The sequence below is a fragment of the Muntiacus reevesi genome, chromosome 7, assembly GCF_963930625.1.
Source record: "Muntiacus reevesi chromosome 7, mMunRee1.1, whole genome shotgun sequence".
Taxonomy (NCBI): Eukaryota; Metazoa; Chordata; class Mammalia; order Artiodactyla; family Cervidae; genus Muntiacus; species Muntiacus reevesi.
Genome location: NC_089255.1, coordinates 58546757 through 58690935, shown reverse-complemented (window position 1 = coordinate 58690935; position 144179 = coordinate 58546757). Strand labels below are relative to the sequence as shown.

General features: G+C 35.7%; 3 protein-coding genes and 1 non-coding gene across 9 annotated transcripts in view; 3 read left to right on the top strand and 1 right to left on the bottom strand.

Moving 5' to 3' along the window:
* The window catches only part of FGF7 (fibroblast growth factor 7), a 62002-nt gene extending 25131 nt beyond the window's left edge, over nt 1-36871 (top strand). The window contains exons 3-4 of the mRNA XM_065941401.1: nt 34388-34491; nt 35750-36871. Coding sequence (XP_065797473.1) covers nt 34388-34491; nt 35750-35944 — 299 coding nt within the window. The 3' untranslated portion in view covers nt 35945-36871. The remainder of the gene's footprint in view (nt 1-34387; nt 34492-35749) is intronic.
* Nucleotides 36872-64881: 28010 nt separating this feature from the next.
* Nucleotides 64882-114594, bottom strand: FAM227B (family with sequence similarity 227 member B). Its single transcript, XM_065942038.1, has 11 exons — nt 114504-114594; nt 102604-102723; nt 100530-100583; nt 97787-98018; nt 96186-96253; nt 93155-93190; nt 92614-92718; nt 86412-86510; nt 79051-79152; nt 75400-75526; nt 64882-65027 (listed from the first exon to the last, which is right to left on the bottom strand). Exons 2-11 carry the CDS (start codon nt 102643-102645, stop codon nt 64882-64884), a joined length of 1011 nt encoding a protein of 336 aa, XP_065798110.1. The 5' UTR covers nt 102646-102723; nt 114504-114594.
* DTWD1 (DTW domain containing 1) lies at nt 114585-132919 on the top strand. 6 transcript variants are annotated; one of them, XM_065941844.1, is made up of 6 exons: nt 114585-114689; nt 117400-117527; nt 119083-119401; nt 123846-123989; nt 126103-126352; nt 132593-132919. In XM_065941844.1, exons 3-6 carry the CDS (start codon nt 119138-119140, stop codon nt 132838-132840), a joined length of 906 nt encoding a protein of 301 aa, XP_065797916.1. In that variant the 5' UTR covers nt 114585-114689; nt 117400-117527; nt 119083-119137; the 3' UTR covers nt 132841-132919. The 6 variants fall into 6 exon arrangements, with proteins under 6 accessions (XP_065797916.1, XP_065797915.1, XP_065797919.1 ...); XM_065941843.1 differs by lacking the exon at nt 114585-114689 and adding an exon at nt 114709-114863; XM_065941847.1 differs by lacking the exon at nt 114585-114689 and adding an exon at nt 114880-115004.
* Nucleotides 132920-137725: 4806 nt separating this feature from the next.
* LOC136172766 (small nucleolar RNA SNORD116) lies at nt 137726-137818 on the top strand. Its single transcript, XR_010664106.1, has one exon. It is a non-coding gene; the product is annotated as a small nucleolar RNA SNORD116 (small nucleolar RNA).
* Nucleotides 137819-144179: the final 6361 nt, after the last annotated feature.

Sequence of the window (144179 nt, the reverse complement as noted above, 5' to 3'; positions counted from 1 at the left end):
CACTGTATCATGTCTCCAATATTTGACTAGTGAATAGTAATAATGCCTGACATTTTTAAAACTCTTTTGTTTCAAAGGCACAAAGCTAAGCAAGTCACATGTGACAACAAATTTAATTTTCAGATAAATTGAATGATGGAGGCACTGTTATTTTTCTTTTAAAAATGAGGAAATAAAGCCTCAGAAGGATTGAGTAACTGAATAGACTTATTGTCTGAATAAAAACTTCTTTGAGGCTTCAAATAGGTATAGAATTAAATGAGTTTAGTTTGTTTGCAAGCTTCTAGGACTTCTTCTTTTGTGCTTTAGAAGCCTTTATGCCTACTTTCTATACTTTCTGGTTATACTCCTTATCATTGAAAAAGGTTTGGTAACTGACTTCAAAATAAGTAAGAGATTTCTATAATTAATATTTTATATGACAAAGATGAAATGATGCCCCTAATATTATTTAAATAATTACTTAACTAGTGTAATGAACAAGCGACACCTGAACTGGGGATCAGTAGGCCAGAGTTCTGGTTCCTACCTGCGACTTGTATTATGAATTTTACAAATTAGTTAATTTTCCTCAGTCTCTACTCTTTATAAGAAGATTAAACCAGGTGATCTAGATCTCATTTAGCTCTAAAAATCCTGGAACAATTTTAAGTGGTTTTTGGCTACTTAAAATGCTGGGCTGACCAAGAGATAGGGCTGTGATTAGAGATGTGAAAGATGCTTTCAGTCCACAAATAACTATGTATTCTTTCCAGCACTATCTCAGGCTGTGTTACCAAGTCCAAGCTTTTCTTGCTGCTCTAAGTAATTTCCATCTACACATGCTCATACTGAGCTTCTAATACTCACTGCTATTTAACTTGTGTATGGAATGTAACTACCATGAAATCAGTCTACCCACAATCTAAAATAAGACCATGAATTAGTAAATGATTTTTACTCATTTACCTCTAAGCCATTCTCTATGGGACAGTCATTTTAACATATAAAGACAGTTATATTTCTATTTAAGCTGATCTTTTCTATGCTAAACAATGTAAATTCCCTCAGTCATTACCTTTCAATGCAATTTCCTAGCCTCTTACCATCTATTAGTCCTCCAAGGATACCATCTACAATGAGGTACCCAGAACACAAAGCTCCAAATTGAGCAGGGTGAGGCTAACAACAGCAGGACAACTGCTTCCTAAGCACCACTTAACTTCTATTATAAGGCAGCCAAATCTTGCAATTAATATATTTTGGAGCAGAAGTACTACACTGTTGACTCATCTTAAGCTTGTGTACTAAAAGTTCCACATCACTTTCAAATGACTTGTTGCCAAGTCAGGTCTGTTCTGCTTCTGTACTTGTGAAATTGCTATTTTTAATCTGTATTTATAGCACTTTGACATTACCTGTCTAAAACTGTATCTTGTTGGTATCATCTCAACATTCTAGTCAATTATTTAAAAAAAATAAAGTTACATGTGAAGAGGTCAGATATTCCTTGCTATTGCTTTCGCGATCCTGTCATCCTGGTAATTTTGAATATGATGATTCTTGACTTGGGAAACAGGCCTTTAGAAACACATGGAGGAAACATGTCACAGATTTATGAAGAGAAGACAATGTCATGCTGAATCACAAACTGGACTGTGACACTGCACATTCATACAAATATGGTTGCAAGGACCCATACACAGAGGAACAGTAATGTGTGTGCCAAAGTGTAAGTCCATATGAAAAACAAATGAAAAACATAAAGTTGTAGGATTAACCTGTCTTTTTAGAGGGCAATTCACTAGAAAGAAACCCATAATGGAATTAGGAGAACAGAAAGTGAATTTAGTATATATGTCAAGACTCAGAGCTGACAGGAGAAATTAACTGAGTAACTGAGAAAGTGTGTGTTCATGGATCTTCTCCTCATCTTTCATCAGTTTTCTCTTATTATAGGCTATTCCCTTCCTCCAATTCTTGGGACTTTTACTGTAACTCCTGACTGTCTAGAGCTCCTTGCTCTGGGCCTTTGTCTCCAATTATGTTGTTACAGATTTCTTTCCCTTGCCATGATTGTTTAAGACTTTCCTGAATGTTGATTTTTCAGAGCCTTCCTTTCTACCAACCATGCAATTAGAAATCCATTTTTAAAATTGATGTTATAATGGCTAATAGCTCAATGTGTAAACTTCCTCAGGGTATATGCCTGTTAGCTCTGGACCCTCCTAGGGATATGATGCTTTATATGGAGCAATTAGTTTCCAGTGATAACATTTCAGGGAGGTTGCGGGCAAGAATATGCGGAAAATATTTGTTTTGGAGACAAACTTCCTTGATGCACCTTGATTCCTATACTATAGGTTTTTGATTACTTTCTTAATCTTTAAATCCAATTAAAACCAAAATTAAAGTTGAACTTGTCATAATAATGCATTGGAAAATAAGCCTCATCTTATTTTTTCAGTAACATTTGTCCCAGGCAATAGCTTAGGATAGCTTAGGTTCTCTGGAACTGCCTTGTTATTCTTTTTCACATGTGGACTGAGCCTGTTTGGAAAATATAACTAGTTTGGAAGTGTAGTTAGCATATCTTCAGCTAATCAACTCTTGAATGGGCCAAGAAAATGTATTGTCCTGTTCAGTGCTGTCTACATGTGGGGGTTGCAGGGAAGTCAAATTCTACAAAACTGGTTTTTAAGAGACAGTTTAATTGCACCAAAATTTTGAATCAGATATTAACCCAGTGACCTCAAAAAGTGAAACAATTTTTGTAGCATTAACACGTGGTTGCTTCTAAAATATTAACTAAGAATGTGGCTACTTATATGTGAAATGAATGTTACTGTCATTGAATTTTAAACAAGTTAGATTTTGCCAGTTTCTATTAAAAATTGCATGCATGTGTGTGTGCTAAGTCGCTTTAGTCGTGTCCAACTCTGTGCGACCCTATGGACTGTAGCCTGCTAGGCTCCTCTGTGCATGAGATTATTCAAGCAAGAATACTGGAGTGGGTTGCCATTTCCTCCTCCAGGGGATCTTCCCAACCTAAGGATCGAATCTGCATTGGCAGGCGGGTTGTTTACCACTAGAGCTACCTGAAGTGCAAAGTGAAGTCGCTCAGTCGTGTCCAACTCTTTATGACTCCATGGACTGTAGCCTGCCAGGCTTCTCCATTCATGGGATTTTCCAGGGAAGAATACTGGAATGGGTTGCTATCTTCTTCGCCAAGAGCCACCTGAGAAGCAACTCAAATTGGATAACTACTATAATAATTATAACATTGAAATATAATAATAATATCTTAATACAGTTATATGTCAAAGAGCTTAATGTTCTATGAGAGAAGAAATTATAAATAAAAATTTAAAAACTATTACTAGGTACAAAATTAACATCAAAGGAGCAAAGTTTTTTCTATGAAGTGTTGAAAAAAGTAAACAGTAAATTTTTTAATGCAACATTCAGTTTAGACAGAAACTTATTCATCATTGGAAATAAAGTTTAATAAAATGTCCAAAGGTTAAGCCAATGCAAACTCTAACCATAACTATAACAATTATGTGTCAGATTATAATAAGACTAAATTTTGAAATCTTAATTTTACTGAAATTTTAGTCTTTACATTGTAATTTTCCCCACATCCTGTTATGTCTCTTCTACAATTCACCTTTATCTTAAGTTTTCAATAGATTCATTTACACTGATATTTTGAGTAAATATGAAATGACAGACTATCATAAGTGTGTCACTAATAAAATTATTACTAATTAATTTTTAAGTATATCTCAAATCATGAAAACTACCTTTTAGCATTGCAGGCCTTATTGAGGATTAATACTCCTAATTTTTATTTATTTAAATTGGAGATAAGTGCCTTACAACGCTGTGCTAGTTTCTGCTGAATAATGTGAATCAGCTATGAGCATACACACATCCCCTCCCTCCTGAGCCTCCTTTCCACCGCTCCATCGCACCCCTCCGGGTTACTACAGAGCACCAAGCTGAGCTTCTTGTGCTTTATACCAGGTTCTCACAAGCAATTTATTTTACACATGGCAGTGTATATACATCAATGCTATGCTCTAGATTTATCTCACCTTCTCCTTCTGAAGCTTGTAATTTCTAAAAATCACTTTATTAAGGCATGACTGATATACAAAAACATGTACATATTCAATGTATGCATATAATGATAAGCAATACTATCAGAGTTTTGAACATTAAATTACCTTACTAATTCAGATATGTGAAAATTAAATGAACGCTAGTTGACACTAATTTCTATACTATCTGTAAAATATGTTTGGTAAACAAATTAATAAGTAACCATAAGCTATTAGAGAAACCAAAATACTATTCTCTGTCACCTGCGGGAAAAGTCTACATAGAATTGTTCTGCAGTTTCAAGCCATTTTTTTGTTCACTCAAGTAACTTCATTAAAGAGAATATCCATCATATCCATTCTTGGATATGCTCCTTTTGGAAATGTAATAAAGAAGTCCTAGTTTGGATTCAAATCCAAGCTAAGATACAAACATTATTAGCCATGGGCAAATTACATAATCTCTATGAATCTTGTTTTCTTGTTTATTTAGTAACAGATATTATCTAATTTATAGGATTGAAAGTGAAAGTGAAAATCGCTCAGTTGTGTCCGACTCTTTGCGACCCCATAGACTATACAGTCCATGGAATTCCCCAGGCCAGAATACTGGAGTGGGTAGCCAAGCCCTTCTCCAGGGGATCTTCCTGACTCAGGGATCAAACCAGGGTCTCTGGCATTGCAGGCGGTTCTTTACCAACTGAGCTATCAGAAAAGAGGGAGGTTATTAAAACAATGAGTATATGTAAAGCACAGCAAAGGGTATAGTAAATATAAATATAGTCGTGTCCAACTCTTTGCCACCCCATTGACTGTAGTCTGCCAGGCTCCTATGTCCATGGAATTCTCCAAGAAATAATACCGGAGTGGGTAGCCATTCCTTTCTCCAGGGGATCTTCCCAATTCAGGGATCAAACCCAGGTCTCCCACATTGCAGGTGGATTCTTTACCATCTGAGGTAACAGGGGATCTTCCTGACCCAAGAATGGAATCAGGTCTCCTGCTCTGCAGGTGGACTCTTTACCAGCTGAGCTATTAGGGAAGCCCAATTTATAGGATTACAAGTTTAACAAAACAATGAGTATATGTTAAGCATAGCAAAGGGTATAGTATATATAAGTACCCAGTAAATGTTGACTACTAAATTCCTAACTTACCATGAAAAGGACAGAAAGAGGACAAAACTAAACTGAAAAGATATTTTAAATATTCTAAAGTCAGAACTTCTCACTTTAACCTTGTTTTCCTTCCAGACAGTCCAAATTCATAGAATGTTGCTCTTGCTAAAACCTGTGCTGGCAATATAATGATGACTGTTCTCCTTTCTTTTAAACCTGTGGAAATCTTGGATAATCATCCAAAAATACTGCATCAATGTACATGAAGATGTTTGGTCCCCCATTCTATATTCTGTACTATGATAACTGTCATTTTCTACTCATATAGTCCTAAATAATTGTATCTATAAGTGTTACTTTGCTTGTGACCCATATGTTGATTATCCTGAAATCCGAAATTCCATTCCTCTTTCTTTTCTTGAGCTCTTGATCCATATAGCTAATTGTTACTAGATAATTCTTCTGATAGCCTCCAGGTATTTCAAGTTCAGTATGTTCCCAAATGAACTCATAATCTTCCTCAAACCTGCTCTTATCTTCTATTCCTTACATAAGAGCTATGCCATCCTCTATCCAGTTGACCCAGTTGGAAACCCTGCATTATTCCTCTTCATTAACTCTCATTTTCTGTCATGAGCCCTCCCAATATTCTATTGCTTAAGTATTTCTCAGTTTGGATCCTCAAATCTCCTCGGAAACTGTTACAGCTGAGAGGCAGTGTGGTACAATAAAAAGATGTGTCACACAGGCCTGGGTATGAAATTTTGCTTTACCCCTAGTCTATAATTTAGAGCTATAAATTTAATGTTCTCAAACCTTGGTTCTTCACTTGTAAAATGCACTGCACAAAGGTTAAACTATATAATGTATATATATAACAGGAGATTATCAGTGAATACTAATTCATTTCCCTTTTCTCTCTTCTTCCAGTATCTAGCCATTCCTCTTGAAATTCATTTAGTTAAGGCTCTTGTCACAGTCCCACCCACAAATCTCTTAAATATCTGCATTTTCCATTTTCTCAGCTTCGAATCCATACTTCAGATTGTCACTATGTGTCTTTCTAAACCCAAAACTTGATCATTGTATTCCTACTTACAGAGCTCACAATTTCATGGTTATGTAACACCTACAGGACCAAATTCAAATATTTGGCATCAACCTCACTTGCTATTCCCTTCTTTCTTTTCTCCTACCTATACAGTTCTGTTTGCTGTTATTCAAATATACCAGTATTTTTCACACTTCTGTGCATTTCCATTGGCCTATATTTAACCTCGTTCTTTGTCTATCAAGTAAGGAAACAAAACATATCTAGGACACACTTTAACAACAACAAAAATTAGAGTGCCTGCCAGCATGCCACACTGAAGTAGAATTAGCATGTTATTCTCAGAAGAAAGGATTAAATAAATAGTCTTGGAATCCCTGAAACATAGCAAAGATCATCCAGAGGTCCACAGAGGGAAAACACTCGTTAGATCTCTCCCATGTAGTAGTTCGTCCCCCTTTTCCCATTTCCAATTGAATTCCAGAAAAACAGAACATACAGAGAGAATGGGGGAAGAATATTAACCTATGTAAAAATCCTGGTAATAATAATGATAGCCAATATTTATTGTGTCCCTGCTTTGTATATAGAAATATTTACCTATCAGCATGTCCCATAGGGCTTCCCTGATAGTTCAGTTGGTACAGAATCTGCCTGCAACTTAGGAGACCCCGGTTCGATTCCTGGGTGGGGAAGATCCACTGGAGAAGGTAAAGACCACCCACTCCAATATTCTGTTCTGGAGAATCAGTCCATGGGGTTGCAAAGAGTTGGACACGACTGAGCAACTTTCACTTCACATGTCCCCAGGTAAATTCAATTCTTCTGTGAAATTCCCTATTAATGAGTATTGGTTCCACTCAATTTATCTATACTTTTAATATAGATGAAATCTTAAAGATCTATTTATTCCCCACAACAACTGTACTCATAAACACTCTCTACAGGCCTTCAGTCTCACCACCCTCCATCAGCCAATTCCAGGGGTTTTAGAGAGCTGGGATTGAAAGCATGGACTATCCTTACAGAGCAGAACAATGTCCAGTTTGGGGACCATCTGTGTTAGGGTAGGAAAGTCACCAACTTCACTTTTTTTTTTCATTTATTTATATTAGTTGGAGGTTAATTACTTTACAATATTGTAGTGGTTTTTGCCATACACTGACATGAATCAGCCATGGATTTACATGTGTTCCCCATCCTGAACCCCACTCCTACCTCCCTCCCCATCCCATCCCTCTGGGTCATCCTAGTGCACCAGCCCTGAGCACTTGTCTCATGCATCAAACCTGGACTGGCTATCTGTTTCACAATTGATAATATGCATGTTTCAATGCTATTCTCTCAGATCATCCCACCCTCGCCTTCTCCCACAGAGTCCAAAAGTCTGTTCTGTACATCTGTGTCTCTTTTTCTGTCTTGCATATAGGGTTATCATTACCATCTTTCTAAATTCCATATATATGCATTAGTATACTGTATTGGTGTTTTTCTTTCTGGCTTACTTCACTCTGTATAATGGGCTCCAGTTTCATCCACCTCATTAGAACTGATTCAAATGAATTCTTTTTAAAGGCTGAGTAATATTCCATGGTGTATATGTACCACAGCTTCCTTATCCATTCGTCTGCTGATGGGCATCTAGGTTGCTTCCATATCCTGGCTATTATAAACAGAGCTGCAATGAATGTTGTGGTACACGTGTCTCTTTTCAGTTCTGGTTTCCTCAGGGTGTATGCCCAGGAGTGGGATTGCTGGGTCATATGGCATTTCTGTTTCCAGTTTTTTAAGGAATCTCCACACTGTTCTCCATAGTGGCTGTACTAGTTTGCATTCCCAGCAACAGTGTAAGAGGGTCCCCTTTTCTCCACACCCTCTCCAGCACTTATTGCTTGTAGACATTCGGATAGCAGCCATTCTGACTGGTGTGAAATGGTACTCATTGTGGTTTTGATTTGTATTTCTCTAATAATGAGTGATGTAAAGTCACCAACTTTACTTGTTAAAAGCATGTTTTCTATATCTCAGTCCACATCCACTGAATCAAAATCTCTGTTAATAGTTCTCTCAGGTGATTTGTCTGCATGCTAATGATTAAGAATGTCAAGTCTAGGTGGAATGTCTGTTCATCAATGTCTAGGTGACATTCCTGTTTATCAACATGTCATCACTGTGCTAGGTGCTGAATACAAAAGGTTAACCAGGTGGACATGGTATCCCTAATATTTAGAGGTCCATAGTTGTTATGAATTCATCTAGCATGAAAATCAAAGTCAATCTATATTTCTATATTTTTTTCTTTTGTTTAATATCTGTTGTTTGATGAACACCATATGTAAAAAACATGCATCAAAAGTCAGTATTTTTCAAAACAATTTTGTATTCTCTGAAGTAATGCAAGTGTAATAAGGGCATGGTAAAGTAGTAAGTGCTATGCCAAATAGGTACTTAAATGCAGCATCCTGAGATATATAAGACAGTATTTTTTTTTTACTGAATTAATAATGTAATTTACTGAATTATAACCATCAGTTATAAAAAGGATTTATAGAAAAGTCCTGTAAGAAATATTTTTAACAGCTTAATTTCTTACCAAACATTTCTTACTCCTACAGACATACATATTAGATGGCAGTGTTTAAAAGAATGCTTTTGGTGTTTTAAGTAGATGTGCATGCTCAAAGTAGGAGAAATAAGAAAATATACTTTTAGGAAAACTGCTCTACTTTGGGTATAGTCAATATGAGAAAATTTTCAGTTTATCTCAAGTATGTCATCATTTCACTGTTGGGCATTATTGAACCATGGTTTTATTCTTTTATTTTGGTACTCAGAAATATTCTTCTTCCCATTTTCACTGTAGAACTAAAAGTGTGTTGGAAACTGCTCCAGCATAGGGACTGTGTTGTGGAAGCGCTTCCATGAACATAAATAAGACCCGGCTCAAAGGCTGTTACACGCTTTAATTTTCTGCCTTTTATAACTACTTTCAAAAGACATTCTAAAATTTTACAGTAAGTCTTGACTCTGTATTAGAGAATTTTTTGTTAATCATATTTCATTGAGTTTTTTTTCACTTCTTATTCCAGACACATCTCAGAGTTAATTTTTCAGAGTCTTATTTTTTCTTTACCCTATTTTACTCTGAGACCCAAATTATTACCAAAATTCCCATAATATGTTTGATGATCATATTATATAATAGCACTTTTTGCAAAGGAAGTAGAAACATACTTAAAAGTTGAAAGTAATAATGGAAAGAGAAAGCAGCTGGATAGCATCTTACATGACATGTTGTTTCTGCCAATTAAAATTACTTGACAGGGTTAAGAAAGGTTAATGTAAAATGTAATGCTATGTAGGTAACATTTGAAGCAAAATTTCTGAAAAACTATATACCCATTTATTAACAACTATAGCATTTCTACCATGGGCAAGCATTTATATACATATGTTTAGCTTCTCCCATCTCAAGAAGTTAATGCTCTAAGAGGAAAGATAACTACACAAGTAACTAAAATAAGGCAGGATATTGTAAGTGTTCTTTCTCAAAGGAGTGAAAGATGTATTTGGGGAATTCCTGAAAAGGGCGAAAGAGGGGAGGATCACATACTTGAGCTTAGCTTTGAGAGATGAACAAAACACTGACAGATGAACATGGGTGGAAGGTTACTTTATAGTCTCAGTGAGCAAAAGATTTAGAGTTGTGAGGATCAGTGGCAGTCTAACTTTGTTGATGAGTGATAAGATGGGAAAAGGATACATGACTGTTCCCACAATGTATGACATTGTGTTAAGTGTATTGTTGTTTAGTTACTAGGTCATGTCCAACTCTTTTGGAGACCCCATGGACTGTCCACAGGATTTTCCAGGCAAGAATACTGAAGTGCAGTTGCCATTTCCTTCTCCAGGGAATTTCCCAACCAGCGATTAAAACCATGTCTCCTGCACTGGCAGGTGTTTTTTTGTTTGTTTGTTTTACCCCTGGTCCACCAGGGGAGCCTGCTAAATATAGTACATGTAATTTAATTTAAAAAATTGACAGGATTGCCCCTATATTTCATGGAAGAAAACTCAGAAATGGAAAAGTTAGTTACCTTGCTAAGAGCACAGAGCTGCTAATTAGAGGAATCCAGATTTAAAGCCATATACCCAAACCAGTATTATTTTTATTACTGCACAATGGTACTGAAATATGAAGACTATAATGCAACTCAAGGACTCTGCATTTCATTTCATGGACCATGGAGGATTATCAAAATCTTATAAGCAGTGTCGTTTCTTTAGGAAAGCAGGAAGCTGTTTCCTGGGTGAACTGGACTGAGAAAAGAGTGGGTTAAGAGAGAGAGTTCAGTTAATACTATAACATTCCAAGTGTGGTAACAATGGCATTGGTAATAGAAATGCAAAAACACTGGCAAACTATCCCAAAGGTGGAATTCATAGCACTGGTAACTAGATGCAGCAGATTAGAAATATGAATTTTTTTAAAAAGCATTTACATTTATAAACTAGATGATTTGGAAAATTGTGATGCCATTAAACAAAACAGGAAAATCAAGAGGACTTAATTTGAAATTTGGTAAAATGTAACTGTGCTGGGCTAAGCTGCGTCAGTTGTATCTGACTCTTTGTGACCCTATGGACAGTAACCTGCCAGGATCCTCTGTCCATGGGATTCTCCTGGCAAGAATACTGGAGTTGGTGGCCATGACCTCCTCAAGGGGATCTTCCAGAGCCAGGGATCTAACCCGTATCTCTTACGTCCCCTGCATTGGCAGGCAGGCTCTTTACCACTAGCACAATCTGAGAAGCCCGAAATATAACTACTTGCATCAATTCTTAAAAATCTATAGCAGTAGCTTTTATAAGAATGAATGTATAGTCAAAATTCCTCTAACAACAGGAAAGTTTACCATTTTCATTTTTCAAGAAGAGAGAAACCAGAGTGCAGACTTGGGAAATGAGTTTACTAGCATGATCTTCAGAATCTTTGAAGTGGTCCCAAGGTACTAATGATGATAGATTGCCAATGCATTATTAATTCAGTATTTATTATAGAAAACAGAATGCAAGCATTGAGGTTTTATTTATTATATTATTTAAAAATTAGGTAGTTTGTGGATGCATTATATTAAAGAAACCTAGGAGTTTTTACAGTCCTTGATTAAATGGTATATTTCTGAAAAGGGCTTATAATAGTAAAATCAAACAATTAATTCATTTTGTGCTAATGTTAGCATTAAAAGTGTTACATCTATTACTGATATTTTTTCCTTTGGTTAGATAATACTTTCTTACTTTTTTTCCAACCCAATATTCAGTTCATAGCAAAAGTGTTGTTGGGGAGAGCAAATGAGTTAAAATATGTTAAGATTTTCTGAAAATTTAGTGCTAAGGTGCTAAGGTGAGGGCTTCAGTTTGATGAGATGAGTAAGTCTAGGTATTCATAATTACTAACATAAACTATTAGTTCCCTGGACAAAAAGAACAACAACAACAAAAACAATGCATTTAAATAGTTACAATCCACAAAAAAGCTCTTATTTGGCTTTGAGTCATATGTAAAGGTCATTTAAACTCATAAACATGCACTTCCAGCCTAGTTAACTTGTGTTTCTAATTAATTATCATTTAGAGGTTTCAGTTTTATTTGGATTACTTTTCATCCAAGATTTTCCTGTTCCCTGTTTCCCAATTTAAGATTCAACACACTTCATGCATTTTAAAATAATACTCACTAGAAGAAACTCTTTAAGAAAGCAATGACTAGAAATTGCTTTTTACTATTGCCAAATTTTTGTCTTTATAGAAATCAGAGTGAACTTTATGTTCCCATATTTTCTGACTCTCATACAAAGTGAAAATGTAATACACCAGACAACAAAACTCAAAATCAACTTCATGATAATGTTTCATAAAATCAATGGGATTAGTTACAGTTGTGGATACTTTTGAAGTTCCTAAATTTTGTCTTTTAAAATTTATTCTATAAATTTAATTAAAAGACAAAAAATAATCTTTGCAGATAAATTCAAAGCTTTTTTTTCCTGCACAAGTATTTTGTTTATATTTTTTACTAGGCTGCCCAACATTCTGCTCTTTAAGTAATCAGTTAATTTTTTATTTTTTATTTAGTTATATGATAAGAGTTACCACTGGTTGTAAAAATATGATCTGCAGTCCAGATCAGTAAGACAATTCCTTTGATTATCCTTATTTCCTATTTTTTTTAAAAAGACTACTCTCTTGTAATCAATACTTGACCATATCTTGTCCTTCTCTGGTGATATGAATACAAATATGTGACCCCATGGACTGTAGCCCACCAGGCTCCTCTGTCTGTGGGACTTTCCAGACAAGAACACTGAAGTGGGTTGCTATTTTCTTCTCCAACAAATATTATGGAGTATCTTAAAAGCTTCCGGGGAAGTTTCAGAATGCTCTCGTTCTTTGTTCAAGAGAGGGAAAGTGCATGCGTGTATCTGGTTCTTCTACCACACTGCAGTTGGCTGCAGGAGTAATTTGGAGGAGAGATCTGTATGTTTGGCCGCTTTAAACATGGAAGCTGGCTCTCAACAGGCTCTGAGTGTCGGGTGCACCGGGTGCCTGCAGCAAGCTCAGAAGCTTTCTTAGAATACCTATTATTAGTAAATCTAGTGCATTTTCTGAATGTCCTCATCCGCATACGTCCATACAGTGTTGTATATTCTTGTGGTGTGGTATTCTTTTCTTTTTTTTGAGGTAGAAGAGGAAAAACTATTTAAGAAGGAACCTGCATTTCAGCATCATATTTAATGCTTCTCCTTTCCCATCTGATAAAGTGGCTACAGTTTCCTGTATCTTTATCTTAACTTATCTTAAGAGTCTGGTTGGTTTCTTTTATATGTCTTATTCTGTAAATTTTGCTTTTATGAAATTCATAGAATATGGAGCATAGTTATAACTAATATTTGTATGATGTGGTATATTATTATTTTATGCTTTTAAAAATGATCAAACACATTTTCAGAGGCCATGGGCAGGCTGTGGGTCACAGCATGAACTGTACCTGAAGCCTGAGGCAGAGTGTGTTGGGGCCAGCTCATCTCAACTCCTGAGAGTCACTGGGTTGTATCTTTTACCAGCTCCACAGTTATCTCTTAAACCAGGTTTGGAGCTTGATAATGATATGAAATTGGACATGTGGGAGTATTTATACCATGGAAACTAGCAAATACTATAAATCAGAGCCTTTTATTCTGCAGAGTCAGTTGTTAGATATTTACCAGCACACCCACTGCCTGGAGCTGAAGTTTCCACAGCTATCACCTTCCTCGCTTGGCACCATACCTCACCACTGCCTCATTTGTCTCTACCAAAACCAGACTTCACATTTCGTTAGTGCTATGGCAACTCATACATGAAAAGTCAGACCAGAACATCAAGTATCATGCAAGAGGCAAGCCCTGGACTTTGAAAAGAGGTATCTACTGAAGTTCTGAAGTTCTCCCATGACCCACCCCTCACAAAAAGCCCCCAAAACTCATTGTCCCTAGAAATTGATAAACTGTACACTTGATTACATCATATATAATCACTGATACACACACAGTAAACAATATGCCCAGACATATAGTTATGCTTATGAAAAGTGAAGTTTAATTTTTAGTGGAATAAAATATAATTTACATGTTGTGGGCATGTACCGGGTGTCCACATATAATCTCTGAATGCACTGTAGGTTCTGGAATACATGAAATCAAATCAGTTCAAATTCTAAGTCTGTCGTACCAAGATTCCTTTGTTTTTACTACTTACGTTTTTACATTTCTTCACAGTGCAATCATTACCAAGTATTTGAGGTGGGAGTATTAGTGAATTCCAAAAATGTTCTAACAACGGTCAAGTCATAAAACAAATATTTTAACCCCCACACATTGCATTCATTATAGCCTGAAAAAAAATCAGTCTTATATATTAATGACTGAATGATTCTGAAACCCCTCTGGTGCTTGTAAAAACTGTACAAGTTCCCTGACTTGGCAATATAGTTTTCTCTACTGAGCAGAGGCATATTAGTGGTCAGAGCTGTATGCTCTTCTTGCGTAAAGTAACTATCAAAGAAGAGAGGCATGTGTTTGGTTTTTGTTCTACTTTTTTTTTTCATAGATTGATTTTTATATTTCTTTCTTAAAGAAATTCTGCCCGAGCTAAACTCTACTATGTCAGAGTCCAGTGTGGATAGTTGGCATCCATGTACCATATTATCCCTTGCCTACCTCTTCCATTTATTTTAGTCTTTTTCTCTCTAGTTTGTTTCTCACTGATTCAAATATTGCCCATCTTGATGGACTTTTTCAAGACTGTCCTGTTTTCAGAAGTCCTTCCTTCCTGGACTGACACTAATCTTTTCTCTTCCTTACTATTTTGCCACTGAGAGTTTTTCCTGTCATGTGGGCTAATAGCAGGTCTCTATGTCCTAAAGGGAAATAAATAAAGGGGGCTGTCCCAGGTGGTGCTAGTGGTAAAGAACCTGCCTGGCAATGCAGGAGATGTAAGAGACGTTCTATCCCTGGATTGGAAGATCACCTGGAGAAGGAAATGGCAATCCATTCCAGTATTCTTGCCTGGAGAATCAGAGGATCCTGGTGAGTTACAGTCCACAGGGTTGCAAAGATTCAGACATGACTGAAGTGACTTAATATACATTTCTCAAAGACAGAGAGCTACCAATTAGTTTTTCTGTATTTCCCATACACTAAACAATGGATCTGTGTATAATTCTAGATGTGGCAGTTACACAATGAAAAACTTCTGTCTCATTGTATTTAGATTCAAAAACTATCAAACAGACATACTCCTTGGTCATTACTATGGTTATAAATAGAACAGTGGCTTATTTGACATCAGGTATGTTTTTCAATGCAAACTTTAGTTGATCTGAAAACCTGTATACTTCATGCTCTGGCACTTCTCCACACTTAATGCTAGATGTCTTGTCTCTCTGTGAAAAAACCATGTACTCTTGTTTAATTTGATCATATGAGGTTGATACCTGCACTATATTGGCTAGAATAGTCCATAAACTGTGCATCCAGGTAGTAAAGATACAGTGTGCATATTAAGGCATCAAAAAAGTAAGGGTAATCTTGATTTTCTTGAGGAAAAATTTTGATACTCATCATCACGTAAGTATCATCACGGAAGACATATCATAGAAAATTGAGCTAAATTCCCTTGTGCTAATTATTACATTGGTTGAACTTAAAATCAAAGAGGTGAAAAGTCACTATCTGTATATGGTTAATAGGCATTCTGGTTTACATAATAGATATAACTTTGAAAAATTGATTGCATTTCTTACACCTTAATCACATCTGAATGCATAAAAAGGATCCCATTATTTAAAATATTTTACCAAAATTCTTTCCAATTAAAGTATTTTGCAGGATAAACAGTAAGCTTCTAACATATATGTCTACTAAATTTAGATATTCTCGAATAAAGTTTCTTAATGTGGAGCTGTTCTGCAATCCTTCTCTTTCTTACACTGGTTAGAGATCCAGCTTTTGTTCAGAAAATAATCCAGTCCCTCAGTTCTCTTTTATATTAGTGTGGGCTAAGATAGCTAAAACTCTCTCATCATTCTGTTTTAACTCTGTGTCTCCTGATTCCTTGTGCAGGATCCACTCTCAACAACTAGAAAGCATGAGGAAGGAAGGTGAGGGCAAGTCACAATGACTCTTACTAGGGGAAGGAAAGCTACCTTATCTTTATTCAGAGTCTATGACTGCTCTTTCTTCTCCTGTTTAGCTTAGTTTGCTTTCAGTTAAGTTAGAACACAACTTTAAGAGATAAACAAGTGAGATATAACATGAACGTAGCTGAGACTAGTGAAGATTATGGAATGTACAAAGGCCATAACTATTCTGGAAGATAATTGATAAATTATAAATTTAATATTACATTCAAAATAAATAATAGAGCTGTCTTCTCTAGGCTCTAACTTGAACATTTATACATTCAATTTTGGCATATTGGAATTGTGCTGTGGTAGCTATAACATTATCTAATTCTCTAAGCATCAATAATACTTTGAGGTTGTTGCATGAGGTTGTGTCTCAGAGCAGGACTGAGGATCAGTATTAGTCATATACACAAGTACAGTGTATTGACGAAACGAGGGCACTCATCTCCAACCCCAACCCCTATCACCCTTGCCTCGGAGAAGGCCTTCATCAGCTTGTCTGGACCAGAGTTGTCATCTCTTCACTGGCCCTGCCTCTCAGCAATCCATCTCCTACGCTATTAACAGAAACATCTTCCTAAACCATTCAGTGGCCCCTGTCTCCTACAGGATAAAAACCTAAATTCAACTAGCCACATAAGGTTTTCATGATCTGGTTATGCTATGTTTATTGTTTTTTCTCTTTAGCGAACCAAGCCCCAAATGCCATGGTATTTTATGCTTTTTCTCTTTCTCTATATTTTATGCTTTGTCACTTTCTCTCTCTTGCCTAATTTTTCCTGTATCACTATTATGTTGCTACAAACTTTCATGATTTTGTAGAACAGATGTTGAGGAAAGGCAAGATAGTTTCTGTAAGAGGAAAAACCGTACCTATTTACTATAGCTCTTTGAGAAATAAGCAGGTCAACATCATTTTTTTGATATTCAAAATTATATGATGGGGTTCAAAAACCAAGTTTTTTTTCTAAGAAGTTATTCTACAGTCCTAAAACAAAGCTGATCATTTTCATTGAAGAGATACTTTTAAAACCTGCCTTTGTAAACTTTGACCACCGTCAAATACCTGTTGTATACAGAATACTTTTATTAGCATCATTGTCTAATTACAGCAATAATCACATAAGGGACGGGTTGAACAGGGCATGACTTTTCAAGGATGGGGAGTAAGTATTAGAATCTTCATTAAATATGTGCAGTTTTAAAAACTCCTAGTAATTCTGAAACCTTTTTCCCTGAAGGATGTTCTTTGCTCAAAAATGCCTGCCCCTTCCCCAACACCTAAACTATCATTCTGAGAATCACTGGTTAAATAAAAAGTACAAACCCAAAATAAAGAATTAGTCTGAGTGAATACTTTGAAAATATATAATGGTGAGATTCCTCAGGGATCGCTAAAATGATCACAGTTAGTCAACATTTTCTAACAGTAAGAATATATGGTGAAAATTCCAAGTTTACAGATTATGTTACCATATTTAAATTAGTAAAATAAGCTAATGATGATAAGATTCTAGAAGAGATAATATGTGTATATACATAAGTCAAAAACTGGCAGATGAGTTTTCTCATGAATTTGCAGTAAAATTTTAAATTATATTTATATGACAAAGGGCTCTGAACAATAACTTCCTCAAGAAAAAGCATCGAGCAATCACTCTGGATGTCTTCTTAAAGATATTAATGTATACTTTTAGTCAAAATATCAATAAAGTAATGGGCATCATCAGGAAGAAAGTAATACGCAAAACAGAATATATTACAATAGTTATGTGTAAACAACATGGTATATTTACATCTGGAATACAGATGTCATCCTTCTTGCTTAGCACGAATAAGGACTACACAGTACAATGGAAGCATCTTAGAATTAGAATGAATGAATGAATGAATGATGGAAGACATATATTAAAAAATATGGGTTATGATCTAGAAAAATAAATGTTTATTAAGAAGAACTATATTCAGCATCTATAAAAGCATAAAAATATGGATAAGCAGAATAGAGACTTGTTAGTCAACTTACGAAATATTAGAACTAGCATGCACTTAAAGTCTTAATGTGCTAGGAGCAAGGCAGAAAAATAGATGTGCTATACTACACAGCAAACAGAAAACATATGTAAGTTGTTACACATATAAGTACTGCATGCTAAAAATATAAATAGGTTCAAGAGAGGTTTAGTCAAAACTACAAATGAAACCTATAACTGATTAGAAAACTAGAGATGTTTGGAATCAAACATGGAGCTGATTGAGTTGGCATCATAAAATATGATCTGAGATGAACTATAGTTTGAATAAACCATGGAATTTTGTGCTTCTTATCTAATTAGATGATCTCCAAAAATGTAATGAAAATTAAAGGGAAATTTAACAAATACTTCTGGCTAATCAATCTTTACCCTTAGGTTCTTCTGATGTTTAGCATGATTAAGACACTCATTAATTCTTTGAATCCTGGAGTATTAGTGATTTACATTTGCTGATTTAAAGTAAGACACACTAGTTACCATGGGGTTTATGCATTATTCTGTCCTTCAGCACTTAATGAGAGCCTGCCAAATACAAAGCCTTATAAGTACTAGAGATTTGCAGAAGTTGTAAGACAATCTCTTATTCAAATAGCTTATAAAGCAGATAAAAAAATTAGGTTAAAATTATGAGGAACAATAAAATAGAGGTGATTGCTTTTGTAGTATAGCAATGCATTCTTAAAGTAAAATAGATGATGACAGATTAGAAAACTGTAAAACATTATGAAGAAACTTGAATTTTAATTTGGCTTTGAAAGAAATACGTTGCTAAATGGAAGCTGTTAAAATACTGATTCCTAAGCCTCCCCTCAAACCTACTGGATCAGACTTCTTAGAAACTGGGCGTTTGAAAATTTTTAAAGAGTTCATCATGTGATTCCATGTAGCCAGTCCATGAGGCAATGTTTGGGAAATACTGAAATAGAGACTCTATGTAATTACGGGAACTGGTGGGCAGAGGCAAGAGAAACTTCTGGCAATTTGTATGGGAGAGGAAGACAATGAGCAAATCAGCTTGGAGCCAAAGGCCCATGTAAGTTGTAGAGGAACAACGGGAGAAAATTGTACAAGTAGGCTGGAGTCAACTTTTGGAGGGCATTGAATTCCAAGGAAAAGAGACTTTATTTTGTTTTGCTTTTAATAGCGTATACCATTGCAAGTTTGGAAGCAAAAGAATAACCATTATAACAAGTCCTTTATGAATAAAAATAGGTAAATATAAAGTCAGAGAGGCTGAACAGTGGTCTAGTTAAGAACTAGTTTAGGTACAAATAATGAAGGACTGGATGGCAATGGAAATGGAAGAGAAGTACTAGACACAAACTTGGTAATACAAAAAGGGCAAATGTGATAGTTTCTGGTAGAGTTTCGGGTAGCTGGACCGCCTTTTTATAGTTTAAGTATCTTTCTCTGCAAATTCATATTTTAAAAATGTCTTTGACTTTCCATTTTCATTCTGTTGAAAACATAACTACTCTGTATTAATAAAAGTCTTTGTTAAGACTGATAGCAAAGAATGAGTGCCTATGACTTATTAAGAACCAATGACCAAAACAGCTTTAAATCATGCTTTAATTTTTCAATGCTGATTACTGGCATGATCTAAAAACCAAGTTGCTTAGAATTATTTATTGCCTGAGTGGCAGAATATTTAAATATAAATTAAAGAAGGAAGATTACATTATATACCTGCCAGCAAAACTTCATAGGACATAACAAAATTAAAACAGAGGGATAATGGGGATGCAGACGTCTTGACTCCTAGAGCTAGGTGTAAGCAAAGTGTGAATGAGAGTGTCCATAATTTCTCCCTTTCATGACCATTTCCTCTTTCAGTTTCATTCTTGGTGTCCTTATACTCATTCTGTTAGCACAGTCACATTTTGCTCTCAGAGAAGATGTAGACACTTATAACACATATGAATTTATGTCTCTGTGTTATGTCTCCCCAGTATGTTTGTATTTTGAGCTTCTCTCTAGTCTTATGTAATAAAAAATTTGGCTTCCTTTTGAATGTATTTGAGGCTTCAGGAAAAGTCAGAAAATGGGAGAGAGTTTTTAGGTAGTAGGAAGAGATTATTTTCTATTTCACATAAAAATCTGATATTTATCTCACATCTACTGGTATTATGGTATCTGTATTTGTGATAATTTTGGAGTCATTTTTAGAACATAGTAAAGTGTTGTATTTGGCAGATGTAAATATTTTACATGATAATATAAAGAATTCTTTCTGAATAAAAGTATAGAACCTACAAAGATAACAGGGCAAACCAAGTATTTCCTCCTGGCTGATTGAGGGAATATGCTTTCCCTGGCGCAAAGGGGAGAATCAGCCCCATTATATTCCAGAGAGGCTGTAAATGATAAGGAAAAGGTCAATAAATTGATATAGAAATTTAATTCTGTGTAATACAGTTCAGTGGTGTTCCTATGACATTACTCAGTAATATGCCAGTGGAATCATCCTACTTGTTGCACAACTGACTAGTCTGCTTCTAATTCTGGCATAGTTCTAACCCTGCTGAAACAAGTTGTTGCCAACTTAAATTCTTCCAAAACAAAACACTGCCCTCACTGTACCACAAGCCAATGTACTTTCTAAAGATTTTCTAGTGTTTCATTTATTTCCTTAAAAAATTACTGAGTGAAGGACGATTCTTTTTACCTAACCCAACAAGTTAAGTGGTTTTCCACATCATTATACAATAGATATAAGAGTGATAAGAACTATAATTGATTTACTCTCCCACCCCCCCAGTGATGATGATAGTGTGGAATCAATTCTCTTGTTGCGGAACATTTCAGTTACATTTGATACTAACAATTATGCAATCATGTGGAACTGTTTTGAGTTTCATGCTGGTTTGATGGGAATTACACTTTCTGGGTTTTGGTAATAATTTATCTACTTGTGTTTCTTTTTTGCTGGCTTTGATTTGATTAGTTTTCTAATTTCTTTTAGTGTATTCCAAAGTTCTGTCTTAGATATATTATTTAACAGTTACAGGACATGGTTTTTTAGGATAATGTGATCCAAAGACAAGATTAGCATTATCAACCACATGTATCAATGGTGTTATCTTACAATAGTGAATTCTAGGGTTCATGGGAAAAGTAAGAGAACCTGGAACCTGCTGGAGGTCACCACCTCCACAAAGTCCTTTGTATCACCTATCCAAGTGACATCCTATAAAGAAACACAGGGAAAATGAACTTCCTTTTTTCCTAACTGCCACTAGGCAGCAAAGTCAGCACGTGCACAACATGCCAACCCAATGGTCCTAATCCAGCACTAGCCTGAAAATAAAATCTGTCTTTCATGTTAAGCAGTCACTTTGCTTAACAAATTTATTTCAATCTAAGATAATTTGGTGTTTGTTTTACTCTAACTTTTGAGGACGTCAATTTTAGACAGCATGTACACATTACTAAAGATCACCTGCTTATATTTCAGGTTGACACCTGGAAACAAAATACTGGCAGTTGCACATCCTTAAGCAAATACATCTTATATAATTTTCACATTTTGATAAAACTGGGTTCATATATAAGTTCCATGTGTAAGTTGTTTATAAGAAAATAAATGACTCATAAATCATCTTAAAAATTAATTTAAGACTGACACAGACTTAAAGTAGTAGTATATGAGTCTTTTGTCTTCTTACAAGCAATTTATCTACAGTGGTCAATATAAGATTTATGTTACTCTGCTTTTGGACACATTTGCTTTAAATAATTAATCCTTGATAAGAGGTAAATATATAATTCTTTTCACTGAGTACCATCTATAAATAAACTGCTACTTCTTTCAGAGACACTTCAAAAATTAAACATAATTCCATTTCTACTTGAAGGAAAGGAGCATTAAAATTAGTTTAATTATCAAAATATTTCATATTTGGTTCTAAAAAATATATAATTTATAAGCATTATTTTATTTCATTCTAAATCTCAGACCAATAAATCACTTGGCTTTTAATAGCACAACAATTTTTATTCCCTTTCTTAGAGTCAGAACAGTAAAAACAGCTTTCTTTTTGTAGTCAAAGACAAAACAGTGACTTATGGATTAAATTACTAGTTGTCACTAAAAACTCAAAAAACTTAAAGCTTTGATTTCACTAAAAGCAGACTAAAATTAGTTGAGGTGGTCATTTATAACAACTATTGGCATCAGTTGGTGCTAGTGGTAAAGAATCTGCCTGCCAATGCAGGAGATGCAAGAGATGCAGGTTTGGTTCCTGGTCAGAAAGACCTCCTAGAGTAGAAAATGACAACCCACTACAGTATTCTTGCCGGGAGAATTCCATGGACAAGGTAGCCTGGTGGGTTACAGTCTAGGAGGTCATAAAGAGTTGGACATGACTTGAGCACACACACACACACACACACACTGGCATAAATGAATAAACTAATCTTAATCACAAAGAACTTGTCATGACTAAGTCACGCCTTTAAAAGTGGTTGATAACAGCAATAATTGATTGAGAAGCTATTGGCTAAAATATATTACCATAATAATAAGCAAATTCAAAATGAAAAATAATGGTAAGGAAAGAACTGAGGACTATCTAGCCACTTCAATCCAAAGAACTCTCATTTCCACAGCACAATTAAAGAATCAATTAATTCCAGTTTATCAGCAGATGACGGTATTGAATAGAAAGAGTAATTATACAATAAATGTCTCAGTATCACTTTCACAAGTAAAATTAAAGCCGTGAATACAACTGTAATCAAACTAGGACCTTCTGACTTATTCATCTTTTGAAGACCCTGGGATTGTGATCAGAGTATGGACAATGACGACATTCCAGGATGTGACAGTAGACTACAGATTAAAGGGTTAGAGGAGTACATGTGAGGCCACTTCAAGTGACACCTATAGATACTTCCCTTTAACATTGTGAATATTGGGAATGCTGAGTAAATATTAAAACTTTTAAAAACACTAACATTACTGCCCTATTTTTAAAAGTCCAATATCATCTGGAATTCTTTGGTGCTATGCAAAATTATTTTTTATTACTAACAAACATTTCTGTCAACTTTATACATCTAGCATAGCCAGAATTTTATTGTGAATTTAGATCAGAGTGATTTGCTTATGCAAAATTTAAGAACAAGATACAGAGAATTGCCATCACTTCAAACTTCATAAAACTTAAAACACATTATCATTTCCACCCTAACTTTTTCTCATGTGCTCATTCTCAAAATTAGCCAGGTTTAAAATCATCCTTGACTTCTCTAATTCCCTATTCTTCTATCTTAGCCTCAACATCCACTGGGCCTAGAACCTGAGGAAATAGGCACAGCAAGAAGGAAGAGTAAATGAGATAGAAATAATCTGAACCATTGCTGTGAAGTGTATGTTGAGAAATTGTGTTCTATCATATTGACTGAAAGATGCTAGGTTAGACAACAAGGTGGTTCATTCCAGTATTATGCTTCACTTCCTAGAAGGTGAACATAGCATACAGGCAGTGAGAAGGGAATCATTCAGAAAGAATGGAAATACACGCTTTCAAGGAACTCAACAACGAGCCGGGAGAAATTCCAGGATGTAAAAACATCAAGGAACTATTTGGAGTGACGCGGGGTGTATTTGTTGTGTTTGTCTTTGTGTCTAAGATGGCTACCAATAATGTGCAATATGAATACAAACTTTATTTATTTATTTATTTATGGCTAGATGTGAAAGTGAAAAGGCTTGAGACTTTTCTAGCTACAGTCTTTTAAAGAAGATAAGTATTTTTAGAGGGGGTTAAAAAAAAAAATCTAATTCAGGAAGGAAGCCAAGAAGAAAAAAACTAAAGAGGCTAGGAAATCTAAACTATCATTAAGAATTTGGTGAATTTATTTATTTATTTATTTTTGAATTTGGTGAATTTAATAAGCAGTGACAGGTTCAAAAGACATTTGCTCCTTGGAAGAAAAGCTATGACAAACCTAGACAGCATATTAAAAAGCAGAGACATCATTTTGCCGACAAAGGTCCATATAGTGAAAGCCATGATTTTTCCAGTAGTCATGTATGGATGTGAGAGTTGGACCATAAAGAATGATGAGCACCAAGAACTGATGCTTTTGAATTGTGGCGCTAGAGGACTCTTGAGAGTCCCTTGGACAGCAAGGAGATCAAATGAGTCAATCCTAAAGGAAATCAACACTGAATATTTGTTGGAAGGACTGATGCTGAAGCTGAAGCTCCAATACTTTGGCAGACTGACACAAAGAGCTAACTCATTGGAAAAGACCCTGATGCTCGCAAAGACTGAAGGCAAAAGGAGAAAGGGGCAGCAGAGGATAAGATGGTTACACAGCATCACTGACTCAGTGGATATGAAGCTGAGCAAACTCCAGGAGACAGTGCAGGACAGAGGAGATTGGCGGGCCACAGTCCACAGGGTCACAAGGAGTTGGACACAAGTTAGCAACTGAACAACAAAAATTCTCTTACCTCATCACTTAAAAACTAGATGAAATTGTAGAAGGATTCTAATAATCAGATTAGAATAGCAAATTGTATTTCTTCAGTTTTAACACTATGAGATTTATAGTTTAATCTACATTTATTTTAATACATTTTCAACCTGCATATACCACTTAAGATCTTTCTGAAATTTATTTATCCTCAAATAATGCTTTAAAAATAATTAATTTGAATATACATTGTAAAATAACCCTGTGTTAAAAGGGAATAGTTGATACTTCTTTACATAAAATATGAATCATTATATTAAACTTTATAAAATAATCTTGAAAATATAGTCGTGTCTGACTCTTTGCAACCCCATGGATAGTCCATGCAGTTCTCTAGGCCAGAATACTGGAGTGGGTAGCCTTTCCCTTCTCCAGGGGATCTTCCCAACCCAGGGATCAAACCCAGGTCTCCCACATTGCAGGCAGATTCTTTACCAGCTAAGCCATAAGGGAAGCCTGAAATAAAATTTCTTTTTGATAGACACACTTTTTACTTTATCAATATTCTAAAATAATGAAATGATTAAAAATATTTGTAAGGAAGACAGTGAGATTATATTACTGTTGTTTATGGCCTCTCTTAAGGGAAATAATGAGCAGTATTCTGTCTTGGGCTAACTATATTGATCTAGTTCTTGCTGAAAAACTGGTTTTAGGTAAGTAATATAACTAATGGAGATTCTGGAATCCATGTGTATAATGTATGACTGAAGAAATTACAGATGCTTTGCCTTGGTATGACCAATGTCTTCATCTCTTCGAAGGGCTGTTATATGGAAAAGGTATTGATTATCCTGCAGAATTTTAGAGGATATATCTGAGAGTATGTAGTAATACTTAGGATCAGAGCTATCTGGTAAGCGTAATGAGGCACTTCAGCAGTTGGTGACCTGTAGTACATTAATGTGAGTATATAGACAGAAAGATACATCAATAGACAAAACAAGATAGCCAATATAAGGTAAAGGACAGGTATCGTATCAGTTGAAAAATGTAATGACTTTCATTACAATGTAATGAAAAATGTAATATTTAATAACTAATGTTGAAAAATTAGCTAGCTATTTGCAGGAACAAAATATCAGTTTAGGGTTTCATCTCAAACCATGTGCCAAAATTAATTCCAAAAGAATTTAAGAGATACATTTTAAACTTAAATTACAAAAGCAAGAATAAAATGTATTTCAGACAGTAGAATGGAAAAATACTTTTAAGCATAGAAAACAATATAATAAATTATCAAGAAAGATTGATACATATGGCTACACAAAATTAAGCATCTTAAAATAAATGAATAGATTAGGATAGTGCAGGATTAGAGAAAGAGTGAGAATTAGGAATAGAATGAGGGATGCTGACAGTGCAATAATATGCAGAGAATGTTTATGACTATTGGAAATAAGGCACGTACCCTGGCTTCGGCGCTTATGAGGTCACTGCTGGCCTTGAAGAGACAAGGCCATTAAACAGATTAAAAGTTAGGATGCAAGTGTTAAATTGAGGAAAAGTGAACAAATTTAGTCTATATGTTCAAGAAATTTGGTGTTAAGTGAAAAGGGAGCAGGGAAGTCTTTTGAAAAGATTTCAGAGTTAGAGGCATGAACATTTTATTCATCTGGCCCATAGGCACAAAGCCTAGAACTCATGAAAATATCAAGTACTTACAAATATACTTAAAACTTTGAAATTTAGACACTGACAGTAAAATTTGACAGGAAAATTAAAAACTAGAGATTATCAAATATTTAACTTATAAACTTAACTTATGCCAACTTCATTATTTATTAAATTTAGTAATACTTTTTTTCATAACATACAAAAATGATTTGATAATTTTTTTCTTTGCAAGAATTCCCTAGAAAGTACAATATTTGCAGAAAGTTGATAGCAAATCATAAGTAAAATGAGTTACTTTAGACCAAGTAATTTCAAAAGAAAATCTATATAAAAGTTTTAAATAGTTATAAAATACTGTATCTAATGAAAAATATGGACGTATTTTGCTTTTAATTATAAAAATATGCTTTCAAAAGTCAAAAATCAGTTTACAACAATCAAAGCAGTGGTAACACATATCTTAGACGTACTCTTTAATTAAAGCCATAACAACATTAAATTAGTAATGAAGTTGATCAAGCCTAAATGTTTTACATGCTTTACTATTTACTTACATAAGTTAATTATAATTTGCAACTTGATGTTTTAAAATATCATTAAGAAATTTTCCAAACATTTTAATGTTAGATTTGTGTTGGGTGGTCTTGAGAAACAATAGTACGTAGGGCCTATGAATATCTTAAAACAGCTTTATTGAGAGAACAATTTGGAAAACGTATTTTTGTAATCAAAAGGCAAAGAAGGGAGGGACTGAAGACATCCAAGACAGACAGGAGGATATAGAATCAAGAGTATGATGTTCTTTGAAGGCAATTCCTTTGAATTTACAATATTGTCTGTGCATGCTCACATGCACATTTAATAATATTTTGAGCAGTCACATGCAGGGTATTTAAAAAATATAATACTAAGATATAGGATATTAGTGTGTCAAATACACAACACACATTTAGAATGTTTTACTGTTCTAGTACTTGTGACAATGTACAAAGGTCAAAGCAGTGCAAACACATATCTTAGACTTACTCTTTAATTAAAACCATACTAACATTAAATTAGTAATGAAGTTGATCAAGCCTAAATGTTTTACATGCTTTACTATTTACTAACATGTTAATTATAATTTGCAACTTGATGTTTTAAAATATCATTAAGAAATTTTCCAGACATTTTGGAGTATATTGAGTATTTCTGTATACATGTGCTATGGATATTTATTTATAAATCTATGTATGTAGAGTGTTTTATAAAATAACCAATGCTATGTAGCTACAATAACAAGGGTACAATACACAAAGTACAAACTGCAACTAAAAAGACCAGAAGGAATAAAATTAATTTAGAAAAGATGTTTTCAAATTTTTTAGACTTGAGACAACTTTATACTCTTAAAAACTATTGAGGACCCAAAGAGCTTTTGTTCATATGGGTTTATACCTACTGATACTTTCTGTATTTGAAATTAAACTGAGACATTTTAAAACTATTTATTGACTTATTTAAAAATCACAATAATGGCCAATTATGGGACAATTCATAATATTAGCATAAGAAGAAAACCAGGGTTATACAATTCTAGTAATTTTCTCTTTTTATCTACTCTGCATATCCAATTAATTTTCCTAAAACACAATCTGACATTTTCAAATTTCAAACATTCAAAGACTCCTCACTGTTGACAAATAAACATTAAAATTTTTTATTAATAAATTGGCAATCAAGGCCTTCAACAAACTCATCCTAACTTCTTTTCTACCTTTCTGTATTTCTTTGATACATTTCCTTTTCCAGATAGTTCTAATTTCTATCTTCTAAAAATGAGTTATGAATCATAGACTCTATTGTCTTACATAAACTTTTATCTCTCAACTAGCATGATGTTTCCATTCTACCTATGTCCAAACTTTTATCTTCTTCAAGATGTAATTCAAGGTCTGTCTGTTCCTCAAATCCTCTGTTGACCACCTAGGATATGTAACACCTCTTTCTTCTGAATAACTATTGAATTTATTTTCTATTCTGTTCTTTTTAGCAACTAGCATATACTGTTGCTTATAATTCATTTTCATTTTCTGTACGAGGAAATATAATTGATTTGATATATATTAATCCAGATATTTTGATGACATCACAATTAAAGTCACCACATCAGATTTCTAAACTATTACTCAGTTTAGTTCAGTCACTAGGTCATGTCCAACTCTTTGCAACCCTAAGGACTGCAGCACGCCTGGTTTCCCTGTCCATCACCAACTCCCACATCTTGCACAAACTCGTGTCCATCGAGTTGGTAATGCCATCCAACCATCTCATCATCTGTTGTCCCCTTCTCCTCCTGCCTTCAATCTTTCCCAGTATCAGGGTCTTTTCAAATGAATCTGTTCTTCGCATCAGGTGGCCAAAGTATTGGAGTTTCAGTTTCAATAACAGTCCTTCCAATGAGTATTCAGGACTGATTTTCTTTAGGATGGACTGGTTGGATCTCCTTGCAGTCCAAGAGACTCTCAACAGTCTTCTCCAATACCACAGTTCAAAAGCATCAATTCTTCACCACTCAGCTTTCTTTATAGTCCAACTCACATCCATATACAACTACTGAAAAACCATAGCCTTGACTAGATGGAACTTTTTTGGCCACGTAATGTCTCTGCTTTTTAATATTCTGTCTAGGTTGGTCATAACTTTCTTCCAAAGAGCAAGCATCTTCTAATTTCATGGCTACAGCCACCACCTGCAGTAATTTTGGAGCCCAGAAAAACAAAGTCTGTCACTGTTTCCACTGTTTCCCCATCTATTTGTCATGAAGTGATAGGACCAGATGCTATGATCTTAGTTTTCTGAATGTTGAGCTTTAAGCCAAATTTTTCACTCTCCTCTTTCACTTTCATCCCGAGGCTCTTTAGTTTTTCTTCGCTTTCTGCCATAAGGGTGGTGTCATCTGCATATCTGAGGTTATTGATATTTCTTCCAGCAATCTTGATTCCAGCTAGTGCTTCATCCAGCCCAGTGTTTCTCATGAATGTACTCTGCATATAAGTTAAATAAGCAGGGTGACAATATACAGCCTTGACATACTCTTTTCCCTATTCGGAAACAGTCTGTTGTTCTATGTCCAGTTCTAACTGTTGCTTCCTGACTTGCATACAGATTTCTCAAGAGGCAGGTCAGGTGGTCTGGTATTCCCACCTCTTCAAGAATTTTCCACAGTTTGTTGTGGTCCACACAGTCAAAGGCCTTGGCATAGTCAATAAAGCAGAAATAGATGTTTTTCTGGAACTCTCTTGCTTTTTCAATGATCCAGCAGATGTTGGCAATTTGATCTCTGGTTCCTCTGCCTTTTCTAAAACCAGCTTGAAATCTCTGCACCTTCCCCTCAATTTTGCTGTGAACCTAAATCTTCTCTAAAAGATAAATTCTTAAAGAATTGTTTCAAGCAAGAAAAGTTCAAGCACTTTAAAATCATAAATGCCACTAATGATAAGAATAAAGATTTAGCATGGATATTTGATAGGAAAACACCTAAAATTCTAGGAGGAGATGTTGGAGAAGTTTTTAAAAATGTAGTAACAATTTATATCTAGGTTCCTCATTTCTCATTCTCAGTACAATACAGGCTTAAATAACAAATAGGCAAAATGGTTTAATGAATGATTAAATCACAGTGGCAAAAACCTCCAGGGAAGCCATTTTGGGCATATTTCCTAGTTTTTAAGGGAGACATCCTAATGAATAAACTGATACTTTTGTTGACAACATTGTTGACAAAAATATTGCTAATGAGGCTAAATGACCAATTTACTTGACATATTGTTTCATTTTTCATGTTCTATTGTGTGAGCTGATCTTTTTGATTTTTTTTTAAACTCTGTTATTATACTACCACAGTCATTATGGTAACAACTCAATGCACCCATGTAATATGCCTTACATATTTGGGAACACATTTATTATGTTATATATAAACATGAACTTCTTGTAAACATAAATCCAGATTTTACAGTATGAATGTATTATCATGACTGAAGCTGAAGGGAAAGTGTCTACATATTGTAATTAACATTACCTCTATCATTCTACAGTTATATTTTATAGATAGTTGGTCTATAAAAGAAAAGCCAGCAAATATGACAGATTTCATTCCCTAATTAAATCTGGCCATGAAAGATACTCTAAGCTTATGCATCAGTACTCTCCTTTCTATCTAAGAGAAAGTATAATATTGAATAAGAGGGAAATAACAGGAATAAAGGGACTTGAAGGAAAGGTAAACACTGACTTCTTCACAACATTTTGTACAGTGGTAAGATCTTCAGAAAGCAACTATTTCATATGTCCTTAAATAGATATATTTACCCCATTTTGAAGGTATTATAAATATGCTGAATCAATTCTTCATTGTATTGATATAAATTTAAACTAACTGGATTTTGCCACATAAATTATTTCCCTTTGAGCTTCCTGAACTGAACAAGGAGAAGAGCTAGCTGCTAGAGAATGTGCTCCAAGAGGGCAGGGTTTGTCTCTGAATTGAGCTGAGGACAGAACTGGCTCTCACTGAAGGTTTGTTGAATACTGCATGAACACATCAGCATAACATCCTTCTTAGCCTTCGAAGCAATTGTTAACATTTCCCTGAGCCTCTCCTTCAGAGCTTTGTTTTCCAAAAATTTTCTTCTCTTTTAATTAAGATGCATCTACATATGTGTTTAGGGCTTCCCTGCTGATTCAGCAGTAAAAAATCTCCCTGCAATGCAGGAGCCACAGGAGACACGGGTTTGAACCCTGGGTCAGGAAGATCCCCTGCAGGAGACAATGACTACTCACTCCAGTATTCTTGCCTGGGAAATCCCGTGGACAGGAGCTTGGCAGGCTACAGTCCATAGGGTTGCAAAGAATCGGACACGACTGAAGCGACTTAGCATGCCCACATGCACATGTGTTTATATATGTGTGTTTCGCTGTTTATACTAGATTTTTAACTTTTGGAGTTCAGAAACCAGTGCTGTTTTTCTTAGTTTGTATCCTAAAATTACCATACAGTTTTATGCATTCTGACAATGTTCCATAAACACTTAAAAAGATAAATATCCATTCCTCTGCATTTTCTTCAAAGACCTCAATTTCTAGATAAGCAGCTGTAGAACTCTGAATTGGATGAGCTCTGACTAGTGCTAAGCATAGTATAGTGGGAAATGGTTTCTATATGTGGCATATATGGGAAATAGATGACACTTCTTAACTAGGCTACATTAATTCTGATAAAGCAGGTAACAATTCTATCACTGGAGAACAGGGAAACTAAAGCCTGGAGAATAAATAAGAGGATGAAGCGAAGGCACGAGATAAAAATTAGAATTTCCTATAATTAAGTGAATATTTTAGAAAACAGTTTCTGGGGACTTGATTTATCCATATAATATTCACTCGGGATTTTCTTTTCATTGTCTTAAGCACAGGAAAGAGAATGTCTCAAGTTCAAAGTATAATTAACAGTAGTTACATGAAATGGTTTACAAAACTTTAAATTTCTACATGGTTTTAAAGTTGATTTTTTTTTTTTTACTGTATTTTGATAAGAGTCATTAAAAAGCAGCATTTAGGGAAAGGATATATAATTAAATAAAACAATAGGGTAACAGTCCTGTAGTAACTACAAGTTTTGTAAAAACAATTTCAACAATGGTTAGAAATAATTAAAATTGTATAAATTCATATGAGCAGGATTCATATAACAACTGTGTTTTTATTATCAAAAATCTATCAGTTTAAATAGTTAATCTTTTTTAAAGGTAGTAGGTTCTGCTTATAATCATTTTCAATGGCTTTAACTGGAATTATATTCAATTTCAGTATATTCAAGATATATTATGTCAGCAATAATTATTACTATAAAGTTTAAGTACAAAAGTCAAGATGTTACTAATTCCATACTTTCACGGTATTATATAGTGATTAAAAGCCAGACCACTCGGGTTAAAATTCCACTTCTGCCACTTGCCAGCTGAGAGAATCTGGGCAAATTACTTAACTTCTTTGTGCCTGAGCTTCTTGATCTTTAAACTGGGGATAATATGAGTACTTGCCTTATAGTCTTGGTGATAAGTAAATATATTAATATATGAGTGCTTAAACAATCCTTTGCATGTGGTATGAACTCAATAAACACTAGGTATTATTGTTATTATGATTATAGCAATGCGAAGAAATAGAGAAAACAATAGAGTGGGAAAGACTAGGGATCTCAAGAAAATTAGAGATACCAAGGGAACATTTCATGCAAAGATGGGGTCAGTAAAGGATAGAAATGGTATGGACCTAACAGAAGCAGAAGATATTAAGAAGAGGTGGCAAGAATACACAGAAGAACTATACAAAAAAGGTCTTAATGACTCAGATAACCATGATGGTGTGGTCACTCACCTACAGCCAGATCCTGGAGTGTGAAGTCAAGAGGGCCTTAAGAAGCATTACTACAAACAAAACTAGTGGAGGTGATGGAATTCCAGTTGAGCTATTTCAAATCCTAAAAGATGATGCAGTTAAAGCACTGCACTCAACATGCCAGCAAATTTGGAAAACTCAGCAGTGGCCACAGGACTTGCAAAGGTCAGTTTGCATTCCAATCACAAAGAAGGGCAATCCCAAAAAATGTTCAAACTATTGTACAATTGTGCTCATTTCACATGGTAGCAAAGTAATGCTCAAAATTCTCCAAGAACTTCCAGATGTACAAACTGGGTTTAGAAAAGGCAGAGGAACCAGAGATCTAATTGCCAAATTCCATTGGATCATAGACAAAGCAAGGGAATTCCAGAAAAACATCTACTTCTGTCTCATTGACTACATTAAAGCTTTTGACTGTGTGGTTCACAACAAACTGTGGGAAATATTTAAAGAGAAAGGAATACCAGACCACCTTACTGTCTCCTGAGAAACCTGTAGGCAGGTCAAGAAGCAACAGTTAGAACATTACATGGAACAACTGACTGGTTCAAAATTTGGAAAGGAATATGTCTAGGCGATATGTCTATATCGTCACCCTGCTTATTTAACTTATACGCAGAGTACATCACATAAAATGCCAGGCTAGATGACTCACAAACTGGAATTAGGATTGCCAGGAGTAATACCAACAACCTCAAATATGCAGATGACACCACCCTAATGACAGAAAGTGAAAAGGAACTAAAGAGCCTCTTGATGAAGGTGAAAGAGGAGAGTGAAAAAGGTGGCTGAAACTCAACATTCAAAAAACCAAGATCATGACATCTGGTCCCAACATTTCAAGCAAATAGATGGGGAAAAAATGGAAACAGTGGCAGATTTTTTTTATCTGGGGCTCCAAAATTACTGCAGACAGTGACTATACCAATAAAATTAAAAGACACTTGTTCCTTGGAAGAAAAGTTAAGACAAACTTAGCGTATTGAAAGGCAGATATCACTTTCTGACAAAGTGATGTCAGTATATATATATATATATATATATATATATATATATATATTTTTTTTTTTTTTTTTACATACAGTCAAAGTTATGGTTTTTCCAGTAGTCATGTATGTAAGTGGCCATAATGAAACATAAGTGACAAAGAATTGATGCTTTTGAATTATGGTGCCAGAGAAGACTCTTGAGAGTTCCTTGGACTCTCAAGGAGATCAAACCAGTCAATCCTAAAGGAAATCAACCCAGGTATTCATTGGAAGGACTGATGCTGAAGCTGGAGCTCCAATACTTTGGCCACCTGACGCAAAGAGTAGACGCATTGGGAAAGAGCATGATGCTGGGAAAGAGGAGGCAAGAGGAGAAGGGGGTGACAGAGGATGAGATGGTTGGATGGCATCACTGAATCAATGAACATGAATTTAAGCAAACTCTGGGAGACAGTGAAGGATAGGAAAGTCTGGGATACTGCAGTCCATGGCGTTGCCAAGAGTCAAATGCAACTTAACAACTGAACAATGATTTTAGTAAACTGGAAATGTAATTCTAGAGAAGAAAAAGTTTCAAATATGTAACTTTTTTGAAACCAAGTATCTTTTTCTACAAAATAAAAAAATTGATAGTTTGCACTTCCCACATTTAATAAGGATTAAGTGTTTGTATTTACATGTTCTAAGTGGTTGGGGGTGTTAGGCTGAGTAAATAATCACATTAATAATCTTAACTCCCAATTGAAACAAATAAGAACAAATGGTTATTCTTGGATAATCTGCAAAACTAAGTGAATTACTGACATATCTTTCTGTGATTCCTTGCAGACATCATGGAAATCAGGACAGTGGCTGTTGGAATTGTAGCAATCAAAGGAGTGGAAAGTGAATATTATCTTGCAATGAACAAGGAAGGAAAGCTCTATGCAAAGGTATTGGTAGATAATAGCTTAGACTTAATTTCTCAAACTTATTTTTGACAAAAGTATCTCCCCTTTCTGAAAAGTAAAAATGAAATTAATTCCTCTCAAACTATGTAATTCAATGATTTCATTAAAATATTTTCCATTTAGGAATTAAGGAAAAATGTTTTCTGTGTCACCTTGGACAATTTGTTTAAGCTCTCTGGCCTTCGTTTCATCATCTGTAAAAAATAAGTTGGATTAACTGACCCTTAAGGATCCTTCTGGGCTTCCCCAATGGCTCAGTGGTAGAGAATCCACCTGCAATGCGGGAGATGTGGGTTTGATCCCTGGGTTGGGAAGATCCCCTGGAGGAGGAAGTGGCAATCCACTCCAGTATTCATGCCTGGAGAATCTCATGAACAGAGGAGCCCGGCGAGCCACAGTCCAAAGTGCTGCAAAGAGTCGGACGCGACTTAGCAACTGAGCATGCATGCATGCAAGGATCCTTCTAGCTCTAAAATTTCATTTCCACTTTAGATACTTAAAATATAAAATTTCCATCTCTCAGCTCTTTTTGTTAAAGTTCATGCAGTTTGCACTTTGCTGATATGAAAATTCTTGGTGAAAAAAATCCAGACTTTTGTTTATCAACATCAGTCTCACAATGATGGACTTTTGACTTGTAAGCATTCCCACTGTTCCCACTTTATTACATATAAAATATGTAACAGTTTATCCCACTATAATACGGTATAATTGGCTTTTCTTTTGTATTCCTGGCATAGACTACATAAAAATATAAGTTTAACTGAATGAATGACAAGTTGGATGGATGAGCAAATTAACTTTTTAATTTTCCACCACAATCACAGGTAGTATAATAGTAAATGAATAAAAGTTGTAAAATATGACTTCAGCTGAGGGAAGCAGTATGTGTGTGTGCTCAGTCAGAGGATCTGCTAATTATATAAAAATCTCAAGGTTAGGAAAAGAGTGACTTGGGCATAGTAATATGAGAGCTGCTAATTAGAGGAAAACAGCTCTTAAGAATAGTAGCAACTGATTGCCAAAAAAGCAACATGTTTGGAACTATGCTGCATAAGTAAATGTATAGCATTTTAGCTTTGTAAAAAAATTGATCCTTTTTCAAATATGCTATCCAACAAACTGCATTATTCTTGATCAAAAAAGTCGTGTAGGTTTTAATTTTACTAAATATTATGCTTATTCTTTGAGTCCTTCTAAAAATCATTTGGATAATGTTGTTTGTTGTTATTCATTGCAGAAAGAATGCAACGAAGACTGCAACTTCAAAGAATTAATTCTGGAAAACCATTACAACACATATGCATCAGCTAAATGGACACACAGTGGAGGAGAAATGTTTGTTGCCTTAAATCAAAAGGGGGTTCCAGTTAGAGGGAAAAAAACGAAGAAAGAACAAAAAACAGCCCATTTTCTTCCTATGGCAATAACCTAATCATATATGGCATATAAGAAACCAGTTCCAGCAGGGAGATTTCTTTAAGTGGACTGTTTTCTTTTTTTATCTTTTCTTTTCTCTTTTTTAAACTAACCAAGAAAGGCTGGAAAACTACTGAAAAACTGATCAAGCTGGACTTGCGCATTTATGTTTATTTTAAGAGACTGCATTAAAGAAAGATTTGAAAAAAATATACACAAAAATCAGATTTAGTAACTAAAAGTTGTAAAAAGTTGTAAAACTGGTTGTACAATCATGATGTTAGTAATAGTAATGTTTTTTCTTAAGTTAATTTACCCTTAAGAGTATGTTAGATTTGATTATCTGATAATGATTATTTAAATATTCCTATTTGCTTATAAAATGGCTGCTATAATAATAATAATGCAGATGATGTTATACAAGATGTGTCAGACTTAAAGGCTGCTGGAATGATTTGTCAGATAATCAAGCCAACACTAACTATGGAAGATGAGCAGTATTTGAATACGTTCTAGTGAAAAATTATGAACCACTCTAATTAGAAAAGAAACAAGTATTCTCAAAAATTCCACTATGGAAATAAGTCAAAGAGGTAGTTTTATAAAAGTATAGAATTAGAACATGCTTGTACCTACCGATTAACAAGAACAAATTTGTAATGCTGCTCCAACTGAAAGGGTATTGCTTACAGGATGTTTTAAAGAATATTGTATATAAAATAGCAACAATGATGATAATACTGTATTTCATCTCACTCACCACAAAATAACATTTTATAATCCCTAAAAGTAAAATTCAAAAATCTTTTATGTGTTTTTGAAGTAACATAATCTATCTTTTGTATAATTCATATTCAGGAATATGGCTTTTAATAATGTTCTTCCTGCAAATAATTGTGCTTTTCTCCTCTGGTTACAGCATTAAACTCTATTTTAAGTTGTATTTGAACTTTACTGTTTTGTTATTTAAGTTTATGTTATTTATAAAAAAAAAAACAACCTTAATAAGCTGTATCTGTTTCATATGCTTTTAATTCTAAAGCAATAACAAAACCGTCTGGCTCCACTGCAAGTCCCCCTCCCCCTTGTGACCAACATCAAGTCTAGTACACAGCAGTCAGGCCAGTAAGTCCTGGATGGCAGACAAAAATGACCGCCTGCAGCATTTCTTACAATAGTCGTCTCACAGGGAACGATACAAAAATGTGAAATATGTTTTGCGACATATTCTCGTCAACTAAATTGGATCTTATAAGTAAAATCACTGCAGATAAAAGGACTTACAGGATTTAAAAGTTAAGCTTTGTTTGAGTTCATGAGAAGAAAAGTAAAATACTTTTAAAATATGCATACTTAAGTTAGTAGTTTTTCTAATCTCTAGAAATCTCTGCCATTTAAAATATGCCAGCATTGAAAGTTGCTTTCCTATTGAATGGGGAAGACACAATGTCTGAAGTGGAGTCTATAGTTAGGGATTTGAGACTGAATAGTAATCAAGGCTTGAGGTCAGGCTACATATGATGGACTTATTGGAAAGATAAACTTCTACTTCATAATACTTACATTAGAAGACCTTCATAGTTCTGTATTGTTCAATAGAAGGCCAACATTTATCTAAGTTAAACTGGTGATATGCTAACAATGGTGGTTTTGATTTCAAACTATTTGTCATTTAAGTCCCTTTATTTCATACAAATATCTCATAAAACATTTATAGGTAAGAGTTACATGCAAAGGCTAGGTCAACAGAAATAACAGATTCATTTGATTTTCTTGTGGCTCACCTACATGATGAGGCTGTAGGAAGCTATGAGGGATTACCAGTTCTCAGGAATTCTCTGGGGAAATGCCATGCCTGACAGTCTTTATTATTTGACTCCAGGGCTTTGCTAACCTAGGTTCCTAGATCAGGCTTCTGTGCCCAGTGTCTTGGGAACATATGAAGAGAAGAAAAGAATCGATGTTTCTCATTATTTGTTTTCCTTACTGCCTAGCAGAGTGTCTCTACCCATAATCAATTTTTTATATTAATTCACTCAATATTTAATATCAAAGCAAATTCATAATGAAACTATTTTTAATTAATTTTAAAAAGTTAGCAAAAACCACTACAATATTGTAATTAGCCTCCAACTAATAAAAAAATGGAAAACAAAGTTAGGGTGAAACATGGTTATATGGAAATTTAAACAGAAATAGTGTGTATGTATATAATCTATTAGCTATATTAGGATCAAATACTCTGACTAGAGTTATGCTCATGAATAAATTTATAAAGCAAGACTGAATTAATCAATATTTAGCAGTAAATCTGATCCAGTAGTATTTCTAGAAACATTTAACAATTTATCCTTCCCCCTTTATTTATACTTAATGTGGAAGTTTTAGAAAATAAAATCTGTGCTAATTACATACACTTAGAATTCAAGAGTCTTATAAGTACAAGGAATCTTAGTCCTTACTATTCATTTGTAGACAAGGGAATTGAGATCGTATTTTAATAGATCCCAAATAACACAGCAGATTAGTTTCAGAGCTGCAACAAGAGTTGTGCTCACTCAGCATGTGCTTCTTGCTCTTAGATGATTACAATTATTAGTTAATAACCTTTTTAAAAAAGCATTCCTATAGAAATATAACCTTTACATTTGCATGCAAATGTGCCATGTTTTGGCAATTCATTTGATATATAATAATTAGTCTATATTGTGATGATTTGAATCGAAAGGAAGAAAAAAATGAAATTTCCAATTCCGATTCCTATTCAACTCTTACATGCACCTCTTTATTTACAAATGGAGATCATTGTGCAAATTAGCCAGATAAACAGAGTAATCTTTTCTAAATGTTCTTTGAAAGAGAAAACTGGTTAAATACATTGGTTTCCAAGAATTAGGATGGAAAAAATTAAATAGTTAACAAAAGAATACAAAATATATTTTCAATGCAATTAGTGAACTAAAATATTTTTACATAAAAATGCTATAATATAAATGATCAGGCTTTGAGCTGGCAAAAATTCAACTTAATGACAGAAAAGAAAGGATGCTGGATATAAATTCTTGGTTTCCATTTCTTAGTGTTTGCCTCTTCTGGCTCCTAAAGAACGTAGAGATGGACTATGGAACTGGCTTGTGTTCGCCAGTCGTTTAGTGGTGTCCAATTCTTTGTGACCCTGTGGACTTAAGCCCACCAGGTTCTTCTGTCCATGGGATTCTCCAGGCAAGAATACTGGAGTGGGTTGCCATGCCCTCCTCCAGGGGATCTTTCCAACCCAGGGATCGAACCTGTATCTCGTGCATTTCCTGCATTGCAGGCAGATTCTTTAACTACTGAGCCACCTGAGAAGCCTGGAACTGACTGTACTAAAGGCAGTTCTCTAACCACAAATATCCTAAATCAACGCCTCTCAAATTTCCTACTAAAATACCAATAATAGTAGAGGTAGAGAATGAGTCTAAGGAATAATGAAAAGGTATCCCACCAAAGATATAAAATTTCTTGAAAATTTTTCTTAGAACTCGTGTGATTCTTACATTTTATTTCATAATACACTTATGTCTGCTTTAATATAAAATTCACACCAGTGGAAAAAAGTGATATGTCAGAAAGATGTATAAGTTTTATCATGTGGCTTCATTTACACTACAATCCTACTGCCATATACCTAGGCATGAATAAGACACAAGAGATCCTGTATTTCTCACAGTTCAACTTTACACACAGATGACACTTGGTTAAAGAAAACCAAAACTTTATATATTATAAAAGTTTGCTATGAACCACAGCAACATTAAAAATATTTAAGGACCAGTATGAGTGGTTGATGTCATCAAGGTTTTGCATTCATTATGTCAGCAAATCTAGAAGACCCAACAGTGGCCACAGGACTGGAAAAGGTCAATCCTCATCCCAATTCCCAAGAAAAAAAGTGAAAAAATGAAGTCGCTCAGTTGTGTCTGACTCTTTGCGACCCCGTGGACTATAGACTACCAGAGTCCTCCATCCATGGGATTTTCCAGGCAAGAATACTGGAGTGGGTTGCCATTTTCTCCTCCAATTCCCAAGAAGGGTAGTACCAAAGAAGATGCTACCCATCACACAACTGCACCCATCTCACAAGCTAGTAAGGTCATGCTTAAAATCTTGCATGCTAGGTTTCAGCATTATGTGAACCAAGAACTTCCAGATGTCCAAGCTGGGTTTAGAAAAGGAAGAGGAACTAGAGGTCAAATTGCCAACATTTGCTGGAGTATAGAGAAAGCAAGAGAATTTCAGAAAAACATCTATCTCTGTTTCACTGACTATGCTAAAGCCTTTGACAGTGTTGACAAGCTGTGGAAAGCTCTTAGAGAGACAGGAATACCAAACCATTTTATCTGTCTCCTGAGAAACCTGTATGTGGGTCAAGAAGCAACAGTTAGAACCGTGTATGGAACAACTGACTTGTTCAAGATTGAGATAGGAGTACGACAGGGCTGTCTGCTGTCACCCTGTTTGTTTAACCTATAGGCTGAGCACATCATGAGAAATGCTGGGCTGGATGAGTTACAAGCTGGAATCAAGATATGCAGGAGAAACATCAACAACCTCAGATATGCAGATGATACCACACTAATGGCAGAAAGCAAAGAACTAATAAGCCTCTTTTTTTTCTTTCTTTTTAAATTAAATTTATTTATTTTAATTGGAGTCTAATTACTATACAATATTATAGTGGTTTTTGCCATACATTGACATTAATCAGCCATGGGTTTACACGCGTTCCCCATCCTGAACCCCCCTCCCTCCTCCCTCCCCATCCCATCCCTCTGGGTCGTTCCAGTGCACCAGCCCTGAGAACCCTGTCCTGATGAGCCTCTTGATGACGGTGAAGGAGTAGAGTGAAAGAGTCAACTTAAGACTAAATATTAAAAAAATCTAAGATCATGGCATCTGGCCCCATTACTGAGTGTCAAATAAATGGGAAAAGGTGGAAGTAGTGACAGATTTCCTCTTCTTCAGCTACAAAATCACTGCAGATGGTGACTGCAGCCATGCAATCAGAAGATGACTGCTTCTTAGCAGGAAAGCTATGACAAACATAGACAGTGTGTTGAAAAGCAGAGGTGTTACTCTGCCAACAAAGGTCTATAGAGTTAAGGCTATGGTCTTCTCAGTGGTCATATACAGTTTGTGAGAGCTGGACTATAAAGAAGGCAGAATGCCAAAGAATTGGTGCCTTTGAACTGTGGTGCTGGAGAAGACTCCTGAAAGTCCCTTGAAGAGCAAGGAGATCAAACCAGTCAATCTTAAGGAAAACAAACCCTGAATATTCACTGGAAGGGCTGATGCTGAAGCTGAAGCTCCAGTATTTCAGTTATCTGATTCAAGCAGATTAATCACTGGAAAAGTCCCTGGGAAAGATTGAGGGCAGAGAAGAGGGCATCAGAGGATGAGATGGCTGGACAGCAACATCAATGCAATGAACATGAACTTGGGCAAACCCTGGGAGATGGTGAGGGACAGGGATTCCTGGCATGCTGCAGTCTAAGGGGTTGCAAAGAGTTGGACATGACTGGGCAACTGAACAACAACAACAATGAGTGGTTACCTGTCACTCAGAATATACCACTACTCTATTAGGAAAGATGAGGTTCCTAGACTAACTTGTGGGCACCAGATGATTATCAGCTTTGAACATTTCTATGACTGCCTTAAAATAGTTTTTAGAGAATACCTATTAATTGGTCTGTCTGGTTTGAGTTCTTAATGCATATCTTAATATGATATAGTTCATAAAAACTTCATGTCTAGCTATTCCAGCACTGTTGCCAGGTTACTCCTTTTTTTAAATTTTATTTTTTTATTGAAGTATAGTTGATACACATTATATAAGTTATAGGTGTTCAATATAGTGATTCATAGTTTTTGAAGGTTATACTCCACTTATAGTTATTATATTGGCTATATTCCCTGTCTTTTACAACTTATCCTCGTAGCTTATTTTAGACAAAATAGTTTGTATCTCAATCTCCTACCCCTTTACTGCCCCTCCCCCAGCTACTTTTTATTCCGCTTCTATATTTATTCAGCAAAGCTGCTGCTTTCAATGAAGGTAATATTCCTCCCGCACATTTTTCTACTCATCCTCTAACTTTGAGTGGCTTGTCAAGAAAATATACTTTTTCTTGAGTTGAGAAGACTTGATGGGAAGCAACAGAGAAAGTCCTAGTCTCTTTCCAATAACTCCTGTATTTACCCTCACCTGAGAAACACTTCAGTTTCCTTTTACTTCCTGGTTACTATATGGTTCCAATTTCCAAATCCTCAAATTGAAATTATGAAATGATAAAAATTTATTTTATTTTCATATCAATAGAACTTATATTCTAATAACTGAAATATGAGATGAATAATATCATTTATCTTGAAGATGGAAGGCCTTTTTCTTGACATATCCAGTCAGCCATGTATTAATTATCTATTGTTACATAACATATTGTCCTAAAACTTAATGGGTTAAATTGGTTTAAGACTTTAAAACTTAATGGTTTAAAAATGATTTTAATTATCTCATAGCTAATGTGGTCAGCAACCTGGGCAAGGTTTAGCTAGGGGTCTCTAGCTAGAATCTTTTGTAAGGCTACAATCAAGGTGTTGGCCAGTAGCGCAGTTATTTGTTCCGTCAATGCTCAACTCAGAGAGAGATTTACCTTAGGTCCCCACTGGTTGTGGGTTTGAAATACCACTTCCTCACCACATAAACCTCACCAAAGCTCCATTTGCCACATGGCAGTTAGTTTCCCACAGAGCAAGGAATTAGAAAGAATGAGAGAGAAAGAGTGCCCCAAATGGAAGCCACAGTATTTCATAGCCTCATCTTCAGTACTGTTCTATCACTTCTGCCTGTATTCAAGGGGAACAAATGAACAAAGGCAGACAAACAAGAAAGCAAGAATTATTGGAGGCCATCTTAGAGGGCTAACACAAGTCATAAACAATGATTCTAAGGTCACTTCCATAAAGACAGGCTTCTTCAGGGTCTAATAGGAGTCATTTGTGGCTTTCAGTGGTGAGCCATTCAGCAGAGAAAGATGAAGTAGGCTTACCCTCTGTGGCACACACTCAATCCTTTCCTGAGGGATACTTAATAGTTCAATGCCACTTAGGATAAATGAAAAAAGGTTTGAACCACAGTGTGAACTGCCTATTAGCTTGAGTTATGCCTCCTTAGATCTCCAAATGTAGCTGGAAAACTAACAGTATTACTTTGCCTCTACATGAAGGAAATGACTCTGCCTTCAGATCCAAAATGAAGATAACCCTCCTCTTCACCTTCCTACCTCAAGATAATAAGATCATATATGCTAATTGAAATTCCTCAAACCACAGAGTTTTGTCCTAGATGGTGGAGGTAGTCAGTCATAAGTTACCCAAGACCACCTAAGGGTAAAGAGCTAAACACACTTGAAAAAAAATTGATTTTAGTGCAAGATACACATTGGAATCAGCTGGGAATTTTTTTTTTTTTTAAATAATGAGGCCTAGGTCCCACTTCAGATCAACTGCAGCAGTATATCTGGGATGCAGCTCAAGCAATGGTATTTTTAAAGTTCTCCAGGAGATTTTAATTGGCCTATACATTTGAGAACCAATTAGCTAAGAGATGGCAACATGTGGGGAGGGGACATTTTAGGAATTACACCTGATTCTTCATCCTTGTTTCTTTCTTAAACACCCCGAAAAGCCTTATGTTGTTTCCCACCTATTTCCATATTTTCTAATATTATTCTAAAGTGTACAGTGCTTCTAGACACTAGGTTTTCCTAGATATTTCCATATTTTACTGTTCACACTGGGGCTAAAAAAAAAATACAAACACTGAAAAGAGAGCTACAAGTCTTTATGCATTGGAACAATTATGGAGTATAAAGTGCAAAAAGGGACACTCCCCCCATTCTCAATCCCCACCACACACGTACGACATGCCATTCTCAAACAGAGCAGACAGAGTTTAGATTCTGTTAAATTATATCTCAGATACTGCAATTTTTCTATTCAAAACTATACTTATTTTCTGTATTAGAAAGCAAGCCAAAGTTTTTAGAGTGGCCTATGGAGTGGCAATGGAAAAAGTTAAGTGATTAAAAACTTAGATGGTAATTTAGGTATCAGCTAGAAAAGAGGAAAAAAAGTAATAAAAGTCAACAATTATGCACTCAGATTGTTTGGTAGATATTACTAAATTCTCATGTCATTTTAAAGAAACTCAAACTGAACACTGTGGACAATATTTTAATGGATATCATATGCCCATTGGTATGGAAAAGGCAATAGCTCCACATAAAAAAATTGACGAATGTGCAAAAGTTTGAAGTAAAGGAAATATTTAAGGCATGTATATATCCACTTAATGTCTCAACTTTAACAAAAGTTTTCTCTTAATCAACTTAAGGAATCAACTTAATGAAGTTAAGGGATCCAACTAGATTAGATGAGACTTTATTTAACTGGTCTCCTATTGTTCATTATTTTGGTTGTTTCAAATTTTTTACCAAATGAGATTCTTTTTGTACATATTTCTTTATATTTCTGATTGCCGTATAAAGGTAATTATAACAGAATTATTTGACAAGAAATCCTTAAAAAATGCAGACTGCAAATTTGATTTTCAGAAAACTTTTTCCCAATATATATTTCAAACTTTAGTACATAGAAGTAGATAAACATTTTCCTTAATATTTATGCTCAAAATGTAGTCAGCTTTTATTCTTATCTCTTCTTCCCTTTGACTATCTGTTAACTAGACTCTTGCTAGCTCAGATGTATGTCTTTCTAGATTCTTCTACACCCTCACACCTGTCTAGAGTTTTGCTACTCTAGAATGTTCCCTAAATCATTTTTATGTCAAGTTCCTTCCCATCTCAGATACTACCTATTTCCATAATCTCCCTAAAATACACTTTGATGATGCCCATTGTCAGTTAAAGAATTCACATTAGCTGCTCACTGCATATTTGGTCTTATTTAAATTCTTTAAAATAACATCCAAAGCTGTCAAACAATTGGTTCCCTTATCTGTCTAACCTTCTCACTGTTTACCACAAAACTTATAGTTTAGTCCACTGTGTTTATTCCATTGTCTTTCTTTCCTCACTGGTCCATATTTTTTTTTTTTTAAAGATCCTATTTATTTTTTACCCTTACATATCCCAAGCACCTTTAATAGTATCTGACACAAAGTAAACAGTCAGCAAATATTCACTGAATGAATGGATAAACCAATTCTAATTCACTGACAGAATAATAAGCACACCTCATTACAAAGCGTTGTTCCAATTATTTAAGCAGTATGTAAATGTAGTTGTTGCAAATGAATAAAAATGTACCTTTGTGGGGTGGGTTCAAGATGACAGAATACTAGGATGCTGGACTCAGCTCCCCTCACGGAAATATAAAAATTACAACTACATACAGAATGATTCTCACTGGGAACTAGCAGGATGGCTCTTCGGCAACCAAAGCTGTGAAGAGTCACACAGAATCTTGTAGGAAGGAAGAAGTGATCTGGCCAGGACCTGCATCCCTAGTAGAGGGTACAGAAGAGAAGGGGCTATATGACAGGCTCAGGGATTCTTCCTGAGGAGTGAGGGGTTTTGAGACAGGAGGGAAGGGGCAGGGCACAACTTTTAAAAGAATGACATAGCCATTGAGGATACTACATAAACTGGTTAGAACACATTAGGCCCAAGATGGCAGAAAATTTGACTTCCAGTAAACCTTGAGCCTTATTATATGCTCACTGCAATACATTAGCATGCTAAGTGACACACCCACAGATGCCATGACAGTTCCCAGGCTGATCATAAAAGGGTAAAAAGTGAGCAGTGGCCCAATTCCTAGAAATCCCTGCCCCTTCCCCAAATAGTAGGAATAATCCTTCCACTCATTAGCCTAGGAAATTATCCAGCTCATGTAACCTAACCACCCCATATTTTGGGGACTCTTTAACCTGAGAAGACCTACACTCTATCTGCAGAGTGTGTTTTTCCCAGGACTGCTCTCACCTTCTGAGATGAACTGCATTCTGTCTATGAAATGTCTATCTCTGCTTTCTCTCTACTATGACTCGCTCTTGAATTCTTTCCTGCGTGGAGCCAAAGACCTCCACTGGACAGCCAATCCCAGGGCCTTACCCAGGACTGACCACCTTCTCATGCCCCATTTTCCTGCAACCTCTTTACAAAGGATATTAATAAATCTACTTCTTGCCTATCACTTAGCCTCTTATGTGCCGAGATATAAAGAACCTGAGGTTCACTAAATCCTGAGATGGGTTGCATGGTTTCAGTTAAAATATTTTGGGTTTGAGTCCCAACTGAGGTCCAATTGGGTTTGAGTCCTATCCTAAGTCAGAGACTGTGAGTTCAAGTCCTATCTGAAGTGTGACTGCATTTGAGTCCCACCTGAAGGCGTGTTGGCAACCACTGCCAGCATGCCAGCAGGAACCTGGTGCACACTTGGGAGGGAATGAGGGCAGCTCCAGGGAAGAGAACGCCACTGCCAGAGAGTACATCCCTGCTCACACAGAAGGCAGTGAGACTAGATCCAGGGAAGAAATAATTATCACACTTCATGTTCCTTCCCACAAAGAGTGCGCCAGCTCAGCAGTGTGGCACCAACCCTTCTGGCCTGACTCAACCTTTAACCAAAGCAAGGACACTGAGGAAAAGTGAAACCAGCACAGAAGTGCAACCCCAAGGCCTCAGGTCCCAGCCACATGGAGGAGAAGTCCTGGAGAACCCCAGCTCTCTCAGGGCTCCTGCTCCAACCTCTTGGACCTTATCCCCTGAGAGAATGGCGATGGCCACTGAGCAAAGGAGAAGTGTCAGGTTGCACTTGGCTCTGGCTCCAGCCCCTTCAGCTCTAGCCCTACCTTCCATCAAGGTGGTGGCTGCCAACACACCCCAGGGAAAAATCTGGCCCTCGATCACTTCAGGTACAGCCACCCATGAAAGCCACTGGCCATAAGAAGACTGAATAGGGACCTTCCCACACAAGTACTCACCATTAAGATCAAGATAGGTAACTGTTTAACCTAATTTCACAGAGACAGAAATTTAAACAAAATGAGAATACAGAAGAATATTTTTTCAAACAAAAGAATAAGAACCATATGCTCCTGAAAAATGCTAATGAAATAGAGATAAACAATTTACTTGATAAAGAATTCAAAGCAATAATAGTAAGAAAATTACCTGAACTTGAGAAAAGAATAGGTGAACACCATGAGAATTTTAAGAAATAACTAGAAAATACAAAAAAGAACCAGTCAGAGCTGAAGAATACAATAACTGAAGTGAAAAATACATTACAGGGAAATAACAGCAGATTAGGTGGCTTCCTTGTGTCTCAGTGGTAAAGAATCAACCTGCCAATGCAAGAGATGTGGATTTGACCCTGAGGTCAGGAGATCCCCTGGAGAAGGAAATGGCAGTGACTCCAGTACTCTTGACTGGAAAATCCCAAGGACAGAGAAGCCTGGCAGGCTATAGTCCATGTGGTCAAAAAGAGGCAGAAACGACTTAGTGACTAAAAACAAGCTAACAGGTGATATAGAAGAATGCATGAGCTATCTGGAAGATAGAATAATGGAAATCAAACAATCAGAATAGCAAGAAGAAAAACAAATTTCAAAAATGAGAATAGCTTAAGAGGTCTGGAGAACATCAAGTGTACCAGCATTCACATCATAGGGGTCCCAGAAAGAGAAGAGAGAAAGGGGTAGAAAATGTATTTGATGAAATTTGTTGTTGTTCACTTGCTCAGTCATGTCTGACTCTTTGCAAACCCATGAAGTGCAGCATGCCAGGCTTCCCTGTCCTTCACCAACTCCCAGAACTTGCTCAAACTCACGTCCATTGAGTCACTGATGCCATCTAACCATCTCATCCTCTGTCGTCCCCTTCTCCTCCTGCCTTCAATCTTTCCCAGCATCAGGATCTTTTCCAATGAGTTGGCTCTTAGCATCAGGTGGCCAAAGTATTGGGGCTTTAACCTCAGTCCTTCCAATGAATATTCAGGATTGATTTCCTTTAGGATTGACTGGTTTAATCTCCTTGCAGTCCAAGGGACTCTCAAAAGTCAAATAGGTTCATCAGTACCCATCTCTTCCTTCTTTGTGAACTTCTTTTCTACTATTTGTACTTTGAATATCCCCTACGTGCTACCTTCTTCTTCTCTCCTCCCTCTTTCTCAAACTATCCATGCCATGACTTTAGTCCTGTTCTAGTTCTTCTCCATAGCTCCAGACTCTAGAATGTAGCTACTTACTAGACATCTCCACTCTGATGTCCTTCTGCCATTTTAACCCCAATGACCAAATCTGAGTTTCTGTTCAAAATTGAAATAAAAGCAAAAACAAATGAATAGACCTAATTAAACTAAAAGATTTTACACAGCAAATGACATCAGTAACAAAACAAAAAGACAACATACTCAATGGGAAAAGATTTGCCTGCTAAAAGTTAATATCCAAAATATATAAGGAGCTCACATAACTCACTGTCAAAACACCACCTGATTAAAAAATGGGCAGAAGACCTAAATAGAAACTTTTCTAAAGAAGACATATAGATAGCCAACAGGCATGTGAAAAGATGTTCAACATCATTAAACCTCAAAGAAATGCAAATCAAAATCACAATGAGATATCACATTCGACTTGTCAAAATGACCATCATCAGAGAGACAACAAATAATAAATGTTGCCAAGGATATGGAGTAAAGGAATGCTTGTACACTGTTGGTGGGGGTGTAAATTAGTATAGCCACTATGGAAAAGAATATGGAGGTTCCTCAAAAATTAAATCTAGAGCTACCATATGATCCAGAAATTCTACGCCTGGATATAGATCCCAAGAAACAAAAACACTAATTTGAAAAAATTAATGCTCCCTAATGTTCACAACAGCATTATTTACAATAGCCATAATATGGAAACAACCTATGTATCTATCAACAAACAAATAGATAAAGAATCTAAAAAGTAGAACATATGAATGAATATAACAAAACTGATTCATAGATACAGAGAGTAAACTAGTGGCTACCGGTGGGGCAATGGGTGGAGATAGAGGCAAGATAGGTAAATGGGATAAGAGGCAAAAACTATTAGGTATAAAATAAACAAGATACAGGATGAAATGCACAGGGAATACAGCCAATATTTTATAATAAACTTAGATGGAATATAACATATAAAAATATTGAATCATTCTATTGTACACCTGAAACTAATATAACAATGTGAATCAACAATACTTCAATAAAAACATAAAGACATCACCTTGCTGTTCAACCTAGTGACAACCTCTCAGAAGTATTCAAATTCAAGTTGTTCACTTCTCCTTAGCTTTATATTTCCATATTACTCACTGGAACATGTTAATGCATGTAATAATAAGAACCTGCTGCTTTTTAATGTTTTCCAGTACCTCTGACCACTGCTATCAATCTACAGACTAATGTACCTGGGGGAGGCATTTGCAAGTCACCCAATGGCAGACCATGGACAATTATCTTAGAAGCGAAATTGGTAATTAGAAAGTTGCATCCTAGCAAAATAAGTTAAAGGATTTTAAAAGATATATTATTCAAGTTATTAGGAAATCTAATTCACAACAATCAAATTTGGATAGTTCTGTAAAAAAACATTACTAGTTTCTGGCTCTTTGGGCTATGTCTATTCTATGCTACATGTCATTTACCCCACTTTTGTTCACATAGTCTTTCTCCACATAGTATAAAAATAACCAATAATAGTATAACAATACAACTTATTAAAATTAATACCACTTTGGAGTTTATATCTCTGACCTTCTTATTAGTGTCTTGGGGGTTTTGCACACTTTAGCCATGCAAAGTTCTTGGTTTTTTTCAGTGATGTATATTGAAGAGAGTGAAGTTGAGATTTTACTGGCTTAATTCTCAGAGGGTTATCTTATTTTCATGTTTTAAAGTTTTTTTATTTTTAATTGTTCCTAAGCATTGTTGACAGTGAAGAGGCAGCAAAATGACCAAGGTGCCAGTTAAAGTTCAAGTATCTAATCAATCTGGCTATTACTTTAACCATTTTTGGAACATGTCATTTGCCAAATGTCAACTAGTGCTTGTATATGAGTAATGTAAAAAAAATTTTTTTACCTCCCCATAGCACTAAGTACAGTAATGTGCACATAGGTACTTAAAAGTTACATGTTAACTGAATATAAGAATTTTTTTATTGCTTGTGGTTTAAATCATAGTCTATTTAAAAATCATAAAAACATGATAATATTTTAACTTTAAAGACTAGATAAAGAGGAAAATTTTAGCTTAAAGATTAGGGGGAAGGTGTAAAAACTGTTTTTCAAGAGTGATCTTCATCTGAGTTTAAAAGGTTATATGGTATTGTACCACAATAAGAAAAACGAATGTTAAAACTTTGATCTTATAAATAATCTAACAGTATACTAGTAAAGGGGAGCTGGCTTGTAAATGCTGAGTCCTTCCAGATACTGAAATTCTACAACTGCTTACATTCCAGTCCTAAAAAGGGAGATATGCCATTTTGTTTAGAAGGCAAATTTTAACTATCTACTCTCTGTTTGTCTCATTAAAAAGAAAAACAGAAAGTTCTTTTAGTTTAAAATTCTGGAGAAAAGTTAATCCCAAAGGACAATAAGCATCTCAAATGTGAAGAAGAAGAAATTATGTTTTGGATTAGAAGAAGCAATTTTGAGACAGCAGCATTCATGGAGCACAGATTATTGTATTCCTTGAAAGTCATACATATGCACAAAATGCATATACTTATGTGTTACCCTGGATCTGCTCTTGACCTGATTTAGCATTCCTCCAGCACAAAGCAGCATACACACACACACAGAGAACTTGAGGGAAAATGAGGGTAAAGACTTTGAAAATAATAAATCTATGCCACCAGTTTCTACTGTTAATTCCACCTCAACATTTGACAAAACACTTTGGGAGTTCATTCAGTATTCATAGATAGGAGGCATAGAGTAATGAAATTTTAGAAAAGGGAACTACAGAAATAATCTATTCTAATCACCTCAATTATTCAGGTTGAAAAAATAAGGCTGAGAGCGGTTATATGACGTGCTAAAAGACATTCAAGTCTTTTGATATAAGTCTTTAAAAGTGCTCTAAGTCTTTTATGTGCAAGTTAAATACATCAGAATAGAGGAAACATTAGAAACGGTAGAAAAGTCTCCAAATTGACACATGCTTATGTCCTTAGTAAATAAATTACCTGAGTCTTATGTTTAGAGAATTCTCCAGAGGTATGACTGAGTACAGCTTAAGGATAAGCAACACAGAAACTACACAACTCTAAGCAAAACATGGTAGCTCCAAGATGCCATGGGCCAGGCCCCTTTGCAATGATTTCCTGTAGGACAGTGGTCCTCAAAATTTTGGGCTCACGGCCACTTTACACTCTTAAGAATAACTAAAGACAATTAAGAATTTTTATTTATATGGGTTTTTTTTAATCTATTAGTATTTCCTATATTAGAAATTAAAACATAAATCTTAAACATGTATTTATTATTTCATTAAAATGAATAAACTGATTTCATATTAACATAAATTGCATATTTTTAAAAAAGATAACTCAAAATTTATCAAGAAAAATTTTGAGAAGAGTTACACTGTTTCCTATTTAAAAGATCCCTAGTAGAAGACTAGACATATTAGTAGTCTTAGTAGAAGACAGCTGGACTCCAGTATCTACTTTTGCATTTTTCAGACAGATTTTTGAAGTATATATTTATATATTGAAGCAAATTAATAAAACCCAGTATCACATAAATGGTCAAAAGAGAAAAGTATTTTAGCAGCTGTGAATTTTCTTTGATTTAATACTATACTCAAACTTGACAGTTCTAGTTTCTTAATGGTGGGTTACAATGTAGGTTCTGAAAACGTAACTGTGCTTTGTGTACTGTTACATTCAAATCCATTGATCTGTCACACTTTTAAAAATACATATATGATTTTTTAAAAATACAATGCATTAGTCGTTTGAAAAATATTGGTTCAGTGAGTTATGCAGATATTCTAATACTGACACATTTCTTTACAGTAAAAAAACCACATTCATTAATATCACCATTGACTTACCAGAGAAGTCAAGGACTGGGAAACTGTCAAGATCATGGTAGTAGATGCAAGTTCTTAAGAATTTTTGTTTGAAAGTTCAAATTTTATTATTGGCCATGACAAGATCAGCACAGTTCAGTCGCTCAGTTGTATCCAACTTTTTGTGACCCCATGGACTGCAGCACACCAGGCCTCCCTGCCCATCACCAACTCCCGGAGTTGACTCAAACTCACGTCCATTGAGTCGGTGATGCCCTCCAACCATCTTATCCTCTGTCGTCCTTTTTCTCCCACCTTCAATTTTACCCAGCGTCAGGGTCTTTTCAAATGAGTAGTTCTTCGCATCAGGTGGCTGAAGTATTGGAGTTTCAGCTTCAGCATCAGTCCTTCCAATGAATATTCAGGACTGGTTTTCTTTAGGATGGACTGGTCGGATCTCCTTGCAGTCCAAGGGACTCTGAAGAGTCTTCTCCAACACCACAGTTCAAAAGCATCAATTCTTTGCCACTCAGCTTTCCTTATAGTCCAACTCTCACATCCATACATGACCACTGGAAAAACCATAGCCTTGGCTATCTGGACCTTTGTTGGGCAAGTAATGTCTCTGCTTTAATAATATGCTGTCTCGGTTGGTGATAACTTTCCTTCCAAGGAGTAAGTGTCTTTTAATTTCATGGCTGCAGTCACCATCTGCAGTGATTTTGGAGCCCAGAAAAACAAAGTCTGTCACTATTTCCACTATTTCCCCATCTATTTCCCATGAAGTGATGGGACCAGATGCCATGATCTTAGTTTTCTGAGTGTTGAGCTTTAAGCCAACTTTTTCACTCTGCTCTTTCACTTTCATCAAGAGACTCGTTAGTTCCTCTTCACTTTCTGCCATAAGGGTGGTGTCATCTGCAAATCTGAGGTTATTGATATTTCTTGATTCCAGCTTGTGCTTCATCCAGCCCAGTGTTTCTCATGATGTACTCTGCATATAAGTTAAATAAGCAGGGTGACAATATACAGTCTTGACGTACTCCTTTCCTGATATGCAACAGGTCTGTTGTTCCACGTCCAGTTCTAACTGTTGCTTCTTGACCTGCATACAGATTTCTCAAGAGGCAGGTCAGGTGGTCTGGTATTGTTTTAAAGTTCAAAATTTTATTATTGGCCATGACAAAAGCACCCATATATAAGGATTACTGCACTATTCTTTAATTCTTGTAGCAGAGACACTTCCATGTCCTGCAAAATGTGTGCTCCCCATTCCACAGTATATAGCTATTACTAGGTAGCACCTTCTCAACCGGAATTTTTGACAGCCCTTCTTATACCTAGCGGAGCCATGGTTTGCTCTTACTAATGTTATGTGATTGAGGTCATATAGGTAACTTCTAAACCAAGACTTCTATGAGTGCATCTCTATTCCTCTTTTATTCTATTAATTCTATTGACTGTGAAGTTTTATAGGATGGTGATTGTGGATTGCTGAATCAGAATGTGCAGGAGAGGGACTCACTGACCTCTAACTAATGTAAAATCTCATAAGACAGCTTTAAACACAGGTTAAGTTTTTAGAGAAATATGAGGCTCAAAGTTCAAATAAAAACAAAGATTTGAACAAGCTTCCACCCCAGAGTTCCTAGTAGCTACAGTTAAAGCAGAAGTCTACAGGAAAAATTACTTATAGAAAAATAAGAGCACTTCTTTATGCAATTCTTGTCTTTTTAAAGTGCTACAATTGCCCGTTTAGTTCCCGTACAAAAAACAGTTGTGTGTAATAGACTTGTGCTTCCCCACTGGAGACTCAGTTTCTTTCAGAGGATTAGAAATTCTCTTTCCTGTCACTGTACTCTGGGCCGCTCTGGCCCCACAGTGTGGGTTTTCCAGTTCTCCAAATGACTGCTTACTATTTCTAGAGGTATCCATATACATAATTGGGAAATAAGTGAGACTTCTCCCCCAGTCCTCTGCATCCTTCTTTGGGTTCAATCCCTGGGTCAGGAAGATACCCTGGAGGAGGGCATGGCAACCCACTCCAGTATTTTTGCCGGGAGAATCCTACGGACAGAGGAACCTGGTGGGCTAAAGTCCATAGGGTCGCAAAGAGTCAAACACCAGTGAAGCGACTGAGCATGCATATATACTAACAGCTTTCCTCCTTCTTTCTCACTTATTAAAATTTGATCTCAGAAAAGAATCTAAACACTCATTCACATTAGTTAAGAAAGAGGAAATAAGGCTATGGTAATTTTCCTAGGTTAAAACTCTTATCCTATGATGAAAATTTTAAGCCTTAATATACTTACAAGCCTGTAAAATTAAATGTCTGAGAGGCTGTATGTGAAGTAGTTAAAAAGTTCAGGCTCTCAGGGCAGAATTTCCTGAATCCGAATTCATGTTGTTCAGTCGTTAAGTCATGTCCGACTCTTTGCGACCCCATGGACTGCAGCATGCCAGGCTTCCCTGTCCTTCACTTTCACTTTCTGAATTCATATTTCATCATTTACTGTTTATATGACCTTGGGCAAGTTACTTAATTCATGTTTCAGTTTCCTCATTTTATAATTGATAATAAAAGCAACCTACTAAATAAGAATATTAAAAACAAGGCTCTAATAATTTAACACATTTTATCAAGTACATAGTTCAAATTGAAGATTTCCTTAAGTTGAATAAAAATTATTAAAATTTAATTTTGAGCAGTATATGAAAATAAATCATAATTAAACCTCTAACCTGCCATAATATCCCAGACTTAGATGCCTCATCCAGAAACAGAAAATTATTTTTTTTTAGAATCTAATATAAAAAGTATTTGTCAAATATTTATAGGCAAATAAATAGATGAAGCATTTTGTAAAGATTTTCCATCAACATAAAAATCAGGAGTGTTTGAACAAAGACAATTTTTATGTTTTTCCAAATTTTTAAAATGATTTCATTACAAATAAAGGATAAAAATCTCTGTAAAGCATGGTAATTCACCACTTCGAGCAATTCTATATTTTAGATTGCATAAAATGGATACTGCAAAATAATAACTTCTGAGAAAACTAGGACTACCATGAAATACCCTGGAAAAGGAAATGGCAAACCATTCTAGTATTCTTGCCTGGAGAATTCCATGGACAGAGGAGTCTGGTGGACATAAGTCAACGGGGTCGTAAAGAGCCAGACACGACTGAGCGCCTGACACACATACACACATCATGAAGTAACATATAAACAAACAGTTCTTGGAACAAAAGTAATTGAGATAAAAGCTCATAAGCAGTATTTCCCTTAATAAGAGAAAAATATTTTCAGTGGTTGCTATAAACTCAGACCACATAACTGTATTCTCTTGGTGGCCAGAAACATTGGTCAATATCAGCTGATTATTTTAAATTTTTGAATGTTGACTATGATTAAATACTGAAATGTAGAACAGTTTCACATATATATTATTTATGTAAAGAACATAAAAAAACAATGTTATATATTATAGAAAGAAAGAATGCCCACAAATTTACATATGATCATTACCTTTGGGGAGGAGAGACAGATTTAGGAATGGTATAAAAGATCTGTAAATAAAAGGCTTGAAAAACAAATATGGCAAAATGCAAATATTTATTATGTGTAGGAAGTATTTTCTATACTTTCCTAAATGGTTAAACAAAATATAATAATAAAAGCAAATCTAAAAAGAAACCCCATGTAAAGTATTGGGATAAATATAACCACTTTGACCTATCTCTCAACTCTAAGTAAAATAACTATGAAACATACTAATAGGAAAACCTGCATGAGCACCAGAAATTAAATACAAAATCTGATATAGAAACCTATGAAATAGGACCAAATCTGAAAGTGGTTTTTTTTTGAAAGTGTTTTTAATAATAAGTATACTTTACCACATGATGGGAAAGTATACATGAGGAGTACTCGATAGATCCACATCCCCACTGGCAGAAACTTACTTAGAAAACCAAAGCTCCACTGAAATGAGATGCTTATTGGAGAATCCAAAGAGATGCCCCTTACTCGAGGTCACTTTGGAGACACCTGGTAGAAAGATAACCTCCACAGTACAAAACACGATGTTGAAAACCATGATCTTCCCCAAGAACTTGATTTTTTGCTTTCAGTCCTCCAGGGCCCTTTCAATAGTCACTTAACACAAAACTGTTCTTGGTTTACAAAGCATATACCAGATGAGTAGCTTGTAGAAGACTACCCTACTTTTTAAAATAGATCCCTACATATTTTCATTTTTTATGAGGCAAAAGAAGCAACTTTAGTCTGTCAAAGCATTCCATGTGAAAACAGAATCTGAGGGCTTTCTCTGGAGAGTTTATTTCCTTAATGTCAGGGGATATTCTCCAATGGTGAAATGAAACTTTTTCCTTAAATATCTGAAACAGTGTCACTTTCCCTCCATCTTCAATCTAGTCATTTAAGTTGTCTATGTCTTACTGGAAACATTTGGCTAAAATCCTTACTAGGTCTACAAAAGAGCTTAGGGAGATCCAAGAATATTAACTAAATTTTGGCCTTGTGAAAGCTTATGAAAATTAACAAGACATATTTTAGTGACATTTTTAAAATTTAAAGATAAATTTTAAAATATTGGAACACCTAAATAAAGTAAAGGCAAAAACTAAGTATTATTGATTAACTGTACAGGAAGAAAAAATAGGTTGGTTTAGACTCCTCTACCAGACTAAATAACAAGATAATGAAGCAGTATCTAGTTTCATAGGAAAATGTGATTTGGCACTTTTGATATTTAAATTGGAAAATAAACTCCGTATCTATTTATTTATTTATTTTTCCATTTATTTTTATTAGTTGGAGGCTAATTACTTTACAATATTGTAGTGGTTCTTGCCATACATTGACATGAATCAGCCATGGATTTACATGTGTTCCCCATCCCGATCCCCGCTCCCACCTCTCTCTCCACCCCATCCCTCTGGGTCTTCCCAGTGCACCAGGCCCGAGCACTTGCCTCATGCATCCAACCTGGGCTGATGATCTGTTTCACCCTATAAACTCTGTATTTAAACAAAACATTTAATTTATATCAGTCTGACTCTCCCATAGATAAAAGCTATGAATTCTTGAGAGTGTTCAAAGAAAGGACACTAACCACTTGCAGAGGATGAGATGCTTAGATAACATCACTGACTCAAAGGACATGAGTTTGAGCAAACTTCAGGAGATAGTGAAGGACAGAGAAGCCTAGCGTCCTGCAGTCTATGGGGTTGCAGTGTCAGACATGACTTAACAACTGAGCAACAACCACTTGAAGATACCAGGGAAAGACTAAAAGCAGACAGAAAAAGGAGGGGGGAATTGAACCTTCTAACATGGAGCCTGTAGGATTCTTATCAAGAAAAAAAAATGGGGAGAGGACTGAAATCCACAGAATTAGAAATGAAAAAGGAGAAGTTACAACTGACATCACAGAAATACAAAGGATTGTGAGACTACTACAAGCAACTATATATCAATAAAATGGACAACCTAGAATTCTTGAAAGATACAATCTTCTAAGTCTGAACCAGGAAGAAATAGAAAAGATGAATGGATCAATCACAAGTACTAAATTGAAACTGTGATTTTAAAATTTCCAACAAATAAAAGTCCAGGACCAGATAGGTTCACAGTAAAATTCTACCAAAGATTTCAAGAAGAGTTAACACCTATCCTTCTTAAACTATTCCCCAAAACTGCAGAGGATGGAATACTCCCAAGCTCATTCTATGAGGCCACCATCACTCTGATACCAAAACCAGACAAAGATGTCACCAAAAAAGAAAGTTACAGGCCAACATCACTGATGAATACAGATGCAAAAATCCTCAATGAAATATGAGAAAACCCAATCCAACAACACATTAAAAGAATCATACACCATTATCAAGTGTGATTTACCCCAAGGATGTAAGGATTCTTCAACATATGTATATCAGTGTGATACATCATGTTAACAAACTGAAGAATAAAAACCATATGATCATCTCAATAGATGCAGAAAAAGCTTTTGACAAAATTCAATACGTATTTATAATAAGAACTCCCCAGAAAATGGGCACAGAGGGAACATAACATAATAAAGGCCATGTATGGGAAACCTACAGCAAACATCATTCTCAGTGGTGGAAAACTGCAAGCATTTCCTCTTAGATCAGGAATAAGATAAGGATATCCACTCTCACCACTTTTACTCTTTCTTCAATAAGTAAAAATTTGGAAAAAATATATAAAACAATGGTTTTCATGTGTTGGACAACAGGCAACACTGGACAATAATCCCCGCCCCTCAGCCAAGAGAAGAAAACCTAAAGAAGGAACACTTGTCTGTTTTTGTCTCTAAAAAAGAAGTTTCAGGCCACAGTGCAAGTGGTGGGAATCCAAACAGAACTGATTTGAAAAATAAAATTTAGCATTCAGGAAGGTCAGGGAAAGCTAAAATTCACAGGTCAGCATAACACAGATGAGACAAAAGCACATACAGAACATTTTGGAGCTCTTCGAAAGGTTATCCTTAAATTTCTGCCTGAGGTTGGTTTTAAAAAAAACACAGAAGGAGCAATTTAACAGAACAATGCTTGGGGCTCAGAGGAAGCTCATGTTCCAGACAGCCAGATGGGAAATCTGCAATACACAGAGCATGGAGTAGAATACTAAAGAAGAGTAGTCTCAGTAGGAGAAGCAAGTTAGGCTAAACAAAAGACTTCTCTGGTTCCACCTAATGAAGCTTAAAATAAAGCCTCAAATAGACCAAAATATTTCTAAGTATTAATAACTAGACAGCATCACAGAAAAAAAAAACACTCAAACATCACAAAAAAAACCACTCAAAAATATATAAAGGAATAAAATAAAAACTCACAAAACTACAAAGTTTACTCAAGAAGAAACTGATCATTTGATCACTGTATCTATGAGAGAAATTGACCTTTTTTATCTGACCTGATAAAAAAATCTGACCACAGAGAACTTTCCAGACCCAGATGGCTTCATTGGGTGAATTCTACCAAATATGTAAAGAAGAATAAATACCAATTTTACACTAACCTTAGAAAAGAGAAGAAGTGGAAAGATTACACTTATTACTAAAATGTGATAAGACAGTACAGAAAACAAAATTTTAGCAAACTGAATTCAGTAGTACATGAAAAAGTTAATACACAATTGCCAAATGGGATTTATCCCAGGAATGCAAGGTTGGCTTAACATTTGAAAAATCAATCAATGTAATTCACTATGTCAAAAGACTAAAAAGAAAAACAATATGTTCATCTCAAATTCTACATATATTTGTTATAAAATGAACAAGAACAACAAAAACTTCTCAGAAGACTAGGAAGAGAAAGAAACTACCCCAACCTGATTAAAGACATCTATAAAAAACTTCAGCAAAAATTTAACATTTTTTATCTAAGATCAAGAATGAAGCAAGAGTGTCTACTCTTACACTTAGTCAATATCTTCTTAAAGATCTTAACCACAGGCAAGTAAAACACATAAAAGGCTTATAGATTGAAAAAAAATGCTCTTTATTCTCAGATGACATGAATGTCTATGAAGAAAATCTTAAGAAATCTAAGAAGGCTACTAAAATAAGAAAGTTTAGTACGATTGTAGGATATAAAATCAACACAAAATTATTTTTCTATCATATTTTCTATATATTATCAATGAAAAATTAGGAACTGAAATTAAAAATACCATATGCAACATTACTTGAGAGATGTGTGCAGCATCTATACAGAAAAAAACTGGAAAATATTGCTGAGGTAAATGTAATAAGTCCTAAATAGATGAAATATTCTATGTCCATAGAGTGGAAAATCAGTACTGTTAACATGTCAATCCTTCTTGAATTGATAGATTTAAACTAATTTCAATTAAAATTCCAGAGTATATACTTTAAATACTGATAAGTGGTTTAAAATTATACAGAAATGAAAGGACTCTAAATAACCAAAATAATTATTTTTTAGAAAACGAAGTTGGAGTATTTATAATACCTGACTCCAAGACATGTTATAAAACTACATTTATCAAGGTAGTTTAGTACTGGTATCACCGAAACAAAATTTAGAGTACAAGTGTGTATTTAGGCATAGGCCAATACAAGTGTTGTCAAAAGTTTTTTTGACAAAAGTTCCAAGGTAATTCAATGGGAAAAGATAATCTTTTCAAAAAATGGTTCTAGAACAATATGCAAAGAAATGATCCTCAATGTTTACTTCACATAATTTTCAAAAATTATTGAAAATGAATTAGAGTTCTAAATGTAAGAGCTACAGTTATAATCTATAAAATTATATACTACAAAATTTCTAAAAGAAAATATGGGAGAAAATCTTGGGTGAAATTAAGCTTCATAAAAAAATTCTTAAATATGAAAAAAAAGCACAAACTGTACTGGAAAAAATGATAAATTTGATTTCACCATACTGTAAAATTTTGTCTTTCAAAAGACACTATTATAAAATAAATAGGGAACCACAGATTAGAAAAGAATATTTATAAAATATATCTCTGTTAAAGAATTTATATATAGAATATATAAAGAACTGTTATAAAGGAATTAAAAGAACACAAACAACCCAAATATATAAAATAGCCAAAAGACTGAAATAAACACTTCAGCAAAAAAGACCTACAGATGGCAAATGAGCACATGAAAAGAAGCTCATCATAATTAGTTATTAGAGAAATCAAAATAAAATCTATCAGTATAATCCACAGCATGGATAAAATTAAAAGATTATATAAAGTATTAACAAGGAAGTAGAGTAACTATTAATATAACTTGTGTACTGGTAGGAAGCAAAATTTTAGATGAATTTGGCAATTTCTCAAAATGCTGTAATGCACTTCATATAATACCCAGACTTCCACTACTAGATGTTTACAAAAGATAAATGAAATTCTATGTTTACACAAAGACTTGTAATGAATTTTAATAGCAGCTTTACTTATAATAGCTTATAAGTAAGCTTACAATAATTTATTTTGGGAACAATGAAGATGTCTACCAATCTGTGAACAGATAAAGAAATTGTGGTATATCCTTACTATGGACTCAGCAAAATATAGGGTAACAAACTATTAATATATGCAACAAGATGAATGAATCTCAAAATAATTATGCAGAGTAGAAAATGCTAACAAAAGATAGCACATGTTCTATGAGTTCATTTACATAAAATTCTAGAAAATGCAAACTAACCTGTACTGATAAAGATCACACGAAAAATTGCCTAGGGATTGAGAAGGAGGGAGGAATTACAAAAAACGTCTAAGGAACTTTTGGGAATGGTAGATATGTTTCCTATCTTGAAAGTTGTGATAGTCTTATGAGTTTATATATATGTCAAATTGTCAAATTTTATATTCTAAATATGTGTGGTTTATTGTACATCAATTAGATCTCAATAAAGGTGAAATAAACCATGTAGTTATTTGGAGCAAAAATCCTAACACTAGATAATGTGAGGCCATTATGTAGATCTTCTGATATATGTGACAACAATAGCACAAGGACAAAGATGAGTAGAGTACATGTAATTATTCTTTTCCAAGTTCCTACATTTTAGTGAAACAGGATAACATTAAGTAGGATTTCAATCATTTAAGGATGTGTTTGAAACCATTAAGGCAATCACAAAAAATACAAGGAGGTAATATGCAAATAGCCAACAGAGGAATAAAAATGGAATACTAAAAATATTTGATTAACCAAATGAAGACATAGAAGGGGAACTAAAGAACAAAAAACAGGTGAGATAAAAACAGAAAACAAACAGGAACATGGTAAAACAAACCTAACCACAGTTATGTTGAACTAACTCAATAGTTATGTTGAATGTAATGAAGTAATCACTCCAATTAAAAGGAAGAAATTGTAAGACTTAAAGAAACCCCAAGATTCAACTATATCTCATTTATATGAGGTACACTTTAAACATAAAACACAAAGAAGCGGTAAGTAAAATGATGGGAAAAGATGCACGATGCAGACCACAAACATAAGCAAGCTGAAGTGGCTGTATTAGTAACAGACAGACGAGCACTCAGTAGAACTATCATAGATACAAAGAAGCATAATGATTAAAGGGAAAACATAATATGAAGATGTATATGTACCAAATAACTTAAAAATGCATAAAGCAAGAATCAACAGAATTAAGGAGAGAAATAGATAATTCTACAATTGTAGTTGGAGATCTTAATATCACCTCTCAGAAATAAACAGAACAATTAAATAAAATATCATAAAGATACAGAACCAGAGTTAGCAAACTTCTATGAAGGGCCAGATAATCCAATATTTTAGGCTTTGTGGGCTGCATATGACCTCTGTGGTATATTCTTTAATGTTTTGTTATTTTACAATTCTTGAAAATGGAAAAATCATTCTTAGCTTATAGGATGGATAAAAATAGGCCAGATTTGGCCCACAGGCTATAGTTTACCGAACCGATATAGAAGATCTAAAGTGAAAAGTGAAAGTGAAGTCGCTCAGTTGTGTCCAACTCTTTGCGACCCCGTGGACTGTAGCCCACCAGGCTTCTCCATCTATGGAACTTTTCAGGCAAGAGTACTGGAGTGGGTTGCCATTTCCTTCTCCAGAGGATCTTCCCCACCCAGGGATCGAAGCTAGGTCTCCCGCATTGCAAGCAAATGCTTTTACCATCTGAGCCATGATAAATCACCTTGATCTTATTGAGACTGACAAATAATTGCAGAATATATATTCTTCTCATGTGCACATGGAATGTTTACCAAGACAGATCATGTACTGTACTATAAAACAAATCTCAGTGCACTACAAAAGACTGTACAGATCACTATTTTTAAAAGTAGAAATCATCACCAGCCCAGGTGGGATGCATGAGACAAGTGCTCGGGCCTGGTGCACTGGGAAGACCCAGAGGAATCGGGTGGAGAGGGAGGTGGGAGGGGGGATCGGGATGGGGAATACGTGTAACTCTATGACTGATTCATGTTAATGTATGACAAAACCCACTGCAATGTTGTGAAGTAATTAGCCTCCAACTAATAAAAAAAAAAAAAAGTAGAAATCATTATTTTTAAAAGTAGGTCAGAACATTATTTTTTAAAAGTAGAAATCAGTAATTTTAAGATATCCAGAAAAACACTAAATTTTTAAAAATTAAGTAATACACCTCTAAATAACCCATGGATCAAAATAGAAATTATACTGGATATTAGAAAATATTCTGAATTAAATGATAATGAAAATATAACATTAAAATTTGCAGAAAGTAGCTGAAACAGTAATTGGGGAAATTTATAACTTTAAATGCTTATATAAAAAAGGAGAATGATAAAACAAATAGAATAAATTCAAACAGCTGGTGGATCAAGGATATATGGTAGTTCCTTAAACTATTTTTACCACTTTTCTGTAAGTTAAAACTTGAAAAAATTAAAAGTTCCTTAATTTTCTATTTAGCCAAATTATTTTTCACATGTAAGACTAAGAAGCAAAAAGAGATATTTAAGATTGGGTCAAAATAGTAAATTATCTCTCTTTCTATACAAAATGCATACAAAATTATCTCTCTTTCTAAACAGATATGTATGAAGTTCTATAAAAATCAGTGTAACATTAGCAAATAAGAAATTTCACATAACTACTAAAAGATAGAAATCAAACAGCATGCTGTCTATAGAGATAAGAGTGGCAAAAAATCAAAGTACTAATCAGAAGAGCAGTAATTAACCAATTAAACAATTTTAGAATAAAAAACTAACTGAAGAGAGAGTTTTCAGAGTAGGTTGAGGAGGTTAGTCCCTCCTTCCACCAGCCTATATAAAGAAGTATAATGGAAAGGTATTTCTCTTTACACTAGGAGTTCTTAACTTTACCTGCAAATTGAAATCATCTGAGTACCTTTAAAAAAAATACTGAGTCTAAGATTCTGTTTAGTCAGTCAGCAATGAGGCCTGAGCACCAGACCAGTGTTTGGTATTGAAATACAGTATAAATTAGAGAGACATGAACTTGCCTTAAAGTGCTTATTAATATAGAGTAACTAAGAAGTTTGGTCTTGTCTCAGAAATTTGGCAGGTAGAAGAGAACACAAAAATATATTCATGTGAATTGATATTTAAAGTAGTCTGTAGCTCCATCTCTGCGATCTATTGAAAGTCAGCCCTCAACACAAGGGTTTGTAAGATTAAAAATTTTTTTAAATAAAAAAAAAAAAAGTAGTCTATAAGTGGATTATCTAAAAAGTGAGCATTTGGAAACAAAATACTGGAATCCAATTATCTCCCTTTGTAACAAATAAACCACAAGTGGATTAAAGAATTGAATAAAAATGGAAATTAAAAAGTACTAAATAAAAGCAGGTAGATTGTTTTTTCATATTAGGTTAAGTAAGTCCTGATAAATATGCCACAAAACTGACACTCTACAAAGGCATTATTTAAATTTATTGAATAAAACATTTTAAGCTTATCTATCAGTAAAACACATTATTAACCAGTTAGCAATACAGCCAAAAAGCAACAGTATTTGAAGCATTCTTATACCTGAGAAGTTCCCTGAAATTAATATGAAAATTATAATAAATGCAAATGAGAAAAGGACTTAAGTACATGTAATTTTTATAAGGAAAAACTAAAAATGTAAAGCAGTATTCAAATTACTGTAATACCCATCTATAAATTAAATGTTATTTTAAGACTCTCACTAGAAAATAAGTCATTAAAAAATTCTGATAAATGAATAATGATATACTTGATCTTGGCTATTTCAGTAAGCAATATATAATACATTTACTTACAAGCTGATAGGTGTTCTTGATTTCTCGCAATCATGTCCTTTATAGATTTTGAAGGCATTTTCTTGCTACCATGAATGGTTGTTGTGGAGAGTTCTTTCAGTTTCCAGTGGGTCCAAAATCCTTTTTGAGGCGGTAAACCTGTTAACACAAAATGTATATTTAACCAAAGAAATTACGATTTTAAAAACATCTTCTGTTGAAGTCTTTTTTTGAGTATTATACTTTTAATTCTCACAACAGTCCTGTGAGAACTGTCAGTCTTAGGTTTCAAATGAGGGAATCTCTGTATAGAAATGTTAATGTCTTATCATATAAGACAGTGAATCAGAAAAGAGATAAACATGATATATACCCTTCTGACTCAAAAATACAAGCTAAGTTCATAAATGGACACAAGGGGAGATTAACATTGTGAAAACTTGAAAGGACCTAAATATCCAACAAAAGTACAAACAGTGGATCATGAAGTATCCATAAAAAGTTACCTTGTAAGTATTTATTAACATATAAAAGTAATCATAGTATTGTTTTTATGTGAAGGACAATTTTACCTTATATGGATGTGCGACTGTAGCTTAATTGTTAACATGATTGCCTCTGAGCAACCATCGATAGCTGATTACATTAAAATTTTTTTCCTCTCTGTATCTATTATTTTCAAAATAATGTTTTTGAATAGATTATAGCACTCTAAAAGTAATAAAAATAAATTCTATTTTAAAAGTTCCACTTTTGTTCCAAAAGCTGTGTAAGGTTGAATAATTGATTTAACCCCAGCAGTAAAAATGAGAAGAATATAAATTCCTTAGTATACTTCATATGCTTATTCTGATGGTTAATTGAGTTTGTATATGTTAAAGCATTCAGTAACTGTGAAACATGAATATAAAAACAAACATAAAATATAATAAACATATTAACATACATTGACATACTCATAAAATATATCCAACATTTTCCCAGTAGTGAGCATTCAATGAGGATTATTTGTTATATTTTGATATCCAATTGCAATTTTCGAAGTGTTTTTAAATTTGGTTATTGCTTATTTTACATCAGTTGCCACTAGATAAAATATTCAAAACAAATCATTTGAATGTTTCTCAATATTGTCTGTATTTTAAAATATATAGCATATTAGTGGAAAATCTGGGGTATAGGGAGGCAACAGATGAGGATATTTAAAAGATAGTTTTTTATTGAATGGGGGGGTCAGTGTCAGAGTAGGAAGACATGGAGCTCACTTCTCACAAACACATCCAAAATATATCTACACATGGAAGACAACTTTAAAAAAAAATCTACTACTAATTGGAAACCAGCAGAATATCTTTTATAAAGTCAAAACTGCAAGAAAAATCTCCATGTAACTGGGCAGAATTGCAGGGGGAGGGGAAGGCGTTAGGGTGGGACCGGCGCCCCTGGAGGGGTATGGAAGAGAAGGTCCACACAGGTGGATCCTGGCCCTGGGCAGTCCCCTGGTCTGCTGGGAAATCCACTGAGACAGATGGGAAAGCTGGAGAAACCTAGACTCCACTTGTGAGGAGAGTGTGTGTGTTGGATTGCTAACAATCAGAGCAGCGAGAGACTTGCACAGATGGCAGCCACCTCATCACACTTCCCAATCCAAAGGGCAAATGCCCAGTTCCCCTCACTTCACACCACAGCCTGGCAGGAGATCAGGAGAAAGATGCAGTCTAGCTGCTAGAAGCGGGACTGTTGACTTGCGCAGTAGCTCTAGTTTTCATTTTTGATGAACCTCCATACTGTTTGCTACAGAGGCTCTACCAATTTACATTTCAACCAACAAGGGCTCTCTTTTCTTCATATCCTCATCAATATTTGTTATTTGTAGTCAGTTTGAAAATGGCCATTCTAACAGGTGTGAGGGGATATCTCATTGTGGTTTTGACTAGCATTTCTCTGGTGATTAGTGATGCTGAACATCCTTTCCTGTACCTGTTGGACATCGGTATGTCTTCTTTGGAAAAATGTCTTCAGTTCCTCTATTTTTAAAATCAGATAGTTTTTTTTGTTTGTTTCTTTTGCTATTGAATTGAGCTCCTTTTAGCTTTTGGGTATCAATCCCTTATAAGATATGATTTGCACATATATTTAATAAGTTCTTTTGCATTTTGTTAATTTTTTTTTTACTGTGCAGAAGTTTTTTAGTTTGATGTAGTTTCACTTACTAATTTTTGCTTTTGCTGCTTGTGCTTTTGATATCATATGCAAAAAATTATTGCCAAGACATATATTAAGGAGCTTTTCCACTACGTTTTCTTCTTAAGAGTTTTATGGTTTTCAGTTCTTTCCTCCATTTGAAGTTAATTTTTGTGACTTATATAGAAAAAGCAAGGGAATTCCAGAAAAACATTTGCTTCACTGACTACACTAAAGCCTTTGACTGTGTGGATTACAACAAACTGGAAAATTGTTAAAGAGATACGAATATCAGACCACCTTACCTGCCTCCTGAGAAACCTGTATATAGGTCAAGAAGCAACATCAGAACCAGACAGGGAACAACAGATTGGTTCAAAATTGGGAAAGGAGTATGTCAAGGCTATATTTTGTCACTCTGTTAATTTCACTTTTATGCAGAGTACATCATGCAAAGTGCCATGCTGGATGAATAGTAAGCTGGTATCAAGAATTTCTGGGAGAAATATCAACAGCCTCATATATGCAGATGCTACCACTCTAATGGCAAAAAGCAAGGAAGAACTAAAGAGCCTGTTGATGAGGGTGAAAGAGGAAAGTGAAAAAGCTGGCTTAAAACTCAACATTCAAAAAACTAAGATCATGGCATCCAGTCCAATCACTTCAAGGCAAATAAAAGGGGGAAAAGTGAAAACAGTGACAAATTTTCTCTTCTTGGGCTCCAAAATCACTGCAGATGGTGACTTCAGCCATGAAATTAGAAGACACTTGCTCCTTGGAAGAAAAGCTACTACAAACCTAGACAGCATATTAAAAAGCAGAGATGTCACTTTGCTGACTAAGGTTCATACAGTCAATGCTATGGTTTTTCCAGTAGTCATGTATGAACGTGACAATTGGACAATAAAAAAGGCTGAGCGCTGAAGAATTGATACTTTTGAACTGTGGTGCTGGAGAAGATTCTTGAGAATCCCTTGGACAGCAAGGAGAAAACACTAGTCAATCCTAAGGAAAATCAACCCTGAATATTCATGGGAAGGACTGATGCTAAAGCTCCAATACTTTGGCCACCTGATGTAAAGAGCTGACTCAATGGAAAAGACCCTGATGCTGGAAAGGATTGAGGACAGGAGGAGAAGCAGGTGATAGAGGATGAGATGGTTGGATGGCATCACTGCTCAATGCATCTGGGCAGACTCTGGGAGATCCTGAAGGACAGGGAAGCCTTGTGTGCTGTAGTCCACGGGGTTGCAAAGAGTCGGACACAACTTAGCAACTAGACAACAATAAGATAGGAGTCAAATTTGATTACTCTACACATGATGATTCAGCTTTCCCAACACCATGTATTGAAGAGATTATCATATTCCTATTGAGTATTCTTGGCTTCTTTGTCAAATATTAGTTGACTGTGCTTGTGAGGGTTTATTTCTGGGTTCTCACTTTTCTTCCATTGGTCTGTGTGGCCTTCTTTGTTTAGTTTCCATGTTTTACACAAATTACATATCTGATCATACATGTTATCCATCTTTTCCACTTGAGCATTTACCACATTAATCATAGGTAGTTGAAATTTTCTGTCTAATATTCTAATACCTGTGCCTTATCTAAAACTGGTTCTGATTATTTCTTTGTCTTTTGATAGGTAGTTCTGTTTCTGGAATGAGTTGTATCTCCACTCCTTCACTAAGGGCAACTGGATTTGCTGTCCTTCCTCCCCGCAACCTTTCTCCCTCCTCCTGCTGTGACTTAAAGCTTGTTGTTAATACAAAGGAGATGGAAGAGAAGGGTCCAGGCAAGGCTTAATGCCTTTTCTGTAGTGGTTTCTTTTATATTCCCCCAGGCTTTCTCAAGACTGTCATACCATCCTCAATTATTACTTATAAAATATGTGGAGAGAGACTTGTAATGTCAACTTCCTTCTTGTTTATGAAGCTCCTAAGTGTCCTATATGGTCACACTAGACCATACTCAGCTCTAAGTAATTCACTAGAAATTTTGGCTAAATTCTTCTTACTGCCTTTTTATGGTATCTAGCTGCATCTGTCCCACGTGAGCAAGTGCTGATATCTGGTCGTCCCTTGGAGGTACCTTGGAGGTCTTTATGTAGATTTTGGGTTGATTGCCTTGGAATCTCTGATGGGTTCAAGGAAAGTTTCTAATTTGCAGATAGTTTAGTGTTTTAAGGTAGAAGAGTGGAAGTAATATCATTTTAGTTTTCTATATCCTAAGCAGAAGCCAGAAGTCAGAGCACAAACCTTCATCATACTCATTGTAAAGCTGCCACATAGGATAGTCATAAAGCTTGTGTTAAAACCTAGCCAATCATACAAAATCCTAATGTGTCTCTATACTAGTTAGAAGTATCCTCCAAAGTCTTCCATATCTTAATGTTCCCAAATGGTGAATATGTTATGTTACATGGCAAATAGAAATTAAGGAAGCAGACAGAATTAAGTTAATAACTGGCTAGCCTTAAAATATGGACAGTATGCTGGCTTGTCCAGGTGAGCCCAAAGTACTCAGAACAGTCATAGATATGGAAGAGGGAGGTAGAAGAGTCAGTATTAGAATGATGTGACATGAGAAAGATGATTAGTCATTGTGGGCTTTGATGATGAAAGGCTATGAGGCAAAGAATGGAAACAGCTTCTGAAAAGCTGAAAAGAGATTCTCCCTAGAGCCCCTAGAATAACACAGCTCTCCCAACATCTTGGTTTTACCCTAGTGAAACTCATTTTAGACCTATGACTTTCAGAACTCTAAGATAATATATTTATGTTGCTTTAAACTAAGTAGTAATTTGCTGTATCAGTAATAGGAAACCTATACAAGCTCTGGTGCTTTTTTTCTTATTGTATATAAGGATCTTTAGGCTTCCTATGTGGCTCAGTGGTAAAGAATTCACCTGCCAACATGTGTTTGATCCGTTGGTTGGGAAGGTCCCCTGGAGAAGGAAATGGTGACTCCAGTATTCTTGCTTGGGAAATCCCATGGACAGAGAAGCCTGGTGGAGCTATAGTCCATGGTGTTGCAAAGAGTTGGACATGACTTAGCAACTAAACAACAACAAGAAATAAGGAACTCTGGTAAAAAAAAATTGTGAAAAACAAACCAAAATGAAAGCCAACTGACAATGTAAGTAATTAAACTGAATATAATGCAAAGAAACAAAGTGATGACTTCATCTTTAAAAAATGGAATTTTTCATATATTAAGGAGGAGAAATTGAATTAAGTATTTTCTATCTCTGATATAAATATTTTTCCAACAAAGAATAAGAAAAATGTCTTTTAAATTCCTTCAACAAGTGCTCTAGCCAAAACAAAATAATTGATCACAATTGAGAGATAAAATCATAGTAAAAAGTGAAAAGGTCATTTATGAGCATAGAACTCAGAAAACATGTGAGTCTTGATAGATATGCAATGTGAGAAAAAGCATTGTGACAGAAAGCTGTAAAAACACATTCACGATTAAATAAATCATAGAGGCTCTAGTGCAGCTACCACTATTGTCTTTGTTTTCAACTTAAATTCTTATTCATGCATAAAAATAAAAATGAACAATTATGTACAGGTCAGTGAATCTTCACAAGTTTAATACATGGTGTTCATGTTACCAGCCCTCAGAAACAAAATATTCAGCTTTTAACACCATGGATTAGTTTTGTCAGATTTTGAACTTTGTTATTAAAGAACTCATATAGGATCTACCTTTTTGTGCCTGGCCCCTCAACCTTGTTTGTGTGATTTGTTTGCTACTGTATATGATTATAGTTCATTCATCCTCATTGCTGGCAGTATTTCATTATATGAATACTCCACAGTTTATCTAAATTTTATATTACTGTGGGCATTTGGACAGTTCATTTTGATTATTATATAAATAGCACTGCTATGAACATTTTATACTTTTGGTCTACAGAAATATGTAAATTTTTGGAGGTTATGTACCTGGGAGTCAGAAATATGCTAATCCAAATTTAACATATGTTTAGCTTTAGTTGATATCGGTAGTTGTACAGAATATTCATATACTTCCACCCACATAGCTACCTTTTATCTTAAGAAAATGCAGGTTTGAATTTTTTTAACTCTGAGATGAATGTAGATTTACATGCACTTGCAACAAATAATACAGAGAGATCCCTGGGCCCTCTATTTAGTTTCCCACAATGGTAACACCTTGTAAAACTATTATACAATATCACAACCAGGATATAGACATTGATATAGTCAGGCTAAGGTACAGTTTCATCCCAAGGATTCCTTAAGCTTCCCATTTTAGCCACCCCTACCCTTCACTTTAAATCATTTCTCTGCCTGATGTGAAGGAGAGGCAATAAATATTGATCTTTTCGCTACACAAATATTTTCTCCTAAGGTGAAACAGCCCACAGAGAAGTACTGAAGCAGGTGTTCAACAGGGATAAATAGCTTATGTTGGAAGAACCAGTTTAGTTCAGTCGCTCAGTCATGTCTGACTCCTTGCGACCCCATGGACTGCAGCACACCAGGCCTCCCTGTCCATCACCAACTACCAGACCTTACTCAAACTCATGTCCATCAAGTCGGTGATGCCATCCAACCATCCTCTGTCCCCTTCTCCTTCCACCTTCAATCTTTCCCAGCATCAGGGTTTTTTCCAATGAGTCAGTTCTTCACATCAGGTGGCCAAAGTATTGGAGTTTCAGCTTCAGCCTCAGTCCTTCCAATGAATATTCAGGACTGATTTCCTTTAGGATGGACTGGTTGGATCTCCTTGCTGTTCAAGGGACTCTCAAGAGTCTTCTCCAACACCACAGTTCAAAAGCATCAATTCTTTGCCATTCAACTTTCTTTATAGTCCAACCTTCACATCCATACATGCCTACTGGAAAAACCATAGCTTTGACTAGATGGACCTCTGTTGGCAAAGTAATGACTCCGCTTTTTAACAGGTTGTTTAGGTTGGTCTTTCCTGGTGGCTTAGATAGTAAAAGTGTCTGCCTACAATGTGGGAGACCAGGGATCGATCCCTGCATTGGGAAGGTCCCCTGGAGAAGGAAATAGCAACTCACTCCAGTACTCTTGCCTGGAAAATGCTATGGACAGAAAAGCCTGGTAGGCTACAGTCCATGGGGTCACAAAGGGTCAGACATGACTGAGTGATGTCACTTTCTTTCTTTCTTTTCTTTCTTTCTAGGTTGGTCATGACTTTTCTTCCAAGGAGCAAATGTCTTTTAATTTAATGGCTGCAGTCACTATCTTCAGTGATTTTTGGAACCCCCAAAAATAAACTCAGTCACTGCTTCCATTGTTTCCCCATCTATTTGCCATGAAGTGATGGGAACAGATATCTTAATCTTAGTTTTCTAGATGTTGAGTTTTAAAACTCAACATTTGAAACAACATGCATTTGAAAACAAATGTATTCAGGCTAGAAGTGAGCAAACTATCTATTCTGCTATTTAAATCAGATAAGGGATCTATATTTAGTGTTCTTGACTTTAACTCAGGCAGTTTGTGTGTAGAATGCTTTGAAGACCAATAGGAACAGGCTAAAGTAGACATCCCCACTGAATTTACCTTATAAATCTCCTAACTAATTGCTATTGCTCATTTCAGCATATTACATACATTCATGCTTGAATACATCACAGAAACTAGTTAAAAGCATAATAATTGCAAAAGAAGTATGAAAACTATATTTGCAGATGATATGATAAGTGACTTGAAAACCCTAGACAATGAATGACAAAACACAAACAAAAGGATTAAGTAAGCAAGTGACTCATAATATTTACATACAGAAATCAATATGAATTTGGGGGGAACACAGTTCACTCTATAACAGGTCTAGAGGAAATTTGTTCTGTTCTTCACTTGTTCTCTTATGGTATATTTTTTTTTGTATGAATGCTGTGCTCATTTTCTTTTTATTTCTTATATTTGAATTAGTTGGATTTTTCTCTGTAATTAGGAGACTCCTGTCTTGTGTGTATTGATGGAGGGGGCTGGTGCTCTAGATTGTTTTCTAGAGTTTACCTCCCAAGGACTCCTTCCTTAAAACATGGAACATTTTGTTATAGAAATGGTTTGGTTACTAAGAATTGACACAAAACAATTATAAAAAAGGTAGTCAAAATTTGGACAGAAAGTTTTATGAGAAGAACTAGACTTCACTCACTTTTCCAGTACTTGAGAAGAGTCAATAACTTCTGGGAGTTCATAATGGTATAGTAGTCTTTGGAAAAAATATTGGAGAGATTTTTCTCTCCATTACCTTAGTTTTAAACCTAAGTGCCTAAATCTCTGGCTAAGTACTCCAATATGGAATTTTACTCCCCTTCAGTGTTTTGAGTTCTACCACTCCTACCTACAATATAGTCGTAAGGGACTGATTTTGGTCATACCTGAATCGTCAAGTGGTTTTCTCTACCTTCTTCAATTTAAGTTTTAATTTGGCAATAAGGAGTTCATGATCTGAGCCACAGTCAGCTCCTGGTCTTTTTTTAACTGACTGTATAGAACTTTTCCATCTTGGAAAACTCAGCAGTGGCCACAGGACTGGAAAAGGTCAGTTTTCATTCCAATCCCAAAGAAAGGCAATGCCAAAGAATGCTCAAACTACTGCACGATTGCATTCATCTCACATGCTAGAAACTGATGCTCAAAATTCTCCAAGCCAGGCTTCAACAGTACGTGAACCATGAACTTCCAGATGTTTAAGCTGGATTTAGAAAAGGCAGAGGAACCAGAGATCAAAGTGCCAACATCTGTTGGATCATCGAAAAAGCAAGAGTTCCAGAAAAACATCTATTTCTGCTTTATTGACAATGCCAAAGCCATTGACTGTGCAGACCACAACAAACTGTGGAAAATTCTTACAGAGATGGGAATACCAGGCCACCTGATCTACCTCTTGAGAAATCTGTATGCAGGTCAAGAAACAATAGGTAGAACTGGACATGAAACAACAGACTGGTTCCAAATAGGAAAAGGAGTATGTCAAGGCTGTATATTGTCACCCTGCTTATTTAACTTATAGGCAGAGTACATCTTGAGAAGTGCCAGGCTGGATGAAGCACAAGCTGGAATCAAGATTGCTGGGAGAAATATCAATAACCTCAGATATGTAGATGACACCACCCTAATGGCAGAAAGCAACGAACTAAAGAACCTCTTGATGAAAGTGAAAGAGGAGAGTGAAAAAGTTGGCTTAAAACTCAACATCCAGAAAACTAAGATCATGGCATCTGGTCCCATCACTTAATGGCAAATAGATGGGAAAACAGTGGAAACAGTGACAGACTTTATTTTTTGGGCTCCAAAATCACTGCAGATGGTGACTGCACCCATGAAATTAAAAGGCACTTGCTCCTTGGAAGAAACGTTATGACCAACCTAGACAGCATCTTAAAAAGCAGAGACATTACTTGGCCAACAAAGGTCCATCTAGTCAAAGTTATGTTTTTACCAGTAGTCATGTATGGATATGAGGGTTAGACCATAAAGAAAGCTGAGTGGCAAAGAATTGATGCTTTTGAACTGTGGTATTGGAGAAGACTCTTGAGAGTCCCTTGGACTGCAAGGAGATCCAACCAGTCAATCCTAAAGGAAATCAGTCCTGAATATTCATTGGAAGGACTGATATTGAAGCTGAAACTCCAATACTTTGGCCACCTGATGCAAAGAACTGACTCACTGGAAAAGACCCTGGTGCTGGGGACGACTGAAGGCAGGAAGACAAGGGCACAACAGAGGATAAGATATTAGATGGCATCACCGACTCAATGGACATGAGTTTGAGTAAACTCTGGGAGTTGGTGATGGACAGGGAGGCCTGGTGTGCTGCAGTCCATGGGGTTACAAAGAGTCGGACATGGCTGAGTGACTGAACTGAACTCCTACCTACACACACAGACACACATACACATCACGATTCAAACATTTTTTTCCCTTGATTAATGATGATAGTCATATAAAAATTCAGTTAGCTCTAGAATTTACCCAGTATTATTTGCTATAAAAATGCCAGCAGTGTTCTAAAAGAAGCAGCTTGAAATATTTCTCTGGCAAATATAAAATATGTATCACACGGTTTTCTTTCTGTGGCAGTTTTGGTTTCTACAAGAATTTCACTGCCTATAAAATTATTTCCCTCTAAAGTTAATAACTGACTAATTGTATTATAACAGAATTTTCAGCAGAAAATCATCATTATTATTTTAAAACATAGACATCAATATTCCATGTTTTGTAAAACAAAGAACAACAAAATTTTTGATTAGAGTAAACAAAACACTGCAATTCAAAAGTATTAGATATCAAAGTAATGATCAATACTTAAATGACATTCATACCTGACAACCAAAGAAAAATATTATTCCCTAGATCTTCTTTAAATTCATCATTAAAGAGATTACTGGATTCTGGAAATGCTTCCTGGAATGTTGCATAGATAGCTTGTGCCAAACAATCAGGATACACCTACCAAAACAGAGTCATATTAAAATAATTTCATATTTCATGTAACATTATCTAAAATACAAAAGAAGTTGTTGAGTTTGTGAAATATACATGTCTCTTTTTCTCCTTATAACTTGTTTTTGGCCTTTTTTGCCTCTGTGTACTTCCAACAACTGAAGTATATGAACAAAGAATAGTTAAAAATAAAGTCATATCAATTTATTTATTTGTTAGCATTTTGGGAAAAAAATTTAATTTGGATAAAGGATGAGGCTAATAGTTAAGGTTTAATGATTCTACACTTATTTCATTTAACCCTGTTATTGATATCCTGTTTAAGAAAAAGTATACCCTCTTTCCAGTCATTATAATAAAAAGTATATATACATTTAATTGAAATATATTTGACATGTAATACTGAGTAAGTTTAAGGTGTACAACATGCTGATATATTTGTATTTTGCAATATGATTACCACCACAGCATCAGCTAACACTTCTATTATGTCACACAATTATCACTTTGTGTGTGTGAGAAATAAAAGCATGCTTTTAAGTAATTGAAGTCCATTTAGGTGAGTTAATATAGCATAACTCCAATTGTTACTGAGGTTATACTATATTGTTTGCTCCTTGGAAGAAAAGCTTTCTCCTTGGAAGAAAAGCTATGACCAACCTAGACAGCATATTAAAAAGCTGAGACATTACTTTGCCAACAAAGGTCCGACTGGTCAAAGCTATGGTTTTTTTAGTAAGTCATGTATGGATGTGAAAGTTGGACTTTAAAGAAAGCTGAGCACCAAAGAATTGATGCTTTTGAACTGTGGTGTCAGAAAAAACTCATGAGAGTCCCTGGACATCAAGGAGATCAAACAAGTCAATCCTAAAGGATATCAGTACTGAATGTTCATTGGAAGGATTGATGCTGAAGCTGAAACTCCAATACTTTGGTCACCTGATATAAAAAACTGACTCATTGGAAAGACCCTGATGCTGGGAAAGACTGAAACCGGAAGGAGAAGGGGATGACAGATGATGAGATGGTTGGATGGCATCACCAACTTGATGGACAAGAGTTTGAGCAAACTTCAGGAGTTGGTGATGGACAAGGAAGCCTGGCATGCTGCAGTCCATGGGGTCGCAAAGAGTCAGACATGACTGATTGACTCAACTGAACTGAACCCCAGTTGTAAAGCCATGAGTGAATATCAACAAATATATAGTACTATCAGTATTCTATTAGACTTAAAGTCACTTAACTACTAAGTTTCTCTCAGGAAGTAACTACACACAGGAAGATACCAGATTTTTATGTTAAAGATTTACAATATTTTATTTACTATTTTGGAAGGTTGGCAGACACCAGAAGCTGGAAGATGCAAGAGATGATTTCTCCTTTGGGTTTCTTAAAGAAATTAGCTCTGTTGATACCTTGATTTTAATCCCATAAGACTCATTTTGGACTTCTGATCCATATAACTGTAAAACAATGAATTTCCATTGCGTTAAGCCCCTAACTTCATGATGGTTTTTACACCAACAATAGGAAACTAATATAGTCACCTATCTCAGCAGTGCTCAAATTTGCTGGTAGGTCATGGTATTCTTTGAAGAATTTCATTAGTTTTTTGGGTAGGGAAAAAGAGGCAGGGAAGAAAGTTTTAAAATTAAAAAAATATTTAATTTTATTGACTCAGCCATGGACATTTTAAAATACTACTCGAAAGAGTCACATACTGTGACTAATTGTGGTATATAAAATTATGCTAGTAATTAAAAAGTTGAACTAGGTAAGGGGAACTTTTACATTTTGTTTTCTGTGTATATCTCAGCTTCAGGAGATTAGTGGGAAAAGAGATAAAGTGTCAGATGGTGTTGGGAAATTTTCTGAGGGAATATCATTGTATGACATTGGAAGAAAATGAAATAAAAGCCATATGATCAGATTCAATTAATTTATACTGAATAGTGAGACCTGAAGATAATTTTTTGATTCTTAAATATTAATAGTTTTTCTCAGATGAGCCAATTAGTAACAAAACTACCAATTATTTGAATGAGTTAAAACAGAAATTAGTCAATGAGAGATGAGGCTCCATTTCTAAATATACAGCTGCGGAGGTAATAGATCTGTAGGGAGTTAGTCTGGTTCACAAGAATAGAAACAGGGGAAGGGGTCCAATCACTAAGGTGTACATGTTGTTTGTTCTCAAGTGAGGCTTTGAATCTTTGTTAAATAACTTCTAATTTCTCCTTGAAAAATGCCACTGAAAATAGGGACTTCAGAAAAAATCAAGTCATGATTTGAGAAAGATTATAAAGACAACATCTTGATATCAAAAGGCACATCTATCCCAAGGAGAACATTCAGACAATAAATGTAAGACTAGAAATTACAGAATGAGGGCTATGTAACAGTGCCATTTCTTGTTTGTTCACATTAAATAGGCTTTTAAAAATTCTTTTCTTAAGGCTTGTGTTAAAGCATGCTCGACTTTATCAAACCACATATAAGATAGACAAGACCCACCACGAAAGGACAGACTAGGTGAAAGATTATAGATAGGAGAAATCCAGCCACTTTTGTCATCTCAGGGCAATTTAATGACCAAAAATCCTAACCACCAATATTTTTCCTGTAAATAAGAAAAATAAATTTAATATTAGCAGAAAAAATCCTAGTCTATCTTTTGGAATATCAGTGTTCTATAAGGCAATATATGAATCATGGGTCAACCACTTTATCTGATGGATAATGGGCTATGGAACTGAGAGACTGAATGTCTGCAAGATCACCTGTGTACTTAGTAGCAGATTATTTACTCCCAACCCACTGCTGGCTTCCTTCTATAATACTGTATGTACATTTTTGTAAGATAGATCAAGATTGAGTATAAATATTTGGCAATTTTACGTTTTCTTGATAGACATTTATTTTATTTTAGGATTTATCCATAAAAACAGTTACTGACTTGAAAACACTTATGTATTTCTGATTTTACAGATGTCATTTCAACAAAGTATTTGAATGTGTCTTCTGCTTTGGAATGCTAGATGTTTACATTTCAAAATACTCAATTAAATTCCGCGCACCTTCATTTCATATTACTCAAGAACATAAATTATTTTAACCTAATTATTTTAACATAGTAAAACGAACATTTGATTCATAAATTTGTTCACTGTTCTTTACTGTAACAGGTGCTTAGTGTTGTACTTATGCATAACACAAGAGGTTAAGTCCTCTTAGACCAAAATATACTTTATAAAGTAAAAGGAAAATAATTTTGTAGATTAAAAAATCAACAATATGCATAGGGTAAGTTACTATTTTTCAGTATGCAAACAGATTCTGTAAGGCTTTCAGCAGAATACAATATTCTGCAGTGGGGGCATAACTTAAAATATTAGCATTTTTACTCTACTTGAGGCAATTTTGCTTTCAAAGTAACAAAATACGTTCTCACATGTGTTTAAATAAAATAACTTTTTATAGTTCATTTGCCATAAATATAATTTGCATAACCAGTTAACTTCAGTATTTACCTGAAAGAATGTATCCTTTCGGCTTAGAGGTATGCTCATGAAAAGTGACACATAACTTTCTGAAATTCTATCAAACAAGCAATCTTGACTTTCTCTGTCAGGCTTAAAAAATAAAACAGGAATGGAATTAAAACAATTAATATTACAATTTAAAATTAGAATTTGTTTACATAATGTCAGTAATTCTATCTATTCTCAAACAGCAGATCAGTTGCTATAATGGAATGAGCACGGGTTTTTGGCGTCATGCAGACCTGAATTTAAGTGCTGGCCCCATTATTCATTAGCTGCTCTATCCTGGGCAAGTCCTAGTTTCCTTATCTGCAAATGTAGGTAATATATACATGCCTTAAAGTAGTATCTTAAAATTCAATTGGGACCAGGATAACATTTTGTTTGACTTTGTATTTAAAGCCCTCAGCGTGCCTGGTACACAGAAAGCATACCAATGTTTGATGAATTAATAAAGTTTCTTGAATAGTGGTTGGCATGCACAAGGCTGTCAATGACATAGTTACCTTCTATCACTCTATAGACATTCCAAATCTTTTATAATAAGTAACTCAGCATAAAATTAAAGTAATAACTGGAATGAGACAGCCATAGCCAGAACTAGTAAAACTGTGACATGATAGACTAAAAACAAAGTAGAATGTCATAAGAAGGAAGAAATCTATAGATAATGATAGTTAACATTATAGTGAAGTCTTAAGGTAGCATCTTGAATTCTTGCTCTATTAAGCAATGAATAGATGAATTAACAGTCCAAATTCATTTATGATATCGACAGTAGAACCACAAGCTGGCATTAATAGGTTTTGGTAATAAACACCAAAAATGATTAAATTCAGTGGTAATTTTCTATCAACTTAGTAAACCATATGAGCTGGGATTCATAAATGTATAGTATCTTAGAACTGAAATAGAAGTTAGATATCACCTAGGTTAAATCTCTCTAATTTAGTGATTGCAGTACTGTCCAGAAAGCTTAAGAGCATTAAGGTTATACACAGTTAACTATTATTGATGCTGATGCTCAAATACTTTGGCTACCTGATGTGAAGAACTGACTCACTGGAAAAGACCCTGATGCTGGGAAAGATTGAAGGCAAGAGGAGAAGGGGACAACAGAGGATGAGATGGGCTTGATGGCATCACTTACTTGATGGACATGAGTTTGAGCAACCTCTGGGAGCTGGTGATAGACAGGGAAGCCTGGCATGCTGCAGTCCATAGGATTGCAAAGAGTTGGACATGACTGAGCAACTGAACTGATATACAGATAAGTAACTGAAAGCCAAACTAGAATCCAGGTCTCCTAACTCTCAATACAGCTCTCATGCTTCTGTAATAAGTTTACAGATGGAGATAGCAGCAGAAACAATAATGATTAATAGCTAAAACTTCTGGATCATATATATATTGGGAAGTAATTCTAAGATTTAGGGTTGTATGAGAATTAAATGAGATTATATATAATTTACTAGTGAATAAAGTTGGCATGTTTCAGCTACACAACCTACAATCATGTATGAAGAAATATCTAGACAGAAACTTTCAGAACATGTCTTTGATTAATACAATTCAGTGTAACGTACACACCAAATATACTTCCACAGGAGACTTGAGTAGCAAAATAGTATGGTAAATTTTTATACATGTTTTGGTATGCTTGAAAAGAAAAGTTATCCTACAGCTGATGGATATTCAAGTTACTGATATGCTCATTAGATCTAGCTGTTTAATATATGTTAAATCATTCTCGCATTCCAGGAATAAAGCTCATTGGTCAGACTGTATAACTCTTTTAATATGCTGCTGAATTCAGTTTCCTAATATTTTGCATCAATATCCATCAAAGAGGATACTGATCTGTACATTTTTTTTTTTTTGTATTATCTTTAGCTTTGGTATCACGGCAATACTGGTCTCATAAAAGGAGCTAGGAGTATTCCCTTCTCTTCAGGCTTTTTTTTTAGAAGAGTTTGAGAAGGACTGGTGTTAATTCTTCTTTAAATATTCGCAGAATTCATCAGTGAAGTCATTTGGTCCAGGACTTTCTTTCTTGGGAGGTTTCTGATTACTGATTTAATCTCCTTACTAGTTATAGATCTATTCAGATTGTCTATTTCATTATTCAGTCTTGGAAAATTATATACTTCTAGGAATTTGTCCATTTTACATAGGCTATCCAGTTTGTTGTTTTATGTTTGCTCACAGTTCACTTAATCCTTCTTATTTCTTTGCTGATAGTAAAGTTCCTACTTTCATTTGACTGTAATTTGAGTCCTCTTACTCTTGCTGCTGCTGCTGCTAAATCACTTCAGTCGTGTCCTACTCTGTGCGACCCTTTGGACAGCAGCCCACCAGGCTCCTCTGTCCACAGGATTCTCTAGGCAAGAATACTGGAGTGGGTTGCCATTTCCTTCTCCCTTACTCTTGCTAGAGGTTTGTCAATTTGATTGATCTCAAGGAATAACTTTTGATTTTATTGCTTTTCTCTACTATTTTTCAATTCTCTATTTTATTTATCTTCACTCTAATCTATTCATTCCTTCCTTCTGTTAACTAAGGGTTCAGTTGGTCATTCTTTTTCTAGTTCTTAACTAGGTAAATTTAGGTTGTTGATATATTGTTTATTGATTTGTTTAAAACTATAAATTTCTCTTTTAGCACTGCTTTTGTTTTTCCCTGCGAGTTTTGGTATGTTCTGCTTTTGTTTTCATTTGTCTCAAGCTATTTTCTAATTTTCCCTGTGACTTATTCTTTGAGTTATTGGTTGTTTGGGAACTCTTATACATTAATGGCAACTCATTCTAGTAATCTTGCCTGGAAAATCCCATGGCGAGAGGAGCCTGGTGGGTTACAGTCCATGGGATTGCAAAAGTGCTGGACATGACTGAGTGACTAAGCAACGACAACTGGTCTTTATTATTTCCTTTCTTCTGCATACTTTGGGTTTTCATTTCTTTTTCCAGTTTCCTACACTAGAAGCTGGGCTCATGGTTTATGAGAACGCTTCGTATTTCAAATTTAGGCATCTTAATGCTTTAAATTTCCAAATATTGCTTGAGGTATATCCCACAAATTTAATCTGCATTTTTATTTTCAATAAGCTCAAAATACTTTTCAATTTCCCTATTGATTTCTGCTTTGACCCATAGTTCCTGAGAAGTATGTTAGTTTCCAAATATTTGAAGATTTTCCAGATAGCTTTCTGTTATCCATTTACAATCTAATTCCATTTTGGTCTAAAAACATGACCTGAACTCTTTTAATTTTATTAGAATGTTTTCCTAGCCCAGAATATAGTTGGTAAAGATTTAATATGTACATGAGAAAAATGTGTATTCTACTGTCATTAACAGGAATGCTTAATAAATATCAAATACATAAAGTTGGTTAACAAAGTGTTCCTCAAATCATCTACATCATTCTGTATCATTAACTGATTTCTGTACATTCTACCAATTACTGAGACAGAGGTGCTGAAATATCTAATGTATTTATAGATTTGTCTAGTTCTCTTTTAAGTATTAAATTTTTTATTACATGTGTTTCAAAGCATTTTAATTAGGTATATAAATATTTCATTGTTATGTCATAATGATGAATTGACTACTTTGTGTTTATGTTAGTCGCCCAGTCATGTCCAACTCCTTGCAACCCCATGGACTGTAGCCTGCAAAGTTCCTCTGTCCATGGAATTCTCCAGGCAAGAATACTGGAATGGGTAGCCATTCCCTTCTCCAGGAGATCTTCCAGACCCAGGGATTGAACCTGGGTCTCCTGCATTGGAGGCAGATTCTTTACTATCTGAGTCACCAGGGAAGCCCTCATTATACAGTTACTCTTCCCTGGTAACATTCTTTGCTTTCAGATTTACTCTGTATGATGAGTTCAAAAAAGTTGTTATTTTTGTGGGTTACATATGGCTTATCGTTGATATTTTATGGGAATAAGTGATACACTTTCCAGGCTTCTGAATCATTTTGAGGGCCAAAGTTCCATGGACAATTTTGAAACCTTTAAGGATATATCATTACTAGAATTCTTCTATAAACATCATCAGGGAAACTTTTATCATTAGCTACACATTGGCCAGCAATTTTTGTTTTCACTATGAATATAACAATAAACAATACTAATGATAGATGTATCCACTGAACACTTAGCATATACCCTATATACCATTTAAACAACTTCTATGTAAACAAACAACTTTAAATGCATTTTCTAACTCCCAATAAACAGATAAAATAGGTAACCATCTCAACCTCTCTTGTTTCCTTCTCCTCCCGCCTTCAATCTTTCCCAGCATCAGGGTCTTTTCAAATGAGTCAGTTCTTCACATCAGGTGGCCAAAGTATTGAAATTTCACCCTAACTAGTGGGAAAACCAGATTTAAAATTTTAATTTCTTGGATTCAGTTCAGTTCAGCTCAGTCGTGTCTGACTCTTTGTGACCCCATGAACTGCAGCACACCATGCAACCATCTCATCCTCTGTCATCCCCTTCTCCCGCCTTCAATCATTCCCAGCATAAGGGACTTTTCAAACGAGTCAGTTCTTTGCATCAGGTGGCCAAAGTACTGGAGTTTCAGCTTCAGCATCAGTCCTTCCAATGAATATTCAGGACTGATTTCCTTTAGAATGGACTGGCTGGACCTCCTTGCAGTCCAAGGGACTCTCAAGAGTCTTCTCCAACACCACAGTTCAAAAGCATCAATTCTTTGGCACTCAGCTTTCTTTATAGTCCAACTCTCACATCCATACATGACTACTGGTAAAACCATAGCCTTGACTAGATGGACCTTTGTTGGCAAAGTAATGTCTCTGCTTTTTAATATGCTGTCTAGGTTAGTCATTGGAGAAGGCAATGGCAACCCACTCCAGTACTCTTGCCTGGAATATCCCATGGATGGAGGAGCCTGGTAGGCTGCAGTGCTCGGGGTCGCGAAGAGTCGGACACGACTGAGTGACTTCATTTTCACTTTTCACTTTCATGCATTAGAGAAGGAAATGGCAACCCACTCCAGTGTTCTTGCCTGGAGAATCCCAGGGATGGCAGAGCCTGGTGGGCTGCTATCTATGGGGTCGCACAGAGTCGGACACAACTGAAGCGACTTAGCCGCAGCAGCAGCAGCAGCAGCAGGTTGGTCATAATTTTTCTCCCAAGGAGTAAGCATCTTTTAATTTCATGGCTGCAGTCACCACCTGCAGTGATTTTGGAGCCCTCCAAAATAAAGTCTGTCACTCTTTCCTGGATTCAAGCGCAGCAGTTTTTCTACTAGATCAATCTAACACTAAGTTACAGGTAATAAAAGAAATTTGTTTTTATATTAGTTACTAACAATTACTGGAGCATACTGAATCATGCTATAGTCTAGAGTATGATTATATATTATTTTGTATTGTTGGTAATAAAATTGACTGTTGGTAATTAAATCGTACTAGTGGCTTGGGGGGAGGTTATTTTAGTTATAAAGTCAGTACTATTTGTCATTTATAAGGTGGACCTAAAAATAGGTAGAATGTATGTGTTTTGTATTCACCTGAAAATGTAGTACAGCTTGAAATATGTGCTTACCTAACAGTACAGATATTCCCACACAATGCTGATAAAAATGTCTGAGCATTCACCACATTTATTTGATGTATTTAGGAAGCCAAGAGGCCATGCTATTAATCTAGTTCACTGGCTTCATACACTTAACGAAAGAACCCTCTTAGAAATAAAATCATAGGTGAAATGTAAGGAACAGAACAGATGAAAGAGGCGCTGTTTTGGTTAAATCATGGAAATGTTGCTTCAGTATGACCCTTTCAGTTCCCTTCGAACAATAACAGAACACTCACCCAGATCAATCATATAATGTTCCTCAAAACACAACAGAGATCTTAACGATATTGGAAATGCTATTAAATTGTAAGATTTTTAAATAATTACTATAATTTCAGGAAGCCAGTACTTTATAGAGAATAGTTTGCTTACAGATAAAATGACTTCTAATTCCTTCTTATTCCACAGATACCCCTATAAATGTAATGTGTTGTTAACATTTTTGTGTCAGATCTGTTTGTTCCAAATAATGTAGCTTGACAAAGCAGTTACTAGAAACATTGCTAGACTACGTTTCCTTCAAAAACTTGTTATATATATAATCCTAACAGATTTAAGTGGGAAAGTAATGTTTTCTGTTATTATGGAAAAATACAAATTTGGAATCCAAATCTGGAAAACGAAAGTTAAGGTAATGAAAGTCTGATTTTATGTTTCCCTACATAATTACCTTTGTAGAACTGATACACCACTTCCTATTTCTCATTCAACTCCTAACAATATCAGAAATACAGGACAGACACTCTTACCTTGAATTACATTAATTATTCTAACGCATGTGAAGTGATGATGAAGTGAAAGTTGCTCAGTTATTGTCCGACTCTTGGCGACCTCATGGACTATATGGTCCACAGAATTCTCTAGGCCAGCATACTGGAGTGGGTAGCCTTTCCCTTCTCCAGGGCATCTTCTCATCCCAGGGATCGAATCAGGTCTCCCGCATTGCTGGTGGATTCTTTAGCAGTTGAGCCACAAGGAACATAATGCTCTATTCAAATAGTTTTATGAAAAATCAATAGAACTCATTCCTTCATTGTATGAAAGAATCCAGCAGCAGTTTTCTTTGGGCAATTTGAGCTGGGGAGGTGAAGAACTGAGCTTAATATCAGACTTCCCTGATGGGGCAGCACACCTTCTTAATGCTTGGACTGTGATCCCCAGCATTACTCTGCTTCTCATTCTTCTAGATCCAGAGGCCACACAGCCGCCATTGGTATTTACCACTTTCTCCAGGCTCATGTATTCTCTGACCTAAGACTCACATATTGCTTATTTCCATTCTCTTATTGCTTCCCAGATACCCATGTCTTTCTCTTTTTAATCCTAAGCAGAGTTTTCATCTTTCTGAATCAAGACAGGACCCTCTCCCAATCTGATATATCGTGTTTTCTAAGTGATACCTCTTTCAATGTCACTGATTTGCAGTGGATTTTCTCTTTAGTGCTCATCAGTGCATTATGCTATTGAGTAAAGCTAAAACTTTATTATTTATTACAGTGTTTGATTTAACTAATCTTTTTCTGACTAATACAGACTCTGGATCTTTGAAATCCACATTAAGGTTTTAACTCCTCTAAAAGAACTCTAGATTTCAAACACGACTTCTAATATATGCAGAATATCTAAAAAAACAAGCTTTGTGACAGGATCAGAACATTAAAAAATACCAGTGTTACCTCTAATGAAAAATTATGCTGCAAATCAACTTTTTTAAAGAAGTTTAAAAAATAATATTTTACCTTAAATTTATGGAGAAACCACCACCAAAAGCAATCATGCAAAAGAGCAATAGAGGCTTCTGAGAGAAAATGAGTTCTCCAGATTTTAAAAACTTTTCCCTATGGAAAAAAGATACATATAATCAAATTAGTGTGTATTATAAGACACATTAATATAAATAGGCTTTATAAAGAGTACATATTTAATAGTTATAGACGACCACTGCTCAATAGAAATTTAATGTGAGCCATATATATATTAAGTTTTCTAGTAGACATTTTAACAAAGTAAAAAGGTGAAGTTTTAGTGACATTTAACCAAATATATTTAAAGTATTAGTATTATAATAAATGTTATAAAATTATTAACAAAATATTTTATATTTCTTTGGGTACTAGGTCCTTGAAATATAGTATTTATTTTATATTTACAGCACATCTCAATTTGAACACTGTATTTTCTTCAAAAATACTAGATCATAATTAGATTTTATAAAATATATGGTTATTATTTTTTAACTCTAATTTAAAGTTGTTCAATAATTGAATCAAGTAATTTTAAAATTTATGTATAATTAAAGTAAAAAATTTTTTAAATTCAGCTAATCACAGGCATAGAAAATAAACTTAAGGTTATCAAAAGGGAAAGTAGTGGAGAGGGATAAATCATAAGTTTGGGATTAACAGATACACACTACTATATATAAAATAGATAAGTAAGAAGGTCCCTCTGTATAGCATAGGAAACTATATTCAATACCTTGTAATAACCTAGAGTGGAAATACCTTGTAATAACCTATAATGGAAAAAAAACCTTAAAAAGTGTATATATATAATACATTTTATATATATAGTATAACTGAATCATGTCGCTGTACCCCAGAAACCGACACAACACTGTTAAACTATTTTTCTTTTTTTTTTTTTTTTTAATATTATTTTATTAGTTGGAGGCCAATCACTTTACAACATTTCAGTGGGTTTTGTCATACATTGACATGAATCAGCCATATAGTTACATGTATTCCCCATCCCGATCCCCCCTCCCACCTCCCTCCCCACCCGACTCCTCAGGGTCCTCCCAGTGCACCAGGCCCGAGCACCTGACTCATGTATCCCACCTGGGCTGGTGGTCCATTTCACCATAGATAATATACATGCTGTTCTTTCAAAACATCCCACCCTCACGTTCTCCCCCAGAGTTCAAAAGTCTGTTCTGTATTTCTGTGTCTCTTTTTCTGTTTTGCATATAGGGTTATCGCCACCATCTATCTAAATTCCGTATATATGTGTTAGTATACTGTAATGTTCTTTATCTTTCTGACTTACTTCACTCTGTATTCAACTGAGTTACAACAGGCATATTTCATATGCTAAGTAATCACATTTGGTTAGCAGTTATTGAAATGGCAGTGTAGGCTAAACCAGAACTAGCAAAAATCCAGGACACATGCTACAGTTTCCCTTTTATGATAAAGATAGATATCAACAATCATGGGATTCTAACCCAATGGGCCCCATCGTAAGTCTAGAGCCTAACTAAACATAGTATTCTTTCTTAGCAATTCATCAAAAGGGGCACATGAAGTTAACTTACCATCACTACTAGAGACTAAGTCTTGGTTTAAAAAGGTACATTCAATGGATCATTTTATCTTATTCACTAAAGGTTTTTAAATGCCAGATTCAGTACAGTTCAAGATTTCTTTCAATGAAATCCACAGGTAGGGACTTCTCTTCCTCAAGTACAAGTCTACAAAAAGGACATTGTACAAACTTTCATGTGTGCTCAGTCAGTTCAGTCCTGTCCGACTCTGTGACCCAGCAGACTGTAACTGGCCAGGCTCCTCTGTTTATGGGATTTCCCAGGCAAGACGACTGGAGGGGGTTGCCATTGCCTTCTCCAGGGGATCTTCCTTATCAAGGGACTGAACCTGCACCTCCTGTATTGGTAGGAGGATTCTTTACCCCTGAGTCAGCAGGGAAACCTGCATCATGCATTCTGTAGGGGCACTTCTTTTTCAGAGGTCACTTTTTATAGAGTACACTGGTAACAGCTTCAACTTATTTAGTACTCCTTAATTACAAAAAACATAAAGAAAAAAGTAGAAAGTTAAAATAAAAGAGAAAAATCTGAATTTCTGTTGAAATACTTTCCAAATTTCAAGCAAGCATGCTTTTCAGTGTAAACTAATTACATGATTGCTTCTGTTCTAAGCTATGGTTATGCTTAGTGACACTAACTTTTGGGAAAATTCCAAATTCTGTAAATTATCATCAGTATTTAGTCGAAACAACAAAAAATAGAAATCAGCCAAAAAAATCCAAACCCAGCTTAAAAAGTTAAATGATATTTTCTTCCATTAACCTTTACCTTTTGTGATACTTTGATTCATATAAATGTAAACATACCTTGAAGCCTATATACTGACTTGGAACTTTTTCTCCTATTACTGATTCTTTTAATAGGTTGGATAATACTACTCCTAATGTCCTCTAAGACATTTTGTGTATATCTGTATGTTTGTGGCTCAGCTTTCTCATAATACAGGCCTCTTCTCACCCAATTCAATAAAATTTTTACTGAGCATCATCTGTAGTCAAGGTTCTATTCTGGGTGGTACAGGGGATAATTTACACTTTGTCAAGAAACTTAATCTATGACTGTATGTGCAAGAATGTTATTTGGACAGGGTAATGTGAATCCAGTCAATTTCATGGATTGCCTCGCCTTCAAGCATGTAACAGTAACCCTTTAACATTCTCTTCCCAAGCTTTAGATTCATAAAGTTCAGACTCTTGGGAAGTTACAATAAGCATTTCTATGAAATAACGTTCCTTCTGATATTATTTTCCTACACTTATTTTTTCTTCACTTTAATTTCATCATCTATTTGAATGCCATTGCATTGCACATGTGTAGCAGGCCAATTGCCTTCTCATACTGTTCATAGAGTTCTCATAGCAAGAATACTGGTGGGGTTTCTCATTACCTCCTCCAGGGGACCATATTCTCTCAGAACCTTTGACTATGTGGATTACAAAAAAACTATGGAAAATTCTTAAAGAGGGGAATACCAGACCATCTTACCTGTCTCCTGAAAAACCTGTATGCAGCTCAACAGGTAGACCCACAAGGGAACAACTCACTGGTTCAAACTTGGGAAAGGAGTACAAAGCTGTATATTGTCACCCTATTTAACTTATATGCAGGTACACCATGCAAAATGCAAGGCTGGATGAATCACAAGCTGGAATCAAGACTGCCAGGAGATATATCAAGAACCTCAGATATGCAGATGGTACTGCTCTAATGGCAGAAAGTAAAGAGGAACTAAAGAGCCTCTTGATGGGGTGAAAGAGGAGAGTGGAAAAGCTGGTTTAAAAGTCAACATTCAAAAAACTAAGATCATGGCATCTGGTCCCATAACTTCATGATAAATACAAGGGGAAAAAGTGGAAGCAGTGACAGATTTTCTTGGGGTCTAAAAATCACTTCAGACAGTGACTGCAGCCATGAAACTGAAAGATACTTGTTCCTTGGAAGAAAAGCTAAGAAAAACATAGAGTATTAAAAAGCAAAGACATAACTTTGCTTACAAAGGTCCAAATATAGTCAAAGCTGTGGTTTTTCTAGTAGTCACATACAGATGTGAGAGCTGGACTATAAAGAAGGCTGAGTGCTAAAGAACTGATGCTTTCAAATTGTGGAGATGGAAAATATCCTTGAGGGTCCTTTGGACAACAAGGAGATCAAACTAGTCAATCCTAAAGGAAATCAACTCTGAATGTTCATTACAAGGACTGTTGCTGAACACTTTGGCCACCTGATGCAAAGAGCCAACTCATTGGAAAAGACTCTTATGTTGGGAAAAATTGAAGCAAAAGGAGAATGGAGTGGCAGAGGATGAGATGGTTAGGTAGCATCATCAACTTGAAAGACATGAATTTGAGCAAACTCCAGTAGACAGTGCAGGACAGGGAAGCTTGGTGTGTTGCAGTTCATGGGGTCGCAAAGAGTTGAGGACACAGCAATTGAACGATGACAACAGGCCCATTAAAATTCTTTTTTCAAATCAGGTAGGTGTATTAACAAATAGAACTCTGATTATCTATGTCTAGATATACCACTGCTTGTTGTTATTGATAGATGCTAAGTCGTGTCCAGCTCTTTGTGACCCCATGGACTGTAGCCTGCCAAGCTTCTCTGTCCTTGGCATACTCCAGGCAAGAATACTGGAGTGGGTTGTCACTTCCTACTCCAGGGGATCTTCCCAACTCAGGAATCGTGCCCACCTCTCCTATATTGGCAGGTGGATTCTTTACCACTGAACTACCAGGGAAGCCCATACTGTTGGTACATAAACTCAAAATATCCTAAACCTAGCTGCCTGTCATATCCTGTGCACTTCTTACCCCAAACCCATATCTGCTTACACTCCTCATTTTTCCACTTCTCATCAAAAATGCTGGCATCCTCCAAGTATACAAAATACTCCTCACAGCTGTACTTCTATGTCTTGTTTATGTGACTGACTTGTGATCTATGTTAGATGTACAGGAATCCATGTTTAAAATATAGTCCCATTTTAGAATACAAAATGCTAAGATGAAAGATTATAGAATGTCTAGACCATTCCTAAGATTATTTTAACAATAATTAATATTAATTTCTTTATAATAAAACCTTTTCCCTGAGGAAACTTTGGAAAATAGACAAAGTAACCAACATGCTCATGATCCAGGCATAATCATACCACCCATAGTTTTTCTCTTAAAAAATGCAATCAAGTGATTGTATCATGAGGGCAAACTAAGTCTTCCCTCTCATCAATATCCCATAAAATATAAAAGAGAATTGAGAAACATCTGTATTAGCATAGAAAATAAGAAAAGGTGTCATTACTAAATCATTTTAGGTGGAGTTTTCAAATGAGTTCTGTGGTTTCCTAATGAAGGGGAAAATAGGAGGCCCAAATCAGGTTAATCAGACTATTTCTTGGAATATTTTTTCTTGAGGATGAAACACTAAAGTGACACACTCTCATCTTGAAGAGGAATGGGCAGAAAATAATGGCTGACACTGATTTATCCAAGTTTAATGGTTGACTGTGCTCCTTCTGGGAAATGGCAACCCTCTCCAGTGTTCTTGCCTGGAGAATCCCAGGGACGGGGGAGCCTGGTGGGCTGCTGTCTATGGGGTCGCACAGAGTTGGAGATGACTGATGTGACTTAGCAGCAGCAGTACTGCTCCTTCTGTTCATCTATAGGGGAATATAGTAGGAGAGAAGATTGATTTTGGGTTGAGAAATAAAGAGTCATAGGAAGGCTAGTGGTGAAGGACAGGAAGAAGGTCTGTGTGCATGCATGCTAAGTTGCTTCAGTTGTGTCCAACTCTTTGTGACCCCATGGACTGGAGCCTGCCAGGCTCCTCTATCCATAGGATTCTCCAGGCAAAAATACTGAAGTAGGTTGCCATGCCCACCTTCAGGGGGATCTTCCCAACCCAGGAATTGAACCCCAAGTCTCTTACCTTGCCTGCACTGGCAGGTGGGTTTTTTACCACAAGCACTGCCTGGGAAGCTCCAAGAAGAGGGTCTACTAAGAGCCAAGTCCATCTCAGAGTCTGCCTGGAGGTACAAGGAGCATTGTCCAAGTCCTCAGGAAACAGAAACCTTTTTAGTTGATCACTTAATATTTAAATGAGAGGGAAATCAATACCCCAAACCACTCAAATCTCATCCTATACCTGGCATTCAATGGCCAATGATCTATTTACCTTCCTGTGTGCAGTTTTTCAATAAACTGGCTATTGATACTTCTGTAGAGATATTTCTTAAAAATTCCTCAGAAACTTGAAGGTTCAAAAGGTGGGGCTGTGGGGAAGGGTTCTCCTAAATTATCTTGACATCAAAAGGAGCAGGCTAACATATCGTGAGCTGATAGAGCAGGAAGAGGGGGAAACACCTGTTACAGTCATGTGCCAAACCAATGCACACTAGCAACCTCAGACTCCTGAGGCAGTAACACAGAATCAAATATATTCTCTTTTGGTGATCAAGGTGTTAAAAATATCACTGGTCTTTTCTGCTAGACTTAATGCCTGAAAGAATTAAATCTTGCTTAATACCTAATCTGTTATAGCTTTAAATAAAGGCCTAATTCATTAAATCATATTCTCAAATTTTATCATATAATAGAAATAAAATAATATTTACATACATCAAAGTTATGGGCCTTTAAAATAAAAAGATAAATTCGTTCAGCATTCAGATGTCTAGGTAGCTGAGTAAGCTCATTTGTTCTGAATCCTGGGAAGTTACAACCCTAGAAAGAAGGAAAATCACAGAACAGGAATTACTTAATTCTTTTCATATAACTACAGAAGACAGGTAAAATTTTTACTAGCATTCATTAGCAATTATATTACAAAATTTTACTAAAAATAAGTAAATATACTTTATCCCACCTAAGAAAAATCTTCATATTATCTGTTTCTATGATATTAAGAGCCCTGGCATATTCATATGCCAAATTTCAAAGCAAAAGCAATTATTTCAGAATTTTAACTTAAATTACAACAAATTTTAGATAGGCTACACATAAAGAAACTGACAAGTCAGAAAAAGACAGCTTCTGTATTTTTTCCAACTCTTGTTCCTGGGGCCATTATCTGTATTTATTGCTATATTACTTTAAACATTCTTTTAGTTCCACATAATATTTTTAATATATAATCTCATAAAGCAGAAATTTTAAATACCTCTATATCCTTCTTTGTCTCCATTTCATCTGAAAGCTGGAAAAAATTTAAAATAAAATCTTTAAAATTCTAAATTTAAGAAGCTTTAGACTTTGTAACTCTACTAAGTACGTGTGTGTGTGTGTGTGTGTGTGTGTCTTACTGAGACAGAGAATGCTGTTGCTACATAAGATCCTGAGAATACAAAAATATTCCTTGCCCTCAAGTTAGTCTGAGGGCAAGAGAGGAGTCAGCTACATATACAAAACACAAAGACATAAGAGCTATAATAGAAATATATACCAACTGCTTATTGCAGCTTGATTTTTCTGGGAAACAGACTGTGAGGTGGAACACCAATTTAGTGTTCAGAATGTTTATGGGGATTGATTATCAATGGAAGGCAAGAGGAAACAGACAGAAGATGGAAAAATCAGCTATGTATGAGGCAAGTCAGTCAGCCCTGACCCTGAGCAGAGCTCTAAAAGTGAAAGGAGCCATAGCAGTTGTCCTGAACTGGGTTGAAAACAGTCAGGTCTTTGTTTCCAACTGGTGAGTCCTGGACGGTAGTGTGAGTGAGTAATTCCTAGATGACAGTTTCCTTGGGAGAGGAGGTTCTGTCTATGAGAGCCATCCCTGAAGGAGCTGACAGCTGAAGGACGTCCACTAGCGACGCTTTAGCAGCGGGGGCAAAAGGTCCTCCTTTGAAGGGGAATCTGGGTGGCACATCTTCGGTCCATGACACCACTTTACACAGAGAACAGGAGCCCTTCTGCCTAGATTAGTTTGGGTGTTCTAGACATGCTAATATATTGTTTATTAACTACCTTGCAGGCAAGCTTATACACATTACACACATACATGTATCATTTAAGAGATGACATAGGAAACTAATTAGAAAGGGTGATTATATACTGCCATATGAAAGAGGATCATGTTGTTGCCATTTAAAGAATTGGCAAATGGATAGAAAAGAGAAGGAAAATGAGATTAGTTATAAGAAATAAAGCTGTATGCTTGAGAGCTACAGACATAATTGGTCAATCAAGATGGGATTTTAAAAGATATTAATCTTGAAGTCCTGGTTTTAGTTTGCAGAAAACAAAGAAACACTGGAAGTTTTCAAAGAGTAGAGTAATAGTAACACAAAGCTAGTTCTTGATAACACAATCTGGAAAATATACCACAAAAATATAAATAATAAATTTTAAAATCCTGATAAAATCCAGTAAGACATATTTAACAAAGTTATCATTAAAAGTTTTGTTAGTGCAATTCACTTAAAAGGTCATTTCAAGAAATCCCGAAAAGCATTTGATAAAATTCACTAGAATTTTTGAAATCCTTTTGAAAATACAAAATTTACAATGACTAACATAACTAGTTATGCTGACTTAAAACTCAACATTCAGAAAACTAAGATCATGGCATCTGGTCCTATCACTTCATGGCAAATAGATGGGGAAACACTGGCAACAGTGACAGACTTTATTTTTGGGGGCTCCAAAATCACTGCAGATAGTGAGTGCTGCCATGAAATTAAAAGATGCTTGCTCCTTGGAAGAAAAGTTATGACCAACCTAGGCAGCTTATTAAAAAGCAGAGACATTACTTGGCCAACAAAGGTCTGTCTAGTCAAAGATATGGTTTTTCCAGTAGTCAATTATGGATGTGAGAGCTGGACTAAAAAGAAAGCTTGAATGCAGAATTGATGCTTTTGAACTGTGGTGTTGGAGAAGACTCCTAAGAGTCCCTAGGACTGCAAGGAGATCCAACCAGTCAATCCTAAAGAAAATCAGTCCTGAATATTCATTGGAAGGACTGATGCTAAAGTTGAAACACCAATACTTCAGTCACCTGATGCAAAGAACTGACTCATTTGAAAAGACCCTGATGCTGGGCAAGATTGAAGGCAGGAGAAGGGGACAACAGAGGATGAGATGGTTGGATGGCATCACCGACTCGATGGACATGAGTTTGAGTAAACTTCGGGAGTTAGCGATGAACAGGGAAGCCTGGCGTGCTACAGTTCATGGAGGCACAAAGAGTCAGACACTACTGAGTGTCTGAACTGAACTGTACCTCCTTTCTAGAAAACAATTTGGCAATATGTATCAAAACATTTAGATTTTCACATTTTTACCATGTATTAGCAGTTTCACTCCTGAAATTTATCATAAAATAATCATGCATAATCACAAATTTTAGCTCCAAATATATTCCTAGCAGCTTTGTAAATAATAATGAAATTTAACCAAACACCCAACAAGAAGGCCATTACATTAGTTTATTTTTTAAATGATGTAGAAACCCTTCTACATTTTGTAATGGTAAAAATTCCATAAAATATTTAATTTTTTATGTTTAAAAGTTAGCTTAATTTGAATTTAAAATGTTTTAAATAAAAAGAAAAATGAAAATAACAATAGTGAGATATGTTATTTATCTATAAATGATAAAATAAGGATGCTTATCCTGTTTAGTGCTTATTGCTTAATTTTCTATAATGACTACCTTAGTCATAATCAGGAAAAATAACATAGAAAGTAATTTGAAATTTAAGAAATATTTGAGGAGGTGGATGGATGAATGGCTGCATTTCAAGTTTTTCTAGCTTTAATTTTAGAATGTATTTTTTGAAAAAGACAAAGTTTATCAAAGTAACTCAAAAGCCTATCATAATTCTAATCAAACTCTCAGAGATTTTTTTTTTTTAAGTTAACAAATATTTCTATAGGCAATAAAAACTGTTATTTTTTCCTAAAGAAAAAGGACATATGGGACATATACCCCTAAGTATAAGATGTTATAAATTTTTAAATAAGCAGAGGATAAAATAAGTCTTCAAATAAATTGCAGTGATCTGAGAACACCAACAGTCATACTGAGTGTAGAAAGAAGACTATGAGCCCAGCTATTTTAAAAATACAGGGGTAGATAGATGATAAAACACTAAAAGGAAATTTTTAATGTTATCAATGCTTATCTATGAACTTATAGTGATGTTTTCTGTGAAATAGTTTTTCAAGCAAGATGAAAACAAATACCATACCATTATCTTCTTTTCCTTATGGTACTTCTTTAGAAATGCCTTGTATTGTTTCAGTTTTCCATGAGAAACTTTAAAAAATGAGAGTTTACAACATGTAAATACACAAATATCCTTTAAAATTGAAAAGCAGATTATATATAATTATATATATTAAGAAAATTACATATAAAACTATCCAATGATATCAACCAGCTATTAAATTTTAAAAATTTATTTAATGGAAGGATAATTACAATATTGTGATGGTGTTTTGACATACATCAACATGAATCAGCCATAGGCACATACATGTCCCCTTACTCCTGGTCACCCCTCCCACATCACCCCATCCCTCCTGATTGTCACAGAGCATCAGCTTTGGGGTCCCAAACTCCAATTAAGTATTTTGATAAGCATAATGCTAGATGCATAATGCTAGTCTGAGTTAAACTTTATCTTTTTCCTATTCCTTTTGCTATTTAGAAATGTCACCTTCCAATTAGTCTGTCTTTAGAGCAAGACAGACTTGCTCCTATATCTACAATTTTACCTTAATCCCTTCTTACTGAACAACTCCAAGTTTTTCAAACAGCTCGGCCACTCACATTTGGTTATTTCATGGTCATCTTAAATACAATACGGTATAGGACTCTGGAGCATGGCCCAGTGAAAGACTATGGGGTCTTTGCATTCAGATAATCTAGACTTGAGTCTAAGCTCTGATACTTGCATACTGAGGACAATGAGTAAATAAAAAGTTGCTTTTTAAAATTATGCACATGCTTTCTCTCTCCCTGTTTGTTTATATAGACACAGCTATATATATGTAGCTTGTATAATTTCAAAAAATTTTTAAATAATTAAAAATTTCATAAGAAAATTCTCACAGTAGTGAATCTAATAACATTGTATTTAAACACACTCAGATTTTGAAAACTCAAGGTCTGGAAATGCTATTAAGTAGCTAAATAATTACATGTTTAATACACAGAAAATATAAGTACAACCAATATCATTCTTAAGACATATATGACATATATGTTTGCCCATTAAAGAATAAGAATCACCATTAGTATCTAAAAGTGTTCTGAAAGTGTTAAAAATACAACTAGATAAAGGTTATATAAATACTGAAAAGCAGTAAAAATTATTATTACTTACAGATAAGCTTTTCACTCAGTCTGCAGTTATCCAATAGTGAATGCTAAGTATTTCTCACAAACTAACTTAGCTTATATAGGTGAAGTCTCACTCCTTTTAACTTGGTTATAGGTCTAACTGTTTATATATCTTGATTCTTGCTGACTTGCTTGTCTCTGGTACCAATATTTGTTAATGCAACTCTGTTTCTCTGATATTCAGTTATCTCAGCTCCAGCTAAAACCTGTTTTAGGTTTTGTCCCAGCAACACTTTCTTTGAATCCAAATGGTCAAGTTCAACTAAAAAGATATACTGGACCATTTTGAAGTGAAAAGGTTTTAAAATTAAAAAAAATTATGTTTTTAGATATTTTATATCTTAGGATTTCATTCTTTATGAGAATACACACACAGATAGACACGAACACAACAGACACACATACAACTGACAATTACTTTATGCATATAAAAAATAGATTTACTTGTCCTGGAAATTATTCTGTTCCACTCAAATATTTCAGAAGCATGGTTTCTCAAAAGAATTGAGCATTCTGCTAGTCTTGATTCCATGGCCATAGCTGCATCATCTACTCGCAGGACATTTCCCCACAGATGTGTATAAATGGAAGTAAATGAACTATCTTGTTTTATTTTCTTCATAGTGTGTAACAATTCATCACTTTCCCATAAATGGATTTCCTTTGGCCAATGATCCTGCAGAAAATGTGAGACAATACAACTCAAATCAATTTTTAAATGAATTTAAAGAGTTCAAAAATAAATGAGCTAGAATTGAAGTTTTATTCTACAGCATGATTTTTATTAAATGTATATTTTTTAATTTGTAAAAAAAAACCTTAAACTTTAGAAGTTTCAAGTGCTTTACAAAAGCCTTTCTTCCTGAATCATTTGAAAGTAAATTGCTTACTTGACTGATGCTCCTATCATCCTTGAATACTTGAGCATTTGTTTCCAAAGAACAAAAACATTCCCCTACATAACCAACTATAACCATCAGAATAAGGAAACTGGCATTATTACATCATTCCTATATAATTCTCTGAGATTACTCGAGTTCATCAACTAAATCAATAATGCTATTTATGGTAAAAGGATCTAGTTCAGTTATCACACATTGCATTTAAGCATCATATGTCTTTAATCCCCTTCGGTCTACAACAGTTCCTCAGTCTTGACCTCTATGTAATTAAAGCCATGAGTTCATACTGATAAATCTAATTCCAGTTCCAAACATTCTAGTTTTTTCTTTTTCCATATCATAATTACCATTTCCAAGAATGAAAAACCTAACTGACATTATCTTAAATATATGTACTGATTTGATCAATCTTCTCAGGTAACCAATTTCTCCTATCCACTGCTAGACTCTTCAGTATATGGATGCCCTTCTTATTCTGCTTAGGCTCTGACTTTCCAAACCAGGCCACGGTTTGGAAAGTCTCTGCATTTCCTGGAACCACCTCCGCACCCTGGTCACACACAAATACCATCCTCACCCCTTTGGACTCAGACACCTGTGGGGTCACATGGACACCTTCCCCATGGTGGTAGAGTTCAGAAAGCCTGCTCTGGGTGACCACAGAACATTTCCTTCCCCTACCAATGTGGATGCTGCTTTGTTTTGACCCCCAAATGGCTTTAGGACTACATTGTTCAGGAGAAGGAAAGGGAAGGAAAGGGGAATCACAACATTAATATTTGCAAATCTAAACACAAGATAATCTTTTGATTGAGTTGTTGAATACCAAAACAAAGAAAGATAATGGACATAATGAAATATGTTTGTGAATAAGAGAATGCTTTCTGGAATAGTAGCTGTTTTCATAGGATGAAACTCTTTTAAGAAGAATGTGGGTAAGATAATCTGGGCATTTAGCTTAAATGGGAATAAATCTGAAGTCTGCAGATTAGAAATTTTAAATTTTGCCTTGAGCTATTCTACTTCCATTTTTTCTTCCTTTAAAAGATTCCTTAGTGACTTAGTGAAGTTGCTCAGTTGTGTCTGACTCTTTGAGACCCCATGGACTGTAGCCTACCAACCAGGCTCCTCAGTCCATGGAAATTTCCAGGCAAGAGTACTGGAGTGGGTTGCCATTTCCTTCTCCAGGGGATCTTCCCAACCCAGGATCGAACCCAGGTCTCCCGCATTGCAGGCAGGCACTTTACCATCTAGACCACCAGGGAAGCCCTAAATTCACTATATGCTGTAATGGTAACAGGTACCTGAATAATACCCAGAGTTTAATGCTGAAAAACTCCCCCAGCAGGACCTAGGTCCCCCTGCCATTTTGGAAAAAGAGAACTTTAGATGCATCAAAGCACTCTCATGAATCCTACAAACATACAGCTTAAACAAAACACATAACCACCTGGGGAAGTTTTCCAGATTTCCTTAAAGTCTGGATATCATGTATCAAAAATACAAAGATCTCTGAAATACAAGATATGATCACAAGATACACCCCCTGGAGACAAACATTGTCAAATTAGAATGACAGCCACATTTGAAAACATAGTCCTTATGTTAGGGGTCATCCCGATTGTTAGGGAAGTTAGGAAAGTGGCAAGAAGCTAAGATGGAAATGAATTTGGGGAAAGTGGGGAAAGGCTTAAATGGAAATGAACTTGAACAGATTTTACAACATGCCTGAGGGTTTATGAAAATACATCTTTATGTCAGACTTGAGATATTACAACTCTTGTTCAAGATATTGAATTATACTATATAATTATACTATGAATAAAGTATCCTGAAATTCTACAGCTTGATTAGATTATGTTTTCTCTAAATACAGAGATATATCTGGTTAATCTATAAAGGATAAAATTAAGATGATTATCTTTTTTAGTGCTTTTCTCTTTAATTTTATAAAATGACTCTCTTAGTTATAACCAGAAAAAAAAAATTGGTAATTTTGAAATTTAAAAAATTACATTTTAAGGAGGTTGATAGATAAGTGGTGGCACTTAAAGTCTTTATAGCTCTAACACTATGTGATTTTAGAATATATTTTTTAAAAGGGCTGTTTCTAAAAGTAATTTCAAAAGTCTATTGTAATTCCAATCAAACTCTCAACAGTTTCTTTTGAAACTTTCAAAGTAATTCTAAGGGCAATCAAAAAGAATTGCTGTATTTTCCTAAAGGAAAACGACTGATATGTGTACCAGTGGTGACGGTCCCATAAAATAGGATATTTTACTCACCAAGTTTTGAAGCTTTAAAAATTCTTCAATGTTCTTTGGAGGTTCTTGCATTTTCTAATGAAGTAAAATCAATATTGTTCATTAACATAAATTCAGATTGTTTATAGGATGGTTATACTTTATTTAAGTACATTATGATAATGGACTTCAGTTATAATTTTCAGAGCTGTAAGTAAGATTCTGTAAACTATTCTCTTTGTAAAGTTCTTGTACTTTGAAAAGGGACAGAGATTAATGTTTAAATTCTGAGTCTGCAAACCAAATTCTATAAAAGGCCTCCTTCTCATGCACTTTTCCTACAGAAGAGCTACATATGAATCCTGCTCAATGTCCTCATTTCTAATTTCATCATGAGTTCCAAGATATTTTAGGCTATGTTGGACGGTGTCTACAATAAATTCAGAGTCAATAACATTCTCCTTTTACTGATGAAATATTTTAAGAGGCACAGAAGTGACCTGGTGAAAATAAATCTTTTAATGTTTCAAAGTAATGTTATAATCCCATTTTGTTAGTTTCTTTGTAAATTGAAAATGTAGTCTCTCACCAGATTAATTTTAATCCAGACATTTTGCTATTCCTTGGAGACTGCATACATATTCTTTCTCCAGCTTAGAAGGATCTCTGTTCCAAACTCTCTTCCTTCAATTCATTCTTGACCTATTTAACTCTTATATCAAACATCAAATTAAAAGTAACTTTTCTAGGAAGGTTTCCTAGGTCCCCCAAAGATCCTTTATGGTAACAACAGCAGATCTGTTTCTCTATGAGGACAGAAAATGTAGTGTAACCACTGCTGAAGAGTCAAAATTTCATGTAGTGGCTGGCCAATGGTTGTAAATTATGCACATAAACTGGCAATATTTTTAAATTAATGAATAAATGAGTAGATTAATGTCAAAGAAATGTGTAGGTATTCTAAAAAAATAATAAAACCATTTCTGAAGAATGAAAAACCAATGAGAAGGCAAAAATAACAGGACTTCAGGACATCCTAATATAATACCCTAATGCTCTGAAGATGACATGTCTGAAAAGACAATCTTACAGTTTAACTTACTAGAACATACTTTATATCAATAGATACAATGATCAAGATTACAAAATCACAAGGCCATGCTTTACAAAATGACTACACATTTGAGGTGGAATAGAATATTTCATTGTCTTAATACTGTTTAAAATATGTGAAGAATATAAGTAAATATATAACAGATAATACAATAACAAAATAAAGAGCATATGTGATAGTCATTATAAAAAATAAGCATACAGAAGCAAAGATGTGTAGAGCTGTCAAGAAATTTTATGAAAAACATGTGGCTTTAGGTCTAGTCAAACTGAGAAAAGAAAAAAATAAGAGATGGTGTGCACAGAATACTGAAAGACAAAAAAAAAATGTTCATGATATAGTATCTTTAGGGATAGCGAGAATAGCAATTTTGCTAGAGAAAAGTCATCAGTATTTTTTGAAATGCACAGAATATAAAGTAATATAATTACAACAATTTAACTGGTATCCTTTCTCCCTGCCTTGTAATGGATGTCAAACCACTTCTAGAAGAAAGCACTAAAAATACCCACATTTCAACTAAAGGGAATTAGAAAAAAAAGAAATGAAATGTGCACAGGAAAATGTCAGTTAATTTCAATATAAAATTCCAGAGTTCTCTAGGGGGAAAGTTAGAAGGAGGTGAGGCATAAATTAAACAGGCTTATGACCTTGGTAGGATATAGGATACAAAATGCTAATGATTCCACAGTAACAACAAGAAAATTCTGGACCAAATAAAAATCTTACTTTTCTATGGGGTTCGTGAAAAGTGGTGGATGCCACTAAGCAGGACTATATAATTTGTGACAATTTAGAGTCCCAGTGCTCAAAAAATAAGAATTTTTAGATGGTAACATCAGATCACTAAACCTAGTGTAGGGTCCTTCCTATCAGTAGATGCATGCAAATGCACAGCTTGCAAGCCCATGAAGCTGCCCTCATGGGAAACCCTGGTGACCCAAAATCCAGAAAGAAACATCTCATTTATAAGTAAGTATAAAGTTGTGGCAGTTCCCTTACCTGACAGTGAGTTCTGTGTGGCAATTGTTGTTGGCCTGCCATAGGGCAGTAACTTTGAAGAGATGAAGAGAAATCAGTTGGGCTTCAAGTGTCTGCATGAGCTGGGGAACAGACTGGAGTCTGAAAGATACGCAAACGAACAAAAATAAATGACTCAACCAAATAGTCCCTTCCCAGGTGCCCACACCTTGCTTCTGAATTTTGTCAAGAAAGCAGCAGTAGAGGAGGGGCTGGAAAGATACAGAACCTAGACAAGCCAACACATGCTTATAGTACTTGGGTTCCAGGAGCCCAGACAGAGTTGGATCCAAAGGTGAACTGAAATCATCTAAAACTTCATTCCACATGTGTCCCAACTCAACACTGACAAACGATAAGAGGTGGCTCTCAAGAGGGAGGTTGGAGGTTGAGTTAGTCACAGGTGAGCTCAATCTAATTAAAGCTACAATCAATCCTAAAGCCCAACTCAAATCTAGGAGGATTTAAAAAAATCAGCCTCTCACTTGAAGTGCTAAGGAGAGAAAAAGGCTTATGCTCTCAAAACTAAAATTAAATTAAACTTAAGTCTCCACAATTTTTTCCACATAATGTCTAATAAACAATAAAACAATTTCAAGACATACGAAGACGGAAAATGGGATCCATAATCAAAAGAAAATACAGTCAATACAAACCAATTCACTGAGAATCCAGTCATTGTAATTAGCATCAAGGACTTTAAAATATTATAAATACATTAAAGACTTACATTATAGGTTTGATTATAGTGCAAGAAGCCATGGAGTATTTTAAGAGTAAAATTCCAAAAAAGATACAAATGAGAATTCTAGAACTATGCAAACACTAAATATAAGAAAACTGGTGTCTATATTAATATCAGACAAAGTAGACTTTAAGACAAGGAAAATTACCAGACATAAATAAGGTTATTTCACATTAACAAAAGGTTAGTTCATTAAGTCATACCACTGACAAATGTGTCTGCATTTACTAAAAGAGCTTCAAAAGAAAGGTAGCAGAAGTTTATAAAACTAAAGGGAAATACAGGCGTTGACCTACACCTTGCAGGCCTGCAAGCCTTGTAATTGCTTCGCTGTGAGACAGAAGAAAGAACCTGTAAACGGTGACAGAAACATCAACAGTATGAAATCTTACATGTCCAAAGTCCTGGAGCTACACCTCAACCCAAAAGGCAGTCTGGACATGGCAGTAATCTTCACTGTTCCAGGAAAAGGAGGCCACCATTTATACGGGCAATTTACCTCAGATTGGCTCATCAGCTACCAGTAAACTAGCAGAGGTGGGTCCTTTGCAGCCCCACTGGCTAATGAGGGCAAATGTTTCCCCTTGATAAACTAGCAGGTAAAGCTACTTTGGTCCAAGGATTAGAATAATAACCAGCTGGGGAAGGAACTTGTTGAGCAGGGGATATACAAAGAGGAGAACTGCCATTTTGAGGGGTCTGATCATACAACAGGCAAAACAACAGTGATAGCTGGAGATTTTAGCATATTGCTTTGAGTGACTGATGAATCAAGTACACACACACACACACACACACACACACACACATACATCAGTCAGGAGATTTGAACAACATCATCAAGCAACTTAACCTAATTGATATTTATAGAACAACTAAATCTCACAACTGTAGAATACACAGTCTTTTTAAGTAATAAAACATGGAACCTTCACCAAGATGGACTCATGCTATACTGTAAGACAAGACTCAAAAATTCCTAATAATTGAAATCATTCATGGTATATTCTCTGACCATAATAGAAAATAGTAACAAAAAGATAACTGCTGCTGCTGCTAAGTCGCATCAGTCGTGTCCGACTCTGTGTGACCCCATAGATGGCAGCCCACCAGGCTCCCCCGTCCCTGGGATTCTCCAGGCAAGAACACTGGAGTGGGTTGCCATTTCCTTCTCCAATGCAGGAAAGTGAAAAGTGAAAGTGAAGTCGCTCAGTCTTGACCGACTCTTCGCGATCCCATGGACTGCAGCCTACCAGGCTCCTCCATCCATGGGATTTTCCAGGCAAGAGTACTGGAGTGGGGTGCCATTGCCTTCTCCGAAAGACAACTAGAGAATCCTTAAATATTAAATAATCCATTTCTAGCTCAAAGAGGAAGCAATAAGAAAAATTAGAAAATTTTCTAACTGAAAGATAATGAAAACACAATGTATCAAACTTTATGGGATACACCTAAGCCTATGCTTAGAGGAAAACACAGTGCTAAGAAAACTAAAAAAACTGAAAATAATTTAAAATAAGTAGAAAAAGGAATAAAATATATGAGAAGACGAAATAAAAATATGAAAATAGAGAACTCAACAAATTGAAAGTTGGTCTTTTAAAAGATTTTTAAAAAGATACTTGAGTAGGTTGAGTTTTAAAAATGTGAGAAAAAAATAAATGACCAATACCACGAAGGATGAAAAGGATGTCATTAGGGAATCTATACTGATTAAATGACTTAGGGGCATATAATTTAAAACTTGTGTCAACCTACATGAAATGGGCATATCCTTAAAAACAATAATCACCAAAACTGAAAGAAGATGATAAAGCAACTTTCAAAAATAGAGGAGGGAATCCTTTCTTATAAAGCCAGTATAACTTTGATAACAAAATCTGACAAGAAGATTACAAAAAAAAAGAAAATTATAAACCAAATGTCCCTCAAGAACACATATACAAATATCATAGCAAATTACTAGCAACTTAAGGAAAGTCAGGTATAAAAAGGATACGTCATGCTCATGTGTGATTTACCCTGGCATTCCAAAATCAGTTATAATACTTTTATATTGTCTCTAACATATCATCAGTGTGGAGTAGGATTCAGAGCTATGAGATTTGTGGTAAGCTTTAATGCCTGAATTTCTAGATTCTATGTAATTGTTTAAACTGATTTTTACTCAGAATAATGACACATTACTCAAGATTCATAGAAGACTTGAACAAAAATATTTTACATTTAGGTATTTTAACTTTAAACCTAGTATTTTCAAAACACAATTCATGATCATTGCTAGAAACACAAGTCCTTAGTAGATAAACCTTATTCTTATTTTTAATTATAGAGGTTTCACAATTATCCAGGTTTGAAGTCTGAATTATCTTAAACACTTTCTTCTGCTTCATTATCTCCTATATCCATTTTATCTACACAATTTCTTTAAAATATCTTTAATCATGCCTACTTTAACATTTCTAATATTAACATAATAGTTTCATTTATGGCTTGTTTTTATCAAGTTATATGTGCAACATATTTTTGCTAATATTTTTGTTAAAGTAAAACACACATACAGTAAATTGCACACCTCTTAAGTGTATGGATTGATTTTTCAATCTTTCAATCTTTCATTAGATTTATCGCATTGTATACTCCTATTTTATGGTATGTTTTAAATGTTTAAGCCACAAATGAATTTTAAATATGTCCTTTTCTATGGTTTCTTGATAGTTAATAGAAGTACAAATGATTTTTCTGTTTAAATCACCTATATTGAGGTATAATTTACTTACTACATAATTACTATGTAAAAAAACGCATACACCCATGTAACCGTCATTACAGTTAAAATGTACAGCATTTAGGGACTTCACTGGTGGTCCAGTGCCTAAGACCCTGAGCTCCCAAAGCAGGGGGCTTGAGTTCAGTCCTGGTTCAGGCAACTAGATCCCTCATGCTACAACTAAGATTTTGCATGCCACAACTAAAAGAAAAGATACTGCATGCCACAACTAAGACTTGGCACAGTTAGATAAATAAACATTTTAAAAAATGTACCCTGGAGAAGGAAATGGCAACCCACTCCAGTATTCTTGCCTGGGAAATCCCATAGACAGAGTAGCCTGACAGGCTACAGTCCACGGAGTCACAGAGTCAGACACAACTTGGCAACTAAACTACAACAACAAACACAATCAGGCAGATTGTGATTTGGGGAAATGCCTCTTGATGGAAATGTGGCATAAAACAGAGTGAAGTGACCTAGCAATATGGAATGTAGAGTTTTGTAAGAAACTAAAATTTGTGTATAGAGTCATAATTGCAAATATTCAAATAATAAAGTCTGTGGCTAAAGAAAAAAAGTTGTGTAACATTTTGTTGCTGTTCAGTGTCTAAGTTGTATCTGACTCTTGCGACCCCATGGACTACGGCACGCAGTCTCTGTCCTCCACTGTCTCCTGGAGTTTGCTCAAATTCATGTTCATTGAACTGGTGACATCTAACCATCTCATCCTCAGCTGCCCCCTTCTTCTTTTGCCTTCAGTCTTTCCCAGCATCAGGATCTTTTTCAATGAGTTGGCTCTTTGCATCAGGTGGCCAAATTATTGGAGCTTCAGCACTAGTTCTTCCAGTTAATATTCAGGGTCAATTTCTTTTAGGATTGATGGATTTGATCTCCTTGCTGTGCAAGGGACTCTTAAGAGTTTTCTCCTGCACCATAATTGGAAAGTATCAATTCTTCAGGGTTCAGCCATCTTTGAGGTCCAACTCTCATATCCATACATGACTACTAGAAAAGCCACAGCTTTGACTATATGAACCTTTGCCTGCAAAGTGATGTATCTACCTGTTTTTTAATATGCTGTCTCAGCTCAGTTCAGTTCAGTCACTCAGCCATGTCTGACTCATTGCAACCCCATGAATCGCAGCATGCCAGGCCTCCCTGTCCATCACCAACTCCCAGAATTTATTCAAACTCATGTCCATCGAGTCAGTGATGCCATCCAGCCATCTCATCCTCTGTCGTCCCTTCTCCTGCCTCCAATCCCTCCTAGCATTACGGTCTTTTCCAATGAGTCAACTCTTCGCATGAGGTGGCCGAAGTATTGGAGTTTCAGCTTCAGCATCAGTCCTTCCAATGAACACCCAGGACTGATCTCCTTTAGGATGGACTGGTTGGATCTCCTTGCAGTCCAAGGGACTCTCAAGAATCTTCTCCAACACAACAGTTCAAAATATGTTGTCTAGGTTTGTGATAGCTTTCCTTCCTAGGAGCAGGTGTATTTTAATTTCATGGCTGCAGTCACCATCCACAGTGATTCTGGAGTCCAAGAAAATAAAATCTGTCATTGCTTCCACTTTTTCCTTTTATATTTGCCATGAATTCATAGGACCAGATGCCACGATCTTAGTTTTTTTGAATGTTGAGTTTCAAGCTAACCTTTTCACTCTCCTTCACCCTCATCAAGAGGCTCTTTAGTTCCTCTTTACTTCCTGCCATTAGAGTGGTATCATCTTCATATCTGAGGTTGTTGATATTGCTACTAGCAATCTTGATTCCAGCCTGTGATTTATCCATCCAGGCATTTTGCATGATGTACTCTGCATATAAGTTAAATAACTAGGGAGACAATACACAGCCTTGCCATACTCCTTTCCCAGTTTTGAATCAGTCAGCTGTTCCCTGTGTGGTTCTAACTGTTGCTTCTTGAGCTGCATACAGGTTTCTCAGGAGGCAGGTGAGATTGTTATTCCCACCTCTTCAAAAATTTTTCATAGTTTGCTGTGATCCACACAGAGGCTTTTGTATAGTCAGTGAAGCAGAAGTAAATGTTTTTCTGGAATTCCCTGCTTTCTCCATGATTCAACAAATGTTGGCAATTTGATCTCTGGTTCCTCTGCCTTTTCTAAATCCAGCTTGTATATTTGGAAGTTCTTGTTTCATGTACTGCTGAAACCTAGCTTGAAGGATTTTGAGTACAACTTCACTAGCATGTGAAAGGAGCGCAATTGTACGATAGTTTAAAAATTCTTTGGCATGGCTCTTCTTTGGGATTGGAATGAAAACTGACATTTAGATCACTTCCAAAATGTTTCCTTGTGCTATTTTATTGTTGATTCCTACAACTTCATGCAAAAATATCCCATCACTGGTGTTAGGCCACATTAATCTGCTTTATGCAACTATAGTTAGCTGTAGATTAACTTTGCCTGGTCTAGACTTTCATAAAAATGGAATCATAACATTGCATACTTTTTTGTATCTGGTTTCTTTTGCTCAACATAAGATTTCTGAGAAATATCCAAGATCATCAAATATTAATGCTGAGTAGTATTCCAGTGTGTGTGTGTGTGTGTATGCATTGCCTTGTTAAAAGATTTGCGCTATTATAGGAAAAAAAGTTGCTATTATAAATGCATACAATTCTGTAGATACATTTTAATTTGTCTTAGGTGGCTAGAAAAGGTGAATAACTTATGACAATTAAAGAAATAGAATTTGTAATGAAAATCTCACAAAGAAAACTCCAGACTCAAATGGCTTCATAAGTAAATTCTATCAAAGATTTAAGGAAGAAACCACACCAACTTTACTCACAATCTTGCAAATAACAAAGGGGAAAGGAACATTTCTAATCATTTAATATTGGCCGCTTTTAAAATATTCTCCTTATCACTGGTTTTCAGCAGTCAGTGGGTTTGTTTGTCCCTCCCTCCCTCTTCCCCCAATTCCCCCTCTCCTTCCTTCCTTAATTCTGTCTGGATTAGCTGAATTTCTGAACATGTCCATTTATAGTTTTCATCAATTTGGATAATTATCCATCATTTTTATTCAAATGCTTTTTTCTTTTGCCCATCTTTCCTTCTGGGACTCCAACTGCACCTGTGGTAGATAACTTGAAATGGTCCTACAGGTCATTAAGATTGCTGGATTTTTTCCCAAACTTTTTCCCTCTGTTTGTCAGTTTGGATAAGTAATGCTGTTAGGTGATCCAGTGAAGTCTTCATTTCAGACTTTATGTTCTTCCCTAGGGCCTACCTTGAAGACCTAACCCTCAATGTGACTATATTTGGAGATGGGGCCTTTGGAGAGGAAATTAAATTTAATGAAGTCTTAAGGGTGGGGCCTTAGTTCAATGAGAGTGCTATTCTTATAAGAGTAAGAGACACCATAGGGATCTTTCTCTCCATGCATTCGCAAAGGCTATGTGAGGACACAGTGAGAAAGCAGCCATCTAGAAGCCAGAAAGAAAGGTTTCACCAGAAACCAACACTGACAGCAATTTGGTTTTAGACTTCAGGCCTCCACAACTGTGAGAAAATAAATTTCTGATAAGTTACCAAGTCTGTAGTATTCTAGTATAGCAGCTAGAGCAGACTAACATAGATGCAATTTCTCAAAATTGATATAGTCATTGAAATTGTTTATTTCCTTTTTTATCAGTTTTGGTAAGTTGTATTTTTCAAGGAAAGCAAAAAGTGTCAGAAACCTTGATATAAATATTTGTTCTTAATACCCTCATTATTTTTATCACGTGTAGGATATTACCACTTTCATTCCTGATATTTGTACTTTGAGTTTACTCTTTTGACTTGGTCAGTTTAAGGCTTTTCAATTTTATTAATCTTTTCAAAGAACCGATTTTGGCCTGTTGCTTTCCTCTAGTGCACATTTGTTTTCACTTTCATTGATTTCTGTTCTTATCGTCATTAGTGCCTTTTATTCTACAGATGTTTGAAAATTTTCCAATGAAAAATTTGATCCTCTTATGAAGACACATTGAGCTTTATATCACTATTTTAATCTTTATTCTTCAATACAAACAGAAATCCAAGGCTTATTAGATATTTAAGGAACAGCTGCAAAATATCAAAAAAGATAAAAATTAAAAAATAGAAATTGGAGAAGATAACTGAAAATAAAATCTGAGAAGATACAGATAATACAGGGAACAGAAGGAAACTTTTAAAATGTCTTTAAGATTCTTAGAGAGAGATGATAAAATAATGCATCCCAGAAAGAAAAAAACAGTATTTTATGAGGCAACAGGGAAAATATAAAAGGTACAAATATAATAATATAAATTAATTAGTCAAAATATTTATGGGGAGGAAGCTGAAGAAATGTTCTGGAAACTAGAATAAAAGTGTTAAAGATAAGAATCAGAGGTTAAAAGATAAGAATTTAGATGATTATTTCCAGAAAATGACTTTCAACCTAGAAATTCAAATATAAATACAGACAGCCCATCAATTAAATACATGGGATGTTTCAGATTTTTAAGCCAATTTAAAAAAATCACCATTTTTCTCTATGTTAGTTTCACATATCTGCTCTAACAAATTACTACAAACTTAACTACTTAAATCAACACAGGTTTACTTATCTCCCAGATCTGGAGGTCAGAGGCCTGAAATGGGTCTGCAGAACTATACTCCTTCTGGAGGTTCTAGGGGAGAATCTGCTTCCTCGAATTTTGCAGCTTCTAGGAGTCCCCTACACTGCTTTGCTCCTTAGCTCCTTCTTTCAACCTCAAAGCCAGTAGTATAGCATCTTCTCCCCTCTCTGACCTCTTGTAATCCATTTTATAGGGACACTTATGATTATGTTGAACCCACCTAGATAATCCTGTAATTTCCTCATTGCAGGATCCTTAACTTAATCTCATATACAAAGTTCCTTCTGCCACCCAGGAAAACATATCAATAGGATCTGCATTGAGGGTGGTTATTATGCTGTCTACAATACTCTCATTTACCTTTTCTCAGGAAACTACTAGAAGATATGTTTCAGAAAAACAAAGGATTATGCAAAGAAAAAGGAACAAGGGATCTAACACAGGAAAGCAGTATTAAATTAATAAAAACAACCAATACTGAATGAATTAGAGGTTGAAATGCTCTGAGAGAATATCTAGAAGGAAAACAAAATAAGCTGGATTAATCAATATGTTTGACTGTAATGTTTTGTTACTTTGGCAGAGTTTCTGAGGATAGATTATTAATAAGTAGACAGAACATGGCAATTATTAAGGCAAAGAAATAAAAGGTTGTATTAAAAGTTAATGTGGTCATATGTGGTTCAGGGTTGAATAATATACAAAAATGTTACTTTATACAAAAACTGTGAGACTACCATATTGAGATATGAGAGGATAAGAGTGTGGGGGAGAGAAGGAATGTTCAGACTTGGGAGTGGTATTATAAAAGAGCTTTATGATTGACTTCTAAAGGAGAAAGTTAACAGATAATGTTGGGAGAGTGAAAAAAATCAAGAAACTGTAGTATATTTTGACATATGAAATAAATAACAGAACAACTGAAAATACTTGAAAAAAATTTTCCTTTTAAGAAAAGTATGGAGGTTATTTAAAAAACTAAAAATTGAACTAGCATATAACCCAGCAATTCCACTACTGGGCATACACTCAAAGAAGGCCATAATTCAAAAAGATACATGCACTCCAATGTCCACTGAAGCACTATTTACAATAGCCAGGAGATGAAAGCAACCTAAATTTCCATCAACAGGGCAATGTATAAAGAAGATGTGGTACATATATACAATGGAATATTACTTAGCCATAAAAAGGAACAAAATTGGGTCATTTGTAGAAATGCGGAGGCACCTAGAGAGTGTCATACACAGTGAAGTAAGTTGGAATGAGGAAAATATTACATATTAATGAATACATGTGTAATCTAGAAAAATGGTAATGGTGATTCTATTTGCAAAGAAGAAATACAGACATAGACGTAGAGAACAAACATATAGATACCAAAGAGGAAGGGGGATTGGGGGAAATTGGGAGACTGGGATACATACTGTATGTAAGTACCAATACATACAGTATTGATATTATGTATAAAATAGATAACTAATGAAAAAATGAAATCTAGCAGAGGGGTTGGGGACTACAGGGCTTTTGGCTAAAAACTTGGAATGTGGCAAACTGTTATTTCTCACCAATATCTGTACATTTCTCTACATTTCTTAGGCTCCCTTGCAGTTAAAGGACCTTGGATTAAACTGGCCAATGAAATGTGGGCAAAGTTACATATGCCTTTTTTAGGGCTGACCTCTAAAACTTCTTACGTGATTCACTGTGCTTTTTCTCTTGTCAGGTAAGCTGTGAACCCCAAGTCACAGGAAACAGCAGAACCACTAAAACTAAAGAGAAACTTACATTCTCGAGTTTAACACTTTATCTGACTAGTAACATCCACAATGAATTTCTTTTGAGAAATAAAAATCTACTGTATTAAATCACTGAAATTTGGGGTTTTCAGTGACAGCAGTAAATTTGGTGTTGGTTTTTTAAAAAGCAGTCACAAATGCCTTGACGGTATTTTGAGAAGTAGCATCTATGTCCCCTTTCCTAAAATTTGGACCTGCCTTCAAACTCACTTACAATCAAAAGAATGTGAGAGAAATAATGCTGTTTCTCTTGGGGACTAGGTTAGAAAAACAACATGTAGTTTCTGCCTTGTTCATGGCAACACTTGGTTTTGGAGCCCTAGGCGTAAGCAGTTTGGTTCTGGTTATTCTGCTGCCGTACCATGGGGGGAAGCCCAGGCCACATGAAGAGGCTACACACTGGACCTCTGCTAGCATTCACAGTCTTCATAGCTGAATTATCAGGAAAAATTTGCCCCTCTACTCTCCGCTGAACACAAGACTCATTAACATAGTAAAAAGATTATTTTAAGACAGCATATTTTGGAGTAATGTATCACATAGTAAGAGTAATCCAGTACTCACTCTGATAAAGAAATAGCATCATTTGCTTTTTAATCTGTACACTTGAATTAAATTAGTTTAAAATGATAAATTACTTATTGGCTTGATGACTTTGCTATTGATTCTCCTCTTTCCCTTTTTTAAAGCGGTGGCTTTCAAACATTTTAAAAAAGAAGCACACAATGAGAAATGCATTTTATAAACATGACCTAGTGTACATATACATGCATACATATATAATTTAAAATTCCACAAAGTAATACTTAACCTTACCAAGTGCCATGCACTGCTTTTCCAAACTAGACGATTTCTTTTTTCAAAAAGTGTAGTTGTCATTAAATTTCCTTAATTACAACTGGGACCTCCACCAATGGGATCCACACCATTCCTTTGATTCTAACACTGTACGAAGCCATAATTCTTCAGAGCTTTACGCAAATCCAGCCAATAACCCTTCACTGACCAATCCATTCTGAGTTCTTTTGAAATTCCTATAATTTATTAGCCATATGGTATTTTCTCTGCTATGCATGCTTAACTTGATACTTCAGGTCCAACATTTTCGGCACCAGGGACCAGTTTGGTGCAAAATAATTTTCCCAAGAACTGGGGTGGGGGAGGTGGGGGTGGGTTCAGGATGATTCAAGTGCATTACATTTATTGTGTGCTTTATTTCTATTATTATATTAGCTCCAATTCAGATTATTAGGCATTGGATCCTGGAGACTGGGGACCCCTGCCTAAGGCAACATTCTGTCTTTTAACTCTCAACTGCTAAATTCATAGTATTCAATAAATACATTGCTCAAGATCTGGCCAATGTGTTTTTAAATCTCACAACTGTCAACATGCATTCCTTCCCTACAGATTTTCTTTGGGGGCGGGGCAAGGAAAAATGGTTTAATAATCTATTCGCATACTATGCTTAATTTCAGATTGGAAAAGTGCACAAAGTAGTCCCAACTCTGCGTGAGTCTGTAGTTTTAAAGTAGACCTCATTATCAGATATAATTTTTCTAACAGCTTTCCTTATTATACATATGCATACGAACTACTTCTCTGGACACAGCCATTAAAAAAAAAAGTAATAGAACAAAGTTCTCACGACTAAAATATTTTAGGGATTGGCAAATGGGAAAGTGTTCTGTAGGAACAGCATTTTCACAACGCACTGCAACTACACCTTGATAGTATATTTCGAGAACCGCGTCCCCCTTCCGCGGTCCCGGCCAGTCTCAGGAGGGAGCTCAGCGCAGCGCTGGTGGGATGTGAGGCCAGGCCTCACGGAGCAGGGTCCTGGTTCTCCATTAGTTCTCTCCGGAAAAGGGTGACACCACACCGACAGCTGGAAAAGCTGGGGCGGGACTTTGCCTCTAACCCCTCACGGCGGTTGTCCCCGCCCGTTACCTTTGCCCGCGGAACCCGCGCGGAGGCCGGCCCTAGCAACGGCCTTAGCAACGTCCGGGCTCCTCCCTCTGGTGTCGCCCGGAAAGCGCTCCGCCGCGGCCAGGCGGGATTGGGGCCGGGCGCGCACCTTGGGCTCCGGCGGAGCGGAAGACGCTGGAGCTGTGTGAGGACGCGCGGACTGTGCAGGTCTGAGTCCCACTCTGATCCCTCGTGCGGGTCTCAGCGCTTCTGTGGGGACCGGGGTCCGCAACCCGGAAGCTGCGGGAGTGGACGCTCCATGGCCGGGCCCCGGCGGAGGTCGTGCTGCGTGTCGCTTGTGAGCGGGGCCCTGGTCCCTGTGCGGCCGCCAGCGTGTTTAAGGTCTTGTGGGCCCTTTGGGGAAAGGGCGTCCAAATTTTTCTTCAAAAAAAGTTTTTTGTTTGTTTTTCTTTTTTTTTTTTTTTTAACCCCTAACCATTATTTTCAGTGGAGTCGGGCCCAAGAAAAGTCTCTTCAGGCAAAGTTAGTCCACTAGGTACCCTATTCTTTATTTTTTAGTGTTTGGAGTGATTTGCGGGACAGTGGTTATCACCGAAGGAGAAAATTAGTACAGGCATAGTGTGCCATGCAGTGTGTTTAAAATATTAAGGTTATAAATACGTAATAAGCAAAGAGGCTGTCCTGAAGTCTGAATTATTTCTTGGAAATGTAGGACAAGTCAGGAGGTTTATTAACACTGAGGTGCCAGTTCCATGAAGTTGGATGATAAAATCACTGCTTGATTCAGAACCACAATATTTAAAAATTACTTCTCTCTAAACCCCAGTGTACCATGAAAAACTAAGGCAAGACAGTCTCTGCCACAGGGTGGGTGCTATGTGTGTGTGGGGTGGGGTGGTGGTGGTGAGGAGGGCATAGACTGTTAGCCTGTTAGGAAAAGGTGTTGCCTTGAATTTTTAACAGTAGACCATTGGACCTGTACATATGACCAGGTTCTTAAAAATAGGAAAATAAAATTTAAGTGGGTTTTATCTGGCACTGTTAGGATCCGAAGTACAGGATGAGGAGATTATATGTAATGTTCCATTGCTGTGTTGTGTGCTCAGTTGTGTCCCACTCTTTGCGACCCCATGGACTGTAGCCTGCCAGGGTCCTCTGTTCATGGGACTTTCCAGGCAAGAATATTGGAGTGGGTTGTTATTTTTTCCTCCAGGGGATCTTTCTAACCCAAGGATTGAACTCCTGTCTTCTGCATGAGGATAGGGGGTAGGGGTGGGAGTTAACTGATTTGTAGCTAGGAGTCTTTTGCATTATTATTTTGGAAAAACAAGAAAAAAATCTGCCAGGCTGCAGATTACAGGTAAAGGTTGTCAGATACTTCAGTAGCAATTGCATAGTGAATGCTTCTTTTTCATAATGGTTTTGATTTAGTTAACAAGTATTTGTTGAATTCCCCATTATGGAATTGCAGAGTGAAGGATTCTACTCTTGGGGAGTTGACTACTACTAGGAAGGATAGCCAAACAAAAGGTAACTCCAAATTAAAATACATTTTTCCATGTTAAGTATCTGGAACTAGTAATAAGTACATGAAAGCAAAGAGGTGAAGAGATTGCAATGGGCCATCTAGAATCCTGACTTTGAGACTAAAAATACAGGGTTATGTGCAAGATAGAATTCGTACAACTTGATTGCATAGTTAAAAAATTAATTTGTTTTCAACCCAAGTTGCAAAATGACAGATGCATATCTAGGCAAAAATATTTGTTAGTTCCTCAGGAACGAAGTTTTTTTATGTTTTCTCAGTAACCCCAACAACTCCACTTTATTTCTCACACATAATTGATGTTAAGATATATGCTTTGAAAGTTTTGAATGGTGTGTGCAGTAAATGATGTGTACACATTAGAAACAGGCTGTTGATTAGGTCAGGATGGATCCCTTGTTCATATGGTTTTAGAGGCCTTTGGAGGGAGCTCCCCATGACTTAGAACTGCAGGCCTCGTCTGTAGCCACCTCGTCTACATGTGAGAGTGTGTAGGTAAGGCAAGGCAGGGAGCCGTAGACCTTTCCCTTGCACAGTCTCAAGGTGTTTGTGTTGTTTGATTTTTGTAGAGAAAGGACTTTTTATATAAGGCTCTGCTAATTTGGGGCTTCCCTGGTGGCTCAGCTGGTGAAAAACCCCTGCCTGCCAGTGCAGGAGATGCAAGAGATGCAGGTTTGATCCCTGGGTCAGGAAGATCTCCTGGAGAGGGTAATGTAACCTACTTGAGTATTCTTGCTTGGGAAATCCTGTAGTCCATGGGGTTGCAAAAGAGTTGGACACGTCTGAATGACTAAACAACAAAAAATTCATTTAGCTATATGGATGGACGGCCAAATGGAATACATGGGGATTTTTATGAGGCATCTCAGGAAGAGTGCACTTTGAGGCTCCAGAAAAACTCACCAGTAGTTTTCCATTAAACATCAAGCAACTACATTGACTTTCATGACACTGTTGGGAACATACTTCCCCACTAACCCTGGGCCCCATAGTGGCACATGCAAATCCCTGCATAGCTACTGGAATACCCAGCGAAGTGGAGTCAAATTGAATTACACCACTCCAATTGCTTTTTTTAGGATAAGCCCATGATCTGGATAACTCAAGACTATTGTAGCCTAAAAATGTTTTTAAGAACCTCAGGTAACATAGAACAGAGCCAAACCAAGACGATTTAGGGACCAGTTAGTTTCCTAAGTTCAGTGATGAGACTCCATTGGCTTGTGAGAATTGACCTTTTGTTGGCCAGAGAAGGATTTGTGGCTCTGATTTCTGGAGACTAATAGGATCTCTTCCCAGGATTTTAATGCTTCTCCTGTCCTTCGAATGACTTTTTGATCTTAGCCAAGATTTCTTTACCTGTATTTGTAGATGGACTCTAGAATCTAACCTGCAAACCATCTGAAATTGTGTGCAGAATACTGCATCTGTAAGTGCATTTACTAGAGAGAAGGTCTAAGACTCATGCAGTCTTAAAAGGATCTGAGCCTCAAGAAAAGGTAACAGCTTAATATCCTGCACTCTCCCAGTCATTGAGGGCATATTGACAAAAATAAAAGTCATTTTTAGGAAAGTGATTTGGAGTAGAGGTCACATAATGTTTTCCATTCGTGAGGCAAGAAGAAGGGATTGGACCATCGTTTTTAAATATCTCTTTGTCTTACCAACCCAAAATGTAAACCCTTACCTAATCAGTACACATCAAAAATATTTATTGTATTTTGGCTTTCCCCTTGAATAAATTTGGCAAGTATATTTTACTTTTCCTTCAATGACCAACATCTTTTTTCCTTGCCTTTCTTTATTTGGGTCCCATGTTCCCTGGCATTTACAATCTATAAAAAACTCCTGATGACTAATTAAATTAGTATCACTAACTTCTTGTTAGTAAATTATATTGTGTATTATGTTCCAGTGGACTCTGTTCACTTTCGTTTTGGGAAACCACAGAATGTTTCCTGTTTCTGTCACAACTTTTCTCCTCTCAGTGTTTGTACTTAAAGTGCCTGGAGTCTCATAGTTAAACACCACAATACCAAGGCTTTAGGTTATGAGAATCATTTTACAGCTCTGGAATGCATATCAAATGAAGAGGGCCCCAGTCTCTTTTTCCCTCTAAGCCTATTGTGCTTACAAAGTATTTGAATAACAGTTTTGGCAACCATCATCCTCTTTTGAAGGAAATATTTAAGTGAGAAAGGCACTTTACTATTTTATCTCTAGACTGAATGGTATATATTTTTGAAAGCAGTATGATTTCTTAGAATGGGTAAACACTGATGTTACTCTGTAAAATTTTAACATTTATAGATTACACTTTAATCTTATATGCCTTTATATTTTTATAGTCATATGTTTCACCTTTTGAGATATTTAAAAAATTATAATTGCTAGTGGATGCCTCTCATTTTAATGGATGTTTAGTTATATTTTTATGTGTGTTTTAATTTATGTTGGAGAGAATTACATCTTTTAGAACATAACCAACTAAATTTTACTGATTTCACCTTGTATTTTTTTCAAGGTTCAGACTGAGAATTGATGTCATGTTAAGAGTGTGATTTGATGTCTTATAATAACAAGTGAAAGTCAGAGCTTGCAGGGTTGAATACATTCCTGGCTGATACTAATATAAAAACATTACATTCCTAATATAGAACAAAAGTACTGTTTCTGGAACAAAAATAGTCACTGAGAAATAGATTGTTTGTACCTAAACTTTATATTTGAAATAATTTTTCTGGGAGGCAACCTTCCTATTTTTATGGAGGGACTAACTTTAAAGGGTAATTTTTTTTTTTTAGTTTATTGCTTTTTAACATTATATCTTAAAGCATGCTAATCTAGTGGTTTAAAAACTTATTAACATTTGTTGCTGCTCTTAAGTCCTTTCAGTCATGTCCTACTCTGTGTGACCCCATAGACGGCAGCCCACCAGGCTCCCCCGCCCCTGAGTCAGCACACAGTTGTGAATTAAATGGAGTAGTTTTCTTTGTAGAAACAGTGAGTGACATGTTTTATGTTTTTTATTTTGCCCCCCACTTTTTTTTCTAGTTCATCTACAATATGTGTTTTAGATATAAAAGTTAAACTTTGATTTGAATGAAAAATGTCTCTCAGTACACCTATATTTCTCAAAGAAAGGGAAGAAGATAATTCAAAATTTGTGGAAATACAGCAGTCACAAACTACATGCATAGCTGCAGAAGATCCTCTTCAAAACTTATGCTTAGCATCTCAAGAAGTTCTCAAAAAAGCTCAGCAAAATGGAAGATCAAAATGTCTGAAGTGTGGTGGTTCAAGAATGTTCTACTGCTATACATGTTACGTCCCAGTTGAGAATGTACCTGTTGAACAGATACCACATGTGAAGGTTGGTGAGAAATTTAATTGTTTGGAAGTAGCAGAATTGATTTTAAAGACACATCTGATATATCCCTATTCTAATATAACTGATAAGCTTGATAAATGACATCATTATGAAAATTAATTAATAGAAAGTTTAATCCTGTAGACCTGTAAACCTATTTTTCCCCCTTGTTTCTAGAAAAAGAGACATACATTGCTGAAAAACTTGCATATGAGATGAATGCTGTTGTTTTTAATGAAATCAGTTACTTTTTAAAATAAATGATTATAATTCATTTACAGCATAGAAAAAATGTTGTATAAACTTGAAAACTACAAGAGACAAGTTTACAGGCTGCATGAAGGAGCTTCAAAAACCACCTCAGGGCCTTGGACTGCCCTTGAGAAGAAAACGTATCCTGAAGAAACTAGGGTTGATATTTGCTTAGGCAGAATTGTGAGTTTAGCCTCATTCTGTATATGGAGACGGAGCACATGTCAGTGACCAAAACTAAACTAAACTGAAATTGAAAAGACTAAGGCCTGCTCATTGGGCTGTGTTATAATTATAGTGATTTAACGCCAGATTTCAACAAATTGATTTGAATTGATTGCTTACCTTATACTTTTTGTTGCCTATCAAGACTATTTTTGTGTAGATAAAAGGTCTGTAGACCATCATGTCTCTGTAATCAAAGACTTAGTTATGTATATGTTAAGTTGTCTAACAGTGACTCAAACTTTAAGTCAAATGGTTTATGAAATTTGACTGCTGCCTGTTAGGACCTTAAAGAGACCAAATTCTACACATGAACTCATTAGCACTTGGCAATAAGAAAATAAGTTTAATGTGGTGATAAGGTTCATTTAAATTTCAAGTAAGAACAATACTTTGAAACACTCGTATTTTGTTACTTGAATTGCATTTTAGCCTACATGTTACCTTGGCAAGTCCATAGTCTGCTTAGGGGTCTAAAATCATTCTTAGAGGTTATTGGCAAGTTTACTGGCCAAGAATAACAGTATAGAATCCAGTAAGCTTCATAGTTAGCTCAGAAAAACTGAGAGCCTGAGCCCAATAATTCTTCTAAAGTCCGGATTGTTGTTCAGTCACTAAGTTATGTTCAACTCTTTGCCACCCCAGGCTCCTCTGCCCTCTGCTGTCTCCTGGAGCTTGCTCAAATTCATGTCCTTTGAGTTGGTGATGCTATCTAATCATCTTGTCCTCTGCTGCCCCTTTCTCCTTTATCTCCCTTCTCCCATTATCCCCATCTCTCATATAAGAATGTTACATTTTGAAGTATAGTTTTGGAGATATGAACAGAATCATTTCATCTTCTGTTTATATCATAGCCACATAAAGAAAATATCCCATTAAAAGTTTTATCTTAAGATATATTTTGTTCAAAAGGGTTGATGATCGGAATAATAAAAGTTAATAATATAGGGCTAATATTTTCATAGAAATTTAATAATTGAGTATTGTTTTCTAAACCCATGACCTAATGTCCACTATTTTAATGAAATGGCTGAAACACTATACCAAGAGTTTGATCAACTCTAAATGGCCTACTGGATGGTGCAAAATTTTCTGAGGTGTTTTATTTTAATTACCATATGTAAAATTTTGTGAGTTACTACACATTAATTAAAAAAATTAAAAATTTTTCTAGTTTCTACTTTATTTTTACAAATGGTGCAGCATTTGCTTTTAGATAGCCTGCTTCGGAAGGGAAGATAACTACATAATGAATAAGTACCTCCCAAGCTATAAATTTTACCCTAGGGATTAAATTCATTAATATATATCTTTTTAATGCAGAAGAAAAATTTTTTAATGTCATGACAAATTCATTAATTTTTTTTTAAGTCATGACAAATGTCTTTTTTTTTTTTTTTAAGGCGAAGAAAGGTCATCAGATGAAAGCTTCATCTTTATTAGAGTACTAGAATTGAAAAGATTCTCTTTGGGAATGTTGATAATCACATGGAAAAAGGCTAGAGTTTTCTGCTAATTGTATTTTGATAAATATGGGTAGAAAGTTTTGTGGTAAATCTCTCATAGGAAACATAGATGTTAGGGAACAGATTGATGGTCTTTAAATGTTTGAAAACAAAACATCTCTACTTGAACTGAGTCTGGTCAACTCTAGTTGTATTACTCTGTACCCTGTGATTGTTTAAGATATATCTTCTTTTAAAATGTGTGAACTAGAACACAAACATATTTCTGTATTTCCATGACTTGACCTGTGTCTGGACTTTCATAGTATAATTTTCAGGCTTACTCAGGGGGAACTAAAGATACATGGCTTGGCTCCCAGAAATACTTCTTGAGCACAGATATTACATAACTGTTTTATACTTGTAGATGTTAGTCCATGATATGCTAGTTTCATGATTTGTGAAATACATTAGTAACTTTCAGTCCTGCGTTCTTGATTTAAATGATGTCCTTCAGAGATAGCCAACTGATCAGAAATGTTGGTCATTGCCTTTGGAATTTTCAGTTCTATCCATCAGCTGTATACGAAAGTCGGTTTTATTAGTATTAGAATACTTTGTCATGATCTGCTTTTTTTTTTCTCTTTCTTCTTTCTTGCCTTCCCTGAACTAAGATAATGCTGAGCTGCTACTGAGAGACCCCGAGGAAAGGGAATGTAGAGTAGCATCATCTGGGATTGAGTTTCATGAGGAAAGTCTGATGTAGAGTTCAGCCAGAGGTAGACTGATGTAAAATCATTTGTGAACTGCCTACTTAAATGGTAAATTTTCTATCAATAGAAGTTGATTTGATGTTTTGAAGCAGTTGCCCTCAAGTTATAAATGATCACTAGGCCTAAGTGAAGGTAGGAGATATCGGGTTTGAAACCCTAGATGGAAAACTAGAGATGTTTTCAATGTTATCTGGGATGTTTATGGCCCTTCTAGGATATATAGCTTCCTCTTTCCACATAATTATCCTGAGTGATAAACTATGTACAATTTGGGATCATCTAGTAGCATATAGAAACTGCCCCTTTAAAAAATAGTTCTGGCGTTAATGATACACACAACATGAATGAATCTCAGAATAGTTATTCTAAGTGAAGGCAATCAAAAGAAAAGTGTTTATAATTTATGATTTCATTTATACAAAATTCTGGAAAATGCCAACTAACCTATAGCAATAGATCAGTAGTTGCCTAGGACTGTGGGTGGTAGTTGATGAGTTAAGGGGAAGGAGGGAGACACAAGAAGACTTTTGGGGATGATGGATATGTTCATTAGCTTTATTGTGGTGATGAATTCAAAGGAGCATATGTTAAAACTCATTAGATTGTACACTTCAAATATGTACAGTTTATTGTTTCAATCCTATCTTTAATAAATCTGTTCTAAAAAAACAAGGTAGTTTTTAACTCCAGGGTAAAATAACTGTTCCCCCAGAGTAAATACCTAGAATGTTGCCTTTTAGTGTGGGCTGGGAGCTGGAACAGTACTTATCATAACAAATAAGTCATTTGAACTCTACAGCGAAAAATCCATCCAGAGAGAATTTCTTATATGATGGGAGAGATATGACTTGGCTTCTGTTTTCATAGTCATGGCTGAAGGCAGGATTTATACAAGCATTATACAGAAAACTAAGCTGCACAAGTCAGCAAAATAATAGAAAAATCTAACTCAAGAAATTTGCGAGACTGTTATTTTTTGCATACAGACAGGACTATTTAATTCATAGTAATTAAATAATGAAACTAAGGAAAATAGGCAAAATGATTTTGAAAAGTTATTTTTTATATAGAATATACCTCCTGGAACCATTCTGTTACTCTTTTTCCAATTAATAATTAATTTCACATGCTGAGAATCATGATGTTAACATTAAAATACCTTAATGTTAATAACATAATAAAAAATATATATATATAATAAAATATATATATTTATATATAAAATAAAATATATATATAATATATATATATAATATAGTAAAATAAAATAACATAATACCTTTAACCTCAAAAGATGTTTTGAGGAACAAAATTTTAACTTGAATTTTAGATCTAAAATTTTTGCCTGAGCTTATATTTCTTTTTAATATATTATAAAATTAACAGACCTGAAAGTTTATAGCAATTATAAAAAATGTTCTTGACACAGATATTTGAGTGCAAGGAATAGGACTCAGTCCAGTGTGACAAATGAATATGACCTTGGAACATTGCTATAAGAGTCTGTTATATGAGTTGAAAATAGTTCTAGTACATGATTAACAGTATTAAGAAATAAATTTGTGTTTGCTTTATGACTCTTACTAGTCTTAGTATTCTATTCTAAAAAAGTATGACTTTCAAACTATTAAGTATATTCATGGGAACTTAGTGTGAGCTTGCTATTTAAGCTTTAAAGACCATTTTTATTAACATAAAAATTAGAATTTTCTATTTGTTTTGTTCATTTGTTCCTTTTTCTCTAAATTTTAGCTACCATTGAAGATTGACATCATTAAACATCCGAATGAAACAGATGGCAAAAGCACTGCTGTACATGCAAAACTCTTAGCACCTGAATTTGTAAATATTTATACATATCCGTGTATTCCAGAATATGAAGAAAAGGACCATGAAGTAGGCAGCTTATTTTTTTTACAGCTTTTCACATTGAATCTAAATATGAATTTTAAACTGCATTGCCTTTCTAAACTTACTTGAACATAATTTACTATTTAATGGTTAACCTTCTGCAGCACTTAACAAAATACAGTTTACTTCATCAGTATCTTAAAAGATCAAATGATCCTAGATGTTAGGCCTTTTTGAGTCTTTCTTTTCACTTTTTCTAGTTTGTCTGCATTATTTCTTCCAATTTTTACTCTGCTAGTATTACTGAACCTGCTTTTACTTTTTTCCTTTCTCCATTCTTGTTCATATACTACACGTAAAAAGTCTAATTTGATACAAACTGAGAAACCAGATTACAAATGTTGAAATTTCTCCAGAAGAAAAAGAGACTGAGCTAGAAGGATTTTTAGAAATCCTTTCTAAATTAAAAGCTTTAGTACCTGTCTTTTGTGATATTTATTTTGGCTACTCAGAGACCTTCCTTGCTCATTTCTAGATTCTTAATGGATTTTCACCTAGTTGAAATGGTCACATTAATGACAACAGGTCTTTACAGCTGATCTTGTTGAAAAGTGATGTTGCTATAGATCTCAAAAATCTAGGCCTTGAATACTTCTGAAAGAAACATATAAACTCTTTTAGGTCTCATGGGAGAATATTTGTTGGTATGGTAAATCTAGAAACAAAAAATCAGTGCATTTGTTTGTTTAAGAAAGAGCTTGGTAAGTTTTTCCTTTTCTATCAATATATTTGTAATTTTTGGTTGAGTTTATATAGAAAGTTGTGTTTGTAAATGATATCTGAGTTTGGGATCTAGGAGTATATTTGTATATTTGTATTTCCTTCTTTGATCAGCTAGATATCATGTCAGTTAAATAGAACATAGTGCTACCTAATATAAAAAGACATAATGTGCTCATAGCCTAAGAACACTAAGAAGCCCTGGACTTTGCTAGTTGGGTATGGGGGAAAGGAAGGTGTGCATTGTGAGTGTCTGAAAAACTGTTATAACATTGACGTTTATAAAGTTAAGATTTTAAATTTTAATAATATTTATTTTTCATATTAAAAATGATAATCTCCACTCAGAAATCTTTGGAAATAGGGAAAAATATGGAGGATAAATACCCATGTCTATCAACATTTGTTCATTTAACAAATATTTGCTGGGTGCCTGCTTTGTGTTAGGAGTTGTTCATACCTTGGAAGTTCTACAGTATATAAGGTCTCAGTAAAAACATGCTGAAAGAAAGGAAGTACTGTAAATCACTGAGTAATTCTTTAACAGTTAAATTTTTTTATTTTTAAGTTTTCACTGTAATAAATGTACTTTAACATATATTCTGGGTATTATGAGTATATGTATATTTAGAATTATTTTAAGATAAATTCCCATAATTGAAATTTCATTTGACTAGAGAGTATGAACATTTCAAGACTCTTGACTTATATTGTCAAATGGCTTTCACAGAGTTATGTTATTTAAACTTGACATCAGTAATGGCTTTAAAGGCCTATTATACCATTTCCTCACCAGCATTGGCTGTATCATTTGTTTTTTCTTTGCTTATTATATAGGTGAAGATGGTATTTAATTATCAAGCACTTTTCAATGGTTCTTTTACAAAGTACCCCATACTTTGCCTTTTATTTTATGAAACATTACAGAGTTTAGTTTTTTTATTTGACCCAGAGGAATCGGGTGGAGAGGGAGGTGGGAGGGGGGATCGGGATGGGGAATACATGTAAATCCATGGCTGATTCATGTCAATGTATGACAAAAACCACTACAATATTGTAAAGTAATTAGCCTCCAACTAATAAAAATAAATGAAAAAAAAACTCTAAAAAAAAAAAGATAGAGCTAACCTGGTTTCTATCAATAAGTGAATAACTTATTTTAAAGTATGGAAGTATTTCTTGGTGGTATATTATGATTATAGGTTACTAGGGAAGAACCAAAAACTTTTACCACATATATATTAAAGAGGCACATATACTAAAACCTAATGCTTTTTTCTCAAGTACTCAACATAGTTTTTCCTCTTGAAGTTTTAAGTCTGAGTTTATTAATTTTGAAGATCATAGCACACTACTAATGTAAACTTCTTTGCTTTAGGTTGCACTTGTATTTCCTGGACCTAAGTCTGTTTCAGTAAAAGATATTTCTTTTCATCTGCAAAAAAAGAGTCAAAATAGTGTTAGAGGCAAAAATGATGACCTTGATAAGCCATCCATTAAACGCAAGAAAACTGAAGAACAGAATTTGAATGACAGCAAATGCAAAGACACAACACTGAAAAAAATTGTGTTCATAGACAGCACCTGGAACCAAACAAACAAGATATTCACTGATGAGAGACTTCAAGGTAAATGAAAATTAAAATGTTGCATTTTGTTTTTTTGACTTTTCCTTCCCCCAACTCTCAGAAACTTCAGACCTACTGGTGTATTCAAGAAGAGTTGCATTGCCACCTCTGCTTTATTTTTCCTTCTCTATTATATGTATCTGTGTGTACTTAGATATGTATATTTTTGGTTGAACCATTTGAAAGTAAGTTGCAGGCTTTACAGCACATCACCCTTAAATATCTAAGTATACATCCTTAAAGAAGAATGGCGTAATTGCTATACCATTAACACTATAAGGAAGTTAGCAAAAGTTCTATAATCTTTAGTCCAAATTTACATTTCCCTAATTGACCTAAAAATATTTGTTGTAGCCTTTTTCATCTGATACAGCATATAAACTCAGATTCCATTTGGTTATTATGTCTCTCTAGTCTCTTAATGTAGAACAGTCCCCTGTTTTTGCATTTTATAACTTGGGCTTGTGTGAAGAGGACAGATCAGTTGTCTGCTGATTTTAATGTTAGATTCAGTTTAAATATTTTTGTAAGGATACTTCAGATAAGGATAAATCCATGGTTGTCTACGAAAAATCTAGTTTATATCTGTTGTTTTGATATAATTAATAATAGCATTCCTTTTCAGAAGTCGTTTAGGTGATTAGTTACCCTATTCATAGCTAAAGTTGTATACATCAAATAAGAGGACATAGTGTACCTATTTCCATTACTGCTGATAACGTTAATTCCTTGATTAAAGTGGTGATTGCCAGATCTCTCCATTATAAGGTTTATTTTCTTTGTTGAAATTACTAGTAATTTCTAGACACTGAACTATTTCCCAACTGCTTTTTACCAAGTGGTTTTAGTATTTATTGATGTGTGTGTGTGTGTGTGTGTGTGTGTGTGTGTGTGTGTGTGTTAGTTGCTCAGTTGTGTCTGACTCTTTGTGACCCCATGGACTGTGGCCCACCAGGCTCCTCTGTCCATGGAGTTCTCCAGGTAAGAATACTGGGGTGGATAGCCATTCCCTTCTCCAGGGGGTCTTCCCGATCCAAGGTTTGAACCTTGTTTCTTGCATTACAGACAGACTATTGCCTAAATCAGTAATTACATTAAGGATTACAAAATGATGAAATTTTAATGTTTTTATTTCTTCTGCATTTGTTTGCTGGCATTCTTATATAAAGATGAACTTTTCTTTTTTCCCTCTCTCCTTTTTCCTCTCTTTCCCCCCACCTCTTTTTGGGATCATTGTGGTCTTATGGGTTTCCTTTTCATTCAGTATATTATAATTTATCATGATTATATTCTTTTTGATGCCCAAATTGTCTAAAATTTTGCCATTGGGAACGTTTCAGGTCCTTTGTGGCATGGCCTCTTTAGTCTTTCTGGTACCACAAGCTGTCCCAAATTCACTTGTACTTTTTTCCTGCCCCAGACCTAGAATTAATTGTTTGAAGGAACTGTGGTTCTTTTAATGGGGTATGTTATTAGAAACCAAGATCTGGTACATTTATTACTGCTTGTATATCATTGCTTCAGTGGACAGAGCCAAGAAAAATAAAAAGCTATGTATTGAGTTCACATGAATAGCTCCAATTCAGATTTAACATTTCTTTCTTTTGTTTTGTTTGTATATTTTTCTTTAGAGTGAAAAGCTTAGTTTCTAATAATTAATGGTTTAAAGAATTGCTTTACTTGCCCAAGTAACACAGCTAGTAATATGAAGAATATTACCTGTCTTGTTCGCTTGTTCCTTACTCAGTTCTTTAGGCTTTTTCAGTAGTTTCTCTAAAAGCTTTGGGTTTATTTCTGGCTCTTTGGAGGCTTTATTTGTATACCATGTATGATTAGAGAGCAAGAGAGTTAACCAGTTGGTTTTAAGCAGTTTCCAAATCAGTTTCAAACTGGAAGAGCTTCTCTCAGGCAGTTATTCAAAATGTACATCATGTAGAAAAGAAAGTATATGTCACTTTTTGGCATCTTGTGTTAATTAGTCTCAAGCTAAAGTGAATGACAATACTAGATTTAACTCGCTTAATTTTATAGTTTATATCCCTTGAAAACATACATGTTAGTAAGACTCCTTTGTCATTCTGCCTCTCTGTGTGATTGGGTTTATGTGTGTGAGAAAGATAGGCAGAGAGAGACAAAGAAATGGTGTGTTTGTGTTCTTGTGTGTTTCTGTGTTTGGGAAGGATGTGTGTATGGAGAGTGACTGCAAAAAGATGACAGAATAAGATTTGTAATCTTATTGCTAATATTTGATTGATGAAACCTGCTCTTTGGAGTACTGCCTGCCATATTCCCTTGAATAGTTACAGTTGCATGTTACCCAGTTTGAAGATTTTTCCTGAGCCATTTTTCTTTAAAGTACCTTATATGGTAATGGAAAGGATCAAATGAAGAACATAAGTGGTTTTAACACTTGAAAAAATTATAGAGGGAATTATTGAGGTACGTTTTAAATCTGTTAAGCCTTTGTGCTTAAGGCTTCAAATGACATTTGTACAAAAGTTTTCTGTTATTCCTTCTCAGATCACATAGAAAGTATCATATACTTCAGTTCTGTGCTGCATCAGAATTTTAAATGGATTTCTTAATTCCTTCAAAATCATGAAATAAACAGATTTCTAGAGTCAGTTTTTTCTGCATCTCCTACTTCAACCCCTGTCACTTCTGACTCCTCATCACACCCCAGGAACTATTTAGGGCTCAGCATATTTATTATCTCTGTATGTATGTGAAATATCAGTTTCCAGATAAGCCAAGTTACTTCCACAAGAAACAACCCTTGTTTGTTATAAATCATTGCTGTTAGGTTTTAAAACATTTTATCATTTGATGGGATTAATCTGAACAAACCAACTCTAAATTTCTATTTAAGCCCTCAAATGTACTGTATTAAAATGTTTCTGTTACTCTAATTATGAATGCTGAGATTAAGAATCCTCTTAACAATGTAACATACTCTTTTGCCAAACTTTACAGAGAAATAACTGTGAATGTTTTACTGCTCTCAAAACAAAACATTTGAAGTTTGAGTGCCTAATTTAATCATGAAATGTAAGCCTGCAAGTGAAGAGTGGCATATTGTTCTTGAAGATTCATCATTGAAAGGATTAGGGGAATGCATTGGGGAAGGATGGTGTCTTTTTGTTGTGGAAGGAGTCCAAATTACTAAAACTAGCATTCATCTCACTTCAATAAGTGGTGCTGGGAAAACTGGCCAGCTGCATGTAAAAGAATGAAATTAAAATATTCTCTCATACCATATACAATAATAAACTCAAAATGGATTAAAGACATAAATGTAAGACAGATACTAGAAAACTCCTAGAGAAAAGCATACATGGTACACATAATACAAACATACACACAATAGAATACTACTCAGCCATTAAAAAAGAATGAAATCTTGCCATTTTCAGTAATATGGATGGACTTGGAGGGCATTATGCTAAGTGAAATAATGGAAAGACAAGTATTGTATGATATCAGTTATAAGTGAAATCTAAAAAAATACAAGGATATAATAAAAGAGATGCAGACTCATAGATGTAAAGAACAAACTGATGGATACCAGTGAAGGAGGGGCAATATAGGGGTAGGAAAGTAAAATGGACAAACTATAAAGTAAGCTATAAGGATGTATTGTACAGCACAGGGAATTCAGCAAATATTTTATAATAACTATAAATGGGGTATAACCTTTAAAAATTGTGAATCACTATGTTGTACACTTGTAACTTATATTGTATAACATACTTTCAATTTAAAAAGATTTGCTTGTTTTAGATTATTAGTTTTGCTTTTTTTCTTTTTTGACTTATAATTTTCTCAGGACTCAAATTTTAAGCTCACCATTTTGTTTCTAAGATTGTAGCTATAGTTTACTCATTTCCACTACTATATAATGTATGATTGTGTGACTATACTAAGATTTACTCAGTCTTCTGTTGATGAAACAATTATTTCTGGTTTTTGCTACAGCGCTACTGTGTGCTACTATTACACACAGTGCTACTGTGAACATTTTTGCACATGTGCAAGCTTCCTCTAGGAAACATACCTAGAACTGGAATTGCTGTTTTGTTATGTATAAGAATGTTCAGTCTTATAGGATGATGCCAACTATTTTCCAAAGTATGGGTACACAGGTTTATACTCCCATCATTAATGTGCGAGAATTCCTATCAGTTCATAATGCCTCCTACCATTGTGTTGTCAAATGTTTGATACTTGCCAGTAGAGTGGGTATAATATGGTATTTGGTTGTAGTCATAATTTACCTTTCACTAATCACTAACTGGGTTGAGCATCATTTTGTTTGCTTATTTGGCCGTACATGTCCTGTTCTGTGAAATATCTGTGTCCATTTTTCTAGTGTTTTGTTTTTCTTATTGACTTGTAGGAATTCTTTATATAGAGTATAGATATTTATGTTTTGAAATATCTTCATGCAGTCTGTGACTCGTCTTCTAAATTTTTTTATGGTATCTTTTGAAGAACCGAAATTCTTAGTGTGGAATTTATCCATCTTTCATGTTTAGCACTTTTGTTCCTTTTAAAAATCTCTCTACCCCAATATATTTCACCGTGACAAGGCTGTGATCCAAAAGATGCTTGCTTCTTGGAAGGAAAGCTATGATAAACCTAGACAGCATATTAAAAAGCAGAAACATCACTTTGCCAACAAAGGTCCATATAGTCAAAGCTATGATTTTTCTAGTAGTCATGTTCGGATGTGGGAGTTGGACCATAAAGAAGACTGAGCGCCAAAGAATTGATGCTTTCAAATTGTGGTGCTGGAGGAGACTTTTGAGATTCCCTTGGACTGCAAGGAGATCAAACCAGTCAATCCTAAAGGAAATCAATCCTGAATATGCATTGGAATGACTGATGCTGAAGCTGAAGTTTTAATACTTTGGCCACCTGATGCGAAGAGCTGACTTATTGGAAAAGACTCTGATGCTGGGAAAGATTGAGGGCAAAAGGAGAAGGGGGCAGCGGCGGATGAGATGGTTGGATAGCATCACCGACTCAATGGACACGAATCTGAGCAAACCCCAGGAGATAGTGAATGACAGAGAAGCCTGGCATGCTGCAGTCCATGGGGTCACAAAGAGTAAGACACAACTTAGCAACTGAACAATAGCAACAGATGTCAATTGTGTTTTTCCCTTTTCAGCTATTATGCATGTAATTAATTTATTGTTTTTGTAGTATTGTGTATTGAAGGGAAGCCTTGTGGAGGTCATTCCTATTGTGTTTCATTATGATGATCATTGTCTTTTAAATGGCAGGTTTGGTCAGTTTATATTTGCTGTGAGTATTGGTTTAGAATAAAATAGAATTTTTTAAAAGAAAATTTTATTGTGAGTCTGAGTGCTGGTCTAAGGTGCTAAAAACCTTCTGAGTTTGTTTGTTGACATCTGAGTTTTAAGAGATGAGACTGAAAGTGAAAGTGGCTCAGTCATGTCCAACTCTTTGTGACCCAATGGACTATACAGTCCATGGAATTCTCCAGGCCAGAATACTGATATAGAGCCTTTCCCTTCTCCAGGGGATCTGCCCAACCCAGGGATCAAACCCAGGTCTCCCACATTGCAGACAGGTTCTTGACCAGCTGAACCACAAGGCAAGCCCAAAAGATGAGAGTACTGTTTTAAGATTTCATGAGTCATTTCCTCTTTAAATATTTAGTAGCACAGCATTAGCCGACTGTGTCCCCAAGGCTCTGAAACACAGATTTGACAGCTACTGAAACACCTCTAGGTACTCTGTACATGAAGAGAGAGCCAAAAAGTGATCATCCAGTAGCTTTAACAGTATTAAGAATCGTTAACCTGCCTATCTGGTCTCAGTGAGTTTCAGAATGAGTGATGTCTTAAAAATGTCAATTTATCAAGGAAATGAAGCTTTTCTGGAAATTGGTGAACTTAGTCCTGTCACGGGTTAAAGTGAAAAAAGACATTGGTGAGTAGATGACAGAGATGACCGTCTTAAGTGTTAACCACCTGTAACCCATTGCTGTAAGGTCTGAGACTTACAGATAACTGTCATGGATAACGTTTCATCCTGTGTTTTGTATTGCTTCTGTATGTATCTTAATACATTTGAGAAAATACCCTGTTTGGAATTGGGATTGAAGAAGTTTAAAAAAAAAATCTGTACAGTAATTAAGGGAAATCATTATTGTACCACACCCTGTGGTTAACAAGAAATACCTATATTTTTCTTATTTGTTTTTGGCAGGGTTGCTACAAGTTGAGTTGAAAACAAGAAAAACTTGCTTTTGGCGCCATCAAAAAGGAAAGCCAGATACCTTCCTTTCCACAATTGAAGCCATTTACTACTTTCTGGTAGACTATCATACTGATATATTAAAAGAGAAATACAAAGGACAATATGATAATCTTTTATTTTTCTACTCTTTTATGCACCAGTTGATAAAGAATGCCAAGTGCCCTGGAGACAAGGAAACAAGAAAACTTACCGATTAGTTTTTTAAAAGTTACTCATGTAATTTTATTTTGCTAAAATCAATAAAATTATAATTGTGCTTTGTTTATTCCTAGGAAATATTCATGTGTAATGTCTGTAAGACCACTTGAAAAAATGAGGTTTTATTTATTTTACTTCATATTTTTAAAAATGAAGATATTTCTAAGGGAATTTTCAGAGATGGTGTTGACCAAAAAATTCATTTCAAAAGTTACTTGCTCAAGTTTCGCAGATCTCAATTTTATTACTATATTTTAATATAATTATTATTTTCTATCTATGTGGTTAGATGTAATTAGAAATTTGTTTAGAGATCTTCATATCTTTCCATGTATACTCACAGAATCTTCTCAAGTAATTTGCTCAAGGTTGATGGCAAACCTGGGCAGAACTAGAATTGTAGCTCCAGTCCATAGGGCTGTTTCTTTAAGTCCATGCTGCATGTGATGGACTTTTTTTTTTTTAATCTGCAGCTTTTTTAGGGAGGAATTGTTAATAATCATGTCCTATCTTAGGGATGGACATATGACCCAGGTTAGCAAGCAAAATGCCTAGTGATTGATCCAGGATAAGCACATGTTTCCTTTTTGATAAGTAATATGAATGTTCAAGGAGGTAGGGATTATTTTTCTTAAAGCAGTATGGTTCACTGGTTAAAAGCACAGCCTCTAGAGCTAGACTATAGACTCTAGGGCTAGACTATCTAAATCTAAATCTCATTTTTTATTTTCTACCCACCAGTCACTTGTCAGTTTCTTGATTACTGAAGAGACCAGTAATACGGTAGGTATTTTAGGATGATGTTGAAGTTTAGCTGAGTGAATGTGTCTATGGGGCTTTCAGTAGCACCTGTCATATAGTAAGTGCTATACATGTGTTTATTCTTTTTGTTTTATAAAATTGTGAACTAAGCATGATGTATATAACCCTAGAGCTACTGGTGACATCTCTCCTGCAGGTGGCAAAACTTTGCCTTAGAATGAAGCCAGCAAAAGAAAAAGTGGAGAGATAAAAAGACTTGAGCCCTGAGGACATCATTTAAGTATCTAATCTAGCTGCTTGTGAATGGAGCCCTACTGTGCTGAATACCTTATGTTTGCCCTCTGGATCTACCTTTTAGTCTTTCTCATTCTGCTCTCTGCTCTGTGAGGTATGTCCCCTTGCCCACTGGCTTTTGGTTGGGATCCGCAAACAGAAGGACCAGCAGTAGGTTGAAAGTTGAAAAGAAAATGAAATTGTGTTGTTTATCTCCCTGGCTGCTTTGCTGCCAGGCCACCATGGGTGGCTGTGTCCCTTTACTGAAGGTCACTTATCAGGCATCCTTTTCTCAGCAGTTATTCCAGTTCATTTCAGACCCATACTTCCTCCTTCTACCCTTTTCATTTATGTAGTAAGGTCTCCTAGGTGTTCCTAGCCCCAAAGTAGGTCATTTACACCTTGGTTTTCCTAAACTCTGCCTGTACCTTTGTAAATAGTGATTTTTGTACGCTGTTCAGTTGCTAAGTCGTATCCGACTCTTTCCAGCCCCACAGACTGTAGCCCATTAGGCTTCCTTTCCCATGGGATTTTCCAGGCAGAAATACTAGAGTGGGTTGCCATTTCCTTCTCCAAGGGATCTTCCTGACCCAGGGATTGAACCTTCATCTCCTGCCGCTTCTGCACTGGCAGGTGAATTCTTTATCACTGAGCCACAAGGGAGATATTTTTCTCAAAAGTCCCCACTTGAAGTTGTCCTCTTTATAGGATATTGACTATTAAATTTCACCCACATGAATACTAGAAATAGCAATACATTTCCCAAAGTGCACTCAGTGGGACATGTGTTTTATGAAAAAAAAAATTGTCAGTAAAATTTGTTTGCTGCACATTATATCCCCCTCTTAGAGATTCAAAAGGCACAACATGAAAGTGCTGAAAAGTCCTGCAATAAACATTTTGAACTTCGAGTTATTATTTCTTAAACTTTTTTGAATAAGAAATGCCTACTAACATACTGTGAAAATAGATCTTTGAAACATTGTAGTTTAGAGTAGTCTCTGATTAATGTATCTGTGGCAGTTGAGGCCTAATGAGATTAAGTAACTTGCCCATAGGGTCACACAACCAGTTAGTGGCAGAATCCTGTCTAGAATCTGGGACTTATGATTTGGTTCAATGAGGTCACCATTTTATTATATTCTTCATTAAAAGGAATGTGGCTTATATAAAGTTTGAACATTATTAGCCCCAATAGCCTTAGCCAAATAAACTATCTGACTTGCCTATTAGTTAATAAGGAATATCTGACTAGCAGTTATTTTACAAGAATGGAATTAAAATGGATTTCTTCATGCTTAGAACTTGGCCTTGGGAACAGAGGAAGGCCTGAATTGATTTAAGCAGGGCCAAAGTTGGATTTCTCTGGGCTAAATTTGAACTTTCGTAAGCCAAAATCTATTGCTATTTAACTGGCTCTACAAACCAACAAAATATAATTGTTAAAAGGGAGAAGGGAAAAAACTCATTTGCTCCTGTCTTAACAGTTGTCTTAAGAAAGACAACCCACGTCCTCCATAAGAGCCTAATTTATAGCTAAGTCCAGAAAAAATCTTAAATTCTTCCCCCCAAACAATAATAATACCTGTTTGAACAATGAATTGTCTATACTTGTCTTGTTTTTCTTTGGTCTGAGAGACTGTAAAAGCCACCCTAATTCTTTACTCCTCCCTGTATTCATGGTGTTTTTTTCATCCTCCTTTGAAGTGCGTTCTCAAGTACTTTCTGGCCCATATGTGTTTCCAGACATCTAGTGTATTCCCACTTACTCTTGTGCTACTGCTGTTGCCAAAAGCACGTACATGTCTGGCTTAGCTTCCTAGAGGGTGAGACATGCATGAAGCAGAGCCAAATTACCCTGGTCACCCTACCTGAATCCAGTCTTAGACTGGCCAGTAGCCAGTCAGCCCACAGGTATGTCAACCATCCCAGCCAAGATCAGCAGAACCTGCCACCTATCCGGTTACAGATGTGTGAGCAAGGGATGTCCATTGTTATGCCTCTGAAGCATTATAGCTATTATGATACAGCGTAATGTATTTACATTTACAGCCATAGGTATTTCATAGGTAAATAGGATGTATTTACAGCCATAGATATCTCATCTTTGGAATAGTATCTGACACATCTTTCTCAAGTGGCTTCTCACCTTCTTGGCCCCACTGTTTCCCAGGCTACCAATCACCTTGCCATAGCTATCACCCTATATAGTGACACTGTGTACTAGCAGACTGGAGTAATTGCTCTGCCTGAGGTCAGCTAGCCATATGCTCAGAATCTCTGGCCCATCCGAACACTTCTGGATTCAAGGAAGCATCATGCCACAGGGTTTCCCTCAGTGATTGTCAAAAGGGTTAGATGATGCAATCTGGGAGAGCCAATTGTCTGCAAGACTTGGATCAATGGACTAGAAGCTGTCACACAAATTTCTATCCTTTTCATGGACTGTTTTGAGGCACAATTTTTCACCGTCCTGCCCAGAGATGTACCATGTAGCTAAGCAACTGAACTGGCCAAATTATCAGCAATGTCTCTTCATGACTTAATCATGAACCAGAAATGAAATACTGTTTGGTTTATCAATTTGCATTTGCTTCCAGTCCTTGTTAGCCTTACATCTTTACTCTCACCAGCCTGGATTGCCTCTTCTAATAAAGTAATAGATTTAATTTGTGCCTCAGGCTCTCTTTTTAGAGAAGCCAGGTGGTGAGGAAAGCAGATTAAAGTATTGCATGAATTAAGAGGTTTAATAAAGTAATTGAGGTTCTCCCAAATATGGGGGCTGCTGGGGGGTAAAAGTCTAGAAGACTTCAGTGGAAGAGGATTACAGAAACATTCATTAACTAGTTCAGCCTGAGATGCTCCAAGTACTCACAGCTTAGTTTGTAGAAATGTGCCTGTATTGAACATAGCAGTCTTCTAATTTCTTTAATCTTTCTAGTAGCCCTTTGATTTAGTTGAAAGGCATCTCTTTAATCCCTTCAGAGGTTGTACAAAATGAGTGTATACTTACACCCTTTACAAGTAAAGGGTGTAAGTATATTCCCTTGTATATGTGTGTGTGCTCAGTCACTCAGTTATGTCTGGAGCCGCATGGACTGTAGCCTTCCATTTCCCTCTGTCCGTTGGATTTTCCTGGCAAGAATACTGGAATGGATTGCCATTCCCTGCTGTGGGGGATCTTCCCAACCTAGGGATTGGACCCACATTTCCTGCATTGACAAGCAATTTTTTTTGCTTTGAGTCCATGGTAATGGCGATACCCTGAATTTGGTCTTTGTCCTAAAGCTATATTTAATGATTCAGCATTTGATTTGGTGGAAACAGTTTCATTTTCCGGCCTAGACTCTATATGCCCTCTTAATAATATTTGTATACCCACTTCCTTATGTTTGAACTCGTCTTTCTGTTAGAATACCTTATAAGTTGCAGTTCATAGCAGCCAGCTTATTCTTTCAAAATTCTGCTTCAAAGTCTCACTTGGTGCCATGAGTGAATTAGGTACATTTTCTGTCTTCTGTGTTACTGCTCGTGATAATTTTACCAATTTTTTGCCTCCAAATGTTGACAGAAGACCCTTAGTGAAGAGTTTGGCTAAACTCTTAGTAAGCCTGCAATGAAGACCAGCAGCCAAAAATCACCACTCATCAATAATACTTAGTGAAAGCCTCCAAATTAGAAAGAGGGGCCCAATTAACAAGGAGGGGAGGAATCCAAAGGAAACAGAGAGTGAAAGGAAAACTAAATATCTTAAGAAAAAAAAAAGCATATTGTATTCACAGGACATGAATGGGATAGTGTGAAAAAACCAGCAATAGACAAGATTCTGTAAATTAAAAATGGGATTGCTGATCGATGACGACACCCTCTCATGCATTCCTTGGAAAATCTGAACAACATGAGTGAGAACTCACTACCGTCTCCTCATCGAAACTGAGGTCCAGCACGTTGAAAAAAAAAAAAAAAAAAAAGGGATTGCTGAAGCAAAAAGTCAATACAAAAGTTGGAGGACAAAATATAGCATATGAATAGAAAATTGTAAATTCCAAGTAAAAGTCCAACCTTAGTTTAAAGTGGCAATTGAAACTATAGGCTACCTGTTACATTGTATTTAATAAAAACCTTGAAAGGAAAGATATTTACTGATAATAGTGTGTATACTTAACAACAACCATTTGTTGTTAAGAAAGTTAGGGATGATTTGTATATACCAGTTACCATAAATTCACAAAAAGTAAAGAGTATTAACTAGGTGGAATAAGTCTGTTCATAAACCTAATCTATTAATCTACACAGACACTGTGTATTCATGTTGCTTCTAGCGGGGTTGCTGAGATGTACCAAAGCACTACTCTCCACATTGTTTTTAACCATGTTTCTTTTTTTTAGACTTGAAAGAATAGCATTGAAACATGTATATTACCATATGTGAAAGAAGTGACCAGTCCAAGTTCGATGCATGAAACAGGGCACCCAAAGTCGGTGCACTGGGACAACCCAGAGGGATGGGATGGGGAGGGAGGAGGGAGGAGGGGTTCGAGACAGGGATAAACATGTCCACCTTTGGCTGATTCATGTCAGTGTATGGCAAAAGTCACAATATTGTAAATAATTTTAATTAATTTCTTTTCATTGGAGGATAATTACTTTACAATATTATGATAGTTTTTGGCATACATCAACATGAATTAGCCCCAGATATACATGTGTCCCCCCCCCCATCCTGAACCCCCCCTCCCTTTTCCCTCCCCACCCTATCCCTCTGGGTTGTCCCAGAGCACTGGCTTTGGGTGCCCTGTCTCATGCATCGAACTTGGACTGGTCATCTGTTTTACATATGGTAACGTACATGTCTCAATGCTATTCTCAAATTATCCCACCCTCGCCTTCTCTCAATGAGTCCAAAAGTCTGTTCTTTACATCTGTGTCTCCTTTGCTACCTACCCTGCATGTAGGATTGTCGGTACTGTCTTTCTATATTCCATATATATGCGTTAATATACAGTATTTGTCTTTCTCTTTCTGACTTACTTCACTGTGTAATAGGCTTCAGGTTCATCCACCTATTAAAACTGACTCAGATACATTCTTTTTTATAGCTGAATAATATTCCATTGTGTATATGTACTATAACTTTCTTTTCCATTCATCTGTCGATGGACATCTAGGTTGCTTCCTTGTCCTAACTTTTGTAAACAGTGCTTCAGAGAACATTGGGGTACATGTGTCTCTTTCAGTTCTGGTTTCCTCAGGGTGTATGCTCAGCAATGGGATTGCTGGGTTGTGTGGCAGTTCTAGACTCAGTTTTTTAAGGAATCTCCACGTTGTTCTCCATAGTGGCTGTACCAGTTTCCATTCCCACCAACAGTGTAAGAGGGTTCCCTTTTCTTCACACCCTTCCAACTTTAATTGTCTGTGGACTTTGATGATGGCCATTCTGACCCGCATGAGATGATACCTCACTGTGGTTTTGATTTGCATTTCTCTAATAATGAGTGATGTTAAGCATCTTTTCATGTGTTTATTAGCCATCTGTATTTCTTCTTTGGAAAAATGTCTGTTTAGGTCTTTCGCCCACTTTTTGATTGGATTGTTTGGTTTTTTGGTATTGAGCTGCATAAGCTGCTTATATATTTTGGAGATTAATTCTTTGTCAATTTTTTCATTTCTTATTGTTTTCTCCCATTCTGAAGGCTGTCTTTTCACCTTGCATATAGTTTCCTTCGTTGTGTAAAAGCTTTTTAAGTTCATTTAGGTCCCATTTGTTTCTTTTTATTTCCATTACTCTGGGAGGTGGGTCATAGAGGATCTTGATGTGATTTATGTCAGAGGGTGTTCTGCCTGTGTTTTCCTCTAGGAGTTTTATAGTTTCTGGTCTCACATTTAGGCCTTTAATCCATTCTGAGTTTATTCTTAATGTGGTTTTATCCATGTTTCTATGTCATCCCCTTGAGAGTTTGACGACAATCTTTATTTTATATGTAGTTATAGTAAATAGTATTCATCTCATCATATATTTATTATAGAATATTATGTTTGATGGAGGAAAAAATCTCCTTTACCTGTGCTCTAATTTTCACACTAAATACTTGGAGGATTACTTTAGTGTCTGTAACCTCGTTGTCTTTATTCAGTAATTCTGCCGCTAAAATGAGTGAATAACTAGCTAGTCAAAAAACAATTCTTTGTTTTGGTCTTCTTTCTAAAGGTCATTTCTAAACTAAGGATGAAGTTTATTTTTTCCACTTAAGGAGATCTCCCAGAAAGGCAAAGAAATGGAAAAGAGAAGGAAAAAAATAAGGACTACTCCACTGAGGACCTTTATCTAGGTGTACAGAGAGAATGAGAATCTTAGGGGGGAAAATTTCTTTTAATCCCTAAAACTAGAAGACACATGTTTTTAGAATTTAAAAGGGCACAAACTAAGGCTTAGCATCAAGGAATTGCAGAACACCACAGATAGAAAGAAAATAACCATAGTTTTCAAAGAGAAGAAACAGGTCTTACAAAGGTCAAGAAGCATGTTGCCAGAGGATTTCTTGAAAAATATTGGAAAGTAGAAGACAATGGGATGATGACTTCAGAACTCTAGTGAAAATGATTTGGGTTCTATTTCCAGTCATACAATCAATCAAGTGTGAGTATACAATAAAGATAGACAACATCTCAAAAAATTTACCTCCCATATATCCTTTTTGAGATAAAGATGCTTAGGAAGATACTGGAGGATGTTTGCCAGCAGAATGGAGAAAGAAACCAAACCAAAAGGGAAGAGAGAGCATCAAAAAAGCAGCAAAGGAGAGTTCCAGGATTCATCCACTCAACAAAAATTCTTGGTTGTCTGCTCTGTGCTGCATTCTTGTCTAGGCAGTGGAGATAGCATGTCATTGCCTAGCACGTATATAATATGTGCTAAGAAGGAAAGTAAAGCAAAGTAAGAGACAAACTGTCTAGTGTAGGAAAGGGCTGCTATTTTAAATAGAGTTGTGTGGGAAAATTTCAAGGTAAAGTCAGAGACTTAAATGAAGGGAGAAAGCGAGGCATGCAGATAATGCAAAGATTAGCATTGTGAGGAGAGGGACAAGCATGTGCAGAGGTCCTGAGTCAGCAACATGCTGGGCATGTTTGAGAAATAGCAAGGAGGACAGTTTAGCTGGAATAAAGGAACAAAGTAGAACAGGATCATAGTGGAGTGGGGATAAGAGAACACACATTTAGTGTTTTGGAGACCATGGTAGAGGTTTGGGTTTTACTCTGAGGGAGATGTGAAGCCACTGGAGGATTTAAGTAAAGGAGTAACAAGATTTATTTCTGATTCCTTTGTGAAAAACAGGCTATACGAGGTTAAGAAGCTAAATTGGAAGATTAGTTAGAATACTGTTTCAGTAGTCTTATGTGAAAGATGGTATTTGCTTGAACAAGAACAATTGTAAAAGGAGAGTGGTAAGAGATGGTCAGGTCCTGGATATATCTTGAAATTAGAAGCAAATGTGATTTGCAGATGGATTAGACTCTGGTGGCTATGGGTTTGCATGAGATAAGGGGGATCCCCTTCCAGGAAAGACCCTCTGATGAGCTGCAGGGAGCGTGGAGGAAAGAGATTCTCTAGCTCTCACCACTTCATCTGCAGCAGCTATAGAAAACACTGTACCTGAGATCATACCTTCCCTAGATCTGAGGACTAAACAGTAAGTGGGGATGTAGAAGCCTTGCCATTTCAGCTTAATGCACCACATCGTGTCAGGCAAAACTCACTCTAGAGTTTCCTCCTTGGCCCAATCCGCTTCTTCCCCTTCCCTTGACAGGTGTTCTCTGATAAACACTTGTAGCCCAAATTCCATCTAAGGATCTTCAGAGAACCCAGCTGTAACAGTTGATCCCAAGAGTGGTCTAAGCTGCCAGTGAGGACTCCCATCACGTGTGGCACATGGAACATAAAGAACCCCTGGCTCAAGGCGGCAACTTTTACAACTAGTAAAATGAGAGGGTTTACCTGTGGGAGAGAATGAACTACTGAGTGCAGGGTATAAGGTATTTGAGACTCATGAAGGAACTCAGAGATTTAACAGTAGCAGAATTGGTTGACTAGATACCACTGATGCTTTATAGAAAGTGGGTCCCTTCAGTTGCATACAGAGCTTATCTGGAATGGAATAGCCTGAGTATCTGAACTGGTAATTGTCCTGGGAGAAGAAATACTGGAAGACCAACCATAGGAAGCCTGGAATAGAGGCCTATTGATGGACATATTGGCAATGAGTGTGAGCATGAACAGTGAGGGTCTTCATATCGCATGTAACACTCACCAGAGTGTATCCACTATTGAAGAGGCACTAAACAATAAAGAAGACATGAATAAATTGCTCAGTTGGCATCATCCATTCTGCTTCAGTCATTGACCAATTGGTGCTGGCTCTTGGGCACATGAATGGAGTGTCCACTGGGGAAGGGGTGAAGACTGAGCATGGGATGAACTGATCAAGGCTGATTTAGCTCCTGCTGACAAATGCCCAACCTACCAGCAACAGAAAGAAATGCTGAGTCCCCAGTATGTCACTGATCCTTGGGACCAAGTGTCAAGTTAGCTGTCTTGAGCCTCCTCCATCCTGGAATGACCACCTGTTTCTTGTCACTGGATAATCACATATTCCAGATGCGAGGTTGCTTTTCCTGCCTACAGAGCCTCAGTCAGTACCATCATCTGAATGTTTATTAGATTCACTAGCATGGGATATCAGTTAATGTCATATCAAACTAGGGGACCTATTTTTCTAAAAAGGAAGTGCAGGAGTAGACCAGTATCCACTGATAATGTCACGTATCTCACCACCCAGAAACCACCAGCCTGATAGAGCCTTGGAGCAACCTGCTGACACTATGGCTGAATACCAGTTCAGAGGCAATACTCTGAAAGAGTGAGGTGCCATACTCCAGAATGTATTATATTATTGGATCAAAGATGTTTATATGGCACTATGCTTCAGTACAAAAAAATATGGGTCTGGAAGCCAAGGAGTGGAAGCAGAAGTGTCCCTTATCCCTTAAAATCACTTCCAATGACCCTTAAGGTGCCACTTGTGCTTCTTATCTTTACAACTCTGAACTCCACGTATTGGGAGGTCTTGGTCCTTAAAGGGGACACACTTTTGCTAAGAGATATAGCAAAAACCCCATTGTGATATAAGGTGCAGATGCCATCTGAGTACTTTGTGCTTCTTGTACCCAGGGACCAGCAGGCAAGAAAAGAAGTCATCTTCTTACCTATCTCAGAAGGAGATGGAGGTCCTACTATGAGGGTAGGAAGGAGTAGATATGGAGCCCAAGTGACACAGTTAACAAATTGTGGCTGTCATGGCTTCCCAGGTGGCACTAGTGGTAAAGAGCCCACCTGTTAATGCAGGAGACATGAGAGACACAGGTTCGATCCCTGGGCTGGGAAGATCCTCTGGGAGAGGAAATGGCAACCCACTCCAGTATCCTTGCCTGGAGAATCCTGTGGACAGAGAAGCCTGGCGGGCTACAGTCCACAGGGTCGCAAAGAGTTGGACATGACTAAAGTGACTTAGCAAGCATGCATGAGTAGGCATAGCAACTTCATTCTGAGGACTGCATGGTGGCAAAAACTCAGGCCCTCCCGGGAATAAGGGTCTGGGTCACAATACCAGGTAAGTCAACAACAGCAGCCAAGGTGGAAGTGGAGGGTGAGCGACATCTGGAATTGATAGTGGAGGAGGGAGATGATGAGTATTGGTTGTATTCCACAGTCTTACTAAAACAGTAGGGACTGTAGTTTGTCCCACTAGCTTCAATCTTTTAAGTTCTCCTCAGGAAAGAGGCCCCTTCCGTCTTATGGAGCTGCTTCCTAAACATACATGGAATAATAGACATTTATGGAGCAAGTGGTGGATTGTGGTAAGCAAAAAGACATGCTACCCAGATTCATTTTCAAGAAAGGACTTGCTGCCTGGCTGCAAGGAATGAGGTCAGCTGTCAGCTTCTTCAGAGTCTGGCTCAAGTGCAGAGAGCCACTTTGTTTCAAGTCCTGCCCTTCCCACATCTGGTGACTGAATGAGATCAGCTGCATGCAGCTGCAGAAGTGACCCCAGCACACATGGGGAGCAAAACATAAGCAGTCACACAGAGAATTGTGAGAAATTGTAAATAATAGTTATTAATTTTAAAACACTACATTTTAGGGTGTGATTTGTTATTCCACAACAAATGAGAAGGAAATGGCAACCCACTCCAGTATTCTTGCCTGGAGAATTCTGTGGAAAGAGGAGCCTGGTGGGCTACAGTTCAT

Bases quoted from the DNA above. Each gene is read 5' to 3' on its own strand.
- DTWD1 (XM_065941844.1), top strand. From the start codon at position 119,138: ATGTCTCTCAGTACACCTATATTTCTCAAAGAAAGGGAAGAAGATAAT. The intron at 119,402-123,845 runs GTTGGTGAGAAA...TCTAAATTTTAG, and splicing joins AACAGATACCACATGTGAAG to CTACCATTGAAGATTGACAT. The intron at 126,353-132,592 runs GTAAATGAAAAT...TGTTTTTGGCAG, and splicing joins CACTGATGAGAGACTTCAAG to GGTTGCTACAAGTTGAGTTG.
- FAM227B (XM_065942038.1), bottom strand. From the start codon at position 102,645: ATGGCAGGCCAACAACAATTGCCACACAGAACTCACTGTCAG. The intron at 98,019-100,529 runs GTGAGTAAAATA...CATTTTCTGCAG, and splicing joins TTTTAAAGCTTCAAAACTTG to GATCATTGGCCAAAGGAAAT. The intron at 65,028-75,399 runs GTATGAATGTCA...TTGTGTTAACAG, and splicing joins TATTTTTCTTTGGTTGTCAG to GTTTACCGCCTCAAAAAGGA.